The sequence below is a fragment of the Pezoporus wallicus genome, unplaced genomic scaffold (assembly GCF_028554395.1).
Source record: "Pezoporus wallicus isolate ANWC-B61680 ecotype Strahan unplaced genomic scaffold, APGP_CSIRO_Pwel_v1 contig_8166, whole genome shotgun sequence".
Taxonomy (NCBI): Eukaryota; Metazoa; Chordata; class Aves; order Psittaciformes; family Psittacidae; genus Pezoporus; species Pezoporus wallicus.
The window spans coordinates 900,115-1,020,227 of NW_026638114.1; the positions used below are offsets into that span (position 1 = coordinate 900,115).

At 42.6% G+C, this 120,113-nt stretch overlaps 1 protein-coding gene and 1 long non-coding RNA gene across 4 annotated transcripts; one reads left to right on the forward strand and one right to left on the reverse strand.

Annotated features, from left to right (window-relative positions):
• The first annotated feature begins 39,060 nt into the window (after positions 1-39,060).
• On the forward strand, positions 39,061-42,294 carry LOC130599190 (uncharacterized). The gene is made up of 4 exons (XR_008972182.1): positions 39,061-39,288; positions 39,847-39,935; positions 41,453-41,526; positions 42,134-42,294. It is a non-coding gene; the product is annotated as an uncharacterized LOC130599190 (long non-coding RNA).
• Positions 42,295-42,433: 139 nt separating this feature from the next.
• Positions 42,434-119,137, reverse strand: TRPC7 (transient receptor potential cation channel subfamily C member 7). 3 transcript variants are annotated; one of them, XM_057409447.1, is made up of 13 exons: positions 117,915-118,144; positions 109,824-110,601; positions 87,829-88,011; positions 71,668-71,832; positions 67,408-67,624; positions 61,440-61,673; positions 59,006-59,270; positions 53,193-53,388; positions 51,148-51,369; positions 48,235-48,315; positions 45,342-45,395; positions 43,962-44,037; positions 42,434-43,255 (listed from the first exon to the last, which is right to left on the reverse strand). In XM_057409447.1, coding segments are annotated over exons 1-13 (2,616 nt in total). In that variant the 5' UTR covers positions 117,917-118,144; the 3' UTR covers positions 42,434-43,112. The 3 variants fall into 3 exon arrangements, with proteins under 3 accessions (XP_057265430.1, XP_057265429.1, XP_057265427.1); XM_057409446.1 differs by lacking the exons at positions 45,342-45,395; positions 117,915-118,144 and adding an exon at positions 118,904-119,137; XM_057409444.1 differs by lacking the exon at positions 45,342-45,395.
• Positions 119,138-120,113: the final 976 nt, after the last annotated feature.

Below are 120,113 nucleotides of genomic sequence, written 5' to 3' on the forward strand. Positions count from 1 at the left end.
TCCACTGCTATGCTGTGATGCTTCATGTTTAATCATAACATTAGCTTCGTTGTAGGGAATTCAGATCAGGAGGGACTGGGGGGTCCCCGTCATCATTTGATGAAAGTGTTGAACTCTCAGCTAAAAAATCCTCTGGCATTGCCCTGCTTCTCCCTATGTTAATTTTGCCAGCATTAGCAGGTTGGGGTGAGACAGAGATCATTTGGGAAGCTTCCCAGATCATCACAGGGTTCTTTTATTAGCTGAGCCTGTCTTTGTTCATGGCTTCTTGCTGATATAACTCACCAGTCTGGTGTCAGAGCTTTCTTGCAGGCAGCGGGACATGCTCTGTCAGTGATGGGAAGCTGCGGCTGTGCCTATCAGACGGCAGATGACAGGTTGGGCAGACAGGGTTCCTCTTTCTCCTCTGGTTATTGATTCTTGCTTTGGTTTTGTAAGGTCAATATCGATGGTAACTTTCGAGGGGAGTCAACGCTGAGTAGTGAGGGTGAGTTATTAAACCGAGGTGATCCCATTGGCTTACATGGGGGGTTTATCTTACCCACCAGGGTACCCCTGCCTCCCTGCACACACGGGTAGCTCTGTGATCAGGTTCTGTGCAACAAGGTGTCTATATTGCAGCCCCTTTCCCGGCTTGAAAAACACACTTAATGATAGTTCTTTACCCTGCACAGCTCTGGAGGCTTAATTACTGAAGGTGCTAAGTGCTCTGGTGCGGTAAAAAGGACTAAAGAACCACCTAAACCAGGGTGGAAGAGGGAGCTGAACCCTGGGGGTGATGAAGCTGAAATCCTTACAGGTAATGACAGTCCCTAGAAGGTTAAACCTTTATCCCATTGCTCCCACACAGCATTCCTGCCCCTGCGGTGCAATCCTCACCTCCGAGCAGCATTGGGGGTTGCTCTGTGTGTGCTTCCCTGTTCTGTAAGTTAATAAAGCAAATGTGTTGCTCAAGGTGGGTTATTTATTACTGGTCTCGTTGTGAGCTCAGCCTGCTTGCAGCGTTAGCTCAGAGAAACAGTGATGATATGAACAGAGCTGGATGCTTGGTGCCCCTCGGTGATGGCAACATCAGCTCAGGTTAGAGAGTGAGCAGTACATCACCCTTCTCAGGCTGGGCATAGACCTCAGAGGTTTAGATAAACTTTGTTTTGGGTAGTACCAGACTCTTAGTGTGCCTGGCTACTGCTTTAAGGTATGGTTCCACCTATAGCTGTAACAGAAATGGAAGGGATACGGAGCACAGTGTTCCTCAGCAGGCCAGGGAACTGGGGAGCTTAATTGTGTGCGTGCTGCTTGATAAAGGACAAAGGTTTTATGATTTCTAATTTGCCATTCAAAACAGCCTGACTCAACAAATCACATTGCTCATTGCTTTTATCTCCAAGGTCTTTCTGGTGTCAAGATAGAAACCTGTAAAACACATGGAGCATCTCTGGGAGCGGTGGCCGGCCCATGGCTGGGAATGGTCAATCCTCAGCGGAGCCCAGGTTTCCATCAGCTGAGCTCTCATGTCCCACACAGAAGTAAGTTATCTATAGGATGGCAGAACAAAAGGATTTGTTTCAATTTTTTTTTTTATTAAATCCTTTAAAAAACTACCTTTCCCTTCTTTTTATGCTCTCCTAAACCACCTGCAGATGTCCAAGGAAAGGGTAAAGTTGCAGTTCTATTCCTATAGTTTTAAGTCCTATGGCACAGCTGATGTGAAAGATTTGCACTGCTCATAATTGCCCAGAAAGGGGAGAAAAAGGCTCAGAGACCTGTATGTCAGGTTTCTGTGTCTGTTATTCCTTATTCTGTGATGGAGTCTGGATCTTGGAGAAGGATTTGATATATATGGATTTGATATATATTATCAATGCTCTATATTTAGGCTGCCTTTAATTATGTAAGTGACTACACAATGTCTCAAACCTGGAGCAGACCCAGGCTTGACTCAGATGAAATCAGTTGATTTTTCTCATGTTCCAGATTCCTAAGGCTCCCCATAAACCCTCTCCTTGTCCCTGTGGGAGGTTCTGACCCTCTTGTTCCTGTGGGAGGTTGTTGACCCTCTCCTTGTTCCTGTGGGAGGCTGCTGCTCAGGCCTTAATGGAAAGCCAGATTTGCTTTAGGTGGTTTGTGTGCTTGTATAAGCCAGAAGAAAGAGGAAAGCTAGGCAGAGATGGAAAAGGAGATCTGCGAGCAGCAAGCCCAGCCGGCAGCATCTGCTGGAGGGGAAACCGCTCTTACTCATCTCCTCTGTTCTCCTGTTAGCATAGCTTAACCTTGTAAGTCCTCTCCACCCCTTTCATTAAATGATGGCTTGGTGTCTTTGGCTCTCATTGCTTAAGACTGTAATTATGATTAGTCAAGGCAAGGTAGCTGCCCATGGTTGCCAAATGGGATGGGAATGCACCATGCTGGAACAGCCTGTGCTTCAGGAAGCCTTGGAGAGCTGACCTCATCATCGTAGGGTTGTGGCTTGCCTTAGGCATGTAGCATCCTGGTGCCCACTGGCTGCCACTGAGGGAAGGCACGAAATACCCTCAGCAAAGATGGGCTGAAGCTTGTGCTTGCTGAATGTGCTTGGAGAGAAAATCTATCAGCATGTGATGGGTTATTTTAATAAGTTAAAATCTTATTGCCTCTGGAACATCACAGAGCAAACAAATTGTTTTAAATTTCATTGCCATAACCTCATGGAAGTAAATTTGAAAAGCTCAAAAGGCAGGATCAGGATAACAATATCATCTTCTTCACATCTGTAACAGTGCTCATGAAAGGGAAACTGCAGCAAATACAAAGCAAACAGGAGCACTTTCAATCTCAGCCCCTTGAAATACCTACATTGCCCCCCCTTAATAAGGCATCACCTGCCTTCTAACTGTGCACAGAAAAGTGGTGTTATCAAGTGCTGTTTCTTTTTGAGGTGAAGCAAGAAGATGTTGTTACTTAGTCCTGTTCCTTGCCCAGATAAAGGCAAATACATTCCCATTGCATCTTAATTGGTTCTCAGCCCGTGCTGGTTGGAGGAATACAGTATGGTATTGTCATTAAAATTCATGCTGTATAATCGGTACAGTTCGTGCAGTTTGAACTGCAAGCAAAAGGACGTTTAACTCTGGTTAATAGTGGAATTATCTAACCCTTGGCATCATTTAACCTGCTGTTACAGTTTTAAGTAGAGAGAAAGGTTGAGAGGTTGTGATCATCAAGAGAAAGAAAATTACATTGGGATCAGAAAGAGAAAGGTTGTGATCTTCCTCAAAGGCTATAGCAGGCCTGCCATTAATTATGAATGCTCATTAATTATAACAGATCATCTGCCATAAATCTCTGTAACTGAACTTTTGAACTGAGCTTCAGGAGGGCGATTTGGACAAATGCAGGAGGGACTGCCCCTTGTAAAGTGCTGGGCTTTCTCTCTTGTGGCATCCCTCTTTAAAGTTAAGCAAACTGACTGATGCAGGTAAGAAACTCATTCTTTAGGAGATCAAAGTCATAAAATTCTCTCAATTCCCTTTGCGACAAAACTGTGAATTGCAATTGGAGGAAAGAGATTTTTCCCTGTAATTTTTTTTGGTTGCATTTTAAAACTCTCTAATTGTTCCCCAAGACAGTTTCCTTTGTGTTGTGCAGTAAACTGATTGCTGAACTGTCAGGAACCCAAGAAAAAATCTCTAGGACAAAAGCTATCATCTATTCTTAACAACCAAAGGAACACTCTATTCTCCTTAATAAAACCCAGCACAGGCTGTTTGGTTTAACAGAGAGCTCTGCTGGCGTTAGAATACACAAAATCCATGCTCATAAGAAAGAGGGGGATAAATCTTGGTATTTTTGTTTAGCATTTATACCTCTTGTCTTCACGCTGAGGTGCTTCTGCCTTCTCTTTTTTTTTGTGCTTCAGGACCCTTTGCTGAATGTTTCTACGGGTAAATTTCACCTGAATTTCATAAGCTCATTTTTCCCAAGGGTATTTTTGTGTCCCCATCCATTTCAGGGGAATCCTGGAGAGTAGGGAAGGGCCAGAGACGTTTGCCTGCTGGACCTCAGGAGGGCCTTGTGTGCACAGGCGGTGATGAGTGCGTGGTTGCAATACAAAGAGATTGGGTTGTTTTTATCTAGCTTTAACTACAGTTTTTAACTCTTCCAGTGCCAGGTTATTCCTAGAGCTGCTGTCATTGCTTTACCCTGTGTTGCATTTAGCTGCAGCATCATAGATCTATGTGTTATCCGTTCTATAGCCTGCAGGTGTGCATCTATTCGATTACTGAAAGACTCCTATAGAATTATTTTTCCCTTTGATATTTTAGAAACATCTCATAAGGCAAATATGTTGCATTGATATTTTTTAGTGGTTATTTAGAGAAGAAAGTGTTTGGCCATGCTTGAAAATACCACCGGGCACCTATTTGCATGGGTAGGTGCCTAAATAGCTGTGAAAACCGACCATCTGGTGGTGTCTCTGGACTTGGAGTCTCAGGAAATATGTAGGCTACTGAAAAGAAGAGAATTTAAGCGCATATGTTGCCTTTGGTGATCTGCTGAACTCTTAATATCTCCCTAATATGTGGGGGAAGAACATACAAAAGACTATGAAAAGCATCAAAACCTTTGTACTGCCTGCATGTGTTTTACAGATAATGTCATGGAAGATCAGCAGGAAAAGAGTATTTTCTACCAGTATTCTGCCTTCCAATTCTAACATCCCTTAGAGCCTTACACAATGAAGAATTGCTTACCTGGTGTCTAAATCCCATTGCCAATTACTGCAAAGTCAATGGAGTCCTGAAATACTTTTGAGCTACCTCAAACTCCTTCTCTTTCTTAAAGATTTTTATTTTTCCACCCTTTTCCAATTGAATTTCAGATTTGATCTTTTAATTTATGTGAAACTCCTGGGCTGGCTATAAGAGAAGGTTTTTCCTCAGCATGCCGGAATACAACCCATTCTGATGATGGAAATCAGTCCTGCTTTATGCATGCCTTTATCTGGTACAAAAGACAGAAGCATTAATCCCTGGCTGCAGGATATTTTTTGGCCTGTGCATGGTGTCACTGCTGCAAAGAGATATGAAATCAATTAATTCAGAGCGGGAGACCGTATTTTGCCAGATTTGGGAGGCGGATCCCACTGAGATCTGGGTAACTCCCAGTGCTGCCATGTTGGGTCACTAGATTCAATAGACCCCGAGGAACAGTGCAAAAAAGCCCTCCTAAACGTAGGATCTGTTCCAGCTTCTACAGGAGAAAGCCTGGGACAGGGATTTAGTAAAATTATTGTGACTTTCCATGCTGATTCTATAAATACAGGACAATGCACTGATCCTGCACCTCTTACGTGACCGTTTTCCTGCAGTGTTGGCAGTATTTAATGCCAAAATTAATCAGATGCTCACTGCTGCCAGGCCAATTCCCTGACATGCACATTGTCAGGTAGAAATCCAAATGTTCACCCACTCTCTAAATCAGTTTATTTCTCTCTGCCACCATCAAAATCCCATGGCACATCTTGTGGGATCATGTGGGAGAAAATCACATAATCTCTCCTTTTCACTCTGATGTAAAAAAACCTCCATGATTCTCAACTGTATAATCATTTCCTATAAAATAAATTACTTTATCTGTCTTAATACTGTCACTCTTCTGTTCTCCAGTGATCTCCTTCTTCCATCTGTGTGCATAGCTGTAATCTTTTCTACACCTACTCTATGTACTCTCAAGTGTCAAAATCTCTCCTCAATCATTTGTGTCATTAGTCTCTTATTCCTGATGGGATAGCGGGCAAAACATCACAGTTCCTCAGGCCTCTGGATCATTCCTGGGCTCATTTTGCTATCAGGAATAAGGGATGACTGAGTTTTATGTTTGGTCACCTGAAATGTTCTGCTTGTTACTCTTGAAGAGACTGGGTGTTTTTATTGCTCGGCGTGTATCTTGTTTCCACCATGACTGCTGCTGCAGCAAAGCGGAACTTCAGGAGATACCCACATTACCCAAATCCCGGGGAAGTTGACTTACTTCTTCTTATTCTGTGTGACTCACGCTTTGCCCTCTGATATAATGTTTTACACTCATTTGCAGAATAGTGTTCAGACAATTGAGCTTACTTACTCCAACCACCATCTTTTGTAGCGAGACAGAGCAATCACTTCCTTCTTTCACAAAGCCATTGCAGGAACAATGGAGGTGACCCGTAAATGAGGAGCATCTTGTTTTCCTGAAAATACAGATTGCACTGGGCGAAATGAAATAACTCCGGGATGAAAGAAACCCTCTTGGGAGCTATGCATCTTCATAGTTTAATGTGACAATGTGCCTCTCCTGCTGAGCCATGACCTACTTTGCTCACAAAATGCTCTCATTACCTTCCCCCTGTTGCAAGACTGTCATAGCCTCAGGAATTCTTCACCTTGAGATCCGAAGTGTCAATCACTAACAAGTGGTCCTGCCATGGTTTCCTTGTGGATCAGTACATCAAGCGCTGCCCCGCTTATTGTGCCCCATGTAAATCCCTCCTCTTCTCCTACAGTTGCTGTTTGTTTAATTTCTTGTCTCTGCTCCAGGCTGCCCCCAGCATCCTCCCCTCAGGTTCAGAGCTGGGCAAGTTTTGCCGTAGAGTGAGAGATTTGGATGCTTTTTGGGGACTGATTTTTGTATCGGCTCAATTAAAATGTTTTGCTCTGATGGTTCAAAGCGTTTCTCTCCCTCCTCCTCCTCTTTCCTTTCTTTATTATTGAAAAGGAATCCTCTTCCTCTACCCAATATATTCTGTGCATGGCAAACAGGAGACAAGAGGTTAAGTGACAACAGCCGTGGGAGTGACCTACAACATATGGAACATTTGGTAATTATCCAGTTTATGTTATGTAAGACAGAAAATCACACAGCTCTGTTAAAATATGTAAATAGAGGGAAGGAAAATGATGGCAAATGACTGCTCCCAAAGAGGAAGATCCTTAACTGTATGTTCCTATTTTTTTTTTTTGCTTCCCAACAAATGCCTAAAATCCGCTTATTGAATTCAAGTTGTGACATGGCAAAAGCCTGGCTTGGAAAGGTATTTCTTTAGTGTGAGGTGTCCCTGCCCATGGCAGGGGGTTGGAACTGGATGATCTTAAGGTCCTTTCCAACCCGAACTATTCTGTGATTCTATGATAAAAGAAGAGGTGTTTGGAGCATGAATACCCACAGTTAAGAATGATTTGCAAGCATGGGACTGCAGGGGCTGGCTGTAAAAGGAAGCCTGTGCTGGTCTAGATCTGCTTCCATTGGAGCCAGGGGAATGAAGACAGAAGGGTGAGTTGTGGACTTTCCAAAATCCTCCTGCTGTCAGTGTGTGGTGGTTTATGTCCAAATGAGGCAGGCACTTACACTTCCAGAGGGGTGAAGTCATCAGAGTAGAGAAAATTTACAGCAAGGAGATCTGTAAAGTTCCATACAGAATAGATCACTAGCAGAGAAAAATCAGGACGTTCTGTCCTACCAACAATGAATGTTGCGTTGAACACTGCAATGCAGTGCATGGGATGGGGTGAGCCTGCAGAAGACCCGAAATGAAGCTGTTTCCACTGTCACCATTTTGGTTAGAGTTTCTTTTTAGAGCAGAACCTGATGGTTGCTGACCTGTCTTGAAGATCTGCTCTGTATCCCACGTGCAAACTCTTGTCTTAGTTAAACATCACAGCCCTCACTTGTAAAGACTTGAGTCTGTCCATCAGGTTGTGCATTTGCGACTCACAATTGAAGGGTCTGATAGCAGCACTCTCATCCACAGGGGAATTGGGCTCCTTGGGAGGACAGCTCCGAAGAGCTGTGAGGAACTTCTGCCCTGGCTCTATGGGGAGCATTGGTACCTGCCTTGGTGCTAGGAGAAACATCTGAAATTGGTGGAATTTCCATTCCTGTGATTTCTATATGGGAAATTACTTATGTTGTTGAACCTAGTAATTCATTGGAAAACTAGCTTGCATGCATAGTGGTTTAAGTACCCTGAATTAATATACAAACTCCCTATGGAGGCTGGTCCAGTGTGTGATTTCCTCCCTGAAATTGGAACTTCGAGTTATATTAAAGAGTCTTAGTGCGCATTTATCAGCTTGAAATTTGGATGTGACTATATTGTAGAACTGTTGTATAATAATATATGCCACTATTTTTTAAGATATGGGTCTTCATAATTGAAGATGATGTGTGCAGAAGTGGCACAGTGAGAGTCAAGGTATTTATAGACCATTAACAATACAGCCCAAATGCTCAGTCCTGGAGTATTCTGTTGCAGTAAGGTAGAGCCTCCCATATTTGAAATGATTAAAAGTCACCCTTTGCAATAATTCTCAAACTCTTTACTCAGTAGTTATGAATTCATTTTGTGTTATGCTTTGCCTGCTTACGCTACTGCTTTATTTGGATTTACGGAACTCATCCTTGCATATAGCAAGAAGCTGCCTGCACGGTATCTTCTAGGAATAATAAGCTGTAATCTGCTGTACTCAGGTTAATAAATATTTTATTATTCCCAGTTCCAAATACTCTCTGGGTGAATCTCAGCAGCTCCACTTTCTGAAAATAATGCCTGATTCAAGGACTAAAATTGTCCTCCACGTTATGAGAAAGAAACACAACCCAGCACTGCCCTTCCTCAAGAACCCCCGAACAATTGCAGAAGCACTGCTGCATTTTCCTTCACAAATGATGTACTTGTACCCATTGCCACACATTGTATTGAGAGGAGTTTCTTTGTAAGTACATGACATGTAATAAATAACTCCTTTCTGAGCTTGCAGGAGCCTCAGTATCTTCCATGGCAGCAGATCAAATAACAACGTCCTGTGATGTTCTCACCAAGGAATTACATGGAGCTCCTTGACCAGGAGGTGACTGTGGTGCTGTGATGGAGGGATAATAACCAAATCCCTTTTGGTCCCACTGCTCTGGGCTTCTCAAGGCCAGCCATAAGGATGAGAGGGTGTCAGAAGAGGAGGGTGTGGGGTAGACAAGGAACTTCTTCCTGGTACCATCCAAGGCCATCTTGATCCTCAAGAAAAATAGTTCATCCAACACCCAGCTGGCTGGGTTAAAAGTAAGTCTGGTGTGATATGCAAAAGCAAGTGGAGGGCACTGGTTTATAGCTCAAAATACAGTCTATCACTGGAGTTCATTTATCAATAGTGTGTCGCATGCTTCTTGCTTCCTCATTTTGAGCTGTTCCTTACTCTCAGTTGCATTCATTGATTTCATCAGGGCTACTTGCACTCTTAAGTACAAACTGTTGTAAGTAAGGGTAAGGCAATTGTACCCTAATCCCTCAACTGCGATGGACTCTTTGTCCATCCCCTAAAATTTTGATGCCTTCTAATCAAAGTAGAAAAGTGAATTGTGTAAAAAATCTTGGGTTTAGCTAAAAGACTTATATATATAATAATTGTGAAGCTATCTCTCAAAATGCTTCAGATTCACTTTTCAATATGCAATTTTCATTCTATTGAATTTTTTGACATATGGTTATGTAAAGCATCTAATAGCAAACTCTATCCATTTCCACCTTCCAGAAGGCAGTAACTTCAGGAGTTAATGTGGGATTATTTTTAGTATGTATTCAAGTTTATTCATGCTGAAAGGTGGTACTTATCTTTTGTAATTTTAGAGTAGTTATTTGAATAAAAACATGAGTGTGGTTCTATTTTAACTGCCATGTGACATTTGGGAGCTGGTTAAAACCTCACCCAAGATGCAAAAATCTCAGCATTTTTACTTCTCAACGTCTCAGTGGTACATAACATACCTGTATATGTGTTTGGACCCATAAATGCATTAAATATGAGTAATCTCCTTTATGCTAAGAGAATATTATACCATAAACAATGAAAACATCCATCGGCCAGAAGAAAATGCAATTTTGAGTGCTCTTTGTAGGAAAAGCTTGACGTTCAATTGCCCTTTTGAGCCCAAATTCCGTATTAAAGTGTCACCAGGGAAATGGTTAGATAAAAATCTGTGCCTGAGTATTTTCCCTAGAGCTGGGTAAATATTTCTGTTAGCCAAGTAACTGAGCCCTTTTTCAGTTCATAAACTGCACAGAGGTTGCAAGTTTCTCATGTTTGGGGGTCATGGTTTAGATAAGTCTTAGGCTGTTTTTTCTGCTCTCTGATGGAAGAGTGGAAAGCGAAGGGTCTGCAAAATCAATGTGTAACTTTGGTGGAAGGAGTTTGTTTGTGCAACAGGGGTTTGGCTGGGACAGGCAATGGTCACAGAATGTATTTTGCCCGGTTTTCTTTGTTCTGAGTTTGATTTACAAGAGAGGGAAAATAAACCTCCTCTTTAGAGATAACCGTGGGTCTGACAGGGGGAAAAGCTATGTAGTAAAACTCATAATTGAGTCATGGTGATAATGAGGTTGTAGTTAGGCAATGCCAAGTGGTCCTCCTTCCCTTTGCAGGCAATGCACTGTTGTGCATTTTGCTATTCAAGATAATCTGGGTTGCTCCCACTTTGGGACCTGTATGCTACCTCTGTGCAGCAGCATCTTGCAGAAGAAAACATACCAATATTCAGACTATTGGCGTATTTTACAGCCTCTTTCACAAGTGAACATACGAAAGTGTTTGTTCTCCTGGGTTTGTTGACAGTAATGTTCAAAGAGGAATTTCATGGTGCATTTCTCCCAGTCTATAATTCTATTCGGTGCATTTTGAGAGCATTTCCCACCTCGTGAGTCCTAATGGACCACAGCCCTGGATGTGCCTGTTCCCTCAACAATAAACTCTCCTAAGTCCCAAGCAGCATTTGGCAGTTGGGATCACGTCAGCGATGTAGATCACCGGAGAGCAGATTCACAGCAACTCGTCACTGTGCAACCAACTCACAGGAACAGGAAAGTTTATTCCACTTTCCCCTTGCAGCAGCTGAGAGGTAACAGCCCCATTACTGTGAGCACAGGCTGTGTCCTTAGGCAGAACTGGCCATCTGATGGAGGAGGCTGGAGCCAGGTCTGCTCAGGGCTCTGCCTGCCTCTTCAACGGTATCCCAGCTCTAATATGTGCCTTCAGGTCTTCCTTCCAGCTGGTTTGGCTCCCTGCAGATGACAGCAGAGCGGGTGTCTCCAGTTCTCATAATACATGAAACAGCTTTTACTCCATCAGGGATAACCAGGCTGAGCCCACCACTGGCTGCCACCTTTGGTGTCAGGGCAGACGAATGGGAGCTCATGAGTTCATTTGAATGAATAAACTCATTTCAATGTGATCCTAATTTCCACACCAAACACGTGTCTTTGCCTAATCCTTCACCTGAATGGAGTATTTCCATGTCTTGTTAGTGGAGCTAATTCCAGAACACTGTAAAGAGGTCATGGACTGAGTGATCTGTCACTGAGTTGAGAGTCGACAACATACATGGATGCAAAGAAAATCCTCTCAGGAAGTCCTCTTTCACTCTGTTACAGTTATTTTCTCATCCATTTGGAATTTCTTAGTGAGAAGAAGCTGCAAGAGATGCTCCCTCCCTCTTAGCATTGCTGCTGAGTGTGAAATAAACTTCTGTAAAACTACTTCAATGAAGGAACCATTTCATGCAGGTCATGTGGGAGCTGCTGTGATATTTGTACCTTAATTTCAGTGTCATTTGGATTGTGGTTAGTATATTTAGCTCCAAGCAGGTTCCTGTTTTCTCTTTGCCATATATTCTTGCTAAATTCCTTATCTTCAACCTAATATGAAAGCTTCCTTATAGCAAAGCTCTTATCAAAGACTCTCCTGTTCAAGCAATAGAATCTCAATGTTTTGTTTTGAGTTGGTGTTTTTACAGCCAAATATTTCCCCCGTCTCCCTGCTGGCACAAAAGTCCATGTGAGCTCCCCCTGACCACTGTCAGATATGGACCCTCCAGGACCTGCCATCACTCCTGTCCCCTTCTGGCTCCTGCTTCAGGTAAGCTATGCGCAGTGTTGAGCAAAGCCTCCATCTAACCCTTGTTAGGACCATTTATCACGCAGCTCATGGGATGCTAACCTGCATCCTGACAGCTTGGTTACATTCTCTAACACCTCCCTGACCTACGGCTCATTTGAAGTGTGGCCACTTGGGCAGGTTGGACCTGGAGCTGTCAGAATGCAGCTCTCCAAGTACAGCAGAGAGGCGATTTATCAAGCACACTTGGACAAGCAGAAGAAACACCTCTGTGCGCAGCTGTTCCATCCCCGCTGCCAAGTCAGGGCATGTAATCCCCTGGCTATGGAGAGAAATCAGGCTGTGTTTCTTCAGCTGCTTTGGAAATACTCACAGGTACAATAGGATCCTTGAACTTGATAATTCTCTGTCTCTTTTGATGTGGAAAACAGTTGCTTTGTATTGTGCTTGTCTTCCTCAGGAAGGTGCCATCTCTTCTGCCCCTTCACGATTCAAAGGTGCATTTTAATCTTCACATAGGGAGTTTGTTAAACATAAAGGTCACCATCACTGGTCCACCCTCGCAATGACGGTTTGTATACACCAAGAGGCAGAAAAACATTCCACTTATATGAATAGCTGCTGTTTTGATCCCTTCTCCAGGGCACCTCTTCTCTTCAGCCCCTGAGCCCTCCTCATCTTGCCAATCTGTTCACTGAATTAGTAATCAATAGACTGAAGCCATCTCCTTTCTTTCCACCTGCATCCTTCCCCTCAAGGGCTCTGTCACTGTTCCTGCATCACTGCTCACAGAAATTGCTCTGTTCCTGCTGCTGGTCTCTGCATTGAGTTGTTCTGCATTCCTGAAGCACTGTTTAGAGAGGGGTTACCTGAACCTGGAGGAACACCACCATGAATCAGACCCATTAGCTCCTTGATGTGTTATTCTTTTATTCAGCTTCTCTAAATATATTTGATGGGAAGCGACACGGTGAGACAGATCCAAAGAGTTAGCATCCAGACGTCCCCAGCTAAAGCCGTGGTGCAGCATGTGAGTTACGTACACACAAGGAAACAGGCTCCTGTCCCTCTGCTCCTTGCTGCTGGAAATGTGAAGTTAGCCAGGAGTGATAGCAAGACAGGAACGTGCCCCTGCTCCTATTACAAAAAGTCTCAGTACATGTTATTGTCCTGGGTGGCAACATGGCAATCAGCAGGAGCTGCTGGCAGCAGGTAGATGGTAGCTCTTGGGCTTTGGAGATCTACATAACACGTTGCTTTGGTTTTGAGCTTCAAGAAAGCAAGAGAACAGCCCAGGTTCTGCTTTCACAGGGGAAACGATAAGAAGCTCTTGGCAGCGGTGCCAGGATGTTTCTAAATGGATTCTTCCTCCCTCTGCCTTTGAATCTTGTGAGAAATAAATTGGTATAATTTGTTTGTGAATTAACATAATGTGGTTATAGAGATATGGAAGGGCTTTGCCAGGCTTAGTCTGTTTATAACTTGTGAGCAAATAATGTAATTAGTGGGAAGCATTTATACCAAGTGCATGTGAAAACTGCTAGCTGGGATCTTATTCCAGGCTCTGTGGCAGCCCAGGAGAGCCCAGCTCATGCTAATACGGACTGAAGCGGAATGATGGGCAACGAGTCAAAGCCTTCCTTGGGCACATTCACTTCTGCTCCCTAATCTGGTGTCTGGTATGTCTGTCATAGCTCCATATTTCAAAGGTCAAGGTGAGAAGTGGTTTTTATCAGTCTTTATGGCAGCATCGGCACTTGCAGTAGGAGACAGGATGCAGAGAGGATGTGGGAGGAAGGACCTGAAAGCAGCTCTTCTGTAATTCACTTCAGGTGGTGATTTTTCTTTCCTCTCTAAAGGCCCCAGACACCTCAGAAATAGAGCTGGTCACAGCATTCACATTCCTCTCTGATAAACTAGGAAAAATGGGGGGGAAAAAAACTCAGCTCTTGTTTTTTTTCCCCTTTAATCCCATATCTGGCTTTAGTTATACAATCCATCAAGAGGTATCTCCCCAACACCGTTATTTAGGCTGAAGCAGCAGACTCACTATTAGTCTTGAAAGTTCATTAGATAAACAGATTTTGACATTTGATTTGTTGTAGCCAGTGGAAGAATGAATTACCGAGCAAACACTGCGTAGAAAGTATTTAAGCAGAGGAGAAAGCAGTGTCCTTTGCATGGGATCTGATACCAGGGCCATATATTTAGCATGGTCTGTTTATTTTTGTATTGGGTAAGATGAAGTGCGCAGTTTGTATTGTTTGCTTAGGGAATAACTTAAACAGAGCTAAGGATGAAGTGTCTGTCGAACTCTTCGGCCAGTAAACAGTCTAAGATGTTATTTTTATTAAACAGACCCCAACCTTGTCCTTTTACATCCCTGCTGCTGAGAATAGAAGATGCATGAATTATCTTCAGCAGAAGGCACCAGGCATAGCTGTGCAGGAAGAAATGGCTGCTTTGTTTCAGAGCTAAGCATGCATCTAGATGATTTGCGCTGTGAAGGAAAGGAATGAGGGGTAGAGCTAAAGCAGTTGGGCTGCAGAAAGACAACGGGTGTCAAGTGAGTGAATGCCTGAGGTACCACTTCCAAGAGAAGGTGGGGTTGGGCTGGGGGATAAAGCATTTTCCATTAGTGCTGGTACATAGAATCATAGAATAGTTAGGGTTGGAAAGGAGCTTTAGATCATCCGGTTCCAACCCCCCTGCCATGGGCAGGGACACCTCACACTAAACCATCTCACCCAAGGCTCTGTCCAACCTGGCCTTGAACACTGCCAGGGATGGAGCATTCACAACCTCCCTGGGCAACCCATTCCAGTGCCTCACCACCCTCACAGGAAAGAATTTCCTCCTTAGATCCAATCTAAACTTCCCCTGTTTAAGTTTTAACCCGTTACCCCTTGTCCTGTCACTACAGTCCCTAATGAAGAGTCCCTCCCCAGCATCCCTATAGGCCCCCTTCAGATACTGGAAGGCTGCTCTGAGGTCTCCACGCAGCTTCTCTTCTCCAGGCTGAACAGACCCAACTTTCTCAGCCTACCTATCTTCATAAGGGGATAACACGTCCTCATGAGAGATGTGCCATGGACCACTGTGCTGGGATCCATGAATGGCAAATACACATGCCATGCAGGATGAGGAAACACAGCTGGGTTTGGTATCAAAGAGCAGTTTGGGGCTGTTGGGGCTTTGCTATCTGCATCTCACAGTGCTCAAAGGTGCCTGGCCCCAGCCCTGCCTCCACCTGCCTCTGCCACTGGTTGGTTTGGGCCAGAAAAGAGCATGGCCTCAGGATCTGTGGGAAATGAAACACTGTGGATAGGATGTTAAAAATATCCTCTTTAAAATCTTCTAATTGTCGAGAAATTCTGTTTCAAGCCCAGGTAAGCCTGGGAGAGGTTATGGACGTGCTGCTGCTGAGTTATTTTCATTGCTTTTTAATTGCAGTAGCTTCTGGTAGAAAACCACCCTCATCGAGTGCTATTCGAGTGGACACAAGGTATAGCTATGGAGAACCTTTGCCTGTTTTGTCCTTCTTTGCTCTCCCTTCCCTACATTCCCTTCAGACCTGCAGTGATGAGATCCTAGGGTGATCTGGGGCTCTGAGTTACTACTACCCTGTGAATAATTGATGTAGTGAGAAGACATAGTCAGAAGACAGACATACAGCAGAGCTATTTTGATTCTTTCTAATGATGCATGTGGAACATTTGGGTACCAATTAATTAATTATGCTCTTTATTTGGTCTAATGGGAACTGTGGTACAAACAAAGGAGATGAGGCTGGGATTGAGCAGCCCTTGCTGGGAGTCAAACACAGAACAGCAGATTCCAGAGGTTTTGCTGAGAGATTGGATTCTATTAACTATTCTGCATCAAGAGTGCTATATATATTTGGGAGCTAGGAGGGTCAGACCGAAGAATAGAAGTGGCAGACGGGATATGGGGGAAGATGATTAATAGAGATATAAACAAACAGCTTTGTATTAGCTCCTGCTGCATGATTTGAAGTGTGTGGAGTGAAGATGGAAGCAGCAGGAGGTGGTGCGGATGGGAAGGGGACTGAGAGTGGTGTGAGCTAAAACTTGAGATGACAGCTAGGGATGTGAAAGCCCTCAGCTCCTTTGCTGTTGGGTCAGGTGCTAATGAGAATTGCGTTGGCAATGAGGATAAACATGAACATGATCCCCAGTTCCCTGGAGCAGGCTGAGAAAGAGGGACAGAAAAAGAGGAGCTGTAGCAGAAAAGCATTAAGTAGACACCCAGACAGGCATAATGATAGAGAGAAACTTTTAGATCAGCAAGAAGCAGTGGGGAGAAGCCGGTTCAATAAAAAGCTGATGATAGGGAACCACAGGGATAGCATGCACTAAATGACATCATTTACCAGTCTGCTTGTTATCACTCATTATACCACATTATGCTGTTGATCCTATTATATGCTGCTTAATGCAAATCTGGCCCCTGCTGTGTGAGGCACAACACACCAAAAAAGTCATTCCTTGCCTCAAGGAGTTCATGATGGAGAGTAAGGAGTGTTTCTATGAGGAGCTGCATCCTCTGTGTTGGAGGCTATGGAAGGCAGCGCTAGGTGGACAGCACGTTTCTCAGGGTTCATGGTTTTATAACAAAAGCAAATTGAATATATATAGTAGAACTTACTGTTGGCTGAGTAGATTACAAAGAGAACCTTGGGAAGTACAGCAGGTTCAGTTTGTTGAGGGGGAATGATTTGGTTTGGTGGCATAGAGATACTGGAGGTTTCATTTGATTGGAGATTTCGGTAGGCTACGAATCTTCACCCCTTCCAGCTCAGAGACAAACCCTGTGTGCTTTAGTATATTTGAGGCTTTCACTTGAAAATCGGCAAGTCTTGGCAGCTGCTTTTGCTTTCACATGGTGGCTTCTTCCAATGGAGAACCCCCAAATTCAGCAGGTGATAAATGCCGGGAAAGAGAAGGATTCAGGCAAAGTCCTGGGATCCAAAATGCTCTCTTTGTAAACAGCTCCAGGAACTCTGAGACTAAGGGAGGAGCAGAAGTCTGCAAGAAGCAATGGCCAGGAGGAATCTGGGATCAGCCCAGCCCCAGGGTGTCCACTGGTGGCTCCTGTGGATTCTTCCAAAGAGGGAACTGAGAAGGACCCATTTAATGTGACAGGATAAATGGCCCTGGTCTAAGCAAAGAATAGAGAATGTGCAAGGAACCAGCTACAGATTCTAACTGCATTTAGCATAAATAAGAGACTTCTGTTTGCAGCCCTTGGTAGGAGGGAGCTTGAAGACATGTGGCTGTTTATAAGCAAAAATTGGGTTTGCTGGCAGGGAGCATCGTTTGTTAGCTTTTAATAGGGATGTATTTGATGATAGCAGGGAAGTGAATTCTCTGCATGGCTTGTAGCTACAGAAGGTTGCATCCCAAGCCTGAGGTGCCCTTAACTACCCCAAATAACTCTGTGAAGCATAAAATTAGACCCAAGAGAGAGGAAGTTTCTTCTAAATTCATCTCCTGTGGTAATTGGGGTGTGGGTACTCTTTGCAAGAATGGCAGGGGAAGATACGAAGCTCAGTGAATTTCAGGGTATAAATTAAACTGCACAAAGCCTTGTCACACTTCTCCATACATCAGCGTATGTTTAATTCATACATTTAATGGAGCAAATTCAGGAATGTGTAGCAGTGCAGAACTACACTGCCCTGGCTCCTGCAGGGACTCCCTGCTACAACCTCCTGGAGGAAAATCCAAGCCGTAGGCTCTGCCATTTGTATGCTGAAATATATGTTGAAGTCAGCCATGGAATGGGCGTGAAAACAGTGCAAGTCTTTCAGAGTAAAGGACTCTGGTGGGAAATCCGTGCCAGCCCCATAGGGCCTGGTCCGAAGAAAACACCCACTGAGGAGATAAAGGCTGAGGCCAGAGTAAAACCCAGTGCTCAGTTCAGTCACAAGGAAATTGCTCTGAGTCGGTTGCCTCAACTTAGTTGGGGTTAACCAGTTTTATTTTGAAGAATGGGCTTCGTTCTATAGAACTTGTCATATTCCATTTATCTCCATAAAGCCCCCATCAGCTGGAGACGTTTCCTCCTTTGTTTCATTGCGCTTCACAATGGCAGAGTTTTCCCCTCTCAACTGTCAGATTAACCATTATAGTTAGTGATAAATACTGTCCAGCAGGGTTAAGTCATTCCACTTGGATGGCTTTGACTTTGCTTTGCCTGTTATTAATTTCCATGCATTTCAGAGTATGCTTTATGCTGATAAAGCTGCTTAAAACGTTTCCTCTAAAGCTATATCAGAGAAAGCGGCGCCTACATAAGCCCTTTGGAATAGCTAATGTGCCATGGCTTTTGCTATAAATATTTGCCAGTTCATTATTTTCACTGAACCTCACAAGTGGGTAGGTATTGATTATTTTACCAAGTCACAAGAGAAAAGACTTGGATACTTGTGTACATTCTGAATAAGCTCGCAAAGCAATCTGCTGCTGTCAGTCTGGCCAAGTGGGCGATCAACTTCCTCAATTCTCTACCTTCTGCTTCCTCTTGAGTTTCTGTGGTTTTCTGCTTTATGTTGGAAATGAGTTTGTTGCCCATAAAAGGCACTTTACTATAAGGACTGACCAAGAAAACTCTCTTCCATCCCCAAATCCAGAAAAGTTTTTCATACCAGGGAAGAACTTAACAATTGTGAGGTTTAGGGGATAACTGTGAGGTTTGGGGTAGACCAGATTTAGTGGCTCCATCTGTATGGAGCATCTTCTCACACAATTTAGAATCATACAGTCATAGAATGGTTTATTTTGGAAAGGACCTTAAGATCAACCAGTTCCAACCCCCCTGCCATGGGCAGGGACACCTCACACTAAACCATGGCACCCAAGGCTCCATCCAACCTGGCCTTGAACACTGCCAGGGATGGAGCATTCACAACCTCCCTGGGCAACCCATTCCAGTGCCTCAGCACCCTAACAGGAAAGAATTCCCTCCTTATATCCAATCTAAACTTCCCCTGTTTAAGTTTGAACCCATAATCTGCCCAAATTATCCTTGTTTATCATCAACTTCTCACTTAAAACGCCTGCAGCCTCTGGGTGACAAAAAGCTGGTCAAGCATCTGCATGGGCTGAGAGTTGCTTGAGGGTGTCTGTCCACACAGTTACATACAACTTAAGCATTCTGACTGCTGATTGATTCCCTGCTACCACCTCTAACAAGCCCAATAAAGCAACCAAAGAGCTGTCAGTGGTGTGTTTTGGGCACCTTGGAGCAAATGTAGCATGCTCAGCTGCTAGTGAAAGCGCTGTCAGCTGAAGGACATGGTGCGCGCTGCACTGGTGACATGCCGTCGCCTCTGGGGCGGTTTAGTTTGCTGCTTTGCTTTTCCCTGTCATTTCCCACACAGACATTATTTCCAAGGTCTCATGTTCAGTTAGGAAAGTGCATAAAAATCATCTTTCCCTGACAGAAAAAGACTCAACACCACGCATGGGCTCCTCCGCGGCTCAGGAGGCTCACAGGCAGCCTGGATTAATCCTCGCTTTTCAGAGTGGAGCATTTCCCTTATTTCTGAAGAATCAGGGAGGAATTTGCTAATTAGGGGAAAAAAAAAACCAACCAAGGTCTATCACCCTGGGGAATGTTTTAAGAAATCAGAAAAGTGTCATTCTTCAATGACAAATGACACTTAGAAATGACAAAATAATGTTTCCTAGCAGCAGAGGTTATTTGCTGCTGGTGTTGCAGATGTCTGGAACTCTGGAGGACAAGAAGAGCTTTGTATTGGCAGATCTGTAAAGAAAAAAAACCCGTATCTGCAGCTTCCTAAGGGGAAAAGGAAAAAGTAAAGCATGTGATTCATTACTTAAAATAAGACAGTGGGTAGGAAGTGAGGGAAGATGACTCTCCTCCCTTCAAATGGAAACATGTCCAAAGACCCATCTGGAGTGTCTGGAAGAGCAGGCAGAGCTGATACTGCCGAGTTGCAGCTTTTTACACTACTTTCCACCACACCTTCACTGCTCTATGAAATTACCTTTGTCTGAGCTCAGTTTGGGAACTGGGTTAGGCTAAACTGGGAGAAATTCGTTTTAGGGGCGAGCAAGAGGACTTAATGTGAGTGCTTCTGGCACTGCTAATTCACATCCTGGATGTCTTGCTCTGATTTCTCAGTGCAGACGAGCCCTGAGGACCTGACTTTGATTATCTGAACCCAGCAGTTCCAGATTATCTTAATGCTGTGCTGACTCCATCTGGGCTGCTCGTGCAGGAGGGGTGCATTAACCACGCAGCCGAGCGTGGCCAAAGGCAGCAGAGATCGAATCAGCTCCAGGTACTCGGTGAAACCCTGGGAAATTGCCTAGTCTGGTATGAAACTGCACCGGGGGAGACTGGAGCAACAGCGTGATGGATGAGCCCTAATTTATTTCCACTGTAAGAGATTTGGGAGACAAGGTTACCCTATAAATAATGTTTTAACTGTAATTTTGTTAAATACCCTTCTCCTGAAGGGAAAAAGAAACTGCTGCCTTCTGTCATTATTTCAGGTCTTCAGTAATGCATCCTCAGGCCCAATGCTATCATTTATTTTATACAATATATCTGTATTTTTGTGTAATGTGTGTATATATGCACATATATGTGTATATGTAATATATGTATGCTATATGTTTATCAGGAGAAAGATAATTGATGGAGTGATGCTTGATCCAGCTAATAGGTCCACTAGAGCCACGGACAGCCATCACAGCTGTACCCACTGCAGGGTGGCACATGCACCATCCCTATGGGACAGCGTGTAACATCTTCAGGATTGTGTTATCCAGGCATTTGCTTCTAAGAGGGTTTCCTCTGGCTCATCAGAAATGAAGAGATGCTTTCTTCCTGGCAAGGGATGGGCAAAAGGTGACTGAAATCAGACATCACAGACACCAGCATGGAGAGGGAAGGGGACAGCTCTGGGTGCGTGTCCCTGTGTCAGTATGGCTGATGCCAGGCTGCGAGCTCAGTGTTCCATGTGGCACGTGAGAGGTGATCTCGTGCCTGAACCTTTTCCTATAAAGCCTCAGGTATGGTTCTGGTCCAATATGGGGCAGAAGAAAGGTGGACAGGTGACTTCCCATCCTGACTCCCTGATTCATTCTGATTCTTTTCACGGGGGGAATGGGGCAAATTCAAAGCAGGGGCTGTTGCTGGCAGATAGTGTGGCATGTGCAGCACAGGGACTGCTGTTTCCCAGGACTGCCTGTCGTTTGTATTCTCTCTGTGCTGGTGATGTATATGCCTTCATTACCAAGTGCCTGACCTTTACTGAGCAGCTTGTCAGAAGCTGAGGTTTCAGCTTGGCAGTTGCTGGCTCTGAAATGTTACCGGGTGATGCGCTGGGAGAAGGGTGAGCTGCAAACACAGCCCTTGGAATCCTCCTCCTTGTTCTGGGGGCATGTAGCAGAGGGGCCATAGACTTTTCTCTTTCAACGCTTGACAGTGGCAAATGCTGGCTGTTTCCTTTCCATGTGCCATCACTGATGCCCTAGCTGGTGTTAGGTTTCCCCAGCAAATGGATGGAGCAGTATTTGGTTTAAAGGTTGAATTTTTGATAGGAATTTGGTGCTTGATGCTATCGTATTGATTTTGAGAACAGCCCACTGTGACAAACCTGCATGTATTTTAAAAGAATTATCCTCCCAAAGAGCCTTTCTGTAGCCTTATTCCTCAGGTGCAATTTCTGAACAACAAAATAAACATTTCTGCTATTGTATGGCAGGAGGACTTTAGAAAGTGAGCCTGAGTCCATAGGGATGTGTCAGCCAGCAAATGGGTGACTGACATCTCAGATTTGGGTTTCTTCTCTTAAACAATGAAAGATATTAACTTAAAATAGATAAGGAGTTTGTGATTCAAAAGAAACAAAGAAAAAAGAGGCATTTGTTTAAGTCTGTTTTCAATGAATTAACAGACATGTTAGAAACTTCGCTGCCTTTGAGCAGATTTGCTGGAGCCCGGTGCGAGTCCTCCCAAAAGCAGCATCATCTGCTTTATGAATGGGCATATTGCAAACCCTGTCTGGAAAACCTGTTCTGACGGGATCATTTGGAGGTGTTTTGGCCAGGAGGACTGCCCAGGGTAATGTGGTGTGGTGCAGGTTCAGTGATGAATCGCAAAGCAATCCAGCTCGTTTGCTGGGCTCATCCCAGAGGTGGCTGGAAGGAATGGGTGAGCTCCCTGGGTTGCCCAGGGCAGGTTGGTCCTGTTACCAGCACTCACCCCAGCACCCCCAGGTCTGGGCTATGCCAAGCTTGAAGGTAAGTCCTTGGGGGTCATCTTTCCTGTGGGATTTTGGCAGCTGCAGCACATGGAATCTTGTAGCAAAGCAAGTCTATCTGCTTCCCCAAGCTCAGGCCTGCCTCTTCCCTTGGACCAGATTCAGACAATGAATGATGTTTCTCCCATGCCTCTGAGAGAGAGACATTGGAGAGTGGAACACCAGGAACTTGCATCAATAGTCACTCAACATCTCTCCTGGAAGCCTAACAACTGCTTGGAGGACAGAGAGATGCAGGTACCATGACATGACAAAGGTCACTGATGGCTATAATACATAGAATCATAGAATCATAGAATAGTTAGGGTTGGAAAGGACCTTAAGATCATCCAGTTCCAACCCCCTGCCATGGGCAGGGACACCTCACACTAAACCATGGCACCCAAGGCTTCGTCCAACCTGGCCTTGAACACTGCCAGGGATGGAGCATTCACAATGTCTTTGAGCAACCCATTCCAATGCCTCATCACCCTCACAGGAAAGAATTTCCTCCTTATATCCAATCTAAACTTCCCCTGTTTAAGTTTGAACCCGTTACCCCTTGTCCTGTCACTACAGTCCCTAATGAAGAGTCCCTCCCCAGCATCCCTATAGACCCCCTTCAGATACTGGAAGCTGCTCTGAGGTCTCCATGCAGCCTTCTCTTCTCCAGGCTGAACAGCCCCAACTTTCTCACCCTGTCTTCATACAGGAGGTGCTCCAGTCCCTGATCATCCTTGTGGGCTCCTCTGGACTTGTTCCAACAGTTCCATGTCCTTTTTATGTTGAGGACACCAGAACTGCACACAATGCTCCAGGTGAGGTCTCACAAGAGCAGAGCAGAGGGGCAGGATCACCTCCTTGGACCTGCTGGTCACGCTGCTTTGGATGCAGCCCAGGATACGGTTGGCTTTCTGGGCTGTGAGCACACACTGAAGCTGGCTCATGTTCATTTTCTCATCGACCAGCACCTCACATGATGATGGTAAAAGTGAGACACCCTGACTACAGGGAGATGATATTAGTGTGTTTCTCCAGGCAGTGGTGAAGTGCAGTGTGATGATATTTACAGGTTTTAACTGGATTCTCAGTGCAAGAGATTACTTCCATCTTTAGACTCCCAAAATCCCCCTCTAAACAATCTAAAAACATTCATAGAGAAACCAAGGAATTACTGGTACTAAAAGAAGGTGTTTGGAAAGGTTAAAGCAGTGAGTTGTCCTGCTCTAGAGAGTCAGAGAAACTTTAGGTTGGGTCATAGCTGATTCTTGTCCATTGAGGAAGTCTGAGATGCACCATGCCATAGCCATGTCACCACAGTTCAAGGAAGGACATCCTTCAGTCACAGCTGTATCTGCACACAGGGCTGGGGTCAAGCTCCCTGATTCAGTGCAGTTGTCTAATGGGAAGACTAACACAAGCGGTGGGAAGTTACCTTAGCTGCCAATTCACTTGGCTAAAAAACGCATTCCTGTCTCTCTGGAGCGCTGCTGCAGATGGGAGACACTCACTGACGAGCAAAGCGCAGAGGTTTTGGTTCAGCAGGTCCCATTACTGCCAGGTTAGAAGCCTGGAAAATCACAGGCTGCAGAACCAGACTTGGCTTAACCTCAACTACAGATGTGCTGCTGTGATGAAGGGGGCTGTTTATGTGCAGAGCCAAGTCTGTTGTGGGACTCTCTTCTTCTTGTCTGGACTTAATGAAAGCACCCAGCAGCGCGGATGACTGAGCGAACCAGCAGTCAGTTAAGTGCATCCTGTCAGCAGAAGGTGATTTTAGTACTAGGCCAGTGGACTCTCACTAATTAAAATAAACATTTATTATTTGGTTTTGGGATTCTTTCCAGGAAGGAAAACACAGTTTGGAAAGGCTTTCAGAGCCGATTGCCTTCTGCAGCCCGGTCTGTGCTTGAGACCAACGCAAGGGGCATCTGGGACAGGGGAAAGGAATGGAAGGTTGAGGAGGAATAAAAGGTGTTGAAAAGCTCAGATGAGCCTCAAAGCTGGAGGAGAAACAAATCAATGTCAGGATTAGAGAAAGAACAGGCAGGGAGGGAACAGAAAAAGGAGCAGAATAAAACTGAAGATGACAGGCGAAACATGATTGATTGGGAGGGAGGGGGAAAAAGACAGCTGAGTGACTGGTGGGAGTAATGGTGCAGATCTGAACCCCAGGAAGTGGGCCTGGACATGCTGGCACTGGGGTTGCTAGGGGTAGGCTGGAAGCATTTGCCAGGATTGATGTTGTGTGGTGGTTGTTGTGGGTGGAGATGGGGGAGATGACACATGGAGGCTTCCTCTAGCTCTGGTTGTGGTCAGGCATCCCATGGCCCCCGCCATCTGCCTGCATCCCCCGACAGCCTGCATCCCAAAGGGACCCCAAGTAGAGAGTTTACAGTCTCTACTGTAAGACCTTATATATATGACCTTATTCCGGGTCTCTTGCCAGTACATACTGAGCACTTGCATCTTGCCAGCAAACTGGCCTGGGTCACATACATACTGAGCACATGCAGAGCCCAGGGCCAGCCCCAGCCCATGCTGCTCTTGTCCTGCTGTGGTTGCTTGGCAGCAGAGATCAGGTAAATACATCTTCCCTCTGGGAACTGGGAGGAACTCCATGGTACCTCCATGGTCAAGGGAGTGCTCTGACCCCAAACCCACATCCTTTAGGGGCTTCCCTTGCTGAATAGATGAGCTTTCATGGTGGCTGCTTGCTCTGCAGGGACCTGTGTCTTCCCCCACGGCTGCAGAAGAGGCAAGCCAGCATTTACCCATAGTTTCTGCTCTTTGTTTAGCTCCCAACAGAATAAAGAGTGGCTGCTCTTTTGTGGGAGGTGTCACTCTGAGGGCAGAGTGAGGAAAATGTAATAGCTCTTCACACCATCCCTGTAGAGAGAGAGAAAGCAACTCAGTGAAATCACAGTTTTTCTTATCGCTTGATGTTACAGCTATAGGAATCAGGGGAGAATGCACCATTCAAACCAGATTAAATGCTGATATAATCATTCAGATTTTATATTGTCCAATAACCTGTCGACTATCATCAAGACTAGACCAGGCAGTGCAAAGTCTGTGATTAGAGGTGTGACATTGCTTGTGCTCTGCAAACCAGTGACTGCTCTATTAGAGCATCTGCTCAAACGTCCTGTTGATGAGGGAATGTTTCCTCCCTCCTGTGATTATTTCACATTATAGGGAAATCAGAATCTGCTTCTGAAACAACAGCTAGAGGCACTGCCTATTTTTAATAGGGTGTTTATGGAAAGATGCCTCAGCACCTCCTACATGGTTCTCTGCTCCCACTGAGCAGCCAGCACCTTGCCGGATGAGGCCCTGTTGTTGTGTTGGCATCAGTTACTGAGGAAACTGCCTCTTTAGAGATGGAGCATCTGTTTCTATTAGCAACAGCAGCTTCTGCTTTTAAGTGTGTGTTAGTGCATTAAAGCTCCTCGTTACTGAATCGTGTTTGTTTGTGGGCATTTGCAATCTGAGGGCTGCATGGTGAGAAAGGGGTTGTCGCAGGAGAGCAGGTTACTACCAGTGGGACAGATGGTGGTGGAGGCAGGAGACGGGAGAGCATCATTTCCATATTCACCTGTGTAAGAGCTGGGCATCCTCTCTAAACCCACACTCACCCCTCCTATAAAACACAGTGGTTTGAAAGCTGGAGATGAGCCTGGTGATCTGCAAGGAGCAGGGTCCTGAGCACTGTGTCCCAGTGCTGCCACGAGAGCCCAGGGCCCTTCTGTGTGTCCAGAAAGCTTCTCCCAGCCAGCAAGGGCAGCCGGATGCTTTGGATAGCAAAGGAGTGAGGTAACATGGGAAAGCTCCTGTGCGGCGGTTCACTTTCAGGAACAACAGGATGCTGCCAGTATGTTCCTGTAGCTGTTCCCGGTAGGTACACAGAGACGGAAATGATTTCTGCCATGATGACTAAAGCAGCGCATGAAGAGCCTGTGTCTTTACCTGCCACTGTCAGAGCTGCGCTCACACCAACCTGCAGGAGGGTTGGCATGGGATTGAAGCCAAGCTGTTCATTCGCTTCGGTGGGCTGGGCATGGAGCACAGCATCTGCTCTGCCCTCCCGAGTATCCGCATGGCAGGGAAATCCTATGGGGATGCTGGATGTGGGAGGCTGAAACGCTGCGAGGCAAGAGCGGTCCCACTGAGAAGCTGCTCTGTGCTTTTGTTCACAACGCAGAGAAAGGAAAGGCGCAGCTTTCACTGGGGAGCAGCCGCAGAGCAGTTGGGAAAGTTTTTTCCTGTTTAGCTGGAGGAGTTCTGGTGCCTGTCTCAAGGAGACCTTTCCTTTGGAAAACAGGCTGCAAGCACCAGGACTAATGGTGTGCGAAAAAGAATAGGGTGGAAATCGCCACTGAGATGAACGTCCAAAGTGAGCCGCAGACTATGTGAGCCACAAGACTATGTGAGCTTGTGTGGTTAATTCTGCTGCCGTAAAGCTCGTATCTATAAAGTACCAGTGTTTTCTCCTCAAAGAAAACTAATCCGGGTGGCAAAAATGGTGCCTGAGGTGAAAATGCATTGTGGTTCATCTCAGGGTCTGACTTCTCCTCGCATATGAGCATTGCTCCTGCAAAGAGCAACCATCATTTTCCTCAATAGAAGAGCTAAGTTCTTCTGACTCAAACAGTTGTGCTGGAATGACTAAATCTAACCAGGCCGGGGTGGTTGTTAGCTTATAGCAAGTCTTGAAAGCTGAGCCAAGCTCATAGCAATTAAACCAAGTCGATTAATATGTATGAATCTTTGAAGCGGTCAATCCTTTGCAGAGAATTTATTAGGCCCTTTTGGACATGGCTGTGAGTCCTGCCCAGCTAAGGTTGCTCCATCACCACCAGGCTCACGGGCCATGCAAACTTTTCTCCTTGTGGATCTGTATTCCAGTTTGTTTCCCTGAGAAGGGGGAAAGGGACCACATTTGTGTATTGCCATGGTTGCAAAATCTGGCATTCCGAAAGCACGTCAGCTCCCTTTGTATGTTATTGGGTCAGCTGTGATGGAATGAGGGGTAAAGAATGTGTCTGAGCCCGTCAGGCAGCCATGGCAGGGGGGTTGGAACTTGATGATCTTAAGGTCCTTTCCAACCCTAACTATTCTATGATTCTATGAATGTTCAATGAGAGAAACATTTAAAGAGCACAGCCAGGAGGGTGCAGAAACCCTCTCCATGATGCTTGCTGTAACTCCTCCACTGATGATAACTGCTGTCATAGCCAAGATACATTTAGTGACCGCTACCCCATGCACTGAGCTAGCACAGGACACTTGCTGGCTGTGTCTGCATCTCCAGGTGAAAGCAAAGAACCCTGGGGCTGGTGTGGAAGGAGGGGATGCAAACAACATCTTAAATCCCTCCAGGCAATTCTCTTGTGGGGAATTCTGACAAAACACAGGTGTTCAAGCCATCCTTTAAAAGAGGTACAACACTGCAATGCCTGAAGAGAGCAGGACTGCTGCTGTTTGGGAGGCAGACAGCAGCCGACTCCTGAGGGTTTCCTAATGCTGGTGTGTCCCTCAGGACTGCTCAGCAGGCAGCTTAGGGAATAGTTTCTGGTAGGATTGCTGCAAAACCTTATTTCTACATGCTGTTACAAAGCAGTTGGGAAAAACAGCAAATGCCGCTGAGACTGCTCATCGCACTTCTTATGTACTCTCATCCTGCTGTTCAAAACTGGATATTTGCTGGTTTTCTCTTCCAATACTCTTGTATCCTTCTAATTTATTCTAATATTATGCCCTGGTGCTGCCAGGTACGTGATTTTTATCAACAGCCCCTCCAATGGATGCCATAGATGCTCTGCCCAATACAGCAGATGGCAGCTTGGAAAACATAATCCTATGGGGCCCTGCTCCAGAAAAGCACATCACAGAGCTGTACAGGTACCCCAGGGCCTGCAGTGGAGAGGCTGCCTTCTGCGCTGGCTGTCTTCAACCTCCAGTGAGGCTGGAAGCAAAGGGGTTAGGTTGGGAGGACAGCTGGGCTCCATCTCTAATCACCATCACCTTCTGCGGGGAGTAGGAAGCTGTGTTGAAACCTACCTGCCTGAAAATGAGCTTTTCCTGAGCAGCCTAATGCTCTGCATCCTGGATGAATGATTATAAATGCGCTTATAATTATTTACCTAATTGCAATATAATTTTGCTAGCACTTCATGGGATTAAACTAACAGCTATGGGAATGAAGCTGTAATGCAACACGATAGCAGGATTCGGTTGAGAGGGGCGGTGGAAGGTGCAGGGGTGACGTTAAGCAGGCAATGAGGATGCTTGGGTTCTGGCTGAGAGAACTCCTGTTTATAAATGCAGCATCCACTTCCCAGGAAAACATTTTTGATGTTGACTTCAGACATCCTCTCGCTGAGAACGGCCCAGCCTCCTGCTTGCCCAGGAGACAATAGAAGGAAAACAAGCACAATAGGTGCATGTGCTAAACACTTTAATGAGCACTTCCACACCATTCTCCTGTATTTCCCCACATCCCCATGAGTCAATAAGCACCTCATGCAGCTTTCTAGATAGTGCGTAATAAACTGATGCAGCTGTGGACTAACCCAAACATTAGCTCTCATTCACTGAATAAGTGGTAGAAATGCGAATCTGTTCTGTTCTGTATTGTCTCAGTGTAATATTCCTAGTGATTTCTTTGCCTGTGTGAGCTTTCTACAATGAGATTATACTTAATATAGTTTAGATACAGTAACACAAGTGTATGCTGAAGGTACTGTGACAGATTTTGCATGTGAGCAATACACAGTTGATGTATCAGCACCTGCAAACAGAAAAGAGTATGTCTGTGGTCTCTGGTTCATTTTGAATAGCAAGTTGATGGCTGTAAAACAAATTGCCTATGGTTATGCTTCAGCTTCTGTTGTCACCCAACTTCATGTCCTTCTCCAGCAGTGCTCTGTGTTGTTGCTCTGTGATGCATGGAGCACTCAGTATAAAGTGCTGCAAGTTCTGTAGCAGAAATGCAGCATTTATAACAGTTACTTGGGACAGTTTTATCTCCTGCTTTTAAATCATGACTAATACATTGCATTGTATCTGGGTGTCTTTCATCTCCAGCTCTCCCTTAGATATGTGGTCCACATAGACTTGCACTATTCCCGAACCACCCAGTCTTCCGATTCATGCAAAAGAAATTTTAATGATTTCTGTAAATGGAAAATGATCAGGCTTCAGAAATGTGTTTATACTTTAATACTGTTTGCACACAACCAGTAAGAGGATCTGGAGCAAGGGATGTGGATCACAAAGGCTTGCAAGAGAAAACGGATGTGAGTAAAGAGAACTTAAGTTCCACCCTTTTCAGACATTAATACATCAGAAATGTGCTGGTTTGGGGTGAAATTCTGCCTCAATGTCCATTCATGTAAATCTGCTGAAGCCAGATATTTCAATAGAGCTGGTCGAGCTCTGAGCTCTGGTTGCACCAGCTCAGAAACTGTTTCGATCATTCCTGCCACTCTGCTGATTCAGATCTCACTTGGCTCTTTCCGTCATGCTCAAGGTTGTACTAAATGCTCATTATTTTTGCATGCTTTGGAAGTGTGTGACTTCAGTTATCATTTGGTGCAAGAATACGGAAGTAAGGATTGCTGGGACTTTTTCAATGGAACAGTTTTACAGAAGAACTTTCTCAGATTGGGAGCACACCCCTAAAAGCATCATTTCTATTGGGAAAGGTGATTGCTCAGTGTGGGAGACCAGGGTACATTTTTCATGCTGCGTTTTCCTCCCTCCAGTGTACACCCTTAAAGCTGCTTCTGCTAATCTGGGGTTAGTTTCTCACTTGGCTGAACCTGTTGGAAGAATTTCTTATTGAAACGGGCATTTGAGTCTGAATCTCTTGCTCTATATCCATGTTAACAAAATCAGCAATGCTTCCCAGCTCCGGACATCCCTACCTCAGCAATGTCCTTTCTCCTCCTCTCTGGGGATTGGTTTTCTTGCAAAGACAAACCAAGACGCTGAAGCAAGAGCTGTGACAGTGTTATTCTGATCTCAGTGAGTGCTGTGATGTACCCGGTGCACTTCCAAGCCATGTCCCACAGCCTGTTGGCCTGGACCAGGTGCTCGTGACACAGGGACCTTCCTTTCATTTCTCTTTGGGATAATGGAAAAACACTTTTAGGAAGTTCTTCACTTCATCCCTCTGCCAAATCAGTGCTTTTGATGGCCAGAAGACTTTGGAGTTCATCATACAAACAATGGGGAAAACTATGATTAAAGTTGTAAAGGGCAATGAGGAACAGCCTCATTCTGCCAAACTGGCTTGGTTGGCCACTCGGTATCCCTTTAAATCAGGGCTGGTTTCTCCTATGTCAGTAATATTTTATTTATGTTGTATTACATTTCATCAGTCTCCATGCCAACAGTTCATGCAGGAGCAATGTCTCAAAGGATGCTTTAAATCCTCAGAGATATGAGCACTTCTTTTGGATAGTGTCATTAAGTCAGATTTGTTTTGTCCATTGTTGTGCAGTGTCAGAGTCAAGGCTGGACATGTCCCTCTTCTGTCCCATTCCATGCAGCAAGAACTGAATCCAGTGTCAAGTGTCATCCACGACTGACACCAAATCCATAGGGAAATCAGAGCCTTTTGCTAGACCAGATGATAATTCTAGGAAAACACAAGGGTTTGAGTAGAAAGTCCCTTGCTCAGGACACATATAAACTCTTGCTTGTGGAGTTGCACCATCCTGGCTACACCACTGTTACTGCTCTCATTCCTGTGCAAGTACAACTTATGTAATGATTTTATTGTTTCCCTGTTCATGCTGTTTATCTGAACTCTAGGTTCCTATCTGCTTCTGCTACTGTCAAGCAAATCCCTCTGATGCTGGACTGGAGAAGAAACCACTGAAAGGGAAGACAGAGGTCAGCTTAGCTCCCTTTTAACCACATATGGGCAGTCAGAGTTCTGATTTATGCGGCAGATTTGCTGGGATCCATGTAAAGTGCCTTCTAGAAGAGTTATCCAATGTCTGCTGCTGAATGTCCATTTGTTCTTCAAAGTTGTTTTTCTTCCCTTTTATCCTTCAGTGGGAACACTTCTCAGCACATATCACCCTGCAGAGCACAGGTAGCAAAATGTATTCTATGAAGGATATTCTAACCCTGTGCTTGTTGAAGCCCTGTGTTTTCCAGGTGAAGGTGTGATGACTTGCTGCTGAGGAGCCCACAGCTGGGACAGGATGAGCTGATTGCTTCATCTCCCTTGGCTGAGAGGCATTGGTACTTGCTACTTCCCTGTCAACATCTACCATCCTCAGTGCTTCAGCTGCTTTTCTGAATGTGTGTGTTATCTATCAGCATAAATAAGGGTCCCATTTGTTATTTCAGCCTTTAATATATGTCTGGTAAAGACCAAGAAACAGTACTTGATCCCACAGGGCCAGCAAGAAGGTAGTGACTCTCCTGGAACTGCTCAACTTCCACCCTACCCTCTCTGGGATGCTCACACCAGCACCAGGGAAATGAAAAGAGCAGTAAAACCAAGTGAAAAGGTGAGTAGAAATAAGAAAGTAAACTATTCAGGTGTAAGGAAGAGAACAATAAGCAGGAAGGTACAGGCAAAAAGTAATGCAGTGTCAAGGGAAAGAGCAGCAAAAAAGTGTGTGTTTCTCCGTGTTTAACACAGAATGGAAACGAGGATTGTTATTTGAAATGCAAAATCTGGGTAAAATAATGTGTCAAGGAGGGCAATTTGATGTCAAATAGGAAAGACACAGCCCTCAAAATACTTTAGACCCCTGGGGCCTAACAAATTCAAGCTTTCTCCTACCATATTCTTAAAACACTAAGTCTGCAAGACTCAGGGAACGGTATTAATCACAGGTGCAGCCAAAGGCAGAGATCCAGGAATCACAACTGCCTTCATAAGCGTCTGCACCAGAAAGGGATTAAACAAAATGAGTTTACAGGAAAAACTGTGGTGTTAGCACATAGCACCCCAAGAAGCAATTTGTCGGTACACAATGCCTCTGTGCAAGAGAAGGGGAAGGAAAAGACAGACCTGGGCAACAGCCTCAGCTTATACACATAGCTGCATTGATTTTCTATGCCAATTAATGCCAGCTAAGAATACATCCCCAGAGACCACACAGCAAGAGCTATAGGCAAAGTTGCCTCGCTTGAGGCTACCTTTGCAGCCTCATGATATCGACCCTCCTTATTTGCTTCTGTTTCTGTCATTAAAGAGCCACAGTAGGAAAAACCACCAATGTGACGTCCTGACACTTGCAGTGTCATCGAGGGAATACCTGTCTGTCTCAGCAAGCCAGATCAATGCCCTGAGCTGCTTACCTTTCTGTTTGGTTTTGTTCTTTGCGAAATAGAACTGGTGGCCTTGCTTATTTGTGCCACTTGGCAATTCCTTTCTGGATCAAATCAGAAGCAGCCCAGTAACTTTCTGATATGGCAGGATTAATCTGGCAATTGAAGAGGTTCCATCCTGGTCCTGACGGTGATGATTTTGTGATACCCTTTTAAACTGCACTTCTTTTCCTGCTCCGCAGGTACTGGGGAAATAAATGAGATCTGCATTCCTTTATGCTGATGGGAGGGCATTTGATGATTCACTGTCTTTGAGGGTGCTAACAGCCGTCCTTTACAGGTTTTGTGTTGGTTTAATGGGTAGTTTGCAGCTGTGGGATCGTTGCTCTATTTTGTAGTTTTGTTCTATTATTAGCTATTGAAGGAATATGAGACTACCGGATAGCACCGTATTAAACTACCAGTTCCTGTATTTATGGGCACCACCTGCGGGTTAAAACAGATGCTGTCACTCTGCAGAGTTCCCTTCAGAGCAGGGGAGATATAATGAATATGTGATCAAGGCGCCCTCGCTTAGTCCCATTGTGCAGTAATTACAGATGGAAGCATTTCCAAACAGGCAGCGTTGGCTCAGGGAAAAGGAGCAGTGCAGAGGGTTTGCCCCACATGGCAGGATACAGCGATGGAAAGCAAAACCAGTCCCAAAGTCTTCAGTAGTTCCAAGATGGGAAGCCCTCTGCAGTTCATTACGGCCTCTTACACGGAGAAAGCTACTGCAGGAAGGACCAGCAGTACCCTCCAGGGCAAGTAAATACCCTGTAGTTACCCTCTGGGCATGTAAATACGCTGTGGGTAGCAAAGCAGCTGCTTATTACAGTGACCAGAACCATGTGTATAATACAAACTCTTTCAGTGACCTTTAGTGATAATTTCAGCTCATTCTGCCATGGCTGCTGGGTATGTTCCTGCTCCTCCAGAGGTTGACTGGGACCTTTGCACCCACTCTGTACGTGAAGGAAAATATATTTACCTTGAAACCAGCAGAGTAAGCTGTTCTTTTGGAGGAAAATTGGAAGCATTGGAGCTAGGATAATGCAGAAATCTGCGGCAGAGCCACTATTTTATGTTCCTTTGTGTGTGTGGGCAAAAGGGGCAGAATAAATGATGCATCCAGTACAGAGCAAATCATTTAGGTACCATGAGGCTTGGCTGAAATACATAAGAACCCTTCCTAAATTTCCACTGCTTTCCCCTTTTTGCCTTGCAGGAGGTGGCAGCATCCTGAGGCCGGTACAGCTCCAGCCGCAGCAAGTGCTACACTGGAAGGCAACAGAAAAGGTCTGAGTGAGTCATTTGAGCGTTAATTGTCATTGATGTTAACGGTAGTTCTGTTATCTGGCTGCAGCCCAGCGCAGGTTGACATGAGCTGGTGGTGTGTGAGTAGTGGGTTTATGGTGAGTCAGCTCTGGAGCCGGGTGGCCTTTATGATGCTGCTGCTTAAGGTTTGATGATAAGAGTGTGCTGTGGTTGATGATAAATATTATCTTCCTCCTTCAAACGATGTGGAACTGCGAAAGTAAACATGAAGCTGGAGGCTAGTGAGAGAAAGGCAAGACACGTCCAGGCGCTGCATCTCTGCATCCCTCGTATTCTTACAGAGCCCTCATAATAATAATGAATAAAGCACTGTTCTTCCAAATCCCTTCCTAAAATAAACCATCCAGATGGCTGTAAGTGAATACCTAGTCATCAAGCTGAGTAACGCTTATTTTGAGTACATCAACCAAGAAATGTGTACGATTGTGCTGAATTATGCACAGTGCAACTCAAACAGATGCACACGCAGAAGCAGGAATATCACAAGTGTCAGACAGCAGTGGTTCACACTCTCATTCTGGTCCTGGTCTACAAGACTGACCTGAGAGCTATTTAAGGGTGTGTAACATGTAATGTATAGGGAGGAAGAATGTCTTTTTCTTTCCTACAGCTTTATAGGTACTGGAATTGCTCAGAAATAGGTACTCGGTGCTAAGCGAAGTTAAATGTTCTCGCTTTTCTTTTGGGGGGGATGTTGGAGAGGACAGAAGGATTTTCTTGCAGGCTGTGAGAGTGAGGTTATTTGCCTTTTCAGGCAATACCAGGATTCTCTCCCCTCCTTTCCCCTGGAATGTCCAATTCAAACCTGGGAAAATGAAATCCAGAAGGATTTCATTCCTTTCGGAATGAAAAGGAAAGCGCAACCCAGGTGCTCTGCAAGGGCTGCCCGTGTCCATAGTGTAAATAGAGCAAAACATACATTCACAGAGATGTCTTCCAGCCAGCTCTGCCCAAACTAACAAGCTTGTTTAGTACTTGATCTGAAATGCCTGGTAAGCACAGAGGTGTGCTTGATTGCTTTTAATGGGCACACTTGGGATGGCTTTCAGCAAGCATCCTCACAAGGTCAGTCCAGCTGAGGAATAAAAAGGGCCCATGTTGGCTGGCACCACTGCTGCATGTTTCCTGACTTTACTCCTCAAAGCTCAAGTAAAACCCTTTCTGAAGGGAACCCCCACTGTAGCATTATGGAGGCTGCTTCAATGTGCCCTCCTGGTGCCAGGACAGATGGGGGGCTTCAGAAGCTTCAGCTGAGAAACATAGCACCTGAAAACCAGTTTGTCCACTACACAACCCTTTACATACCTAAACTTTGTGCTAAAATGATAGCAATTGCTTTTTTTATTCTTTTATTATTTTATTAATATTTATTTAATTATTCTTTATTAATTTTATTTATTCTATTTATTGCTTTATTTATTCTTTTTCCTGAATGCAATCTTTATTACCTGTGAAATCAAGCCCCTTCCCTAGCTGAAAATATGTGAGCAACTTACTTGTATGGGAGGATTATAATGGTATAGCAGAAAAATAAGCCTATTAGAAGCCCTTGAGGCATAAATTCAAGCCCTCATTAATCTCTGTGGGCTGCATCTCAAATCTGAAGTTTTATAGGATGTGGGTGGTATTTCCAAAGTGAGTTGCTGGAATTGGTTGACTTAGAGGATTGACTTGGATGATAATAGTATGCTTCTGAGCCACAGCCCTCTGCCTGAGCAAGATACAGGCTGTGATTTATGCTGTGAACATCACTGATATGGGGCTGTGCCCATAGCATGTAGCTGGCTTGAGGTCCCTGCAGTTCTAGCACTGGAGGGCAGAAGGGCTGTGGGAGCATGTGAAGGAGTGGGACCAACACACAGAGCTGTTGGTAGACTCATTTTGAGTTTGTGTCTCTGCTTTCTTCTCCTTTTCAAGAAAGAGTTGAACTTCCTTAGCTGGGGCAACTCGGGATTTTTACTGTGAAATCCCAATTAAAATTGAGGAGTGTGGTGGATGTGTCATCCCAATAACTGCATCACTCCTTTCACCCAGCTCTCAGAGGAGTCCCTTGCCACTGACAGTGCATCCCGTACTACTGACAGTGCATCTTGGTATCACTGAAAACCTAAATGTCAGGAATAAGGTAATGCTGGCTTTGGCACAGGAGAGGTGCAATTCACTGTCAGCTTTTCCCTGTCTCTTAATTGCATCTGGGAGCATCAGGTTCATTGGTTTAAGCTGTCATAACACAAAGATTTGACTCAGTGCTGCAAGAAGAATGGCAAGAAAAAAGCTTAGGGCATTTTAGGTTATGACTGAAGTGTTATCTTCAATCAAAGACAGACTGTGCCTAGAAAGAGTAAAGTCTAAAGGTTAAATTCCAGCTCCAAGAAGGATGCAAGCTGGAGGGATTCCCTGTTAGAATATGAAAAGAGCTGTTGCTGATTTTGCTATCACAAGTGTCCTGGTACCTCAGATCTAGGAATGTTCCACATTTTGTTAGAAATACTACTAAAAATTGAAGGGTGGATGAAGAAATCTCTGCTTATTATGAGAGATGATAACAGCAACATGAGCTTAAGTTTAAAGTTATTTCATTTTGGCTTAGGCAGGTACGGATTGGAGGAGAACCTAATCTTTACCTCTTTAAAACAAATATAAAGAGCTGAACCTGCACTTTGGGAAGCAGCAGGTGGAGATTTGGCCACAGAAGGTCCGAAACCCAAAGTTCAGCTGAAGCTGATGGAGCTTTTTGTCTTTGTTTTGTGCACGTGTGAATGAGTGTGAGAGCCTGAAAGATGCGATCCCCTACGGGCAAGGGAGACCTTTACCAAAGTAAAAAGGAAGATAGTGAAGAGACTGAATCCGGAGTGCATCAGTCAGCCGGAGAAACATCGCCTTTCCCCCTAACAAGAAAGCTGCAGTTCAACATTTCTTTGGCTTAATAACACGATTTAATATGAGCCAGATTCTTGTGGCTTTAAGCATTATTAAAGCCTGTAGGCAGGTTGCTATAACGAGCTGAAGAAAAACCCCTGCAGAAAAGAGGTTTCTTTTCTCCTGTAGCTTTGGTTTCACTTCAGAGCATCAGTGGCAGAGCTGCGGATTACTGGTTCATGAGCACAGCCTGCCGGCTCCAGCCGCAACGTGCAGCGGCGGGCATCTCCCTTCTTCAGCCGCAAGTTTGTTGTGGAGTTTGGGGATGCTTTGGTTTGTTTACCTCTGGGAATAGACGTGCCCATTGAAATCCCTGTGAGACACCCACAGCCTTTATTCGGAAGCATGCAGAATAGATAGGAAAACACCATGAAGCTCTCTGCAGAGACAAGAGGTCTGAACCTTTAAGGTAAAAGACAGAAAAAAGCTCCTGAAACAATGGTTAATGCGTAGTTTCTGTCCTCTCCGGCTGCCAGGATGCTTGGGGGTCCTTAGGGATTGTGGGGTTATTGCAGGCTGTGGCATCAGTTAACATCACCAGGCATAATGATTCCCATTACCTTATGATGCTCTCTCTGGGCTATACCCAGTGTTTAGGTTTGAGGCTGGCTTTCAACAGACTCTGTGCCACATTTAACCCCTCGTGTTAGCTCTGAGCTAGCCAGTGTGTCTGCACAGCCTAGGGGAAGATTTGCATTATAGGCTTCAGGTTTGATGGTCTTGAGAGTGTGACATGGGTTTTTTTTTGGGGGGGGGGGGAAGAGACCAAAATAGAAGTCCCTAAGCTGGGAGCTCACTTGACTGGCTGCAAATGCAGAGTTGGGAAGGTGAGTGTGGTCTGCTGAGTAGCCTGTTGAAGCAGTCTGTCCAGGCTGGCTGCAGGCATGACTGATATCAATCAGTGCTGGTCCTAAGTTCATTTGCCCAGCAACCTTCTTTTCAGGACAAATTCACTTTTGTTATTTGTGTTTGGGATTCATCATGCAGATTTGGCACATTTTATTGTACAGAAAACCCTTTTGCACAAGATCAGCTTTTTTAATTTGATGGAAGCTTTTGTCTTCAAATGAAGACCTCAAAGTTATCACTATCGGTCCCACACTGCCTCAACACACGGGCATGCTGACACCTAAAGCTGTGCCCACCACAGGGGCGGCTGCTGGAGGAGAGCCCAGAGCTGAGGCCAGTGACTGCCACATGGAAATTCATCTCAGCACCAGACCCCCACTCTCCTGCTGTGTAAGCCCTAATTAAACCCTTGCAGCAGAATAATTAATCATTAGTAGGGGAATTAAATATTAGTCTCTACTGTAGTAAACACTGGTTATATATTAACAAGCTCGCTAGCTATCCATTAACCTTTTAAGCCCTTTCAAATCCTCTTTATCATGCTGCAGATTTGAGTTAAATATCTGTCTCAAAAGTGAGTGCCCTTTTACTTGCTATTAAAGGCATTAAAAATTCCAGAGCCAGTTTAGTTATTTTGTCCTTTCTGGTTGTTATCATCTTTTCTATTTGGCTTTATTTAAATTCAGCTATAGGGAAGGCTTATCACACTATTGCTATGGAGCCATTATAACTTCCCAGAGACTGAGGGAATCACTTCCTAAAATGATGGGTGATAACTGAGGCAATGATTCTTTTTTCCCCTTGTTCTTGTGCTGCTTTGCATCAGGCATTGGCAGATCCTACACCTCACACCAGAGTACGTGCCCTACATAGATGCAGAACAGAGACCACGGGAGAATGAAGTTAATGGGCATATATAAGACTCAAATCAGATTCAGAGCCACAGTCCCATTTTTGACCTCTGACTTCCAGCTTGTTAAGGTAAATCCCTGGATTTCTCTTGCACCTCTATGGAAGCTAGGGCTATTTCTTCTCTGCTCTCTATTCCTTTTTACTAAAAATGTAAGTAAGTTGCTTAAGGCCACAGTTTGTGCAGGCTGGTGTCCAGTATCAGATCTCCCACCTTCAGGGTTTATAGCCCTGCCACTAGCAAGGTATCATAATGGACGTGAACCAAGTGAGAGAAGAAGGGAGCTGTGGGACGTGCTGACCATAGCATCTAACTCTGCAGTGCTGAGAGATTTGTAGCCAATGCAAGGGCAGAGCTGCTTTTAGGGGTCAGGCTGGGTCACAAGGAAAGTATTTATGATGTCTAGATAGAGGAAACATCTGTTCTTCCCATCTGAAAGCCATGTTGCAAGACAGTCTTGGTGGCTTTGGCTATGAAGTCTTGCTTTCCGTTCCTTACCTGTTTGTTAGTTAGGAAAGCAAATGCAAGCCAAATGAGGATTGGAAAGACCTGTTTGCCAGGTTCCTGCTTGGGGTGGGAAAGGCAGCGGAGGTGTTGCCCTTGATGATGCTGCCTCCTCCCTCTGCATCTGCAACCCAGGGCTGCAGCACAGACTCGGCCCTGGTGCAGGCAAAGATCCGCTGTCAGCTGGAGACGTGCTTGAAACGCTGCCCGCACTGCTCTGTTCCGCATTTGAGGTGATGCCCTGTGTCCTTGCTGAGCGATCCTTAATCTCTTACATCTTTAATCAAGGTATTTTCTTTTGGACTGCTGGAAACGCTTTTCTCCTGCGGATTAATTAGAAATAACACCTAGCTCTGACAACTGAATCTGCTGTGAGCTCCGGTCAGGGTACAGGCAGTCCTCTAAGCCATTCCTCATGACACTGCTCTTGCTTCTTACTTTTAATCCCTGTTGTTTGGGAGCTGTAGGCTGTGGTCAGCCGTTCTCAGTGGAGTTACAGGCAGAATCAGTGCAGCTGCGAGAGCAAAGCTACGTGTGAAACCCCACCTCGTGCTGCTGAAAGCACTGGCCTGGTTCCAAATGCCCTCGGGCAGCCCCTTTTCTTTCAGGATTTGCACCTCTGCTCAGCAGGGGTTCCTGCCTTAAAACCTGGTAGTTCAGCTATTTGGAGTCATGGTAATGCTTTCTCCCATTTGCTCCCTTTCTGTTAGCAGCAGCAAGGTGTGAAACTATGGTCTGAAGTCAGTAAATCAACACTGGCTAGTTAATGGCTTTGATCTGATCTTCCTCAGGGTGTCTGTTTTAGTTTGATAAGCCTGTGGGATGTGCAGAATTAGGATGATCTCTTGGAGCATATTCACCCTTGTGTGGGTGACTTCAGGTTAGTTTCATCTTTGTGTTGACCCCTCTCTAACATATTTCCCACAAAAAGTTCTAATTCTGTATCTACAAAGAGTTTGGACAAAGCTCCGTTCCTTTGCAGTATGAATTTGATCAAGGAATATTAAATCCTATATTTTGAAGCCAAAAGTAAGAGCTGTTACAGACTGGATCAAATCTAACCCAGCAGGTGGGTGATGTCTCATCCCCCACCAGTGATGGGAGATGGGACAAGGGACCTGCACATCTCGGGTCTAATACAGTCTGGGACCTACTTTGATTTTTCCTCTTCAAGCCCTCTCTCAGGGGTCTTTTGGTAAGGCTTATTCATTTTAACATCTTATAAACAGAGCCTGGAGAACAAACCATGGATTTAACTGTCATTGCTGCTGATAGCACATTACTACATAGTGTGCAGCTTCCTTGGGTGTGTTCCTGGGACCAGATGAGAGAAGTGCTCTGATGAAGTGGGATTTTGCTTGTCATGAATATTTTTATCAGAAGTCTCTGTGCCTTGATAGTTCCTGGAATGCAAATGCAAAAGGGGAGGAAGCAGGTTTATTTTGTACGGTGTTTTTCATACATCTTTTAGTCTACTTTTGAGGTCCTAGAAAAGATTATGCTCTTTCATTGCAAATACCTGTGGCAGGGCCACTCTGCTTCACTTACAGAGATGCTACAAGGGCAGCAGGCAGTAGCTGATGGGTCAGGGTTATACATCCTCCTGGGCCCATGTAGTTCACCAAAGCTATTCACAGTACAGTGTTATTTCTGCTGACCAGAACATGCAATATTCAGCAGGAGAACATGCTTGTTGGCTCTGCTGGACTTTCAGCAATGATGGAAACACAGGTCTTTCACTGAGCTGCATTTAAATGTACAAAATATATGTAAGTAGGTAAGTTCATCGTACTGTTTCCACTTAATTTTCTCTGGCTAACTGGCATATAATATCATAAGAAAGGGAAATAATGGTGGTTATTGTATGTTCTACCAAGAATATTTCTGCTTAAATTACTAGGGGATGCTAAAAAACTGAATGAGAAGGCTAAAGCAATGTTTTGACCAGGAGCCAAGTGTAGAGCTGTAATGAAATAGATGTTTAAGAGAGTTCTGTGGCACCAAACTTGGTTTTCCAAATTAAAAAAGCTTTTACACAGTGTCTGGAAAAGGGAAGGAAGAGGGGTAAAGAAGTATTACTGTGAAAGATATTCCTTCTTATGGGGAAAACCGAATAGCTTAAATTAGCAGCATTTTCTGGTTTGAGTGGGTTTCTGAACCTTCTCTTCTTAGAAGGCGATTTTACAAACACATTAATAAGGACAGAATAACTTCAATGTAAGAACCACAACTAAGGAGTCCTGTTTGCAGAATATGGTTGGTCACAACCTTTCATTTCATAGTTTGGTTCCTTTGAAATGTATTCTAGTTTAAGTCTTGTTTCTCGACTCGTTCAGGCTTCAGACTTCCCATGGTAAAATTGCTTCATACAATGATTTCATCGTCCACACGTTGCAGAAAAGAAGCCCATGTGTCGGATAGTCAAAAGATCAGGCAAATATTTGACTCGGTGTGCAACAAAATATTATGAGGTAATTTTATTTTTTCCCCCCATTTTTAGGTAAAAATATTACAGTATACAAGATAATCTTATTAAAGGTAAAAATACAGTATTTTGCTTCTTTTTCTAAACAGATTTACGTACAGTACACTTTTTATTTTGTTTTTTTTTGTGTGGTTTTTGTACAAATATAACTATTATTCTATTAGGCTATCTGTATTCTCATCTGGCACTTAAAAACTGATCACGGGGCACCTTCTGGCTCTGCTTGTTTTCCTTAGCTTATGCCTAAATGTAATGTTCATCTTCTAGGTGTCTCTTGTAAACAAGCAGCACAGTTCAGTGGTTCCCAAGTAGTAAGGTGTTCTTTAAGTAGTTGAAATCATGTAACTAAATGTAAAAACCCAAGCAGAGTCTGCAGTTGTGTTGCACAGAGTCATTGCTTTCCAGTTGTAACAGTGCAATCCAAGTACTTGCATTACTGAAGCCTTTAAAACAGCTTCAATCCCTTCTTTGTCCTCTGTAAAAACCAAACACATAATAATTTCCACAATGCTTTTTCCTTTATTTCTTCTTTTTTCTTCTTTTTGTCAGAATGTTCTCTGTGGAATTGAAGCCTTTTTTGTGTTGATTTAAAGGTTTGAAACTACTGGGCTATGTTTTTCATGATGTATCTCACCCTATGGCTTGCTGTTTGACCTCGGGAACCTGCAAGCTGAGCGCAGTTGCATCACTGTCACTGGATAACTGCTGTTCCTTGAACTGAATACATTAGCACAATAAATGTGATTGCTGGGTATTCCTGGGAAGTGAGTTGCACATCATTATGAATATTTCAGTACACTGTTGGGGAAGCTGGGGTCATCTAAGTATAAAAGAGAGGCAAGGTGTGTACAGAGAGACCATATCCATTTGTGGACTAGCTAATATAGCTGGAAAAGGGGAACAGGAGTTTCGGGCTGGGAACTGTTGTATCAAGTTCTAGCAGAAGGGTGAAAGGATGCTTTACCCAACAAGCTCCATTCATTTTTTTTCCAATGCTGTCATCCATCTACAACAAAAGTAGATGACCTCTACCTGCCATACGTTGCCTTGGTCAGTTCAGCAGTTGATTTCTCAGTTGCTTTTCATTAGCCACAGTTCAAAGGTATCTATCTTCAGGGATGCCCATGTAAACATAAAAGGGGAGTACACACCCGAGGATAGGAATTTTCAAGGAGTATGCTTAGCACATTTTGTCTTCAGGCTTCACCCAATTCTGATCAATACAGTCCCAGGTGGTGTAAATGAGCACAGTTACGTTGTCTTCACTACAGTCAGATAGGTGAAGATCTGTCTTTTTTTGCCTTTAACTAGAGGTGCTTCCCTATGGTGCATCTATTTCTGATGTCAAAGGGAATACATTTTTACCAGTAAGTCACTTTTGTATCATAAAAGGTTTAACCGGTAATAAACTCACCAAGCACAGCAGCAAGGCAAAGTGCTCCTACCAATGCTTGCTAGTTAGCAAAAGTTGAGTGTGCAGTGCCCATCTTTTATATGGTTTTTGCTCTCCTAAGATGCTGGTTGAGATTGAAAAGTGTTTAGAAAACCAGTTGCCTTGCTCTGTTTTCACCATCAGATGTCCTTGTTTAAGGTCTTCCCAAATTTGTCGCTCAGCTGCTGTATTAGTCGTGCCAGCTCGTCAGTAGCTTGTGACTTTTCCTCTAAGAGCTCATAGCGGAGACTAGAAATATCTTGCTTAATCTCTTTAAGTTCTCCTAAAAGGAATAAAATGTCTTTGTTAGTAACACTGACCCAAATAAGTAATCCCTATGGTTTTAAGAGCTGAGAGAGAATTAATTTCAGTGCGTTTGCTCATGAATGAGTATGGAGCTCCAGATTACGTCCCTGCATTTATGCATTTAATATTTGTGCCTATAAGAAATAACCTGTATTTGCAGTAGTGGTACTGACAGCAATAGCAAATATGTCCGATGTATGGAAAGTTACCTTTTTTTCTGAAGTCTACTATCTCTTCACATATTTATCTCTTATCTATAGGGGGATTTACAGGAGAGTAACACTTAAGAGGTGATAGAAGGAGGTTCTCTTCCATCTGCATACAAATCCTATATGACATAATGACAATACAAATCCTCGGAGCAGGTAGGGGCAGTACAGGCAGAAATTGCTTTGCTTCAACACCAGGATAAGGTTGGGTGTTGGCAATAGCCTGGGTGTTGCAGAGCAAGGAGAGGTAGAGCCATGGGGCAGAGCAGAACTCTGTAAAGATCCTGTGATATATGTGTTCTGCTAAGGAAAATTAAAATCCCAGAATTTATGAGCATAAAGGTGGCTCAGAGTCAGCACTGATGACACATGAATGAGCAGAGGATGTTATCTAAGCTGATGCCTCTTAGTGTTGGTATCAGTAGCAATAACACTACATGCTCTAATATGTGTCAATTATAACAATCCACTTGCCTTCATTAACTTCATCATTTTCTCGGTCAACCTGAGCCTTCAGGACGTATCGCTTAATCAGACGCTTCATTATTTTCTGAGAAGAGAATAGAAACACTTATCTTCATGTGAGCTTAACCCTGCTGCCTTCATTCTAGACATTCTAAGGAATTCAAACACCTCATTTCACTATGCATAAAACCTGTCTTCAGGGAGTGCAAAGAGAGTTTATTTATTGACTTCCCATTTATTTTATGCTTTCTCTTATGAACTCTGTACTACAACAGTTGATTAACAGCCACTCCATAATGAGCCCATGTACAAGGCACTTTCAGGTACTTCATGGAATGCATATGAATGTAGAGTATGTCCCACAGACAGAAAGAAAACACAGATGATCCAATAGCCAAGTTAAGAAATGGGATCCAGAGCCTTTCCTTAGCATGTTGCTGTTTAGTATAGCAATAAAAAGTACTTTACAGGAAGAAATAAGTGGTCAATTAATGATGTTAGCAAACTCTCATGATGAGGGACTAAATATCCGACCCAAAGTTAACAGAGGACTCTGTCTTGCAATTGGGGTTTTAAGAGAGAAAATAGATTTGGTGAAGAACAGAGAGAAAAGAGTTTGAACAGAAGTAGAGAATTTGGTTTAAGTGGGAAAAGTTTCTTAGGAAAATGGCAGATTTTAAGGGACATGCACAGGATAAAAAATGGAGCCATGCAGACTTATAAAATGGGGGATGATTGTTAATAAGCAACAGCATCTATGGAAATGGTAGAAGATGGCTATGGAAAGGAGCTTGCAATGCGATATTGTTCCAAAAATGCATGTTACATCTACCTAGAAGGGCAGTAACATTGGCAGTCTTGGGCTATGCACAGGGCTACAGCTTAAGGCTGCATGGTTGCTAGTTCTTCACTACAGAAAAGACACTCATCAAAGGAGAAAAGAAATCTCGGCTATAATAAACATAAAAAGGATTGCTCTATCAGAGACAGTGATTTGGGTAAACAGAGGAGCTCAGTGAACACCCAAGAACACATACACAGATGCATTTCATTGACCAGATGGTCACTGCTAGGGGAAAAGCCTTTCCCAGCATGTGCTCAGTTACTCAAAGAGCAATCACACGTCTCTGCTTTGTGCATCACTGAAAAACACTGCAAAGAGTGGGAAATACCAACTAAGAAATCAGAACACCTGCTCTTTTTTCTTAGTATCCAGGTATGGATTATAACAGTGCAAAAGGCATGTGAGCATCAGAGAAGGATCCAGTCATTTGTATATGTCATGCAGTCATGGAATATGGGATGTCTAAGACTGTCCTTGTATCAAGGAGGCATCTGGCTAATCAGGTGAATCATTAAGGCAACAGAGATGAGGCACAGCGCACGTACGGTGTGTTGAAGATGGCCAAGGTAGTAGAATCCAGAGGGAGGTAGGGTGGTCACCTGAGAAAACATAAATGAAGTAATGTTTGGGGAAAGTAGGGAAATCCTGGATCCAAAAGTAAATGATTTTCTTTTCAGAACAGACTACAGAGGAAACTTAGCCTAAAACAAGGAAGCAGCACACAGCGAATGCTCTTTTTACCTGGAAAAACAGGATAACATCACATCTATCTACTCCAGTTCCCATACTACTTCTATTTCTGATGGACGCTACTCAAATGCTATCCTGTATTAACCACTATGTGTGACAGAAGTCACAAGCTTAAGGCTGCTTAGTTTATCTAATATATGTTGTAGTCAGATTGGTCTACAGAAACTAAAAAGTGTGAGCACTTTGTACCAAGGATCTACTTAGTCATTGAGTAGTTATTTCTGCCAATATCTTTAGGAAAGTAATTCATTTTTGCCTTGATACTGACCTGGGGCTTTTATGCCTCGCTTCTCCCCAGTACTGCTTCTTTCAGTTGGAATATGTGAAATAGCCTCCAGGAAAAATAACCCTGGTTATTTAGGGCAACGCTGAACCAAACTTACAGACAAGCTCTTGGGAATGAGTGCTGCACTGGAAACAATTAAAATATGTCTGATTTCTATAAGGTTCCCCATTCTTCAAAAGTTAATGGAAATTCTTCAGGTCTCAGAGAGCTTTTATACTATGCAACATTCAACTACCCACTGTTCGGCTTAAAATAGCCTTCATAGGCTCTAGGAACAGGTCAGGCATTTTCAAATTATAACTGCATCGAATTCAATGTTTTTTATGTATTTATTGGCACAGCCTTCACTTTCAAGCTCTGCATTTGCCATCAGGTATCTGAATATGTTCTAGCACAGAGGGAAATGAGACGAATAGGACAGAGGCACTGAAATTGGACTTGTGAGGTTTGAGGATCAGCTTCTGGTTCAACCATAGTTTTTTTGGGTCTGGTAAGTCCTGCTGGACCTCATTTCTTTGTCTTTAGTGTGGAGGCCATGATATCTTCCCACTTCATGTCCCTGGTCAAAATCAGGTGCAAGGTAGCAGTGATCAGAGGGGACAACTACTCACTGGGGCATGAGATCTCAAACCTGGCAATCTATTTTGTCTCTCAGAACAGCAAAGAAATCTACTTCTGACCCTTTTAAAGTGTAAACTATTCCTTCTATTTTGTTTTCCAGGCAAATCCTTTCCTTAGTTTCATAGGTGAAGATGTTGACAATTTGGCAGACTGCAGTGCTGCAAATGGGAAAACCTCATTAATTTAGCAGAGCATTTTAGCACTGCTTCATCTTAAAAGCTCGGGTCAACAGGGTTTGATAAAGATATCATTTTGCCTGGACTAGTTCATTCCCAGACCATGGCTGCAGTGTGTTGACTTGTTCTTCCTACTTTTCAAATCACTGCATGTTCAGATGCTGTGTATTTTTGTTCTTCCTCAGGAGCACTGTCTCTATGTAGTAAAGGTACACAGACTGCAGATACATCACTTGATAAATTCCACCAAAGAAAACAGCTCAGCAAGAAGGCACTGCTTCAAAGGTTTTCCCAGTTGTAGAAGAAAGTTTGCTGGCCAGATTACCAAACTGTTTGTTCTTCTTTATATTTAACTAATTAAGAGTATTACACTCTCCTTATATTATTTGGGCAATTTTTTCCTGCAGCAACTGAAACTTTCTAAGGTCATTTGAAGACAAACCTAGTAGGAGCATTTTTAAAGCAAAATAACAGGTAGCTAATCCTTTTCTATCTAATTTTCACAGCTGCTTCTGGCTTTTTCAACCTTGGAAATAAGGGTCTAATTTACCACAAACATTAGGTGGTCTCATTTAGAAATAATAGCTACAGGAAGAGAATGAGCCCAGCAGAAGCTGACACATCTTCCCCTTACCTATGGGTTTGAATGGATGGGAAAACATCAGAAATGCTGAAATGCCACTTTGAGTGGGATGTAATCATCTCTTCCCTTTGCCTTTGATGGTATTAAGCCAGCTAACTCTAGGTACCAAAGTGAACGTATCCCGTTTCAAACTTAGATTCTTACACACTCCTTTTATCCTAGCACAAAGGCCTAAACAACTTTTAAAACCAGTAGAAATCTGTTACTGGTGTGCTGTACAGCCTAGGAGCCCATTGTGCTGGCTGCTGTGCCAACACAAGACTAAACCACTCCTGGAACCACCATTGCACGTTTTGTCCAATTTAGCTTTTACTTTCCTCAACTCTCTTTAATAGAATATAACTCTCTCCAGGCATATCACTTGCTGTCTGGTTCCTTTTCACTTTATGTTCAAAAATAAGGAAAAAATCCTGTGGAGCGCATTTTGCTTCTCGTGTTACCCTATTATGTGTTTGCTGAAGAAATAATACGTTTGCTGGCTTGAACACTCCAGCTTGAGACAGCCAGTTGTGTTAGTCCCTGCGATGGTGGGGGTACCCTGTGCCACTGCTGCAGCCACAGGTATTTTTGAAGCATACCACATTGCAGGTTTAGCTTGGTAGGACAAGTCACTGCCAGAAGAAGCACATGCGGATGTTAGTGCAAAGGCTGGAGAGATGACTTAATGTCATGACAAATGAAATGCTGTCAATGCAAGACTAAAGCTTAGATGATACTCCTTGTATTAAACACCACTGAGAGGAAATAATTAGCATGACAAATGCTAACACCGTGTGTATTTCCATGGGTGACAGGCTGCATTTGTCTCTGAAGTGCCCCAGCCCCATCCCATGCGTGTGCTAAGGCACAACCTGGCACATCACAGGGTGGCATCAACGGGAAGAAGACAAACATGACCCTTGCAGGGAAGAGCTGTTCACTGACAGATTTCTTCCCTTCTCTTGCTTTCATGCTGTGATTACCTGATATCTTGTGGGCTTGTTGTAAGCGTTCTTCCCAGAAAAATAGTCTGTATTTTGAGAGTTAGAGTGAAAACGAACTTTCTGAAATTATAAAACATCATGATACAATTAAATCAATGACAGCTTCTCATACCCAGACAGCCCCAAACTAAACAGAGCTTTACAAGAACAGTAGGAAATGGTTCAATGAACAAGTAGAATAAAAGCTGGCACATTCAGGCCTAAAAAGCAAACTTTTGAAAGGCAGAAAATGGTCAAAACACACAAAGGACTAGAAGGAAAAAAAGGATTCTAAATTATCTAGACAAAAATGACATTCTCACATGAGTTTTAGACAAGAAGGTGTTGAGAGACACAAAATACATTAACCTTAAATAGATTGGTGATACCAATTTGGAACAGAATTTAAGGAAGAAGAAGAAATACTTATGTTTAGAGAGAACAAGTCAATGTGGTCCAGAAACAAATCCTGAAGCAGAACTGATTTTCACTGGTCTTTTTAAAACCGTACCACCATTTGCTACCTTTTTAGCTCAACAGGAAATATGCACTTTCTTTTAAATAGACCAGGAGTGTTTTTACCAGAGGACATCACCAGTTTTGTGCTCTAGAAACTTCTGGAGCTGCACACGACATTTGTAAGACAATTTGGTGACTGTTAGCCACCTCTAAGCTTTTTTGGTCCAAATGCTGACAAAACGCCCCACTTACTTAAAGGAATTAATTCCTGTCATAGACCCGGAGGTGCCAATAGATATCATAGACCTCTGCACCTATATGCAAGTGTATGTACAAGGAAAGCCATAGTTAGGGGTTTTTCTTCCTTGACTAGACCAGAAATCCTGAGAAATGGGTGTTTTCTTTAAGATTATTTTTTTGGGCCAAAACTCTGCAGCAATCATGTGTTTTATTATTATCACTTATTTCTTACTCATCAGGTGTGCATGATCTTACAGAGACTGTTTTGAAGGTGATCTGTGAAGAAAATCAACAGGCAAGCAAGAAATGACCAATACCCTTCATTGTTTATGCTAAAGCCATGGAAACTATGAATTTTGCATGAGTTCCATGCAAAAGGGCAAGGCAGACACTTTGACTTATAGGGCTGGGGGAAGGAGGGGCTTAGAGAAAAATGAACTACTTTGGTTTATGCTTTGTGTGGTTAGATTCAAATAGTGTTTAAAAAAGTATTATCTTTTAAAATCCTTTTCTAAGATTATTAAAGGACAAACATTGCTTGTATTTCAACCCACTGCTCCTAATGGTCTTTCAGTAATAAATAGTAGTGTTATGAATTTATAGATTAAATTTCCCCCAAGTGCTCATCTATCCTGGCAATGCTCATTGTGTTGTGCAGCTAAATTATCTGAGAGCATGGAGTAGACCCCATGGACTTCTCCCTTCAGTTTAGGCTCTGGCAGAGACTGAATGAACATCAAACCTGAGCAGTTCTTTTAAATTCATGGAGCATGATCTCCTCCAAGGCCATGGGCTTTGCCTGGAACTGGATGACTCACCATGAGCTGTGTTACTCCTTCAAAGAGCCAAGGGATCCATACAAAGCCCAATAGCAGGCTGCACCTTGCAAAGGCAAACTCTGCAGAGCCTCCTCCACCCTTTCTTTCCTTCTCCTTGGTCCCTCTTATTGCAAGGTTAAAACTAAGGGTAAGGCTGCCAAACGGGTCCCAGTGTGACCCATTTCTTCCCTCCCCTGTGCAGGGCTGCACAGCTGGGTTATGAAAGCCTGGAAAGATGGTCTGACAGCAGCGTTGAGGGAATAGCGACATGTCCCAGAGCCTACCAAGGAGCCACACTGATCTCTCATGTGCACTAACTCTAAGAAATAAGAAACAACACGTTTTAAAGGGCTTTTCCCCCAGGAATGGGTTGCCAGCATTGTTCTCTTGTTTCAAACTCAGCTTGAGCTAAGAAAACTAAATGAAGTCCAGGACACTTTTATGCACAGCTGCCTCCTCACACCTTTGAATCCACTGAGTTTAATGAGAACACCCCAGCAGCTGTGGCTGAGGTCCTGGGAATGCTTTGGCCATTTGCATTCCCAGTGTAAAGCAAATGGACTTGCCCTGTGAGTAGGATAATGTTTGTTGTAAATTTACGTGCTAGGAACACTTCATCCCAGTGATGCTCTGCACAGTGTTGCAGAATACTAATTTCCATCATCTTCTCTAATTTCTCTGGCATTTCCCCAAGGAGGAAGGGTCTGGGTGCTAAGCATACTCCTGCATATCTATCTTGCTTTGTCATGCTGACACTCACTTGGGCTGAGGAAAGCCTGCTGCCATGTAGCCAGGATTCCCAAAGCAAACTTCTATTTTAACGACCAAAGGGGAGGTGGCTGAGGCAGAATCTACCCATTAGTGGCTACACATCACTAGGCAGATGTAAGTAGAGATGTAAGTTAATTATAGCTTTAGGCGTTTAGAAGGTGTTATTAAACCCTGCTTAGAAACGTGTTCCCAAACTTGGAATGGCAGTAAACGTTGCAATGACAGCAAAATTAATTTGGAAATCACTTTAAAGGAAGGTGGCACAAAGGCCTGCTGGGTAGATGGGGAGTCAGACAAGCTGGGAGCCTCTTTGTGCCTCTGCTTCTACCCTTCAGCTTTGACCTTGCTTATTTGGCCTTGGGAAACTGCCTCATAAAAGTGCCTGCTTTTATAGAGGTTGCTTTTCCCCTGGTGTTCAGGCAGTGCCCAGTATAACAAGGCCATAGGTCTGGGAGAACTCTCTAGCTGCAGTATAATATATATACTATATATAAAACACAAAGATGAGGTTGAGAGTAAGAGGCTGTGCTGTCCCTGATCACTGGTACTCCATGCAACCTGCTCCAGAAGGTCCCTGGCATGAATCCTTTCTACTCAGAAGTTGAAAAATGAAGGTATAACATACCCGTTGTTTGGAATTCAGCATTCCCATCTCCAGGTCATTTTCACAGTTTTTGGCCTTAGATTTGCAGAGTTTTATGAGGCACATTTTTATTCTCAGTATGAGATAATAAAATGATTTAGGGCTTGGCACTAGATTAAAGGGAGCAGGTAAAGTCCTTCCTTCGTCAAAGTAGGATAGCCAGAGCTTGGCACGTGCGAACTTCCACTCCACATCTGCATCCTCCTTGGGAAGGGAAAAGGGAAGAAAAACCCAAACACCCAAATGCATAATTAGTAAATAGGGAGACATTTAGCTATGACAAGAACAAACACACAGGCAGGATTTAACCGCAATCAGATTCTCTTTGACTGACCAAGACCCATGCACAAAATGCATCTTTGTGGGCTTCTCTGTGGCAATCTCAAAATAAGGACAATTTGAACAAAGCAATGGATAACCAAAAGCATAAATCCTCCCGATTAAATAGACTGTTTCCTATTTCCTTGGATAAGAAAAAATGGCTTCAAGTTGCAGCAGGAAAACCCCTTCACTAAAAGGGTTGTCAAGCATTGGAACAGGCTGTCCAGGGAAGTGGTAGATCCACCGTGCCTGGAGGTATTTAAAAGACGTGTAGCCGGGGCACTTTGGGACATGGGTTAGTGGTGGGCTTGACAGTGCTGGGTTAATAATTGAACCTGATGATTTTAAAGGTCTTTTTCAACCTAGATGATTCTGTGATTCTTTGACTCTACCTTTGGTCTCCCTGCTACTGAGGACTGGAATGAATTAGTATGAGATTTACCAGTTTTTCCCAGTCCTCAGGTAGGACGATCCAGGTCAAATAGCTCGCCTTTGTTTTGCTTGCTGATAGTTAAAAGTAGTCTTTAACAAAGTTTAGAAAGTTTCCACACAATCACTAAGAATGACAAAGCATTTTTCCAGGAAAATGGTCATCCAGAGTTTAAACTGGGAAGATAATGTAGGCCATCTGTTCAGTATCTTTAGAGATTTTTCTTCAGAAACCTACTACAATAAACTAGGAAAATGCAGTAAGAGGCTGTGACACCTTCAGAAGTGAATCTTGTTTCAGCAGAAGAGGATTCAGGAAGATGCTGTATCTTAAATGATTAGAAACCTTTGGATACATTGCTTTCTACATGCAGAAAAAGCTCCTGGGGCAGAGAACACAGGTTAAGGTCTCTCTGACGTTTAGACTTAGTTACAGCACACACAAGATAGGTAGAATTCATTTGCACTACAGTACATGGGTAAATCAGTCAAAATATTTCCAGCTCTGGGCTTTTGCAGTGTCAAGCTCTAAGGGAGATGAGAACAAATCATTAATACAAACCCCGCTGCAGAAGTGTGACATTTAACAAATCAGAAGAGGTGACTCAGCATTAACATTATCCAAATGCCTTTTTTATGCCTTTATTCACATTAGCAGAGAGTTGTTTAAGTCCAAAGCATTTAGCAAATCCAGTCTGTTAATAGTTATACTACTGAACAAGGCCGGGTAAACCCTGCAAACACCATTCTGCAGAAACATATTCATATTCAGGGCTGTGTTGATACCCTTTAAAAATTGCTTTTTTGTGAATGTCCATGCAGTTATGTTGCATGCTTGGTATTTGGAAAATTGGGAATCTTAAGTATGCATATATGAGCTTTAGACCTATAAGGACCTGAGTGTTTAAGCAGTGAACAGGATGGAAAGACAGTATTACTTTATCATAAGCGAACAATGCAGCTAAGGTAACACGTGGATAAATAAGCATAGCCAACAGAGGGAGTGAAAAATATCACAAAGCACTTTCATTAAATACATGTAAAGGAAATTGGATTTACTCACAGAAGGTCGTTAAAAAAAGGAAGTTGAAATTGTTCTAAAAATGATTTATTGTTAATTATTAATTCAGTTTTAATACCGGGACAGACACAGCCTTAAATTTGCACGCTGTAAGCACTCTAACCTTGGAATAAGCTACAGCTTCCTTGCTTTTTAACATTTCCATTATCAGTGATAATTAAGTATGTTGAGTTTGTAATCTAATTTCTTATCTTACCTCAATTTCCTGATAGGAGTTGTTGATCATGGCTATTAGCATATTAAGCAGCACCACCACCATAGTCACATTATATACTCCATAGAGTACATATCCAATATTCTCAATGAATTTGTGATCGTACTTCAGCACCACAGATATCACTTCAGATAAGCCAAATATTGACCAGAATAAGGTTTTAAAACTTTCTTCTACCCTAAAAATAAAGGAAACAATCACTTTAGAGAGTTGGCACCAGGTAAGCCTGGCAAAATGCTAATAATAAAAGCAGCAATCCAGCAATATAAATATGATGCCTTGGCACAGTCATTGTAAGCCATTATCCATCACCCAGGGATATGCCAAATATTCCCTGATTTGGTAAGGAAATAGGATTTCTGATTAACACTATAAAATTACAGTGTCCCCATTTTGCTCCATCTGTTCTCTCAGGGGCATTATTTGCCACTTGAATTTTGTGACCTTATTAAGGATGACTTCTTCATGGGCAGCTTAGAGTTTGAAACTTTTAGGGTAAGGCTTTTTACTTCCACTCACTCACCTTTTTCTCATCCAGAGAACACAGGCAGAGATTACCAGGGAAAGCAAAGGAGGAACCTAGTCTGACCTTCCACCCTATATGCAGTTTCCAGGGCAGAAGAGAAGCATTACATTTTACCCAGAAGAAATGAATGAAATGTTCTGATTTAATATGAAGAACACAGATTGCAAATATCGCCAGACCATACTCTATTTTCTTTCCACCCTGCTATGGGACTGTAAAGAAGTCAGATGCCCAAGAATCTGTAGCACAAATCTGTGATTAAGGAGTGGTAGGAGATGTTGCAGAGAGGCTTTTTGACTTGATTATGACCCTTGATTGAAATTAGAAAGGAATCGAGGAAAATAAGGTTGAAAGATAGGGGGGTAAAAAAGGGGAATAAGCCAAGGACAAGGAGAAGTGGGGCTGGAAAGGTTGCAGCTGGACTGACAGGTCAAAAGAGCCTGATGCAGAGGAGTCAAAAGCTGTAAGCGGCAGAGAGGAGCAAGCACAGCTGAAAAGGAAGAAAGAAGTGATAGTGGTGCATTTTTAATTTACAAGTGATTTTGCGTTCCCTGAACAATACTGGGCATGTTAAGAGTTAATTGCCTGCTCTCTCCCCCTACCTGCCAGGACTTAAACGCCCCTAAGAAAACAATGCCGTTGACAAACTGTTTTGATGAACCACTTTGTACTGGGGTGGCAGACTGATCCTGCTAAATCTGTTTATAAAAACAGATTATAGACACAAACTGTGGCGTATCCTAAGGGAACAATAAGCATTACATCATTGGCAGTATCAATTACACCATGGATAAAAGCAAGAGAAATTGATTTTGACCCTTTGAAAGGCTGGTGCACAGCACTGGGCAGTGCCTTTCTGCCCAAGCAAACTGGTATTTATCTCCCTCCATATGGTATTCTATGTTCTATTTATAAGTAGTAGTATGGCTGCAGTAAAAATTAGGTGTCATTCTCAGTGAGTATAACTGCATTAACTTGTGGGGAGTAACCTTGGGTGGTGTTTCAAATAGATGTTGCACAACTTCGTTTAAAATGTGGCTTTGTCTTTAGTCAAAGATACCATCTTCTCCTCCCCTCCCCTTGCTGTTCTGCACCAGACTGGGACACCATGCAAAGATAACACTTGTGGGATGAGCTATAACTGTGCCGCAAACAAGTGCCATCACTTTTCCACTTTCTGGACATTTCCTCTTCTCTAATACTCTGCTTTTGTCTCCTGCCCTCATCTGCAGCAAAAAGTAGCTGGCATTAATGTGTCAGATACCCTTGTTTTATGGTAGCGATCTGGCCAGTGCTTATTCTGTACATTCCAGTTAAGGAACACATATAACACCAGAAATCGGTGGCTTTGAAACCCACCACCTAAGTCACTTATCAAAGTAATAAAAGCCATAACCCCCCTTCCTTGATCCCAGCTGCACCCTGCTATTAACCTTCCCTTTTTAATTTGGAAAGGATCCCTTTGCTTTCCTCCCTGCAGGCAGATTTTAATACAACTTGTCAACCCCGCTCCTTTTCGGCAGCTTAAGCATTAACCTTTGTACTGGAGTGATGCCAGGTTCTCCTTGAAAAGTTAATTAAAGACTGTGAGTGGCCTTGTCTGCCCCGAGCACTGCAGAAGAAGCAGGCAAGGGCCAGGGTGCCAGGTTCCATGCACATGTCCATAATCCCTGTTTCAGTGTCAGTAAGGGTAAGGGACCGGTGCTGATGGCGCTGGGACTGGGAAGGTGTTATGAGAGGTGGGCCTGATCTGTAGCACCCCAAAAGGGTGCTTAACAATGCTCCTATGCTGATGGAGGCCTCCTCTTATGGAAGAAACATTTCTAAGGAGAACTTGTACTAATCCATCCCTACCCTCCAAAAAGGCTGGATGGCTCTTTCCTTCTCCCTTTTAGATTACTGCCAAATTGCGTGAGATCTGGCACAGGTAGCAGGGAACATCAGCTGGGGTTACTTTTTGAGAACATGTCACTAAAACACGAGACGAGGATGTCTGAAGCCAAGTTCCCAAAGACTCCAAGATGCTGACGTGCCTCATCATTGCCAGCTAAACAATATACCCCCTCCCTGCAAGGTCAGTTGGTGTTTTAGCCTTCTCAAAGGCAGACAAATGAAGTGGTAATGCTCCTGATAGAGATGGGTACACTCCAATCTCTCTCTGCTGTGCCAGAGCTAACTGTTGCAGTGGGAAGAGAGAAGAGAGTCTTTCTTGTTTCAATACACACAGCCCTGTAGAAGTTAAACAAGGATATTGCATCAAGCAGAAAACAGACCATAAGCAACCGTCTTGTTGCGGTTTTGCCCGCTTTTCGAAACAGCAGCATGCTGTTCATCAAAACAGATCACAACAAGGCTATGATTTCATGTCAATCTTGTGTCCTTTCTAAGAAAGCTTCATGCATCCTTTCAGATTTACTTCCTTAAACTGACTGGTTGAGATTTAACACTGCCAGAAAAGCGATGCAGTCGTTATAATCTACACAAATATTGCATTTTGATAAAGGCAAATGAGAAGAAAAAAGCCTTCAAGCCTCGAAGTAACATTGGCACCAAGCAATGAGTCACATTTCCCTTTGGGGAAAGGGAGACAGAAAACCTCCTGTTGTACCCTTCAGCCTGATTTGTGATGCGGAAAGCAAGACGAACACAATCAGCCTTGCCTTCATTCTGATTTTGTTTGCATAGCATGTTCTTAATTACAGGCTGTTTCAAGAGCTGTGTTCTGTACACAGCTTGCAATAAACAGATAAACATAGCTGGGGTTGGTTGCAACTGTCGTGGAAACTGATCGACTTTTCAGCATTGCAGAACCTCCAAGCAGTTTGAAAGTATACCCTGGTTAGTGAAGTAATCTCTGTATTTAACTGGGTGAAGCCAAGTCCACCGCGTCTTTGGTTCCTTTGCACCCAGAACATTAAAATAGAAGAAATGACAAAACCTTTGCATAATAACTGGGTTCAGAGGCCACTGGGGTGCCACACGCTTACTTTGTAGATGGCAACACAAGCAAAACGGAGCACATGATCTCAAAAGTGCAGTAGCAAGGAAAGAGGAAAGCGAAATTCACCAAACATTCACTCTCACTATGAGATCTCAGCAAGAAACTCCCTCTGAGTGTTATCTGGACAAATGTACGCTCTTTTCTGCCTGCATCCTGTCCTGGGGAGCTTGGTTCTCTTAAATGTGTGACTCAAAGTTATTTCAGTGAGTAGCTGTTTGCCTAAGGTTTTTCGCTGAGGCTACCCAGTGAGCTGTCAATCCAATGCCCTTCGAAACGGGCCACAATCAATTAGCACACAGATTCAGTGTGTCTTTTTTGATCATGACTAGCCAAGTGACCTCTGAGAATTGGGCCCAATAGGTGAACAGCCATATTTCCGAGTATAAAACCTGCTTTTTTGTCAGATTTCACCCATCTTCATTAGAATTCACAAACGTACCACCATGGATAGGCATTCAACGACACCCCTGAAGTCACAGCACGGTTATGAGGACACCAAAGCAAGCGTGATCCTTTTGTCCCACTGAATTTTCAAAGAATGAACATTTGAGTTCCCTATTCAGCTCTCATACTGAAATCTTCTTTCCATAAACAAGTTAATGACAGAAGGAACCCAGCACCTTCAGCAAGACCCATAGGCAGCTCATGAAAAATAGAGAAGGAAACATCGCTAGAGCTGGTAGCTGCCCATCTGCCACTATAACCTTGTAATTAGCTTATTAAAAGTGTTTGAGACTGTACCTCAGGGTTTCTAGGTTGTTGACTGAAGCGTCTGAGAAGGATTTTGGGATGAATGTTAATCTATTCTCTTTGTGTCGCATGATGAAAGGGCTCATTTTCACTGATCATCGTTTGACGCTCCCGTATGTTTAAATAATCAGAAGAAAGTAAGTCTATCTGAAACCTCTTCCAAATTCTTAAAAGGGAAATTTATGCTCATAACAACTTGAAGTCCCTCCAGAATAAGCAGTCACCAGGTTGAAGTGAAGGAGAAAAAGCACTGCCTTTTGACAAGACTCTCCCTGATCTAAGCATCCCTTGGGCATTTAAACAATCTTTACTCCAATGAACAATCATGATTTTAGTCAATGTTTGCTCATTATTTCAATCAAAAATAGTACCTATTGGAAGATCCATTTAGGTAATGAGTGCTAATGAGAGAGTTATTGCACTGCATTGCATCAGAGACTGGAATTAGTCAGTGACTGTTCTCTAGTAATGTGCCTGGGGATACCATAACCAAGGGTTACTGTGCCACCAGGCAGTCAAGGATGGTATCAGCTCAACTTCTTATTAAGTCTTGTGCTTCAAGGGCATCTCCCTCTCCTCAAATAAGAAGCAAGTCACATCCCACATACCCAATTTTCTTCTACATTACTACCCAGCACAGATAAATGTAATTGCATCTGGCCTCATAAATCCTTCCATTAAAATGTATCTTGAGGCTACAGGAGAGGTCTAGAGGGCACATTTGGCTCAATTGGAGAAGGTAGACACCACGTTACAGGGTACGTGTTGCACAGGAGGGTGGTGTGATAAAACTGGCTGCTGTGCATTTGGAAGGAAACAGCCACCTGTGGGGTAGAAACAACACTGAAAAGGTCAATTCTCCTAGAGGGGGTATGAGCTAAACCCCAGCTCACTGTATGGCATGTTAGAGAAGGGGAAGGGAAAACATTACGCCAAGATTTCCTCTTCCCTCACAGACGGGTGTGTGGGAAGGCAAGTCCCCACCACATCCCCAAGGCTTTCACTTGGCTTTTGATGGAAAGTTCCTACTCAGGATTTAAAAAACACATCCTAGGCACCCTGATTTTATTTGCTTTTTAGAGCAGCATAACTAGCAGCTGGCTCTGCAGATGTGTACCTAATAACTGCAGCTAATAACTGCAGCTGCGCTCAGGTGGTTATCCTAAAACCAACTTCAGACAGGCAAAATTCTCCCTTTTTTTTACATACATTTAGGCTTGCAGTTTTAAGAACAGTAACCTTAAGTCTAACCTCTTCCCCACTTCTCTTGACTCATTATACTGAATGTCCCACACATTTTCCTGATCTGTTATTTTGATTTTGAGAAATAACCCTTTCTGAACTACACACCTTCCTGTGATCAGGCCTTGGTGCTGTGGCACAAGGTTCCCAAGTGAAATCTGGATGTGATTTCCCCGCACAGCTGTATTAGCAACTATCTGAGCAGACCTTGCAGCAACAATGGACCAGAGCAGATAGACCCCTGAGAAACCCAGCTGCTTTTCCATAGGTACTCACGTTGTAAACGCGGGGTTGTATTTTGCACCAAGGTAGTAGGAGTAGAGATTGAACATTCCAATCATAAAGGCCAGGAACACCATGATGAAGATGACCATGAACTTGAAGATATCCTTCACAGTCCTCCCCAAAGAGATCTGCAGGGGGCCGAAGCTTTCGTTGGCTGGAAGAATGTAAGCAATGCGGGAGAAGCTGAGTACCACAGCTATTGCATACAGTCCTTCTGAAATGATCTGAGGATCCGAGGGAAGCCACTTGTTCCTGGCTAAAACGATACATGTACACTAGGTATTAGTAACAAAAAGCGTTAGGTGGAAGCTGTTATGATAAATGAGCCCTTTGTCAAGACTGAACCTTGCGTTTGGCCAGGAGTTAAAGGAAAAATAAAGAGTTTTGGAACAAGTCACTGAAGTCAACAAACCACTGGTCACTGAAGTCCTCAGCGTGCTGTACAAATATAGGTGAGGAGAATTAGTTGTGGTTTTTACATGGCAAAAATGGGAAACGAGTGAGTCGCTGGGAGTTACCAAAGTCACACAACAAATAAACAGCTTGGGTTTAAACAAAGTTGATATTTTCTGTTTCCTACTTGTACATCAATGCCTTTTCCATCTGAAGCTCTTGGGATGGAGAACCAAAACCACCACAGTGGAATTTAGCTATAGATTTGGATATATGGCACCGTGTCAATATTTGGAAAGGAAACATTAAGGAGACTGAGATCTCTATCCCTACCATTAGATAAGAAAGTTCATATTCTTTCAGATAGAGCAGATATAACTATCAAGTGTATCATTTTCATGTTATCTTTAAATTAAAACCAATCTTTGCAGTCTAGTCACTCTAATATTTCTACATCAAAAAGCTTCCTGTCGATACCAGATATGCATCATTTATTTTATCTACTGAAAATTTGAACATTTATATTAATATAGCTTGTAAGTTTCCTTGCATCAACTGAGCTTCTTGATGAAAAGATTGTAACTCAGAGCTAAAACATGCAACACAGAAGTAAACTTAGGCATTGTTTGCAGTAATGTGAGGCAAAGGAAAAGCAGCAGATGGAAGCATTCGCAGGGTCTGGTTGTGACATTCTGCTCTGGACCCTTTGCACCTTAGTGTCATGAACTTACTTTAAATGGGTCAGCAGCAAACCACAGAGAATAAAACCACATCATCATCAAGTCACACATCAACAAGTCCAGAGAAGGGCCACGAGGATGATCAGGGACTGGAGCACCTCCCATATGAAGACAGGCTGAGAACATTGGGGTTGTTCAGCCTGGAGAAGAGAAGCTGCGTGGAGACCTCAGAGCAGCCTTCCAGTATCTGAAGGGGGCCTATAGGGATGCTGGGGAGGGACTCTTCATTAGGGACTGCAGTGACAGGACAAGGGGTAACGGGTTCAAACTGAAACAGGGGAAGTTTAGATTGGATCTAAGGAGGAAATTCTTTCCTGTGAGGGTGGTGAGGCACTGGAATGGGTTGCCCAGGGAGGTTGTGAATGCTCCATCCCTGGCAGTGTTCAAGGATAGGTTGGATGAAGCCTTGGGTGATACAGTTTAGTGTGAGGTGTCCCTGCCCACGGCAGGGGGGTTGGAACTGGATGATCTTAAGGTCCTTTCCAACCCTAACTATTCTGTGATTCTACTATTCTATCACCTCAGTGGCCTCCTGTTTGGCTTGGCAGAGAAGGAAGCTTACACACCAGGCAGGAAGCTGAGCCCATGGCTGTGCACAATGGTGGGAATCCCCATGGATTTTGCTCAGGGTTACATCTGAAGCTTGCAGAAGCATGCAATAAATCCAGTCCCCACACTGAGGTGCAAAGCTCTACTTATTTATGAATTTCAAAGAGAAACCATTTCAGCCATCAAAAAGAACTTTTAAAGGCTATGTTGCTGCTCGCATTTCCAAATGCTGGCAGATGATACAGGCTCTCCAAAAATAAAGTTTTTCTCTTGGAGGAGCAGCACTTTATGGTGTAATTGGAGTTTGTATTCCCATTATACAGGTGTTGGATATAACAGAGGTGTAGAGTGCACCAACAACTAGAAATGCAGCTCCAGATCCTACGTATATTCACACATCTCCCTCCTCTCACATTTGGAAAGCCAAGCAGGTTCATTAATCTGTGATTTAAATTATACTCTACTCACTCTCAGTTCCCAATTATTTGTTGCTCAAGCTATTATATCAGGATGTGATTGACCTGAATGTGGCCTTAACGTAAGATCAGAGACTGAATGAGGCTCAGATATCAGTTCCTTTCTGTCCCTTTAGGAAGATGGCTGGAATGGGTACATCTAAGCAGAATAATTTGGTTTGATCAGAAAAAAAGCCACATAAATATCACAAACTGAAAGCTGCTTTCAGCACTGCCACACATTAGCCTTAGGAAACTGGAAGCATTAAATAGCGAAAAGCATCTTACCATAAGTAAAATAAGCAACTTCAGGGGGAAGGGTGACATTATTGAGGTCATCATCTTGAACGTACTGATCTACGTACTGTTGTGCTTCGGTTGCTTTGAGAAAAGCCATGAACCTGGCAGTGAATGATGCCACGAAGATGGAGAGCATCCCAAAGTCCAGCAGGTTCCAGAGGTGCACCACGTATTCGCGTGGACCCTCTTCCCAGATCTCCTTGCACTCTGACCATATCATGCCTGCGGAAAGGACAGACCACATTTAAAGGGCAAACACAGAAAGTGCTTTTTGTATTCAGGCAGACCTGCTCCCTGGCTAACAGTAGCTTCTAAGAGAGCAACAAATGACTCTTCAATTGAATCAAACTTCTTGAGAATGGTCTGCATAAACTTCTAAAAATCATCAAAACTTAGAGCTTATGTTTCCTTTTGTGCATTATGGGGTGGAAACATCAAGATTTCACTATGTGAGTCAATGGTAAAGTAGATTTCTGGTGCTGTCAGAGAAAGCACAGATCAGAAACGAGGACAATAGAAAATCCTACTGCTGATCTATCTGGAAAAAATAGTAATGAATTTCCATACGTTCAAGTCTGAACTAGAACTTTGAAAACACTGAAATTAGGATCTTTCTGACAATAGGCTCACAGATAAACCTAAGCACCAAACCCAGATAATTCAAGCATTTGACATCCATATTCTACTGGCAGTTCTAGAGAGGCCAGGTGAATTCAGCAGGCAAACTGGAGCCAAGAGCTCAGGTCAAATTCAGTAACTTGCCCAAATTTCAATCACAGCAGGGCTTCTGAGCCAGAATCTTGCTTCTGAATAGCTAAAATAGCAGAATATTTAACCCACTGATAAATATTTCCTGCACTCTATTGAATCCTGTTTCCATAGCAGCAGTAAAATTCACATTTAACCAAGCAGGAGCAGTGCCTGCCAATTTCCATGTGGCTCCCTGCAACCTTGTCCTTTCTGTGAACTCTTCTTCATCCTCTTTGCTGGAAGCTCTCGTGGTGTGGCATGTAATTGCATTTGCTTGGCTACTTCAGAGACTCCTGGAAGCACGTGATGTCCCAAGAGATGCAGTTGAAGACTGAGTTATAGGGAAGGAAACAAGTCAGAGTGAATCTAGCCGGAGGATGAAGGAATGAAGAGCTCCTGCTGTCGGTCCTTGCATGGGGAAGGATTTGAGAGAAAAAGAAACCTAAATTATTGATACTACCATTGGCCAAGGAACAGCGGGTGCCCTCCATAGACCTGGAATCTCCAAGCAGGCCCCTTGACATGTATGTTGCTATAGGTTCTGCTCCATATAGATCTGTCTTGGGAGAGAGCCGGAGTCTCCTGAGTGTTGAGCAGAGCCAGAAGGAGGGCAGGAGAGGAGCCTCCCAGCTCTTCTCCTTGAGTCCTCAAGTGCTTGGCAGACTGGAAGCAGGAACTTCATCCCAAGCTGTCATGCACCAAGAGTAAGTTTTAATAATATATAGCTTAAGGGACAAGGTGGAAGAATTGGTTTCTCAGGAAGTGTCCTGGAGCCAGGATAAAATATTAAAGAAACATTTCTAGCTTAAAATATTAAAGAAACATTTCTAGCTTAAAAAAGTATTCCAGAAGTGATACGTAGGAGCCATTCATCCTATGCATTACGCATGAATGTTGTACAAAGGTACTAAAGCCCGTCTGGAAACATCACATGGGTGGTAACATTGCCCACCAAAGCACTTGTTCACTGGTGCCCAAAATGTCTTTTCCGGTTTAAATATTAACTCTCCCATCCAAATTTGTTTCTAATCTTGGTCACTTAATATACCTAAGTCACAGATTAATGAAGAAATGTCTAAAACTGAGTAGACTGACTAAAATTAGAATCACTCCATGGAGTTATCACACTATTGGGCTGTAATTTACATCATTCTTTTTGTCAGCGGTGTGGCAATCATTTTTTATCCATACATATGGAAAAATGTCCATTCAGGACAAGAAGAAAAGTTACAGTAATTACTTGGTCAGAACTCCTGGGTAATTGTGTATACATTGTGAGAGAGTAAGTCGAAGCTTCTCCTTAAGTAAAAATGAGAAGAGAAAAAGCAGCTAAAATTCAGGGGATGGGACTTAAAGATGAGATGTAAGAAATAAGGGAAGGGGATGAGGCCAAGCAGGTTTGCCAGGATGTAATTACATTCCAGTATGGTGTTTCTGAGGTCTCAGTGCTTCTGGGAGAGGTCATTTCCCAGCGTTTGACACACAGAGAGGTGGGATATAAGCAGCTTAATGGTCCCAAGGGAGAGGACCTTAGAGCTCTCTTGGACCACAGCAGGCTGTGACCAAGCATCTCCCTCTGAGTGGGACTCTTCACTTGGGCCATTACTTCTGCTCACTGATGCTCAACCTTTTGCTCATTGAGGAATGCTGACAAAGCTGATGTATTTTCACTGCATCCAAGGAAAGTTTTTAATAGGACCATTTATACATATATATAAATATTTATATGCCTACCTATGTGTGTGTATATGTATATATATGTGTGTATGTGTTTATATATACATATATATCTGCCTGTCTTGGTTTAGGTATTTAATTGCAAGTGTGTGTATATTAGCCTTCATAATCAAGTGTTGCTAGAAATCTTGTGATTCACCTTAGGACTGCAAACTGCTGCTGATTGACACGTGTAACCCTTTAAATGAATACTGTTGACCAAGTCTGACACTCAAACTAGATCCAGCTACACCTATGTTCTATCAGAAGTTTAGAAAGCAAGGGGGTCTGCTCTGAACCTCAAGACTCAACAGAAGGGTCTTCCTTATTCCCTTACATCCCCAGTTTCTGTACACATCACATTTGTCCAATTCTGTATAAAACACTGAAGCCTGATTCTGTATAAATCATTATCAATTCTGACACCATTTCCTTTTGTATGTAGTAGGATGAACCTTGCACCAAATTCTGTTGAGTCAGACTTCTATAAATTTGTGTTAAAATCACTTTGCTGCCATTTCTGATGGTGATTCTTTGAGTGATCCCAACCACTCTTTTCACAATAGAGTCAAGCTACAGGCACAGCCCATCTGGAAGAAAAATGGAAGTGTACAGGAAGTACTGATCACCACCTGCTCACAGAAAGGAGCAGTTTGTCTGAGTTTTATATTCACTGGCCGGGTACATAAAGCACGAGCAGATGATGGTGCAGAGTTGATTTTGAGCCTTCCTGGATCCACCAAAAGGCTGTTGGATTAAGAGAGAGATTTGTGCTCAGACTGTGTCTACCCAGAGCTTAACTGCTACTTTGGCTGCTTCTGCAGTGGGGATTTTATCTAAATAAACCTCCCTGCTTCCAATGCTCACTTTTGTCCCTATTGTGCACAAGGAAAATCACAGCCTTCCTCACTTGAAGGGGAGAGAAAAGAAGAGGTAGCCAAGGCATACGAGCCACAGATGCTTTAGCTGAAATTGCTCTGCCCCATGTATAAAGGGGCAAGTTCTCCTCTCAGAGCATCATAGAATGCTTTTTCTCTGCAATGACAAATTTACAATCTGTAGCTCTTGGATGCTTTTTCATAACAAAGAGGAGTGACACCAGAAAGGCATTCTCCCACCTAAAATGCTATCTGGTTGTGCATGGGGATGTTAAATGGGCTACCAGCATTACCTGGCTGATCCAGCAATGCTCTATAGCCATTTTAGAGGTGCAAGCTAATGGAAAGTAAAGCAGGATGAAGTGCTTGCCTGGCTGAAAGTCACTGCTCCTGCTCCATTTACTTCATTACCCACCTCCATTACAAGTAGTTGGGAGCAGGAAATGGCAATGGTATCATTCTGCATAATCCCAGTCTGAAATTCTCCTACTGGTAGTTTTCTCTTAAGATACACACACATGGATCAATTTTCAGTATCTCCAGCAAGACTAATTGCAGGGACTGCTGTTACAGGTTGTGCTTGCTTGTGGCCGCACTATGCTATGCTAATGTAACACATTCTCCTCGAATAAGGCTGTTCTGAACACGCATCATAATTTCATGGTTGACAGGCAGATAACGCAGACAGCCAATTTTCTCCCCAAAAAAGAACCAAGATCAGGGACCTGTAAGCTAATTTCTCAAAAACGGCCTGCTATTGTTGGAACCAGTAATGTACCATCAGCATTCATCACTGCTGCCACAGCGTGAAGGAGGAAAGAGAAAGAAGAGAAACAGAAGGAAGGGATTTGCAGGCTGAGAATAAATGAAATTACACTTTTTGATCATACTATGAAACAAACTGTAGGTAGCACACATACACTGTTGAGTCTGGAGACAGCAACCGCAGGTTTTGTCTGGTAGGCTTAAATACAGCTATGTGTATTTAGTAGACAAGAGTTAGATTTATTATACTTTAACATAAACTTTGCATTTCCATTTGCCTCTTTGGAAAATAACTTCTTGGCAGCTTTACCTGTGATATTTCTTCATAAAATTTACATTTATTTGATTATATTTCTACTTGTATCTGCATATTTATAATACCTGTGAGATTTTTGCACCAAAAATGCTGGGCAGTCCTCCCCCTTTAGTGCATTTACAGTGCTTTAAGGTCAGGGTCACATATGGAGCTCAACAAATGGCAAAGCCCCTGTGACAGCTATCCACAAACCACGTGCATCAAACTTTCACCATGGCATTGCTGAACCATCACTTGAAGGCTTTATGTAGGGAGACAGGTATAATGGCCAGAGAATATTGCCAGTGCTGATGTAGGCAGTCATTAGAAAATCTCATTATATTCAGCAATCTGTACAATGAATCGCTTTTTCTCTCCCAGAAAAGTGAAAACCTTAGCTTCAAATTAAATGTTTTCTTTTTCGTCTCTCAGGAACTTACCAGGCAGACAGATACCCAGTGCCTATAAGAAAAGAATACCTGGTCTGAAATCTAATCATCTTGGTCCAACTGTTTTAGTATCATCTTTAAAATGCATCTTACAGACTTACTCTATCCAGTCTGGCATCTATTCCATATTTTCTAACCTAATATCCTGTATGGGGTTCTGATTATTGTGGGGACAGGGAACAAAGAAATGGTGGCTAGGAAGCCATCAGATAGAGCAGCCTTATCCTATTTTTCAAGGGAGTTTAATGCCATCAGTATTTATGGAACAGTGGAATTTGCTCCAAGAGATTCAAGATCATGGTGGTGAGTAAAAATAGATACAGAAGAGGCAGACAAAGATTCTGCAGGGTTGGTAGGCTCAATTTCCCAATAAATCCTTCTGAGCTTGTTTGGATGAGTGGTTCAAGACAGCTGACCTGCCAGGAATAAATTATGCCTATAGGAAAAGTAATATACCTGAAGTTGCCTAAAACTCCCTGGAAGTTTGATCTGTGCATGTGACATACTTTTGCACTTGAAGGGTTTATCCATGTGAAACCCTACTTTATAATTGCTGGATAACTGAATTTCTTTTAGAAGATGTGAATGCTGTGCTGTTCCTTCACCAGTAACAATACATACAATGGATTTAATAAAATCCAACTCTTATAAACCTAACAGTTTTCATCACCAGGTCTCAGAGTTCATTACAAGGACATAAATAGCTTACAAAAAATAAATACCCATTTTGCAGATGAAGAACCGGAGGTTATTCAGTTCAGTGAGGATCATTGAGGCTCATTCATCCTTCATATAAATGGATGTCATGGCAGGGTAATAAAAGATTTTGGTGGTCACCCACATCCCAGTGGACACATTTCTTTCTGCTCACTTTTGATATAACAACATCTTACAGCAAAGCTATGAGTTTGTATGACTATATTACCTTTGTTAAGATGCAATGATTAAACCAAGAGGCAAACAAACAACACCTATGGCATTCAACATGGAAAATCAGGAAAGTGAGAATTTGCTGAGCATCATTCAGTGTTTTCAAAAGCAGTGACCAAGATCAAAGTCTTCTTCGATCTTGGAGGACTCACAGACACTTTGGTTTTGCTTACCCAATACCCACTTCATGATCAGCAATTCTGTCCATGAGAACTGAGTTGTTTTGACTCTAAATATTTGTTTTGGGTGATCCGTGATGGTCTCGTTGGGGAGATTTTTCACTCCTTCAAACCGATCTGATGCATTCACTACTAACAGTCCAAGGAAGATTGTGAAAGAAACTGCATGTGCCACAAACTTCATGAAAGGACTTCGGAGGGTCCGACCCAGCTGCAATGAAACATACAAGATATAAGATCTATTTTCCCTTATTTACCTCCTGAAACGATGTTCCTATGGAAGTTGGAACCATTTGACCATGGTGAAAAGGATTCAGAAACGATTTCCAGATTATGAACTAAATGTGGCTTTGATTTGTTCACGTTGTTCTCTGCTATTACTAGACATTATGCATTGGCAGTTTAAATTATGCCCCTTGGATGATTTTCTATGCATGGCAGTATCTTACGTTGCTCCTTTATAAACAAATAACATATCTAATTGTCCTGGCCATATGGCAAGTGGAAAATGAAAAGACAGGGCATTTATATAAGAGACATGCTTGTGTGTATACATGTTATACGAATGTACTCATGTGTGGCAATATAAATCCTAATGATGGGTCTTCTTCCCATCCTTACATCATTGTTATATATTAGAATATTTTATTAATGCTGAATTCTTGGTTCATTAACAATGTGTAGGAAATAGCCTTCAGTTTAAGTATTCTTTAATGTTTGTAATATGCTTTGATATGACAGCCTCCTCTTGTTATTACTACAAAAGCTCAAGATTCACTCTCCAGAACACAAGGGTTTATTTCAAGACATTAAGCCAAGAATCAGAGCACAGATCCCTTCACTACAGTTAATATTGATCCCATTCTTCTTGAAAAGCTTGCTTTATTAATTAATTTAAATAACACTTTTTCATTTTACATTTTCTGTGACCTAAGAAAACGTTACTCCAGAAAACTGTCAGGCTAGAAGCATTTTTAGGAGCACAAAGACTGACGCCTGCAGTGTTGGACACAATAGATTGGAAGTGCCATCCTGTATGTGCCCTTTCCAAAACGCCCTCAAAGCAAATGGGACCTTTTTGCACTATATTACTCATTGATTCATTTCCATTGATGACATAGTATCCTTAAAATTTTCTTAATATCTACTGACTTGATAATAAAACCCCTTATTAACAGGTTCTCTCTTTTCTGAGGCCAGTAAGGATGTGTTTAAGTATGTAGGTGTCACACTCAATCAAACCCCAAGTTTCTTTAATTTTCTCTAGGAATATTACGGCAGATGTAGGAATAAATGAAGTGTGTTAAACCAATCCCAACACTTGCGATGCTGGTTCACTCCTCTGCCATAAAGCTTGGTGTGAGTCCTCAGCAGCTTCTTACAGCTGGTGTTGGGTAGATTTATGCTTTGTAGCAGAACTTACATTCCCAGTACAGAGCTGATGGGGTGATGGGATGTGTTTGAACAATGTCCTAATTGTTGTGTCATAATCTCAAATGTTTTCCTGTCTGAGAGAGTTCAAATTGCAAGAGTAGAGAGGGATAAGTATATGGGGCTTTACCAACAAAGGCTTAAGAAAGTGCATTAGCAATCTGTACAGGACTCATTTCTACCCTGAATTCACTAAAAAAGAAGCAGCACTGTCTATTGAACTATGAATTATCTCCAAATACTTACTTTTTTGCTGCCTACAGAAACTTTAGAAAGAGACCTGAGATTAAAGTAGCTTAGCTTTGGTTATCAGAGAAATAATCACATACATTACAGAACCAAATGAATTCTATGGGTAATTTCACTCGGTTCTTTATTGATTTAACAAAAGTCTGCCTTTAGTCAGTGTTACATCAGCATTTTATTCCCTGTATTACAATGGAAAGCTTACAATTTTTTCTTGAGCTGATGCTTTTCAACATCTTCTCAGAAATCTGATTTTTAGCTAAGAGGTACAGGATGCCAATGCATTGACTAGAATATTCTGTAACAAATTAATGGAGCATCAGTTCCTTCAGTCAGCCTAATGCTTTATGACAACAAGATGTATTTTTCAATCAATATGATACAGTTAAACTCAAGGTGTGTAACTACTTGGATGTATCAATTTTTCAATTATGGTTAAAAATCAAAACATCATCTTCCATCAAATTGGGATTGCAGGGAAGTGGCTGCCTGTCACTGTTAAGACAGAAACACTGACAGTGTGAATACACAGGTTCACTCTTCAAAGAATAGCCCATTTCATGACTTAGTACCCTATCTATATTATAGGAATATAGTGAAAGGTGCAGACATGTCAAAATGAAAATATATAAAATGTGATATGGAAACCAAGTTTTCCAAATGCAAATTAACCCAAGAGACAAGAATAAATAAAGACAGAACCATCATAAAGAAAAAAGACGTTAATATTATCAATATTATGCTCACAGCAAAGCATAAAGAATATTGCAGTAAATTTATGTAGCTCAGCTGGGGAGGGAATTACCCAGAGTAGAAAGATAGAGATCCAGCTTTAGGTGCAGTGAACTATTCAGGTTTGGTGCTTAAACAATGCTGAGTCTGTCACAGTGAGAGCTGCAGTCCATAAATCCCCAGCATGGCTACATGAACAACCCAGGCAATGAGAGCTGTGTGTAAGCAACCACTGCCAGTGTTATAACATTTGAATGTGCCCTTCAACTGGGCAGAGGCAAGAAGCTCTTGAAGTTCTGCACAGTCCAGTCTCACTTGCTCTTGCTATTACATTTTTGGGCAGCAGACGGTGCAATTTTTCCATTCTATCTCTTATCTATTTTGATCACCAGTGAAACACGTTTTGGACACCGACATACCAAGCAACAGTTCATTTCATTGACGTGGTCTCCATGAGATGGATGAGTCAGCAGAGAGATTTCAGGATAGGATGGGCTGACACTCTGCAGGTCTTGTCAACAGTTTGTGCATCCAGAGGTGAATGAACCCCTGACACTGAAATTGGTTTTGATAAAGACAGCTCTGTGCAGAACAAGACTTACAAGCTCAGTTGCAAACTTAATTCCTCTAACAGAATGTACTTTCCTTGAAGATATTCTGGAGGATAGCAAGCATTAAACATGTTTTGCCACCTCAGATGTTCTGCAAGGCTGTTTGCAGAAGGGTTTTCTGATTGCACTAACATAAATCTTTTCAAATTACAGCCTTTCCTTAATACCCATCCGTGGATCTATAATTTCTTGGACTTGACAAATTTAGAAAGGATTCCCCACTGGCTTTTAAAGGAAATGGAAGAAGATGCTTTGAATCCTGAATACATTAGCAGTGCCAGGGTTCATTTTGATCAAATTTAAGTACCTCTGATAAGCCTCCTGCTGAAGACCTCTGCCTTGTAATGGATGATGTTGCTGGCTATTGCTGAATGCAAAATGATCTACCCTGCCTCCCTGTTCTTCCATAGCAAGAGCAGTATCACTCAGCCACACACATATTTATCCTGAAGAACAGATTCTTTCAGGATGAAAACCTCACTATGGGTTTCATACCACAGACCACTCAAGCTTTTAACTAAGCTATAGTTGGCTCTGGTTCTTTGACCTCTAGGTCTTGGCAAACTCTTCTGCTCTGTCTGATGCTGTGAGCTTTAGTACGGCCCTATTTAGGTACGTGGCAGATTTCCAAGTCTCATCATCTTTTCCCTCAAAATCCTGAAGATTGTACAACTAAGTCTAGTGTTCTCTGCAGAACTAAGCAGTCCCCTGGGGCTTGCCAAAGTTTCAGGCATGTGTGCCATAATAATGCTCCACTAACTAAAAATACAAGATCAGAAAGAAGAAGGAAAAGGAAGAAAGAAGCTTTGAGTAAGGCTTTAGGTACTTAAAAAAACAGAAGTACATAAAAAGGAATGAGAGTTTAAACATCAGAGTTAACTAAAAGGGCAATAAAAATCTTCTTTAGTCATTTCCCATTTTGGTGGTTTTTCATTTCTTTTTTCATCCCACTGCCACATTGTTATCTCCTATCTATTTCTTGCTGCTATTCTTTTCTTGTCACCCAGCATCTTACCCTCTTCTCCCCTCATGCCACCTGTTTTACACATAAATATGAACCTCAAACCATGTTTAGTAGCTCCATTTGTGTATATCAAGCAACACTGCATGCTTTCTTTCCTCTGGGGCAATCTTAGAGGATAGAGGATAGCAAGAACCACTTCCCAACCATATTACAGAAAAACATGTGACTTCATTCACACCATAAAAGCCATGCACCTTAATGCGTTTGTACCTTGCTGCAGGGAGCGATCCAGTAGGCTATGGCAAGGAAGGGCAAGCCAATGGAGACCCCAAAAACGGCCAAGAACTTCACAGCTATAGATTGCTGCCGTAAGCCTGAGAGGTTTTCATACCACATGGTGAGCAATTGCTGCTGGCAGTTGGGATGAGCAACAAACTGTAAGAGAAACAGAAAGAGAAGTATCAAGAGCATTGTCTGAAGAGGATGAGATTTCAGTGAATAACCTGATGAAATTCCCAGTGGAACAAGGCAAGGCATGTCTTTGTTGTCTGACATAGCTTAGGGTTTCACAAGCAGACAGCTGCAAACCAGGCACCCAAAATCCCCAGGAACTTGGCAGGAGGTGTTTGACTCCTGCTTCTTGCCTTCTCTAGATAAGGGTTTTGGCAGACAGCAGAAGGACTAGACCAAAACCCAGCATCCATCAGTGGCCAGCACTGATAGAGTGCCTCTGTGGGCAAATTACCTCTTGAGGTAAGACAGGCTACATGGAGATTCAGAAGAGGAACAGAGAGGCACTTTGATGTCAAGCTGAAAGAAACCTCTGATAACTTGCTAAAGAGGCCATTGAAATAGTAGTTCAACACAGCGCTAGTATGATATTGTTCTATTCACTGCATATGGACCCAAAGTGAACCATTCCACCCAGTTCTCCTTCTCCTGTAAACTGTAAGAGGTCTGGCTGGTATTCTCCTACTTTGAATGCTTTATCTCAGAGTTCCTCTCAAAAAGTGACAGCTCATTCTTTACTGATCAGACAAAATGACGAATTGAAAAGCAGAAAGAAAAGCTGTGGTGCTCTGGTACAGAAAGTACATGTTTTGTATCCTGCAACTGAGAATGTTCTTCAGTTTATTGTTCAGAGGGAAAAGAAAAGGGGAGCAGCAGACAACTGAAAAGGGCAATTTCTTAATAGCAAAATTACAGAATCACTGGATCCCCTGGAAGAGTTTTATAATAAAACATTAAACTTCTTCATTTCATATTGTTCTTCAGGGTGATTGAATTTAGGATGTGACTGCCCTTAATCACAAAGGAAGATAATTAAAAGGCAAAAAAGCTGAAAGAAAAGACAAAATATAAATAAGCTGCTAAGGCAGCTGATTGCATTAGCAGAACCCAGTGTTTCATTTATGAGTTGTGTGGCTGAATAAATGTTCTTGGGAGGGAAATGTAAAACCCTCCACTATTCCAGAAAGCATTTCTGGAGGTGAAGGGGAGGATAAGGGGGAAGAGAAAGGAAGAGAGAAGGAAAAGCAGAGGTTAGTAAGGGCCTTCATGGCTGCTGTTGCCCCTGCCTGGCAAGGTGGCCACAGACCACATCTGGCAGCTGCCCCATTGCCCAGCTTCAGCCCTTTAAGGTGCATCCAGGCAGGGGAATTTCAGCTGTAGCCTGTAGTTTTATTTGGACTGAAAAGTAGAGAATGTTGGAACTGTGTTTTCATCTTCACTATCTATGAACCCATGATCAAATAGCCAATTTAATGGACCCTTTTCTAGATGTTTGCATAATAACAAAACCATTATTGCGAGTTTAAACGATCGGATCGGTTCGTTGCTAGTGCAGAATGAAATACAGTTGCACAGTAATTAGGATTGCCATGGAATAGCACATTTCCTTCTGTAACAGCACATTAGCAGCTATTTAAAATGTGCTTCTTCAGATGAATTACGCTTTGGGGGTCTGCATTTCTCAAAATGAACAAAATAGAAAAGACTTCACCCCTTCCACTGAATAAATCTATCAGAGTGAAGATATTTAGATAGGTGATTTTAGCCTCTTTTGTCTTCAGAATCTTTTCCTGGAAATGTTAACATTTTAATACACTTTCTTACGAGCTGCTTTCAAAAGAAGAAGAAAGAGACATTCTATAAATCATCAGTCCCAACCCTTCTGAGCATCCGAAGTTTATGGTTGAGGTGATGACAGCAGTCTTGCAAGGAAGCATTTCCTAACGCCCAGTGTTCATGTTTGCACTATTGTTGATAGGGCTTATTGTCTTTCTGGCAAATGGACAGAAAGATGAAGTGGAAGGAAGCAAAGCACAGAATCGATTCCCTTTGTAAAGTTTGTTTTCAGATATGATCAATTCAACATGGAAAGGAAAATGACACCGGTAGATGTGCAGACTTCTGAGTTGAAGGGTCAAAGCAACAGCCAGGCTTTCACCTGCTCTTCTAATTGTTCATTGCATCATGCAAATTGATTCAGACAAAAAAATTCAGTTGGCCTTGGCCATCAGAGAGTCATAGGCTTTTTCTGGTTGGCATTTCAGAGAATTCATAGGATTTAATATGTTCAGTTTTTCCCCTCTGTCTGGGAACAGCTACAATGAAAATACAAATATAGGAAAATCAAGCAGGAATTGCCATAAAACTAAGTTCAGTGGAACAATTTATCTTGTTCAAGGCAATAGAGGTTGGCAGTATGCCATAGAGCCTTTATGCTGTTCATCTTACTCTAATTATTACAAAAAAAGAGAGAAAAATAAGAACAGGATAAGAAAGAGCATGAATGAGTTTTGATCTGTTATTTGCTGACAGCAAGCAGTACAGTTTTTCATTATGTTTGCTCCATCAGATATTCACAGAATCCTAGAATGGTTTGGGTTGGAAGGGATCTTAAAGCTCCTCCAGCTCCAACCCCTGCCACGAACAGGGACACCTTCCACTAGAGCAGCTTGCTCCAAGCCCCTGTGTCCAACCTGGCCTTGAACACTGCCAGGGATGGGGCAGCCACAGCTTCTCTGGGCACCCTGTGCCAGCGCCTCAGCACCCTCACAGGGAAGAGCTTCTGCCTAAGAGCTCAGCTCAGTCTCCCCTCTGGCAGGTTAAAGCCATTCCCCTTGTCCTAGCCCTACAGGCCCTTTTCCAAAGCCCCCCTCCATGTTTCCTGTAGCCCCTTTAGGCACTGGAGCTGCTCTAAGGTATCCTCTTAAGGAGCCTTCTCCAGGCTGCACAAGCCACCTCTCTCAGCCTGTCTTCACAGCAGAGCTGCTCCAGCCTTCTCAGCATCTTTGTGGCCTCCACGTCCACTTATGCTGGGTGCTCCAGAGCTGGATGCAGTACTCCATGTGGGGCTAACGACAGTGAGCCCTTGGACAAGGCCAGCCTTCTCTCTATTAACATTTCAGAAACTGAGCTTAGATCTCATCAAAGACATTACAGAGCCATTCAACTTTCCCTCTTCTCTGGGAACAGGCACTGACACCAAGTTAAAGATTACACTAATACTTTGCTTAGTGTCACAGGCACAGAAAAGAATAGAGTTTGGCACAAAAGCTTCAAGGCAGAATGCTTCAAGTTGTAATGAAAACTGGTGATGTGCTGCATTTTCAGATGCCTAAATGCTGCTATGCTTTTTCAAACTTCCCATTAAATGCTATTCTCCTTTCTGTAGTACTGGAAAACCACACTAGGAAGCTTTTAGGGGCAAACTGTGGCTCCTCCTGTGCTGCAGCCCAGAAGAAGAGAAAGGCAGAAAGCTTTGCAACAAGACCCCTGCGGCTGAGGCTGGGCAGAAGGAAGAGATATCACTGATTGAAATGGAAACACTGGCAGTGGAGGGGGTTGTGTGAGTCCAAAAAGAGCCATTTAAAAGCATTAAATGCTTTATCTCCTGAACAGAGTGAGTCCCCTCCAAGCTGGTAAAAGTAATGCACCAGGGTCTGGGCAGCTCAAGGGTTTTCCAGTGCTGCTGCATTCAGAAACCACAGTGGGCGCTTTTCTGGTCCCATGGCACAGGGCCCCCAGTAGATGGCAGTGATTTTTCCTTATACCGTGCATACGTCTCTGATTTAGGAAGAAAATTGTACTTCCCTTCAGCAAATTTCATTACTTTTTTTTTAAGTTAAAAAAGGCTAAAAAAAAATTAAATAAATAAACCCACCCGTCAATCCGAACAGCCGGCTCAAATAATGAAGCTGTCAAAGTGGCAGTTTTGAGAGCCACTGAAAGACACAGGAAAGCAATGACACCTCCAAAAGCCACAGTTCTGTGTTACAGGGGATTAAATGAGCTGAATATTTGTCTCGAATAGGGAAAAAAAAGTCTCTCAAAGCCTTCAGTGGGAATTGAAAGGGCCCAAAGGAACTGTTTTACACACAGAAATACAGAGACCACTGCGGATACCGGATTGAATGATAGCTCTTCCACATTGCTATCTAATTTGATGTATGACAGCTCTTTCTCGTAGCTTGTCATGGATATGCATTATGGAAAAGCTTTACAGCTCATGACAGAGTGAGGATTTTTTTCCTCAGCATCCTTGTTCAAAAATGAGTTTCACTACACAGACAATGAAGTACCTTTATATCTCTATAGCTGTAGAGAAATAGAAAGTTACTTCTGATAGAAATCACTGCAACAAAGAGACTTTCATTTTTTATTTTCTATTATATTGGACAAAGAAAGAGTCTGTGACAAGTACCCTTGTCACTATTGCTGGTCAGTGTTAGGCAACTGCAATTGCATAAGCTATCAGTGGGGAGGCACTATTTAAACCCCCTACCTGAAACACCCCACAGCACTTACCTGAAGGGCATCTCTCTTCTCCTGTGGCACCTAACGGATAGGCTGCAAAGATGAGAAAACCCCAGGAAATTCCTGAGAGCCAGACAATGCTCCCACATCACACAGGAAAGAAAAGAACAGGAAAAGATACCTATCTTGGACAGGAAAATGCTGTTAGCAGAAAGAAGTGAACTTATGGATAGACAGGTAAAAGGCCGAGGTCAGCCTCAGATGACTGGAATTAATCATGTGGAAAAAAAAAACCAATATGTCTTTTATTACTGAAATAATTCCAATTCCCTTACGAGTGCAGAAATCTGCCACTGAGGCAAAGGAATTAATAGCTCAGACAGGATCATCCTGCTTTGCTAATGCACCCACAGCTAAATAGCCGGGGGCTGAGGCAGGAAGGAAGAACTCATCAGTGACCCACTGAAAACACTTTCAAACCCTGCACATCAGAACCAACACAAACCTGTGACTTTAACGTCCTGCTCTCACAGAAGTGCTCCTGTCCTGTCCTCCCCAGCTCGTCCCTTCACTGTAAGCCTTAAGGCAAACAGTGGCAAACCGCAGCAAACAAAAGCTGTCATTCAGGTGAGCAGCGGTGTGTTTAATCAGAGCAAGAGAAAAGGAGCTGCATAAATAGATGTTCAGGAGAACACTGGTCATGCCGAGAGACACTGGCGGGGACAGGGACAAGCCATTTGTTTTGCCATCATGTAAACGTGCTCATGCCCTTTGAAGAGCCTTTCTGGGCTCACGATTACACATTTGTGTTTTGATGTAGCTCATCGCTTCTGCAAGCCTCCATTGAGTCACACGTTTCAGGCTGCAGCACCTCCTCACAGGAACCCCTGCCTGGGTGTGGAGTGATTCAAATGGCAGAGATCCTGGTGGAAATGCCAATGACTCACTGGAGTCAATCCTTACCCCTTGCGCTTCTGAATTACAAGGGGAAATGAGGACAGCCCCAAGTGGATTGCATACATGGCTTTTCCCATGTTGCTAGGGATGTCACCAGGCAATACAGGAGCAGCGCTCCTGCAGGGAACAACGCACTGCAAAAGCCAGGTGGGATCTGAACCACACACCTTGTGTGCTCTGAAAAGATGAAAGTATTGCTGTCTCTGCTTTTGCGTGTTCAGCATCATCCTTCTTCCAGCAAAACCTTCTTCAGAGGGTGATATGAAATCATCCTTTTTTCAGTGGCTTGCAGAAGATGCTGTGGGAGTATCAGCAAACATCGGCAGGGGTGGAAGAAACCGAGGGAGAGATCGAAGCAGGATATTACTGCTCTTCCTCAAAGGGCAGAAAATACACTGCCATTTCACCAAAGAGGATCAGATGAATTAAAGGATAAACAAATGCCCACATGCACCTGACAGAAACACCCAGTACTGAATATATTAAAACAAAACCTTATTTCATTGCTTTTAAACCACTCTCCACTTTCAGAGATTCCTCTGATATTTTAAGCGTTTTTAAGACTTGAAGCCTACGTAAAGACTTTGGATTTATACTGAATAAAATACCTTTTTTGAACTGAAAAATGCTATTTTTGGGGGTGAGAAAAAGAAAAACCCAACCTTGAATAAAGAATACTGTGTTGGAACAGTTTTTGATCTGGCAAAAGACCTCCCTACTTGCACAGTCATTTCATGCAATGCAGAGCAGGAAACAGAGCCCAGTGGAAATCACTGAAGCTTCCTAGGAAATATGGAGTAGAAGAAAAGGCCAACATATGCATCTGCCTTTTCCTATTTTCTCCTTGTACTCTGCTCTGTGAACCTCCGAGTGAACAAAGAACCTTTTCTTTTGAAGAAGTTATTCTGAGACACCTGTACAGAAGCAGATGGAATACAATATATTTGTTCCATGATCTGGAGTGCAGAAAAAACCCTGCCTTTTGCAAGTGCTTGTGCTATTAAACTATGACAAATGAGGTTGCCAGATGATAAATACAGTTAGAAGTTGGCTCACCATTTGCTGTTGTGCCTCATAAGAGGAGCAAGTAAAACTGTAGAAAGAAATAGAAAATTACTTACTCTATTATTTATGAATTAAAAAATAATAAGTAAAATTCCAGTGCAAATACTCATGCTGTGAGGCTGTGACCTTTTCACAAAAGAGAAATTATATTGCTCTAATTACAGTTAAATTCTGTCTGTGGCCACAGGCCCAGTTCTTCAAACACTGCACCAGAGTAACCTTGCAAGGGAGGGTAAATCAGCAGGTTGAAATTCCATCATCAAAACACAAAAAGGAATTTCATGGCACCCTGTTCAACTTGGATAAAAGAAAATTCAACTGATCAAGACTTGTTTCAATGGGATCTGGCCGCTGCTTAGAAATAAATATGTGAGGAAAGGTCCTCTGAGATGCTGTGGTTGCTGCAGACACACACGGAGGACATGAAGCAAGGAAACATCTCCACCCTGAGGATTTCTGCAGCTTTCCTTCTGTCCCTCGGGTTCATTTGACTGTCTAATGGCATCAGACAAATATTCATGTTCTTGCTCATCCTGTTGATGAGCATTATGACAGTCTTGGTGAACATTCAGACCTGATACCTAGAATCTAACATAGAATCATAGAATCACAGAATAGTTAGGGTTGGAAAGGACCTTAAGATCATCCAGTTCCAACCCCCCTGCCATGGGCAGGGACACCTCACACTAAATCATATCACCCAAGGCCTCATCCAACCTAATCTTGAACACTGCCAGGGATGGAGCATTCACAACCTCCCTGGGCAACCCATTCCAGTGCCTCACCACCCTAATAGGAAGGAATTTCTTTCTTATATCCAATCTAAACTTCCCCTGTTTCAGTTTTAACCTGTTACCCCTTGTCCTGTCACTACAGTCCCTAATGAAGAGTCCCTCCCCAGCACCCCTATAGGCCCCCTTCAGATACTGGAAGGCTACTTGGCAGCAAAGGGAAAAGGTTTATATTTGTAGGCAGAGCCCAGATGAGCTGGAATCACCAGGAAAAAAAAAAACAAACAACAAAGAGCAAATTGTGCAACCTCCTTCTCTGAGTTACTTCTAAGGCAAAAAGCCAGAAACATTTATCATGGTTTTAATAAAAAATTATGCCTCTCATAAGACCTTTCACCTGCACCTTTCTGAATGAAAACATCTCTCTTATTAGAGACATTTGGCGGTGCTTGTATCAAATCCCAAGATACTCGCATATTTCCCAGCTTTATGGAAATCCAATACCTGGATCCGCTTGCTGGTTGGCCTTAATCATCTAATCCCAAACTCTGATTTTGAACATTTAAATCCTTAGCATTAGTTTACACCTGCATCTCTTCCCCGTGACTCAGTCTGCTCTATAAAAGCAAGTGTGTTTGGGATAGATCTTTTGCTCTCAGCTCAATCAGTGAGTACATTAACAGGATTGAGATCTCACTTTGCAAGGGTGACAAGAAGACAGAACCAGAGCAATGAAGGTCACCCCAGCATCACAATGCTTGTGTAATTGCCTCAGAACACCCATGTGGTGCAGCTCTGAGAAGGACATGGTGTGGTCCTGCAGTGTGGATGGAAACAAGATTCAACCAGGCACCAGATTGTTAAATAGGTACAAAAGAAAACCCAATAAAACCAAACTAATCTAATAGAAAACAAAAATAATGGGGTAAATGAAACTGCCAGGACCACTTCAAATGCAATTTGCCCATTGAAATAAATGCTCTCCAGTGATGAGGGAAAACACAAAATTAATAATCCTACTAGCAGTGGAAGGAATGGAGGGGGACGTTTTCATCATTCATGTAATACAAAATACATTTGCATTACATTTATATTTGATATATTTGAGGTGTACAACTAGAAAATGTAGAGTTTAAACAAATTCTTTAACTGGTTCAGTTTAAACCTTTTTCTGCCTAAAGTTCCTTTAGGATTTAATTTCCCTGAGACAAGGATAGAGTCTCTTTCTTGTGTGAAGCATTCTGTTGCAGGGTTGTAAATAAGGTGCTTGGCTCTTCAGTTTCACATTCTAGTGGGTGCATGTTTTTGGGAGAGATTTATTGCTAATGCCCGTTTTCTCCTCTTTTTACATGAATGAATAAATCTTATCACTGAATTATTTACCTGAAAAACAACCAAATGAACCAATGAATTGGAAGTCACAGCCCTTAACATTCCAGGGGTTTCTGCAGAATCAAAACCACTTGAAAACCCTGATTATTTAAATATTCATCTGAAAACAGCCGCAATAAAAAGTTACCAAACAAGCAGCTCCCTTTGGTGTCTCAAAAATATACAACCACAGTGGGCACAGAAGGAGAAACTTAACATGCATTAGCCTCTTCCTCCCCAAGAGAGTTAGTAAACTTTTTACCCTGTGCTATGTGGTGAGGAAACTGGGCTGGTGCTCAAACTCAGATGCCTCCAGTGTAGATGGCTTTGCTCCCAGCAGAGCTGCTGGAGAGAAAGACTCACTCACAGGATGAAACTCCTCTCAGCATGAGGTAGAGAGTCCCCAAAGCATACTCAAATGTAGACATCTACATGTGTGTCACAAGAATCTCATGTAGGAGAGCCATATCCTAGGCCAGTATCCATGCGAATTTGAGCATCACTTAAGAAGATTTCCTCAGTAACTTGAAATTCTGAATCTTACTATTTTTTTGAGGGGTTATACCCATCCCCATTTGACTTCCCATCCAAAATGCACATTAGCAGGTCTACTGCCTATGGGAAGATGGATGAAGGCAAAATTGGTGGCAACTAAGGTCAGGTTTAGAGCAGACCATATTAACTGCTCTTTTCTAAGATAAATTTATTATTTATAAAGGTAATTTTAATTCCTTTCATCTTTGATGGACATCCATGCAATGGATTTGACGCATTCCTGTGCTCTCTTGACAGTGTCTTGAGGGACACCTAAGACCTTGCGGCACTTTGCAAATGAAAATAGTTAAGACTGCATATTACAGTAGATTGGGAATAAAGCAAACACCACTCAGGGTGGAGAAATGATTCATTTAAGCCTTGAGAGGACGGATGTATGGGCAGGAAATAACTAAATGAGATTCATCTTGGGAAAGAAAAGAAATTAAAACATCTGGGCAAAAGGAAATAATCAGAACCACGGATTTTAGTGGGAGGAAGGAACCTTGCTAATGAAATACTCAGAGGCATAGAAACACTTTCTGTGAGGAAGTAACTCCTTCCTTTGCCAATATCCTATGTCTGTAATATGCTATTAAAAATGTAAGAAGAAAAATTACATGGATAAGCTTAAGAGTCCAAAATGACCCTGTTTCCACTGCTCACATAGCTCTTAGATTACACTAGTGCACTATTGTCTGGTTCTCCAGTGATGGAAACAAAAGACACTTTTCACACCACCACAGTCCAATCCATCAGTGACTCCATAAGACCTCTGTTAAATACTCCTGAAGCTAAAGAGCGGAAAAGGATTAACCAGGACTTACAGAAACAAAAGTAAAAAAGCCAACTTCTTGAGTTCTCCTCCTTGAAGCTTCACATTCAGATGGGAAAACATAACCATGTCCTGCTTCAAGCCGTATCTGTGCATGCTACAATCACTGCGGTACAGAAATATCAATGTCTGTCCCATGGAAAACTCCTGATTTTCCTTCAAAAGACAAAACACCCACAGGAGAGATTTTCTGTGACCTACAGAGCTCTGAAAGCTGAGGAGCTGAAACACCCCATTTGGGTTACTGAAATGTAGCATGCCATTTGTGCTAAGGCCAATGCACAGGCTGCACGCGAGGCAGTGGGAGATGTGCTCTCTCTGCCTTCCCCATCAATGATCCCTCCCCAGGGCACATCACTGCAGGAATCTGCAGGATAACTGCAAATTGAGAGGACACGGAGCTTGCAGAGGCATAGCCACCCATCATGGCACACATCCAGTCCTTGCTCTCCCAAAGGGAGGGGTTTCAGGGCTCCTGGTCCTTCCTAGGCTTCTCCTGCTCTCTCTTCCCTAGCTTATTTTCTTGTGCTTCTCTTGCAAACACCAAGCTTTTACAATTCACCTTCCTAAGGATGTACTAGCTGAGCTCTGCCCCAGCCTTTATGGGCAGTGTCCCTGCACATTCTGAGGGGCAGAGCTGTCCCTTCAGCAGGAGCAGGGCTGGCTCTTTTGCCCATTCAGGCATTAACCTTCCCTAGCTCCCATAAGGGGTGGAAATGCTGCAAATGGGGTCACATCCAGTGGTGAGAAAGACTCTGGAAGGCAAGATAACATGCAGGGTAAAACCACATCCTCGGAGCAAACCAATGGGGACCACAGGTTGTTGCAGCAGTTGGCAAGAACTGGGACTTCTTATGCCCTGAAGAATCTGAGTCGCATGACCAATGCAGTGAAAAACTATAATCTAATGCAGCCGTGACTATTCTGTTTGAAGCATCCTCCGTATGTTAATTATTAATAATACAGTTATGAGAAAAGTTCCTGTTCCAGCTCTCTATTAAATAGGATTTACTCAGCCATCTGGTGTTCTGTTTAATTCTTATTAATTTTTCTTTTCTTTTCCAAACCAAATTTGTGTGTCTTAATAGTAAGTAAATGAAAACTCGTGAAAGAGAAAGGTGCTCCAGCTTCGCGATGGCTATGAAGTGAGGTGCTGAGAAAACAGTGGTGGGCACACAAGGTTTGCAATTAAAAGAATACAGCCCCAGTAATGCTGACATTGGGAAAGAAGGAGAATGAATGTCACCTCCTACAGAGATGCAATAGCTTTAGAGCTGTTGACATATAAGCCCCCTGCCAACATTAAAGGGTAATAAGAAAAGAGCATAGCAGTACAGACAAAAATGAGCATACAAAATACAAAGGGCTCTGTAAAGCTGATATACATGAGTAAAATGGTGTATTTTTTTCAGTCAAAGACAGAGTTGTCCCAGCCTCTGTACCTATGCCTCTCACGGGTACAAATCACATGCTGGCTTAATTAGAAATGGGTTTACACAAAGGAAAAGCCTGTATTACCCTTATATTTCCACTATCCGATTGAAAACAAACCTGTTTAACTGTTTCAAAAAAAGAAAAAACATTATTCTGCAGTTTTCACCCAAGAACATGAAGTAAGCTCTCACTTAGATGTTGAAAGCCTGCATGAAGAACAGATGAGAGTATTCATAGATCAAGAAGCTCAAGATCAGTTTTATTTTCTTTCCTTGGGACCAGAACTCCAATTTACCAACTCAAGCTATTTTTGGCTATAATCCACCAGTTTGTGTATATATATAAAACTATAACATAATTCCTGTTTCACCTTAATACTGCTTTTAATTTTGCCATTTCCATTATAGCTGCTGGACTCCTCCACAACATTTGCTCTCACACTGTGACAGTTCCCCAGCCCTCTCCTACGACACCCAAAGAAACCACCTGAACAGGCTTGCTACAGCATCAACAGCGTGCTCTGTGGCTCTTCATGCACCCAGCCTCTCTCCTCCCTTTGCCCAAGGCTCTGCACAACCAGAGGTGAAAGAAATCAGTTCTCGAATGGAGAATGGAATTACATCAGGGGAGACAAAGGTTAATTTGCATCAATCCCGGTGACATGGGCTGAAAGTCCATTTCTTGGAAAGAATCCAGGGCTCAGTAAATGCTCAAATGTTTGCAAATTATTTCTTTTGCCCTTGACAAACTGTTCCTGTTATAATAATTTTTGAGAAATTTTGAATCAAGACAGATAATTTGAAGGAAGAAATGGTGAGCAGAGGACATTTGAGTGGGGTTTTCCTAGAATCCTGGGGTACAGCACTGATGAAGTTCTTTCAGAAAGAATCAGAGTAACATAGCACTTTTTAAAGAGCGCTTTGTCAACTACTGTAATTGTAGCTTTCTCCTTGCTGCGAAATATGTACAGTTTCTAAATTCTCCAATAACCTCCCAGATAAAGCCCTTCAATTATGTTACAGCCTCAAATATGATTTCTTCCCAGCATCTCATACGTGCTAGTAGCATGCCTTACAGGATAAAATAAAGGAAGCAGAGAGACAGACAAGTGAAGTCTGGAACTTTTGATGCTTTCTTGAATGACTTTCCAAGATTCATCTCAAACGTTGGAAATGAGGAAAAAAAGACAGTGATCAATAAGCCCATCCTTTCAACAGAGAACTGCCGTTTTTGCAGTGGCAAAGAGGCAACAGGGAACTCCAATGGGAAGTGCAAAGGATCATTAGGGCCTGGACAATAACCTGGTGTAGGTACCAGTTGCAGGTTTAGAGGAGATAGGAAGGCTTCAGTCCCCTTTTTACCCCTGATGTGCATACAAGGTTTTCCTGCACCAGTAGAGCACGATCAGTGAACAAGTCTGTTAACATCCAGTGCAGGGGCAAGTTGCCCCTGGACTTGGGATTTTCAAGCAGGAATTTGACCTTCAAAACCAGAAGCACAAGCAGCAGCATTTGGGGCTAAAAGCTACCATAAGGTTGATGGCTGCTCCCTGCAATGCAGACATGGTGTGCACTGAACATGCAAAGGGTTTGTAGCCTCCACCTCCAAACAAGTGTGACTTAGTGGGGAGCACAACTGCTGAATTCAAGGTCAAGAACACACTGTATTGGAACCAAAGTTAGGACTTAAAATATAAGCTGCACACATAGCATCAAGCTGCATCCCTAAGTTCAGATGGGCACAAGGAAGAAGCAGCAAAAAAGTCATAGCTGATTTAAATACATAAAAGGCATATTTCCCAGACTCTGGAAATAAGTGCGATAAACTGCAGACTGCATCAGCAGCTGTAAAAGTAAAATCATGGATATTAAATAACAATTTTTAATATAAATTGTTCTCTGAAAATTTTCATCAAAGAAGACCTACTGTAGGCACTTTGAGTGCTAATATAAAAATGTGAATTAAGAAGCTGATGGTAGAAATAGACTTTTAAAAACTTCAAATCTTTATTACACTTTCAGATGTGAATGCAAATACGCAGCCTGGGTACTAACTTAATGAAAAAAAACCCATAACAATTAACACTTCTTATTTTCTCAGACCATTCTGAAATACCTAAAATTGCCTTGTCTGGGATTCTTCTTGCTGTTCATGGGAAAGAACCAATACAAAATACATCAGGAGCTCTGTGCTAATCTAAGTAAACATCTTTATTTCTCTGGCTCATTGGAAGCTTGCTGAGCTGGAGAATACAAAAGTGACCATCTGAATGCTGATGCTAATGGTGGAGGCAGGGAGCAGGGATGGCAGGCACAACTGTAGTCCCTTCATTACTCCTACCCTGCCAGCTGAACTTCCAGGACAGTAAAAGTGGCAAACACAATAATTTCTGTGTCACTCGAGTCCCAGAGCGTGGTCAGAAACTTGGAAAGGTCTCCATATCCCTGGGACTGTTCCTGGGTGAGCTACAGCCACCCACATCTCAGCTCCAGGGCCTGGCCTGGGCAGGCAGCACTGTCAGGCCAAGTGATGGGGTCTAGGGGTTTGGATGCTGAGGGTGGGAAGTCACTTGGTGCTCTTGCCTTTCACGCTTGGAAGACCATGTAGGATCTCATGCCTCAGAGTCATTGCATTAGCTTTGAAAGAGACTTGAAATTTACTGAATCTGTCCAAGGATTGGTTTATTAAATATGTATAGTAATTCACCCTCCATCTCACCACTCTATTATGGGGTTGATATCTATTATTAGATACTTATACTATAATGATCTATATTATAACTATCTACGTTATATTTATTTCATTTCTTAAAATGAAAACAGATCTCAAAGTCTGGTTGTATACATGAGACTAAATCTCTCCCAGCTGGAGAGAAACTTGTACCTGAAATGTATTGCCTCTTAAGGAAACCATTACTATATTACCGTAATGCAACCTCTGTTCAGCAACTGTGATCTGTCTATTATCCTGTCACATCCAATCACCAAAGCCATTTATCCGAGCGTGTCTCTGCCTCCCACAACTGGAGCAATCTTACTTTAGAATTAGCAGTTAAATGTTCATCTTACATATAGATGTATAATGCCTGCTGAAGAGAATAGTCTGAAAAGTGCTAATCTGAAAGTCAGCATGATGCTGACAAATGCTTCTGCTCTGTAATTAGTTTAGTAGCTATTATAGGTGAGCAACAAGCTGCTGTGATCCAGAAAGGATGCTCAGCTTTCCTGGGTATAGGAAGATATTTACATATAATAAGATCAACTGTATATGACCTACCACAGATGCTTTAGGTCAGTGTTCATGCATATATGCAATGTTAGAAATGGAGGAAATGCCCCTCTGAAACCAACTGAGCTAGGATGAACATGCTCAAAGCATCATGATAACTAACAGCAATTTAGCTCTGGCTTATGGCCTTTGTATCTAACGTACAACTCAAATATTTAGAAGAATAAACAAATAAAATAGTGCAAGAGACTTCATACATAGAAAAGGCTTGAGGTTCTGACCAACTTAATGATAATTCTTAGATCCTAGGTCACTGGGGACTATTCCTTGATACTGGGGGCTTGATTCCTTTCAGGTGCTATCAGTCACTTTTAGTTGAGCTCATTTTCTAAAAGCACCAGAGCAAATGTCTCAACAACTAAACTTCACCCAGGTTATTGAAAGACATCTCAGAGTGAACTGAGCTGTTACACCCAGTTTGGGTAACAGAACGATGCAGAGACACAACATCGCAGGAGGAAATATTTGGCTCCATACATGTGCTCCTGCATGAAAGCAGCTCATTTCAAGTAAGAGTTTTAAGATTCTCTTTAATTAATGGCTTTCATAACAGGAAAAGACCTTCTTTAGCCAGCACAGCAGCACAGTCAAGAGGCAAACTGAAGCAGGTGGTGGGTTTGGGAGGGGAAAGAGAGAGCAGATGTTAGCTTGAAAATTTGGAATGCTCTTCAAGTCCCATAGCAGAAGCCCAGTTGCCATCAATGCATATTGTAGGAGCAATTAGCTGGGACCACCCAGGCCTAGGATTTGCCAGAATCAAATTTCCCATTCATACAATATACTTCTCTAAAGCTAAATGCTCGTTTAAAACACTTCTAAAAATCATTCAGTCTTCATGGTTTTCCTTAAAATATACATCTTCCTTCTGCTTTGTAGGTTTGGGGAAAACGGAACTCTTAGAATATGGTTCTGAAGCTTTAGGAGAGGGGAAGCTGGGAATGTATCAGTTTGTATAAAGTTTAGCTACTTTCAATTTTCCAAGTTAAACAGAAATTGATTTCTGAAGTTTTGATCTAATTCTGACTGAAAGCCACAAAACTTCTTATTTTAAAATGCTAGCTTCACCCCTTCGTGTAAATCACAGTGAAGGAAGGAAGAGCCTCAGTTTGGTACGGTAACAACTTTGGTCCCTGCTGAAGTCTTCAGAAGTTCAGGGTCATGGCCAGCACAAGGATGCACTGTGCTCTATGGGCAGCTCCTTTGGGCCATCTGTACATTCATGCCTGTCGTTAAAACAGATGCCATACCTGCTGTAATATACCTTTTGCAAATAGCCTTCTCCATATTGAAGTATATGAGAAAATGCAAATCAAGCCATAAACTGCTAAAATTCTAGGAATTGTCCTGGTCCCCTTGAAATCCATCTGTTATTATTTATTATTTTTCAGGAGACATCAAGGAAGCATAATTTAGATGTGAAGATGTATTCACCAAGAACCTAAAGCAGTAGCTTACCTTTTTGACCTCGTATTTAATAGCAAGTTTAATCCTGCTCAGACTTGGCCGGTGGTGCTCGGGGTACAAATGTATGTTCACATCTCCATTCAGAATAGCTTCTACTTCTTCAGTGTCTCTGCAGAGGTCCAGCACCCCCACAACAAAGTCCTTGCATTGCATAGATAGCTTCCTATAGTCATTCTAAGGGAAAATAGAGAAAAATAAGCTATTTAATTGTCAAATAAACAGAAAAAGCAAGAGGGAGGAACTGTGATTTTTCTGTAGAAAACCCCTAGATGGGATAGTAAGAAAGCACTTAATTCCACCCAGGATGTAGCTAGCTTTTCACATACAGAAACTCCTTCAGACTCCATTAGCAATGTTTCTACTAGCAGCATAGTTTACATTGCAATAGAGCATGCTTTACAGAACAAGTAAATAATGTATAGGCAAATACTGACATTAAGCAATTGCTTGATCTCTCCCCTCTGTGCGGTGCATTGTTTAGAAATGTGAAAACATGCCCAAACAAAGGCCCGGATAAATTTTAGAACTTAAATTCTTTGCTAGTAGTTCTTTCTATAGTAACCACCAAGGAGCTTCAGGTGGGTACAAGAAGCTGAAGCATCAGATACAGATGTGTTCAAATGAATTACCTAATTGCAATAGGAATTTCAGTTTCAAATTTATTACCTAATAATTTGGTTAAAGAGTCCTAAAAGAGCATCCAGAGGATCATTTCTGTCATAACACTTCTCCAGTAAATGGGGCTTCAGAAACTCAACACGATTTCCTACGAAATCATTCCACCTTGCAAACCCAAATTATACTTATGGGAAAAGAGACAGTATGTGGCTGACTTGTTAAGGAGGTTGAAGAGCAATTTCAGGGTCTTACATTAAACTGTGATTGATCTTCACATGCTGATACTTAAGAAATGAGGAGAATGCCACTGTCTGGGTGAATGCAGCAAATTAGAAAACAATTAAGGCTACCATTAATATCCTAACAAAATGGTGATATTAAAGACTTGAGGTAACAAATAGAAATAATAAGCATAAGACAAGCTCTTACTGACTTGAGAGAGCTTTTCAAATTATGTTTGATGAGTTAATTAAATTCAGCAGCTTATCTAATTAAGGCAGCAGCCAAAAAAAGAAAGTAGTTAAACCTGGCTTGGATGGAATGATGAAAGTAACCTGGTTTTTACACCTAGATGTTCTAAATTATTAATTCCAACATTTACACATAGCAATATATTAGCCTTCCTTGTTAGGCAAAGATCTCAAAGCAGTGTGCAAACATTCATTAGTTAGGTATAACAACAGTGTCTAAGATATGATGTTATTAGAGGTGGTTAAATGTCTTTGGACAGTTTTTCCCCTTCAGAACTGAGATGCTCTTGCTAATGAATATTTTAAGTAAGTTGGTTTAATGACTTTGTCATAGGTTTGAGGTTCCTTCTAATGCATGTGTGCGTGTCCCAGCTTTGCTTGCTGTGCTATCCTATATGCTGAAGGCTATGAATAGCTGTTTCCTAGTCACAGGGAACCAGAAACCCCTTCAGGGCTGGGATTAAAGCATTCTCACAGGAACTGAAAGAGCTAGGGAACAGCCTGCGTTTTAGGAGTGAGACTTTCTACATGGTGGAACTTGTGTGTTTACAGCCTCTTGTCTATCAAAAAGATTGAAATCTGGGTTTCCCTTTTCCTCCTCAGTGCTGTAATCAGACCACAGGTTTATACATGGGGATCAGCAAGAACTTTGCATCTTCATTAAAAGGAGACATCAGAATGAGCAGGTGTTAACCTCTGGTAGAGGAGGCGCATGCCCCATTGCAGAAAGTGGGGCACCAAGCCTTCTCTAAATGTGCCAATTTAATACACTATGATTTAAGATGTCCTCAAGGTTCACATAGAAAATGACTGCACATTTGCATCTAAAGCTAGGTGGAGATAGGGTTTGCAGAGTGAATGCTACAGAGGGTTAAGTCAGGTCTGAAATGTAAATGAAAGACAGATAGCACTTCATGGATTCAAAGTGCTCCTCTCTAATCAATTCCATGCTTTAATCTTCACCATACCAAGATGAATTTCAATAAATGGAAAGCTTATTTGTTCACTGAGAGAACAGATACCCAAACAAAAATATCAGCCTGGAAGTAACTACAAGAATTGTAAAGGACAGCAAATACAGATACAACTGAAAATGGATGCAGGCTGGGAATGAAATGCCTACCTGCCACAGGTGATGGAGACACCTATAAACCCACCTGGCTTATAAACATAAGGGTGAGAACTCTGTTAATATCATTCTCTGTGTATGTACAGGTCACAAGTTTCTCTTTTATCCAGAACATTTTAAGTGATTTTCATCACCATTTCGACATCATCTGAACAACTTGTATTTATTAGCTCAGATTATTTCTTCTCGGAGAAGAGGAGGCTGCGTGGAGACCTCATAGCAGCCTTCCAGTGTCTGAAGGGGGCCTATAGGGATGCTGGGGAGGGACTCTTCATTAAGGACTGTAGTGATAGGACAAGGGGTAACGGGTTAAAACTGAAACAGGGGAAGTTTAGATTGGATATAAAGAGGAAATTCTTTCCTGTTAGGGTGGTGAGGATTGGAATGGGTTGTCCAGGGAGGTTGTGAATGCTCCATCCCTGGCAGTGTTCAAGACCAGGTTGGACAAAGCCTTAGGTGAGATGGTTTAGTGTGAGGTGTCCCTGCCCATGGCAGGGGGGTTGGAACTGGATGATCTTGAGGTCCTTTCCATCCCTAGCTATTCTATGATTCTATGATTTTTCCTCTTTCAATTCTTAAGGAAAGTTTAGTTAGCAACTAGGAAAGTGCTTCTAAGGCAACTGTAAATGGCAGGCTCCCAGCTGGCAAGCTCCATCAAGACCCAACTCTTTTCCCATCTCCAAGCCTCATGTTTTCACTGGTTCTGCATATTTGCAGAGACTATGAATGATGTTTTCATTCTAAATTGTTTACTCCCATGTTTAAACAGACAGCAGCAGTAAGAAACTCGACCCAAGGTACAGGCTTTCTAAACTAAACTAAACTAAAACCTTCCAGCCAATCTGCAGCCAGGCGGGACAGCAGCTTACTGCTCTCAGACAACTGCTCACGTGTGAAGACAAGCCTCGATGATCACGGAGCCTGCTGTGCCTTCACAATTCCTCTTACAAAGGCATTTGTCATCTTTGTTCTGGCTTCCTTAATGCTCGTACTCAGCACAGAAAACCCCCTTCAGTCTGAGGGTGAGAACACAGCCGCTCTGTGACTCTCCTGATGTGTCTTTCCCTTTGGCTGTGCCTTTAAGAAGCTGAGGTTAGGAGGAGCTGCTCCTGACCCCGGTGTGCCCAGTGCAGCTTTGATGAGCCAAGCAGAAATGACCTAACACTGAACTGCAATTCGTGATACACGGTAAAAAACTCAAGGAAGCCAAGAGGATTTCCAAGCACGCAAACTGCATCGGTGTATGTGCCAGCGCTGTGTAAACCGCCTCTAGTTCACACACGTGGAAGCATCTGAGATGCTGCAGTCCCTGCACGAAGGAGCGCTCTGACAGTGGAGAGGCTCGCTTTGGTGGCTGCAGCCCCAGGGCAAGGGGAGGCATCGGGAGGAAGAGGTGAAGGAGAACCAGGACACGTTTCCAGTTACAGCAAGGTTTTGAAGATCAGAGCCCCGAGGACTCCTGGTGGCTGTCAGGAGGCAGAGGGACAGGCAGCCGCTGCGTCTTGGGGTGCAAAGGGACAGCCCCCACTTCACCGGGGTTCAACCCCTGAATCAGGTGCTTCATGGCCTTCCTGATCTGAATGTTTCTGGGGGGAACCCATCCTGGTTGGAATCCTGGGGTCCTCTCTCCCATCACCACAAGAAACTCATCCTGGAGACCCAAACCCAGCTCAGTCTTCTCTGCAGCACTGCAAACCCAGACACAGGCAATGACAGCAACCCAGACCTTCCCGAGTACTCCAATTAGCTACTGCGTTGTAGGAGTCTCAGGCTTATGTTTCATAGAACAGATGGATCTTTACAGTAATGAAAACCACAAATCATGCATGAGGGGTGCTGGGGCCTCATCCTGACAAGCTGAATGCTGCCAAGCCTGAGGGAGGAAGATGAAGGACACAACTAAGTACGCAAGAGAGCCAGTCTGTTTCAAGTAACACATGGAACAGTATTTTACCTCCTATAGAGACAGTGAGCAGACAAGGATCAGGGTAATGCTTGAGAATGTTACAATGTCATTTTTTAAAAACTAGACCATAATAAAAGGATTTCAAATAAGCCATTTCCTGCTTCTTCTAGCACTGCTGTGCGTGTGGAGTTAAAAATGTCTAATTTTGCTGTTTTGAAAAGGCTGATGGTACTTGTCATTCACTGCAATTTCTCTGAGTACCCTATTATTATCTGTTGATTATGTTCTCAATGAACTCTGTCATGTCTCCACATCTGTTCAAAACCACCCAGATTTCTTCAGAAAAGAGCTGTTTCAGGTCAGAGGGATGCAGTCGGAGTGAAAATGTTAAGTGAAATGAGAAAAAGTAAGAGCAGCAGCCTGTCTTGGCTAGCTCATTTAAAAAGCAATCCCAGTCAAGGACTGGAAAGGAGCATCATCCATGGGAGCCTACGTCTCAAATGCCGGCATTGCAGGTGTGTTTTGGATGGCACAAGCCTGACCTCGATGCTGCAACATACAGTGAGCAGGTCTGAGCTTTGCTGACCCCCTCAGTGCAGATAAGCTTTCACCAGAAACTGGAGTGGGGCCAATGGTTCAGACACTAAAAGGATCAAACAACCTTCTATGCAATTAAAAGCTAACTTCCAAGTCCCAAATACAGGAACACACTCGGGTTTATGTTTAAGTCCTGCTGATGCCAATGAAATGCTTGTGAGCATTTTTCAGTGCACTGAAGCAATCTTTCAGGCTCCAGGAATCTCAAAGTGGGATGAGCTTGTCAATCACCCTGCAGGTTTTCTGGTTGTAATCACTGTAGATTATTCACTGCACAGCTGTTACTGGAAATGGGGCCGCAGACCGACAGGACAGCACATGACACACAAATACAGCATGACAAACACAAGTGCACTGCTCGTGAAAATCACGCCACATGTCTCCATTTAGGACATTTTGTCAAATTCATCCTAATAGTTGCTTCCCAGCAACGCGTAAAGAGCAGGGAGAGAAACCACAACCCATCAACAGATATTCCAGCTAGAGATAACGCCAAGATTCAAAGGTTTTACTACTATCCTCTATACAACTAATTGTTCTATGTTCTAATATTACTGCTATCCTGTATGCAACTACTATGTTCTATCTGTAGCCTATACTAAAGCTTCAGGTCAGACTTCTGATCAGTGAAAACAGTGTCACAAATAAGCTTCTGTTAGGGTAAATAACCGCATATCTGGCTCAGGGTGATTTAATCTGCAAACCTTTTGCTAGGGAAAAAGAAACCCCAAACCAATGCAAAAAACCCAATGCTGCTTATCAGTACACAGGAGGGTTTTTGCCAAATAAAAGAGGAAAAGAGGAGCAGACACAGGATGATGGCTATACACTAAAGCTACCGTTTCTCAAGGGTTCTGCCCATGGTATATTGTCTCATAAATCTGCTTCACTGGAATTTGAGGGTTTAAGCACACAAATCCAGGACTTCTGGAACTAATGGACGTGAACGTCCAGCATCTGTGACTGGGACTATCATGGCATCAGAAAGCCTCTGCGGGCCCTCAGTGCGTTCACAGATTAACTGCATGGCACAGATCTGCTGCATCCAGCCTCCTGTCTGTGAGCGATGCAGGAGCTGTGTACTTGGCAGTAAATCTGGCATTTCTGGATAGCATTAAACTTGCTGCGCAAATGAAAGCTGTGGGCAAGTTGCACAGAGCCTCTCTTCATGTTCCCTTGAAGTTCTTGGTTCTTTGTGTTTAATCTACATCACACAAGCACATCTATCACAGAGAGAAATACTGCATTGCGAGGTTAGCATTTTGGGAAGCAGCAGCAGGGAAAAAGAAAAGGAGAATTCCATAAACATGAACAAAGAGCTCCTAGGAAGAAGACAAAGGTGAAGGGAAGGAGGGGGGCAGAAAGCCGGTAATATTAAGTGCTAGATTTGAAATTACATTTTTAAATAAACCATCATATCAAATATTCCAAATGCTTATAAATATTTACTAATTAGATCTCTCATGAAATATGCACAAGGCAGTTTAGAAGCTGTTGGGCAAATTTCCTCCTGGGTATTTACACTGCCTGTGACTGGCCATATGTTTAGGAATGAATAAAAGCACAAGGACCTGTGGGAGGTAAAGCGCTGAGAGGAGATGCTAAGGAAAGGCCCTGCACTGATCCTGCTCGTGTAACCACATTATCTTCAGGAGAGCACAGAGAAACCCTTCCAAAGAGCTCTGCTAACTGTGCATATAACTGCGGACACATCTGAATGCAGCTGAGTGCATTTCTATTGTTTCCAGACTCAGTGCCTACATGCACTGACTGTGCCAAGGCTGTACAGTTAATTTTTCAGGAAGCACAACATCAAGTTGGTTTGTGTTCTTTTGCTTCTTAAGTGGCAGCACATCAGTGAGTTTTTTTGAGCTTTGGGTGTACTGGGTCATACTCAATGGGCATGTGTCTGAAAAACCGAAGCCAAGTGCTCATTTAAAGCATTTCACAGCTCAGATGAAGGTTGCTAAGTATGTCTGGAGGTAGCGACAGATTCCACTGGTTCATTTTTCCAGTGATCCAGACCTTGACTTCTTCACCTCAATATAATAAGCAATCTGTTCAAATACAAGAGACTGACATTTGAAATGCATGTTTTTGTCGCTTTCCAAGCTACTTGGACCTTTCTAAATGGAGCCAAGATAAACATGGCAACTGTTTGCTCCCTGAGGCATGCCAGGCTGCAGCATGGTGGAGCAGAGGGGCAGTGCCTCCAGGTAAAGAGTGATTTTAAACGCTGTGACAGAGCGTTAGGGGACACCAAGAGATGTGTCCAATAGAAGAACCCAAGGACAAAACAGACAGTGCCGTCTGTGTTGACATTATTTTTGGCTGAAGCAGTCCAGGAAACAACAGTATGTTCTGCTGTTTGGACTGAGGAGTGAAAACTTTGTGGTTTCCAATGAGCCATGAAAACAACATCCCTTGCATCATTATGAGGATTTCAATGATAGTTGCACTGACTGATCTACCATAAGAGATGGTTTTGATGCCTTTTCTCCTCAGTAGGTTAGGCTTTTTAGTTGCAATTCATCTTTTCCTATGCACTGCAGAAGCTGATTTCTGAGAGAGGATATCCCTTCGACAAGGGGGTAGAGCAGTAAGAAGCCAATTAAACCACTGACTTCAGACTCCACTGTATACCTATTGACTGGTAGATACATCAAATCCTTAAAGAAGCCAAGATAGTGTTAATAATTTCTGTGGTGGTTAGAAATCCCTTGAAATTCATTACTGTGCTTTTACATCATCCTTCACAGGTCCTGGCGTACATGTAACCTTTAACCATCGCATTCCAAGGAAGGGGAACTGAGAAAAGCAGCAGAAAGGATACGTTTGCACCTCACTATTTTATGGCTGCTCTTTCGTGCTGTACCTGTTATGTATCTATCAACTCTACCAGTCATTGCTTCTGGGAAATAGATTTTGTGATAAACACAGTTTTTGTGAGACCCAAGCTGACTTACACATTTTGCAAGACTTTCCATCCACAAAAGCATTGGAAATTGCAAAATTCTTCACTTTGATATGCCCTTGAAACAATTCTTTAAAATATAAATCTTTTGGTTTTTTTTTCTCTTTTAATCTAAACTTAGCAGATGGTCTATTTGGGGCAGTAAAGTCAGAAATCATAGAATCATAGAATCACAGAATAGTTAGGGTTGGAAAGGACCTTAAGATCATCCAGTTCCAACCCCCCTGCCATGAGCAGGGACACCTCACACTAAACCATCTCACCCAAGGCCTTGTCCAAACTGACCTTGAACACTGCCAGGGATGGAGCATTCACAACCTCCCTGGGCAACCCATTCCAGTGCCTCACCACCCTCACAGGAAAGAATTTCCTCCTTAGATCCAATCTAAACTTCCCCTGTTTAAGTTTAACCCATTACCCCTTGTCCTGTCACTACAGTCCCTAATGGAGAGTCCCTCCCCAGCATCCCTATAGGCCCCCTTCAGATACTGGAAGGCTGCTATGAGGTCTCCACACAGCCTCACACACAGTCCTGGCAGAAAGTCAAGGACTGAGACTGATCATAATTCCTCACTCTTCAGCCAAAGTTTTAGGTTCCCTTGCATAAGAAATTTCAGATTCAGCCACCCTCAACCTTTTTATTACTTATATTGATTTTTTCTATTTGAAACTTGTAGGTTTCCTGCTTCTATGAACTCTCCCTGCACTGAAATTCCTCGATCATTTGACTTATTGAAAGTTCTCACCCTGAATAAAGTACAATCCTTTTTAATAACTAAGAGGTTTCCATTAGAACACCTCCATCTCCCTTCCTCCTTTCCCACAATGTTACCTTCTTCCTGACAAGTACCATTACCAAGCATCTCGGTACCACACATGTGTGCTACAGAGATGCAGAAACACCAGTGTAGAACTAACACTCTGTTCCATGTCTCTGAAGATATTTAAACCTGGTTCAAAAAGAAAGTGTGTTGGTTGACAATAATTTCTTCAGATCTCTGGTGTTTAAAATCCCCAGGTTTCATAGTAGCTTTTCAGCGTAAGATGGCGTTTGATGCTGGATGTGCTTCTCTTTCCGATCATCTCATCTGGGTTTCAAACCCACGTCACAAATAAGCCACATGCTTTTAATTCCTTAACTAATTAAAATGGGAGGGTTTACCTTCTTGAAGCTTTTCCCAAGCTCATTTAAATGTTTATACTGAAACACCTGTTTTCAGAAGATAAAATACCAGGTCCCTGGATGTCACATAAACAGGACAGGCTGTACAAAGGTATTAACTAAACGCTTTGGCATGCAAAACACAGGGAATACACACGCTCAGTGAAGGAGAGGGTCTGTCTCCCTGTGTCTTGTCAACAGCTTCTCTTCATTAAATACAAACTACCCATTATACTCTGCTAATTCTCTTGGTGAAGAGGAGCTTAGGATCTGTTACTGTCAGCAGTGAAACCAGGCTCATGATGATGCAGTGCGAGATTCCACATCCCTCTCCACGATTTTCAAACCTTTGCTTGTTCCTTGTGTGGGAACATGACACTGAGAAACAGCTTTTCGTATTTCTAAGGATACAAACCCCCCTTGCATCGGAGGAACCTTTACCTGATCCTTACTTTTATTGTCATGCAGAAAGGATTCCTCTTTTCCCCCTAGAGGCACTGCACAAGGAGAGGAGTCCAATGCAGGGGTGGGGTTAACACCTTTCTCTTGCCTTATTCTGTTTTCAACAGAGCACTGACCCGCAGGACGATGGGCAGCAGGTCTGCAGCTCTGATGTGATAGATGTATTAAAGCACAAAGATTATAGCTCCTCATTTCACATGTCATCCATACTTTTTCTCTCTGGCATTTTCCCATGTTTATTACATTCCTGTTCTGTCTGCTAAAAGCTTCACTGGGGAAGATCCACATTTCCTATACAATTTGAGACTGAACAGACAGTTTCCTTGCACTGAATGCATTAGCTGCTCTCCTTCAATTGTGTGGCTCTTGTCAGCTCAGCCACTTGAAACCCCTGTTTTCTGAAAACCAGATGGGAATAACAGGGAGAAAATAATGGTTTTAAGCTTAAAGCAATTATTTTCTTAACACAGGTATGTTTATCCCCTAAGCTGAGCTAAATTGGGCACTTTCAGCTTGCTTAAGAAACAGGTATGTTTCTTAAGGTTCAAAGGTGCTGAGTACCCTCTCTCATGGGAGTTTTAGCTACAAATTGCACCTGTGTGTCAGGAGAAAGACTCCTACACCCAGCCTGCAAGTAAATGCTGACTTAACTGAGAGCCATGGGACAACTCACCACGATAACTAAAATAACCATGTTTTCCAGATCTCAAACAGGAACTACCACAGTTCTCAATGTCCAGCAACAACAGCTCCTTGGAAAACTAGTCACAAGCATCAGAGGGGATCAATTTCTGGTCCCTACGGCACCTAAGCAGCAACTGAACACTGCAGACAAATGTGATCCCACCTGTACAGTCCTGGCATAGACCACTCTTGACCATATGGACATCACCCTCTCTCTAAGAACAGCAGGCTTAGAAGTGATGTTGCAGCACTCTCTTAAGCAGAAATACGAACATAAAGAGTACCTGATTACATTTCTCTGTTCTGAAATGAGGCCAGATCCTGGGGCTTGAATAGTGACGATGAAATGACACACTTGGCAATAAACAATTTCCATGCTGCACTGGTGTAAAGTTCCCTACAACAAATTATATCCCAGGAAATTGCCATTTTTGGTCATGTAAATACCCCAAAAACATAGACACTAAAGTACCTAGCACCATTTTGTGGCAATGTGAGCCTGTTTGTATACCGTCCCCGTTTATCCACTATTCAGTGGATAGTCTGCCTAGACACAGTGAGGATGAGTTCATTATAATTATCTACAATAACAACAATTAACAACAATAAGGGATAAACTAAATCACTTCCCATCTGCATCCTCTTTAATGTTAGATTTGAGATCCTCAGAATGTTACATCATTTACATTCATTAATATGATATTAATTCCCTGCGGTGCCTTAGATAAACGTACCTGACTCCATTCTCCCATCTGCTGATCTAATAGCATTATTCTATTCAGAGCAATAGTCTTAATTATGCTCATTTGTATTTCCAGTAGATATCCTTGCCCAACACGAATAATGAGCAGCAGTCTTTGGAAACCAGTCATCCTGCTCATAATAAAACCACCCTGCTCCTAACTGTTCCCTAAAAACCAATACTCAATTCTTGGGCGTTTGGCATTACTAATTAAACACAAAGCTTACCGATTGTACTAGACTAATATTATAGTACTGATAGCATCATTTTCCATCTGTTTACCTCCCCAGTAATTTGACTTTGTCTTTCTGAGAAGTGTCTTCATCTTTGGTGCTCTAGAGTATACCCCTTCTTGGTACCATTCATTGCTGAGCAGAGGAGGAAGGGTAATTGTATTACTATGTAATTTTACATCAGTAAGTGCTCTGGGAAAACTCTAAGATGCATGGTGAGTATGCTAGTAAGGGCAAGCTCAAAGTCACACAAGCTCTGTACTCATTACAGAGGATCCAGTGACTAGGATGGAAAAAGTATGACAGAAGCAACCCTGGAAATAAATGAATCTTTCAGAGAGAACAGCTGGCATAATAAGAAGGAAAGGGCCAACATGTCTTTCCTTTCAAAGCAGCCAGCTGCAGGTGGCAGGAGCCCTCTCTGCACTACCCATCATAGGTGCACCAGCCTGAATGCCAGGATTCATTCCATCCTGTGCTCTTGGTGGACAAGAAAGGATAACACTGCCACTGTTAGCTAAACACAGGCAACAGGCCAAATCATTCCCCCTATTTATCACACTGCTACGAGCAGCTGGCAGCAAACCCAGGAGAGAAACGTGAGCTGCTCCTCTCTGGTGGGCTGTGACTGAGCATAGTTCCAGTGGCTCGGCTCCCCTGAAGCATCCTCCATCTGCCTGCATGAACAGAAAGCCCTGCAGCACCTAGGCTGGGCAGCTGGCAGAGCAGTGAGAGGTGGCACGCCAGAGTTTGCCTCCCTTTTTGCTTAAAGACTGGAGAGACAAAGGCAAACTTCTGTGGGATAGCCCCAAAAGGCTGTGATAGAGCATAAATCCTACCTGCTGACTGGTTAGGTGGCTGTGAGGGACCTATTAATCCAAGATGCAATCCATTATGTTTAGTGTGAGGTGTCCCTGCCCATGGCAGGGGGTACGGAATTAGATGATCCTAAGGTCCTTTCCAACCCTAACTATTCTATGATTCTGTTCTATGATTCTACGATTCCTCATTCATATAGAGAAGAATCCATGAGCAGTGGTCAGCCTTGGAGCAGACCCACTGGTTAGTCCACCAGCTTCACTGACCATGTACCTATCAAAGGGTAAGGATGAAATCATGGCTTCAACAAATCCAAAAGAGGAAATCATGGTCAAATAAGCAGTGATTTTGCCAACTACTGGGGATTTACTCCCATGTTAAAGCTGTTATAAAATACAAAATGTGAAAGGAATAACATCATGGTAGGATGATGATTTTATGTTGAATTAAATTTTGAAAGTGGTTCAAAACTGTTTGTTGCCTGAGCTGGGTTTGTGACAGTCATTGTGTCTGTTAGATTCATCTTTCTGAGCAGCTGTACTCAAAAAGCTGTTGTAGAGTTGTGCTTGCACACAAAAGACCAACACAAGGCAAGCAAATCATCTTCATTCCTAAAACCAGCCATTTCTAAACCCAAACAATTTTCTTAACTCCTTGTCTCTGATGAGCTGAAATAGGGTAACATTTCACTCTCCTTAAAGTTGCTCCCAAAAGCCAGTTAAATGCCACTTAAATCTTAACACTGGTTACCTGCTGCTTTTTAGTCAGCTATCTGTGGTGTATATGGCTTCACAACACACATGGGTACCATAATAATTTAACCTTATTTTACTTGCTTTTATATGACAGCAACTCTAAGTTAAAATAACCCTGTATTTAACCCACAAATCTCCTCCACACACAACAGATTATCTCAAAATGCCAGTTATATTTTTTCCTTGTACTTAGTCAAGGCTTTTTACATTCCTGATTAACACAGCGCAAGCTTTATTACACTTCACCCTGTCCACAAAATATTCAGAGACTACCTGTGTCAATGGTAAATTACTCCCCTTGTATTCAATATCAAAGGTTCAGGTTGAAAAGCAATGAAAAGGAGATCTCTTGGCTCTGAACCTCTATCTTCTAAATGTATTCAATATGCTCCAAGGGACCGTATGTAAGAAGTCACACACACAAATATATTTCCTGAAAATAATGGCTCACTAAACATAGTTGCCAGGAGGCCTTGGGAATTCAGAATGCTTTATAGAAGTCACCTTATATAACAAAAAAATAAAGTATAAATTCCTCATCCTACCCAGGGTTTAGTAACTACATGGAAAATGTGGGCTTAATATAATCACTAAACCAGGCGACAAAAGGAAGCAAAATAAAATCCACCAGCCGTTTATGCAGGGAGAAAGCACTGAAAGCCACAGTGCAACCCATTTACTGCAGTGTTGAACCTTCTGATTCAGTAATATAGTGCCAGTTGTTTCTGGCAGGGGAGAAACAGACACATTAATATTGCTGGATGTCCCCTCTTTTGCTACAGATTCCTCCCAGGATTATTGATGTGTAAGGGAGTTCACTCTGCGCTTACCAACTCCTGCCCTTCAGGTCTCTTAAAAATATGTCCATTAATAGGGATTTCTCAACATGACAGAAACGCACTCTTGATGGAGGATGGGCTGCTTATTTCTAAGGAAACATTGAAATCCCAGGAGCAAAACGGCCTTAAAGCAACTGAAATTCGCTCATTTCCAACTGGCTCCAGATTTTGCACTTCTCTTTCTAACAAATGTCTCCTTGTTTGGCTTAAAACTTATTTACCTGAAAATGCTTCTGAAATGCTTGACAGGGGTGAGGCAGCTGCTGTGCTGCTTCGGTATGTGAACCATTCCCATTGCTCTCCCCCTCCCACCCAGCTTGTGAATCTCCTTGTTGCGTCCCTCTAATTATTATAAGGAGATTCCATGTTATTTTGTATTTTCATGATCATGTCCGTTGCTCACTTAAACTGGAATCCTTCGTAGTATTAGGGATGCCAAATGTAATTAGACTGGAAAGAATAAGCTGTAAGGGCTGCAGTTGCAATGCTGTTCATCCTCAACTAAGGACTAGAAATTACTTCCCAAGGTAATAAACATCGTGCTCCTAGCGTGCAAACTGGCATTGCCAGAAGTCTCACTGGCTGTAGCATCATGGGGGGAAAAAAGGAAAATATGCCAGCAGTTTTCTCTGGAAGATTCAAATATCTCCAGGTTTGCTTCTCTTACACCTCCAAATGCCAAAAGTTTCCTCCAAACTATTTTTTGAGGAGGGAAAACCCTTGAGGCATTGATTAAAATATTACATTTTCTTACACTGATGCGTTGTCTCTGATCTGATCAAAGGCAATGAGTTGTGTCAGAGTGTTGGAAGAATCTTTTTTCCCCCTCCACTCTTTCAAAAGAGAAGACACAGATTGGTTCCTATGGGAAAGCAAAGGGAACACTTTCCTGCAGAGAGTATTTTGTCAGCTTTTAAAGATGTTTTCCTTGTCTGTTTTGACCAAGGTTAGCTGGAAGATTTTAACAACAATGTCACTCAATCCTCCATAAAGTAGGTTAAATGACCTTGGAGGCAATGGCCAACTTTATGTTCCTGCTCAGTGGCTAGTGCTGGTACCAGTTACAACTTTCATGAATAATAGGTCTTATTTTTGCCTGGTAGATGGCAGAATTATACCTTCACTATGAATCACAGCGTCTACTACTCTGCTTTACTGTGAACAGACACAGACAGATGCTAACATACCTTCACAGCTACTAATATATTTCTTCATGACAGCTCCAGGCATCGCAGCTTTGGCATCGGTTCTAAACCACTCTGAAAAACTTTGGAGATTTTCTTCTGCAACATTTGAAACCCATTTTGCTTGGGCAATGTGCCAGGCAGAACATAGAAAGAGCACTTACAATAACAGCCCTCAAAATGCAGAAGCTATTTCTTAACACATAAATATTTAAGGAGAACAATACGAGAGTCACAAATTTGGTGGGGTTTTAAGGTTGGAAGGGTTCTCCACATCCATTTTCACACTCTCTGCTACACATCCATGCAAAACAAAGCTGCAATTAATTAATTTAGCTCTCGAGACAAGCTCGATGTAGCATCTATTAGTAGTGAATTCATCTCTGAAAAAGAACAGCACAGAGAACAAGTTCTTTGTGCACAGAGTGAGTCCCATTCAGTGAGCCAAACACAGACTTCACTACAAGGCTTAAATACATTCTCCTTCTCCCAGGCTACTTCCATGATAATTTTTAATTTCCTCTCTTATTTTCATACCTAATTTGTTCCAACAATAGGTTCAAATTTTAATAACGGGAAATTATTTTCCTGCTTTAGTGGTACTTGATTCTTTCCTGTATTATGAGGTGGGTAATTGGATGTACCTGCTTATGCATTTGCTTTGCACAAGTGAAAATTGAAAACAAGAATCATAGCTTCTAAATGCACATGTTGGCAAGGCAGAAAATTGGATTTTAGGTGAGAGGAGGTAAAAAAAAGGAATAAAATGTTCTTTTTTTTAAGGCTAAATCCCACCAAAGCACATCCCTGACTCTATGTCTAAGAAAATCATTAAAGACTGACCTGGAAAAGTTCATCTCCAAAAACTCGATAGAAAGATTTTAGATTACCAGCATCTTTTTAGAAATAACAGGTTTCATCATTTCTACAGAGGTTACAGCAGTGTAAATGCATTTAGCAATGTATACATTTTGTCCTTTCTCAGGTATCATGTATATTCAAGTAAAAAAATCAAAAACTGAGTCACCCTTTTGACTTTGCCTATGAAGATGGTTTCAAAGGCAGCAGGGATCTGTCTCCCTTAGAGAAGCCAAGGGTACTGAAGGAGCATGGAGCCAACAGCAGAAGCAGAGAACAAACTAATTAGAACATCAACTTTAATACAGAAAGGGTTTGAAAGGGATGTTCTGGCCCAGCCACATCAAAGTCCAGTGCCCTCAGGTATTAATTTGAGATAAAGCCAAATAACCCAGTGGCCTGCTCTCTCGATTCCAGATTTAACAATGAGAGTCAGAAGAGGTAGCAGAGGAGAAGGATGCAATTGGAAGAGATGGTTTTTAACCCCTAAGTAGCTGCTTTTTGGAGTGATTGTCAGAAAACCCACAAGAGGAAGAATGGTAGTTGTGCACAGGACCTGGTGTGAGAGATGATCACTTGGAAGTAGTGAGCATTCATAGATTCAAAAGTATTTATAATAGCAATGCTTAATTTTCAAAAGAGGAACTGTGTAAGATTGATGATACTGTGCAGAAGAAAGTAAAGACAGTAGTAAAAGGGAGTGAATATATTCTGCTCACTGGCTGGCTTCTCTTCCTAAAACCCAGCAAGGTGAAACAGCAATAGAAAAAAGGAAGATGCACAAGTAAAAAGACATCTCTTAAAAAAAATGCATGCCTTCTGTGGAAGAAAAAAAGATAAAAAGACAAAAAACCCCAGAAATTTTAGAAAATTAGATAAAAACCTAAAAAAAGCCAGATAAAACCATGAAAGATTCAAAGAGCATCTTGATGAAATAATAAATAGGAATCATAAAAGGTGTTCCCACACATATCAGAAGCAAGACTTCTGTCAGAGTATGTTGAGGGAGAGATTAGGAAGGGATAAAAAGAACACTCAAGGAGGAGCAGGTCAGAGAGGAAAAATTAAGTGATAGATTTCTAAGAGTGTTCATGTGGCTAATTGGAGAGGTTCCCACAACTATCTCATTTCTTTAATGAGAGGTGAGTTTCAGGGGCTGTTTCCAATGAGTCAGTTCTGAGAGCAAGCAAGTCTCAGAGCATGTTGAGTTTGGGTGGGAAGCAGAGCTCCTAAGTCCAACCTCACTGTGTTACAGCCTGATGGTGTTCAAGGCTCTTTTATCTTTCTAAGTCCACTGCTAGTCTCTATTTTCATGAAATACTTCCCCTTCTATTTTGTTTCCCACTATTTCCTGCCATTTCCTATCTTTATCGCTCATTTCAAAATGCAATGATCTAATAACAACTTTTTTAGCTCCATGCAACATATATTCTTCATGCTAAAATAGGTCCAAGTCAGGACCACAGAGTTCAACTTTTATGTTTAGCTCTTTACAAGATTTCTTAAGCCTTCATATTAATGTCATATCTGATTTTCTCTAGATTTATTACCATTACCTCCTATTTTCTTACAAATTTAAAAAGAAACTCCCCTACTTATTTTGTATTTAAAGAGTCAGACTTTCATTAAGTCAAATTTCACCAAGTTTAGCAATCAGGATGGGAAAAGGAAGCAGTTTACAATCTCTGATGTGTTTGCCCTCAGCAATGCCCACAATATGCAGAAGGCCTGACAAAGGAAGAGGTTAGGAGGTTTTCTTCAATGCTACAGAGCCACAAAGCCTAAAAAGGTGCAGCTTCTTAGCAAGATGCAACCAGCTATTTCAGTGCTTATTACCTCGCAACAGCAGAGCAGTGTCAACCTCAAAGAACCTGGTCCCAGTTTCTCATTTGCAGAAATAAAGCCAGAAATACTGAGAAAATCTACAAGGTTGTTTCTCTTTAGAAGTTCAGGCACATCCTGTGAAGTTCACAATTTACATTTAGGTAACAAAAAGGAGCTGACTTACTGGAGCAAGAACTGTGCTGCAGGATGCCAGATCCTCCCTAGCAGACACAAGTCACTGAGTCTCCAGGGCTGTTTTGCCACTCTTTAACCATCATAAGAATTTAAGGATTTGAGCCTCAGCTGTTTGACATCACCCTAATGAAACAACAACCAGTTCCTAGCAGGCACATATCTCTAAGCATCTACATGCTTGACTTGCAGCCATTGCTTCCCCACTAATAGCAAAGCAGCCAGTTGTGGTCCATCAGCCAGCGGAGCCTGAATATGATGCTCACCTGCACACCAGAGCAGGCTCACAGCTAAGATCTGCTTTTGGATCCCAACATTTTTCAAAGGACAACAGTTAAAAAGAAAAGTGACAGCAAGAGGCATATAATTTAGAAATGTGTTATGCTGTAGTTACCTCTGAAGGGTTTCCTACCCACCCCATTTCTAGGCTAATTGCCAGGATATTTAATGCACTTGAATCGTTAGCATTTTCAGTAGTACCAACCAGTTCAATACCTTTTATCTTATTAAGGGAAAGGGGGGTTATTTACTTCTAGACTCATGGGCTACATCTTTAAAAGTGATTTGTTTAGGGGGGTTATTTATTTCTAGACTCATGGGCTACATCTTTAAAAGTGATTTGTTTCTCTCATTAATAAGAAAACCTTTTTGCATCATTTTGACACTAGAAAATTTTAAAGGAAAAATGAAATTACTTCTATGTGAATGTAACATTATTCCAATTTCCCCCCCCCCCCCTTCAGTAAGCATTGCAAAAGCTGACATTTGCTTGAAATAATGACACAGCAACATTGATCCAAACTATAAATTTGTTCTGAATACTAGGATAGATCCACATCTTCTATGACCTCCTCTAAGCTTCAGTGAAAGAGCACTGATTTACCTCAGTAGAGTATCTGCCTCAGTAAAACCACTGGCATTGATCAGCTCTGACAGCTTCCCTTTTTCTTCCAGCTCCAAGACTCCACTGTTATTCTTTTCAGCATGTGGGAAGCCACATAGCAGCTGACTGTGTTGACCTTGTTTTTGAGCCAAAATCAGCAGATTAGGAAAAGAGTTCAATAGGGTAGTATATCCACTCTGAACTGAGAGCCAGAACATCTACTCTTGCTGTTAAAGACCTACGGATCAGCCTAGGAAAGTCTGCTGGGGGTCAGTGTGATCTAGTAGATGTGCATATTCCCATTTTCACCTTAGTAACACTCCCATACTACTTTGTGGTGTGCAATGCTCATGCAAAGACATTGCTAAGAACTGCAATGTAAGACATAGCAATTTGGGGTGAGAACAATCTATTGAGCTTTTGCCACCTTAAAAATGAAAGGATAAAATGATTTCCACCTAGTAATCTTCACCGGAGTCTCTCTTAATCTATGACCAACCACAGCTAATGCAACTTTTCTCCTTTAAACCCATTCACATGGCTGTTTTGTTTCATCTTTCAAGTCTACAAAGAGGCAACTCACCTAAAAAATTTCATGCTCTCTAAAAACATGGTGCGTGTATTAGCTCCCCACTCTGCTGTGCTGAATAGTGCTATTGCATAAGAGACTTAGGGCAGCATGCAGCAGGTGAGAGGCACTGCATTTATATTTTAATTAGCTCATGCTAGGATTTTCTTTAGAGGTTACTTAATTACTATTTGTCCACCTACAGTATTAAAATCTTACTCATGTCCTTCGCTTCAAGGACTTTTTGTACCTCCTGAAAACTGTATTGCCTAGGACTGTGTATAAATAACCATTCCGAAATAATCCCAAGTGATAATTTTATGAATCTGTTGAGCGCCAATTGTAATGACAGAACTTTGGTGCTAAAAATTAAAAATTCGAGGAAATTATTATTTTAGGCACAAAAGGAGTCCTCTGGAGCTTGTCTGCTTCCATAAATCTTCATAATTTGTGGGCTTCTTAAATACATTTTCAGCATTTTCTGGAAATGAATTCTCAGAACGTCACGTTGCAAAAAACCTTCTCTTTTATTAATACCCTATTTCACATCACATTTATGTTAATAAGAATAAATATTTTTGCATAAATACATGATTTTTTTTTCCTACAATGAGAATACATTATAATCTTGAGAAGCTTCTTATTTCTGGAAACATTAATATACTAAAGGAATGTGACAACTTTGAAGTTAAGTATTGCTACGGATACTTTTGAGGTACTTCAATTCCATATAGAATCATAGAATAGTTCGGGTTGGAAAGGACCTCAAGATCATCCAGTTCCAATTCCACTGCCATGGGAAGGGACACCTCACACTAATCCATGCCACCCAAGGCTCTGTCCAACCTGGCCTTGAACACTGCCAGGGATGGAGCATTCACAACCTCCCTGGGCAGCCCACTCTATACAAGTGTGTTGCTCAGAACCTTCCAAAGAGGCAATGAAATTGGAAAACCTTCCTGGAAACACAGTAATTTAGCAAAGTATTTCTAATTTGTTTTCCAGTATTGGTTTACTTGCACCCATTTCCCAGTGCTGGGGAGATACAACCACCATGGGACTATTTAACATTTGATTGTTTGTTTGCTCCTTGAGGATTCATGTACCTGCCAGTGCCAGTCTAGACCATCTTGGCAGCTCTATGAGGAAAAAGGCAGGACTCTCATAGAAATTAATTTACTTTTGTGCAGCAAGACACTTATCAGAACTGACAAGCGTGCAGTACAAGACTGCTCATGTTCCACACTATATATATTTTCCTACTGAAAAGTGGCTGGAACATTAATGAGATATTAAAGTTGTTAACTATGGGTGTGAGCCCACAGTGCTTTCATGCTGGAGTAGCCCTCACTCGAGCAGCCAGATTTGATGAACCAAATAAGGTTGCTTCACTAGGACTGAATGCCATGCAAGTAAAAACTCCCTTTAAATTATTGTGTCCTTGAGATTGTGATTCACATGGGTAAAAGGGGTTTGCAAGATTTTGCCTTAATTTTATTGCCAAAAATGTTCAGTGGTTTAGGTATTTTTTCCTGTTAGAGACTTATTACAGAGTTTCAAAGGGAACCACCTATGGATGCGCTTTCTTCTCACTTTTAAATTGGAGAGCAGAGAATCGTAGAAAAGACCTTTAAGATCAAGTCCAACTGTGAACCCAGCACTGCCAAGTCCACCATGTTCCTAAGTGCCACATCTACATGTCCTTTAAATATCACCAGGGATGGTGACTCTACCACTTCCCTGGGCAGCCTGTTCCAATGCCTGACAACCCTCCTGTTGAAGACATTTTTCCCAGTAACCAATCTAAATATTCCAACTTGAGGGGATTTCATCTTGTCCTATGGCTTGTTACTTGGGAGAACCAACTGACCCTCACCTCACTGTAACCTCCTTTCAGGTAGTTATAGAGAGCGATAAGGTCCCTCCCTCAGCCTCCTCCAGATAAACACTCTCAGTTCTGCCTCACACTTCTGCTCCACTGCCCTTCTCTGGCCCTGCTCCAGCACCTCAATGTTTCTCTTGTAGTGAGGGGCCCAAAACTGAACACAGGATTCAAGGTGCAGCCTCACTAGTGCCGTGTACAGGGGGATGATCACTGCCCTAATCCTTCAGAGCATATAGCTACAAATCCTAAAATGGATGCTTTAACACTTGAACAGTTTTCTAAATTAAAAATAATGAATTCCTGGCTGGCATCCTACACTAGCTTACTCACAACATAGATTTTGTTACCCCAGTGCCACTGATAGTGATTGTAGATGCACAGTAGTCATAAGTTAGAAAACATCCTTATGTTGATGACTGAGCCACTGAAAATGAGTTTTTTCATGACTAATTTATTTTAGAAAGGGACACAATGTTATTTATGTCATCAAATGACTTAAAGAAAGAATGAAAATGACATAGGACATTTACAAACTCATTATGGTAATGCAAATCTTAAATAACAGTTCTGCAAGTTCCACTGTTTGGCAAGATAATAAACTTCATAACCACCTCTTAATCATTTCTCTCCTCCTTTTCCATGAAATTCCTCATATAGAGATGCAGTACTAAACCATTAAGATGCAGTGCAATTTATATTATTTTACAGAGAACCAGATTTGCTTAATTTATACCTTTTATCTTTGTAAGAGAACTAGAAATTTATACCCTTTATCACTGCAACAGAACTAGATGTACTGGATTCTTAAGCCATTAAACCAGCCTCTAGAGCTCTTCCTCTAAAATAGATTGGTCATTAAAAAGACTTACCTTTCTTACAAAAAAAAATGAGTCTCCATTTTTGTAATAATCTGATTTTTATTCCTGCCACAAACTAGAAATTCTAATCAATCACAGCCTGCAACATAGGAACTCTGAGAAATGATGTCTCTGCTATCATATGCAATATTCAGTTCCAAACACTTATTAGCTGGAGAATGCAGAGTGATCTGAATGTGTGTAGTTAACACATCTGGCAATTTCTATAGCTTCTGATTCCTCCCCCATTCCCTCAAATGGCAAACCAAGACATGATCAAACATGTAAAACATACAGTACCCTGAACACATTCAGCCCAAGAAAAAAGGCACAGTGGGAAATTACCTTAAATTCAGTTTCAATGTTGGCTAGTCTGGCCAATTCATTGCTTAGCTCTAAAGCAGTAAGGACAGGGTCTTCACTGGAAAGAGACAAATAAGCAGCACTGGCTAATCCTTTGTAGGCATTCATTCTTGATCGAGAGTGACTAAAGGAATCTTTCCTCTGCTTCTCAATACATTCATTGCACTTGCAAAAATAGTCATGTGGCCTTTCAATCCGCGCACCTTTTAGAAGTAAGATGTGAACTATTTCATACTCCTGGCAGTGGGCAGCAAGTATGATAGGGGTAATGTCATGGGAGAACCGAGTTCCATCTTCATCATAAGCATAAAAATCATCATCCCTCAGTTCCTGCTCAAGGGGGCTGAGTGTGAGGCGCTGTCCTTGGGCAAAGGCTGGATGGTTCAATATCGCTTCTACAATGCGCACGTATCCTTTGCTGATGGCTAGCAAAAGCGCATCTCCAACCCGAGCAAGATTCTCCTTTTTGAGGAGGAGCTCTGTCACTTCCAGATGCTCATTGCCTACAGCTAACTGAAGGGCGTTCTGTCCCATATAATCGACGCAATTGAAGTTCAAGGTTTTGGATTCCTCCAGCATTTTTCGCACAACAGGAATGTTGCCATATTCTGCAGAATCGAGAAAGCGTTCCTCCTCTGCAGTCAGGCTGGTGCCTTTCTCATTGAACATGTAGGCTGGGCCCCGGATGGCCTGCCTCCGGCCCTTCTCCCGAAGGGTTGTGTGCCTGCGATGCATGTTTTTATAGTTGCTGTTTCTCAACCTGCAGAAAACCAGAAAGGAAGGCTGGTTATATTTCTGGAGAGTCATAATCTCACATAACCTGAAATAAGGTTAGAAATGGCTCATTATGATCAGCTCTTGATGGCTTTTTATGATGTTGGCCAGTAGTTTAAAATCATATAGGAGACATATATCCTATGTATCCATATATATAGGAATGAAGGTTAGGTTTTTGAACAACAGACAAGTTCTGACTTGTACACCCTTCTGGATTTCAACAAGAATACACAGTACATTCTTAACTTCAGAAACAGCCCTCCCCAAAAGTGTGAACACATTGTTTTCCATTTTTATTGTTTAGAACTTTATTATACAGTAATTAGGAGTGATACCCAAACACGATATTTCTCCCATTTACTCTTCTTGAATTCCATCCTTGAGGGCATGAGCCCTAAAGAAAATTAGCAGGACTCCCGGTGTCAACAGACCTTGGATCAGGCCAATAAACGATGTTCCATAAACTTAAAAAGTGTGCTTCTAATTTTAAACACACGGCAACAAGGATAAATATATCACACATTCTGCTGAGATTCAGCTGGTGCAAGCAAACCACCTATTCATTCACTGCTTTTTTCATGCTGTGTTATACCATTTTTCTGTTTCCTGATCTAGAGCAGTTTAATGAATGACTAATTTTCTCACTGAAATACAGTTGACAGTTTCTCTAAATGCAAGTATCCAAATCCAGGGGCCAGTCTTGAAAACCACAGGAATAACTCCTGATTTAGTGTCACATCATTCCTCAGTAAGCATCTTTCAGAGAGCAACTGCAGAAAGACAGGAACACAGGTTTATGGTCTCAAACAGAGGGCAGTTTTCCTACTGATGAAGTGACTGAAATGCCTTCACTTGGAGTTGGTGACAAACTAATCTTATTCTGCCTTCTCTGGAATCCCCAGAGAAAACTATGCTATATACAACCAGGCTTGAAGAGGAGTTTACCAAATTACCCCAAATCCTAAATCTATCTGCGTTTTTAAAACGTTCACACTTTGCATTCAGGGCCATCTTGATGTTGCTCTTTTTAAATCTTATTGCAGTAACCTCAACAAAATCCTAGTCCCTCTTTTAGAGCCTAAGCACATGGAGTTGATCACCATCCTAAACCCACAGAATGGGCAGTCTGAGTAAAGAGGTGAAAACAACACCTCTTTCACAAAACCCATTTGCACTCAGTTCAACAACAAGTCCTAAATCACTTGGGTAACATTTTCAGGAGCCTCTAAGCTGCAATGGGCAGATGTAACAAGCAGGTGTTAATGCTCAGCGGGGTGGCAAAGGTTCACCTTTCCATGCTCCATCTGTTCTCCAAGGCAGTTTTGACCTTCAGTCAATGAAAAGTTCATGTTGCTCTGAAAAAATACTACTGGAGTTTGAAAGTGTTGTTGTGAATGATGAGATGGAAAGATGCCAGTGGATTTCAATAGTATGTAAGAAAACAGTAATGGAATCAAGCAAAACCCCAGGAAAACAAACGGTATCAGAAACCCAGCCTACCTAAAAAGTGCCAGGACACACAAAATCTCAAGGTAGCGGTTCTTACGGAGCTAAGACTTATTCATGCCTCTATTATTTTAATTCATCACTTTTTTTTTACAGATTAGGGCAGAAAGCAAATATTGAAGAAATTCAAACAAATGTTACAGCATTTTTTTAGCAGCTACTTTAAAATGTAAAAACATCCTAAGAGAGAAATTCTGTGACCATACAAGGCTGAAAGAAAGGTTCATTATTATGAACCTCTTCCCCAAAGCTTTGATGTGTCAGTATAACAACTTAATAAAAGCTGGAAGAAACTGAACATATTATCCCATGCTCCACTGAGAGATAAAGTGTTGTATGGATGTTCAAACTAATCCCTTCTGGTGTGGTTGGAAGTTGAAGAAATTCAGAGATGAGGGACACAAGAATAATGAAGGCGAAATGGTTAAATCAATTAATTCCCAAGACTGCATGAAGTGTTCCATAAGATAAAACAATAACAGCTAAAAAATCATAGCATTAATGTATCTGACAGTGACCAGGAGACAGCAGGAAAGCAGCAAAATTCCAGGGATAACGTTGGGGCCCCTTAGAAATCAATAGTATAAGTTTCATTAATTTCAGTAGAGTCCAGATTTTGCAAGCATGTATTCACATATATGAACCTACACATCCTCTTTCATGTCCCCAGCAATTAGTTTTCATCTCAGAAGCAGTCCCGGTGAAGCCAAAAGGACTGAGATGTGCTTAAAGTGAAGTATTTAACCATATGAAAAAGTGCTCTGAGTTCCAGTAAGGACTCTACATAGAAACAAACACTTCTAAACTGTGACTTTGTTAAATGGGGACTAATAGCACCAAAAAGCACTTCACACATATGCAGTCTTGGGATTTTCTTGATGATAAATGAAGCCTCTTAAAATGTTCAGCAACTCCAAAGAATGAGCTGGTGATGGCTTAAATAACCGTTGTTACAAGTGGAAACCAATCCCACCTTCTGTAGCTACTCAGGATGACCTGTGAGTATGGCAGGATTGCACACATCGAAATATCTTAGGGCAGTTAATTACAATAGCTGTGTCAAGCTGGAGGAATTCCACTGGGCTTTGCTGGTGTTCAGAAGCCATGAATAGTGTGATATTTGGCAACCTTATATTTGTTGTTATATTTAATGGTCATTACTGGAAGCACCTCCGAAAGATGGACAATTTCCAGCAGTGAGGAACCTATTAGATATTTTGCCTGATGCCCAAGTATAATTCTTGATACTTTGTTATTTTAGAAAAAGCTTTATCTCTTTTACCTCTAAAAGAGAACCCAAGTAGGTGGGACAAGTAACCTTATACTCACACCCAAAGTAAACATAAACCTACATAAAATATTACCATTGTCACAGATATAAGGCTTTTGCTTGAGAAAGGAGGCTATATTTTGGCCTAGAGCTAGTTCACACCTGCTTGTTGTATATGTAATAACATGCCAAAAAATAAAGACCTTTGTTTCACTTTCTTCAGTTCAGAGAGAACACTGCTTTCACACACAGCTTCTAACAACAGAAACTGCATCAGAAAAAGAGGTAACAGTAAAGCACACCTGCCCTCACAAAGGATATTATTATACAACGTTTATCTTGCAATAAATGTTCCACAGGGACGTCCCTACAGCACAGAGTTGTTCTCCACTGCCTGCAGGTAAGGACATAAGCACCATAACTCAGATGAATTATGACCCCGAATCTTGCTCATGGGCAGAGAAGATCAATATCTCAACTATCACACTTCATTATCTTTATAGAGAACAAGAGACGAATAAAAAATTATACTTTTAACTTTGAATAATTTCACGAGAAATGATCAGCTATCAACTCCTGTGCTAAAAGAAAGTTGTAATTATGTTTGACCTGAGCACTGAATCATGATAGAGATGTGGTAGTGCAAAGAGTAATATACGCAGCAGCTGAAGATCTTGGAGACTGAACCCTACTGTAATGCCATGACTGTACTCAGCACCTTTTTCTATTCTGCTCTTCAGTTATGCGCAGGCAGGTTTAGAATTAATCATATTTACTGAGCATGTGTAATGTGCCCTCTTAAAATGAGGTAATTGCAACTTGATTGTATATATCCTACCATTTTTGTTTAAAGGTACTCAGCATTGAAATGACTCTGAATTTGCATATTTCCTTGAGACAGCTACTGATCAAACTCATGACGCACTGCAATTAAATATTGTGTTTTTCTAGGAAAGAATGCCGATGTATGCAGTGTTGTTGCAGACAAAATGGTCTGGGAAAAGAAAGCCAAGAATATCAGGGCCTAAGTACTGCTTTCAGCAACGTGCATCGCGCTTGACACAGCTGATGGAGCCATAAGATGCCTGGAGCATTTTGCTGCGGGGAGTGGAGAAGAATAGCAGTTAGAATCATAGAATCATAGAATCGTTAGGGTTGGAAAGGACCTCAAGATCATCTAGTTCCAACCCCCCTGACGTGGGCAGGGACACCTCACACTATATCATATCACCCAAGGCCACGTCCAACCTGGTCTTGAACACTGCCAGGGATGGAGCATTCACAACTTCCCTGGGCAACCCATTCCAGTGCCTCACCACCCTCACAGGAAAGAATTTCCTTCTTATATCCAACCTAAACTTCCCCTGTTTAAGTTTTAACCCGTTACCCCTTGTCCTGTCACTACAGTCCCTAATGAAGAGTCCCTCTCCAGTTTCTGAAAGGCGGTTTAGCTCTTAACAATTCTTCCTCTGGGAGCATCTCAGTTTCTAATTAAAGTGGCTAAGAGTAGGTCCTTGCAACCTGTGCTGACAGTACTAGGCGCCAAGACACCAGTTCACCATCTGAAAAGGGAACATGGCATCACATGAGGTTTGTTCCTAATGTGGAAGCTGAAACTCTCCTGTCTTGCAACAACACTCACTTAACTGTTCTGAGTGCCAGATGTGTAGGACAAGGCTGGGCTGCTCCATATGGAAGTTACCCTAGAAAATGCTCATTCTCCTTGCTCTTCCTTTCCACAGGGCTTCAGATTATGCCACACAGGACCTTCTGCTGCCTCTCTAGTCCTACACAAGAACCTATGCAGGAGTAGGGCTAAGACCTAGAGCTAAGGCTTGAAGAAAATGTTCAAAGGCCTAAGTAGTTTAAAAGGCTACATAGGAGTTTTTACACATGGCTTTGAAACAGAACTTTAAAAGCATGTAGGACAGGCTGAATAGTCTCTGCTTGAGTGTTTTAACATCTGCAGTCTGAATTAGTTTTGAAATCAATGGGTATTAGGTACTTTACTTGTCTTAAAGCTGAAAAATTGAGCATGGCATTTACAAAGGCAGCTTTGGGAACTTATGGACTCTGACTACACTCTGGGTCTGCTTTCAGTCAGGGGAGAGAGGTTGGCAAGAGTTTTCCTGTGCCCTTTCAATGGCCCCTTTGTCCTGAAACTACAGAAGAAACTTTGGATATGTAACCGTTACTATGCCCCTCGTTGGGTGAAGCAACCATCAGAGTAGGCTTTGATGAGACATTGACTCTGTCTTGTTGAAAAGGAAACCTAAGTTTCTGAACGCCGTTTTGAAAGCATTACCCTTGGTTCCTGCAGCACCTCAGAAGCTGCCAGATTGACACTTCACTTAGTATTTTTCTTTCTACTTACATCAATATTTCTAAAAAGAATCAGGGCACAGAAAGGCTGCAGACTCCCTGAGGCCTCTTTGGAATTGACACAGCTCTTATACATCAAATGGACCATTTCCCTCTATTCACCCTTGCTACCCTACATTCAATAGGTGTTCCAAATACTGAATAGTTGTATATTACACCAGAGGTCTCTGAAACTCTTTTTTTTCTCTAATGTCTTAAATAACCTAAATGTTACCTGAAGTCAAGATGCTATCCTTAAAACCAAAAGTTTTAAGTACTCTCTTTCACATATTGCTTACTGTGTATGTATACAGATGCAGTATCTCTTGCTGATTAACAGCAACTTTTATTTTTTAATGCATTTAAATACTTAACTGCCATTTTACTTGATCTTGGGATGTCTAAATTCATTAATTCGGTACTATTAGCAGCATGGGCGTTCTGCTACATGAAAAGTTGCATACATATCTAGGGACAGTTATAGATTTCTTTTATCTCTGTTCAGGCAGATGCTCATTCACTTGCAGAGTAGTCCTACAAAGCAGTTTCAGGAAATAATATCCCATTCCCACCATTCCCACTGCTCACATAGGTAAAGGAAAATGATATTTCAAGGTCAAACTTTTAGAAGAGACTTCCCTCTTTGTGGAAGTACAGGTACCGGCAGCAGAAGTACAACTTTCCAAAGCCCTTTAAGAAATGGCAGCACAAGGTACATTCAGGAAGACAAGTGAGGCCTCTCATGTGATTAAAGGATGCTGATGAATGACACACACTGCCACTCCCATCGTCTTTTTGTCACAAAGCATAAGTTCTGAGGCCAATAACCTAGAAACACTGAGGACAGACCACCAAATCTTTACCAGCATCTGAATTTTCATGTCCTCCCTGATCTCTGTTAGAAAGCAGGCAGCTCTGCCTCGTGGTTTGAAAAAAGGAAATGGAACTTGGCTTTCTACCAGCTCTTTTTTTCAGACAAACCCATCCACAGCTTCCCAGTGGTCTCACCCTCTCCCTTCCTATAAACTAAGCATCAGCATTTTATTTCTCATTCCAAAGCAATGTCATGCACCAATACAAGACTTTCACAGCAGGAGAGACTGAAAAATAATCACCTTGGTTGTTGAATTCAATTTCTTCTTGTGTTATAAGTAATGGGTTTTTTAATTGCTTCCTTCCTTCCTTGCTTCCCCTTGCTATACCATTGTGGAGATGACTGATTATTACAACAGTATAATAAAACACATGTGAGACAGATATACCAAAGACTATTTTAACATTCTCTCCCATCGTCCATTCATTAATATGTCTGGCCACCAAATGAATTGCCACAACATTAATGAGTCTTCCGTCTTTTGGTTTTAATCTGGTTTTGGGAACTAGGAATAATTCACCTTCACTGCTGAAGCATTTCAGAACTCAGGCTCAGATTATACCAAGAACACAACAGAGGAATACCTGTTCATTCATAAAATTTTACTACAGATGAAAGCAATGAAAAATATTTCTAATTGTGCAAGCAGGGGGCACTGTAACGCTGATTTTCAACAAACAGTTCTATTGAAAAGAGAATAAAAAGCTCTGAAAAGAACTGGTAATCTCGGTTTGGGCTGGATTTCATTTCTCTCTGCACCCTTTTCATTGCTCACTTCATAGTTATTTCAAGACAAGAAAAAACGTGGAGAGAAGGACTCCTGACGACTGTTAGACCCAGCAAGCTGCAACAGGCATGATACAGTGTCCTGTATTTATACCTCTCATTTTATCTTATTTCACCTTGGCCACACTGTTTTCAGGAACAATAAAAATCCCTAAACCTTTAAGCATTCACCCAGATACAAGAGAAGACAACAGCGTGACTCCAAACCATGTGGCTGCTAACAAACAAGCCCTTCAAGGTACACTGAGACCGAGCATGCTTGCACAAATTCCAAGGGTCGAAAGCCAAACCAATTTCACACGCAGCCACCCGCTTCACTCCCACCAGCCCATACCGAAGCTTGTAGGAGTCCGAGTCACACCGAGACACCTCTAACCCCAACGAAACTTCTCAGTGCATAACTAGGGAGTGGCATTAGAGCCAGGGCACTTCTCGGAGGACCTGATGGAAGAACCGGCTCTGAAAGAGGCAGAGCCCCGCGGCTGCCCGGCGGTCTTACATGTGCGCATCGGGGCCGGGTCCGCTTCACTCCAAGGGCGCGGGCTCTCCGCGGGCGCGGACCCCTATGGCGCTGGCGCTGTCCCCGGTGCTGAACCGCCGCTCCTCGCGGCCGAGGCGGTGTTTCATCCTTATCCCCTCGGCGCCTCCGGGGCAGAGCTCCGCTGGAGCGCTCGGGATTCGCTTCCTGGATTAAGAGCCTGATGCGGGGTTGGCATGTGAGTTGCGTTGTCCTCCTGTCTTCCCTTCCCCTCTTCCTACTCCACTGTCCTCCTGTAGGCGTGGAATTGAAGGGGTTCTTTTCGGAGCGCCCCCTTCTCGGCCGGAGGTGGGCGAGTGTCCTTGCTCCCTCCCAGGGGCTGCCCCAGAGCAGGAGCGGCTACAGAGAGCCTTCCTGGAGAGGGCAGGGCTGCCCGCAGGCTGCCTACTGGGGAGGGGGGCTCCGTCGGGGGCTCTCCCCCTCACACGTCGCACGCCTGCCTCATCCGGCTGTGCCGCCCCTCCGCTGGGAATGGTTATTGTCTCTTCTCCCTCTCTGCCGTGCCCAGGTTGAGATCTGCCTTACCTAGGAGAGCTTGTTCCTTCGAGGGTGGCCGAAGAGGGGTCTGTACGTGTGTGCGGTGGGAGTGGAGGGAGGGGGAATGAAACCAACACGCGAAATAATCAGTCCGTGCAACCAGTCCCGCTCCCTTGCTCGGCAGAGGAACGCAGCCGGAACAACTTCAAACTGCACCCGGGAGCGCCGGTGCACCCTCCTGCACTCTATCCCGTGCTATAAGAGCAGGTATTCTTCCCAGGACCTCTCCCCGGAGCCCCCGAGATGCTCCCACCGCCTCCCACACAGCTCCAGCCACAAAGGGCTCCCCAAGCCCATGACCTTCCCTGTCCTTCCCTATCCGTGCACCCGCATCCCATCCGCTCCTCTTTACCTGGCCGCGAGGATCCCCACCTCACCCCACTGCAATTACAAACACCGCCAGCCCGCCTCACCTGGCGTGTCTCCGGGAGTTTAAGCCTGGAGGAAACCTTGCGCTTGGAGAGGTGGCGGTGGGAGGCAGTGCAGGGCTCTATGAGCAGCACACGCGAGAGGATGGCAGGATGTTGATTTGCCCCCAAGTTCTCCCTCTCCCACTCCGTCACAGCAGTGGGTGAAACGAGGGCACGGATCAAGAGGCGATTTTTCATCAACTTACAGTCTCGAATCAGTAATCAACTCAGCCGAGGATGTTAATTGAAGGAAGAACATGAGGGAAATGATGGACACAGGCACTGACCATTTTAGCAGAGACCACTAAGAGCTTGGTGGGGTTTCTGTAGCAGCACTACAAGAGCATCCCAGACCATACCTTTCAGAAATACATAAAGACAGCTGGTGTAGGGCTTCCCTCCCCCCCCATCTCCAGGCAGATAAGTTGTCTTCACGAGCCTGAACTGTACTCACAATTGTGAGCTCTTGCATTAGAAGTATTCATTTATGTTTCCTTTCTAAGGCTTGGGAATACTTTTTAATTGGGTAGTTGGGAAGTGGAGATCCGACAAAACTGGTATTTTTTCATTTATTTTGTTCATAGTATTGCCAGGTTATCTGAAAAATATTCCTTTTGGGGTTGAACATGTGAGTGATTTGACTAAACACAGGTAGTCTTTCACCCCCATGTGTCATGAAAAATATTCAGGTATGGAATCCATGCGCTGTTGCTGCTCCATGTGCCTGTACAGCTGCAGTGACAACACCTTCTGATCCTTCTTAGTTCTAACTCCACTGGAAAACATCCACCACTTATATTTCCATACACATCTTTCATTCTAAAGAAAAATACTGAAGCCCCAGCGATGTCTAGCACTCAGAGCTATCAGAACCTGCTGAATAATCTTAATAATCAACAGCCTACCCACTCCATAAATCTGCAGCTAGTAAAATACTGACAGCACTCATAACTGCAATTGAGCATGTCAGATTAACACATGTGAAGAGCAAAAGGGAGGGGGAAAAGGGACTGAGGAAGTCCACAGCCAGTTATTATCAAAGCACATTAAAAATATCCAACGTACTGTTGTAGGTTTCTGGTAAGGCACATCTCAGAATTAGTGGAAACAACTACAGAACCAAGAAATCTTACACCTGGCACACTTAAAAGGCATTTATCACAAGGTTCTGAACTTCTACAAGTTGCCTTTCATCTTGATTAGCTTTGCATTT

Bases quoted from the DNA above. Each gene is read 5' to 3' on its own strand.
- TRPC7 (XM_057409447.1), bottom strand. The intron at 51,370-53,192 runs GTAAGATAAGAA...TCCCTTCCCAAG, and splicing joins ACTCCTATCAGGAAATTGAG to GAGGATGCAGATGTGGAGTG. The intron at 43,256-43,961 runs GCAAGTGGATTG...TATTCCTTTTAG, and splicing joins AAATGATGAAGTTAATGAAG to GAGAACTTAAAGAGATTAAG.